General features: G+C 53.4%; 1 protein-coding gene across 2 annotated transcripts; it reads right to left on the bottom strand.

Moving 5' to 3' along the window:
* Window positions 1–21,507: 21,507 nt before the first annotated feature.
* On the bottom strand, window positions 21,508–135,642 carry AJAP1 (adherens junctions associated protein 1). Of its 2 annotated transcripts, none has more exons than XM_033115367.1 (6): window positions 134,788–135,642; window positions 79,298–80,106; window positions 41,991–42,078; window positions 39,613–39,855; window positions 37,671–37,802; window positions 21,508–30,993 (listed from the first exon to the last, which is right to left on the bottom strand). In XM_033115367.1, the coding sequence occupies exons 1-5, from the start codon at window positions 134,814–134,816 to the stop codon at window positions 37,730–37,732; spliced, it is 1,242 nt and encodes a 413-aa protein (XP_032971258.1). In that variant the 5' UTR covers window positions 134,817–135,642; the 3' UTR covers window positions 21,508–30,993; window positions 37,671–37,729. The 2 variants fall into 2 exon arrangements, with proteins under 2 accessions (XP_032971258.1, XP_032971259.1); XM_033115368.1 differs by lacking the exon at window positions 134,788–135,642 and adding an exon at window positions 83,711–83,753.
* Window positions 135,643–143,023: the final 7,381 nt, after the last annotated feature.

Here is a 143,023-nt window from a genome sequence, read left to right as displayed (position 1 = left end):
TCTAATGGTTAAGCGACTGTTCCTTTCCACTCCAACATTCCCCCATCGCATTTCCCTTCCTGTCGGGGGACGTTGGCATATGGTTAAGGGGAGTGGAGTTGGAGAAGCACTGGGGATAGTGGGGTGAATTTTTGTGTGTCAGGCTTTGCTAGCTGTCTGGTGCAGGAATAGCTTCTAGAAATTTCCCTCCCACTCAGTGTGCCCCACTCACCAAGAGCTGACCTGAAGATGCAGGAACTATATTTTAATATGAAAACATCTTTTCGTGACCGCACAGGGATTACGTTGTAGCAGAGGACACACGTGGTTTGGAACACACAGTGCCAAAGCCAAAACACAGGCAGGGTGTGAAGACAGTCAGAGGAGGGTTGGTTCTGCCCACCCCCTTGTGAAAACAGAAGTTCTCAGAGACACACTCAGTAGTGCTGTGTATACGACTACAAACACACTATCCAGTTTTTTCTCTTAGGGTGGAAGTTGCTGGATTCGCGTTTGTAAGGCCACAAACCCGTGGGTGACACCCCCGGTTTTACGCATTCGCAGGGATCGGATCAGGTCCCAATCTATCCAGTGTCTCTTGTCCTAACCAAGTCCAGGATTCTCAGCTGAAACAACAATGCCATCAAGCCAGGGCAACAGCCAATGAAATCAATGTTTCAATGACAAAACTACAAATTCATCAATGCATTAACCCACATCGTATGGGATAATTTGATTATAGTGATGTAACTCAATATAACACAGCCGCAGTCGTAAAACGCATTGATTTCTGATAAATTTTTTAAATTCTTTCAGAATTATGGATCACACCCAAAATTCTAATATGAGAGGAAGCAGGATCTCCATGGAAGCCAGAAGCATAAACCAACAGAAAATGTACGCGTTAACCTGTTAAGATTTCGAATGCACGCGATGTTTCTCTCGTTTGAAATAAATATTCACCCCAGAATCTCAGTCTGCACACACAGCTGCATGTTAAATCCAAGAGGCCCCTAACGTGGTGCAAGTGTCTTGCCCCACGATCGTGGACTAGCCTCGCGGGGGAAGGACTCTGCAGGCCCCCCGCCCGGAAGTGACAGGACTGTTGTTCGACTCAGTTCTGCTCTTCCGGGAAGCGTGTTGTCTGTGTCCATGGCCCCGGCTGTCCCCTGGGGTTCCCCCTGTGCCTTTGAGGGAGGCGTGGCACATGCCCTCTTCAAGGGGAGGGGGATTCCTTTTAGGTTCAAACGGTCAGCATTTGCAGGCAAAGGTGATATTGTGTTTGGCAAACCAGTTCTCTCCGTCTTTTAGGCTGCAGCCTCCTCTTTCATCTCCGGGCCCCTGTGGGGGCTCATCACACTCCCTTCTCCTGAATGACGGCTTCTCTGAGACCACTGGAGAGGGTAGCGTGCGTGGGGCGGGAACGCCTTCAGTCTGCCGGTTGCCGGCGGGCGAGGAGTAGTAACTGGGACTCTTGTGAAAGGCGAAGGCCTACGCTCATATCCTACTGTTTGTGGTTCAGAAGGATGGACTTCCTCGAGCCACCAAGGTCAGGGTGTCTGAACACTCCGTCCACTTGCTGCGTGGGCCTCCGCGGAGCGCCTTCCCTGAGCACAGTCCCGCACAAGCACACACGCGCACACACCTGCACACCCACGTTTCCACAGTGACAGATGCGCGTGGACTCGCCGACCGCCTGTGCGTGCATGCACCCCCACACTCTCTGCACCCCCACACTCTCTGCACACCCTCTGGGGCTCCCAGGGCACATACCCTCGCAAACCCCCTTTGCCTCCGTCCAGCAGGTCCACCTCAAACAGCAGTTTGCTCATCAGGACCGAGCAGGAAGCGATCCCACCCATGGACTGGCTGCATGGACAGGGATGCCCAGTAGGTGTCAGACGGAGATTATCTGCTCCTGGCAGACTGCAGCCCCTTCCCGGGAGTCCTCAGAGAGAGAAGGAGGTTATACAGAAGAAAAAGAAGCAGAAGAAGGCAGAGGTGTCAGGGCTCTTGCTCCAAGGTTTGTGTGTGTGTGGGGTGGGCGGGGGGGAGTTGCACGGGGGCGGTGTCTGCTACCTGGACGCTTCTGGGCTCATGAGTGATGGAAAGCACGAGACCCCCGTGGGCAGGTGGCGGGGGCCGGTGACCCGTAGGACTGAGTGTGTCTAACCACCTTTAAGGGGGCTGTCCGTGCACAATGTGTGCGAGGAACGGGGTGCTGGGATGTGCCATCCTTGTGAGTCTGCACAAATCCTGTTGAGTGTGTCCGTGTGTGTAAGGCGGGGTAATCAGGTCCACAGGGGGGCATGCAGATTCTGTCCAGGGGTCAGCTCAAGGTGACAGCCAGCCTGCGAGTGGAGCCACGTCCCCTGATCCTCCCGGCTGTCACTTGCAGACCCTTTTCACGGCACCCTGGTCACGAGCAAGGACTTGCCACCGGTCTTGGGTCCAAATAAAAGGAAAGCAGGGCTGAGCAGCAGAGGTCACACGGCTGTTTACAAGGCCACTGCTCTGCTTTGTTGGGGCCCCTGCCTGTGGCTTCAGAATCCACTTTCCATTCTTCAAAATGATAGGTTGGTTGCCGCCTAAAATATCCCAGACATTCCCTCTCTGCCTTAATGATAATCGTTAGGCTTGGATGATGGCTAGTGGTGGGTGAGCTTGGTGGTTTGGGATTTGTGCTCAGCTTTTAGAAGGAGCCAGGTGGCCTCTGGCCCACGCGGAGAAGAATCGCTGTGACCGAGGCCCCTGCCTGACCAAGGGCTCAGCATCTCATGCCACAGGCTGTGCCCTGGGGTCCAACAGCCCTGGACAGCCACAGGGAGCCCTCAGTGTTCCTAAAGGGAACCCCCAATTGTAAGTGAGCTATTCACTGTGATGTGCTTAGAACAGTACCTGGCCCACGGAGAGCACCCAGAAAGCGGGGCTGCTGGTTGGTGTGTTATTAATAAATTACAGGTGATCTCTCTCTCTCTCTCTCTCTCTCTCTCTGTCTCTCTCCCTTCGTCTCCCTTTCTCTTCTCTCTCTCTCCAGATGATGGGGGCACTTTCTCTCTCTCCTGCCGCAGTCACCAAGTCACTAGGACTGTTAAAAGATAGAAGGAGGTGTAGCAAAAAGGTTAAGAGCTTATTTGGGCACAACTCCATTCAGCTCAGCAGTGTCCCATACGGCAGATAGAAAGGTGCTCTAAGGACCTGTGCAGAACGGAAGACTTTTATAAGCAGAGGGAGCAGAAACGGGAAGTTACACTGGCGAAAAGCAGGCTGGGTGTTGCAGTTCTCTCCCTTCGGGGATGGCAGGGGTGTGTCAGGCAGATGGGCTCACTAGAGCTGGCCAGGCCATTCCCAATTGACTGGCTTAGGATTCCATTTCTGGGAGAGCCGAAAGGGTAATTAGTTACGTTTCCATTTGGTGACGTGGGGCTTAGCATAAGTGACTCCATTTTGGGCCTGCTGTTTTGAACAGGACGAAAGCTGCCGGACAATGTGGCTTCCAGCTCAGGAATCAGCCTGAGCCTCCACTGTGTTGGTGGGTGTGCACGGTTCTGAGCTACTTCATTTCCTCTGGGGAAGGAGTTCCCGGGCTCTTCTCACATTCACAGAAAGTCCCCGACCCCCAGGGGCAAAACCCTGCTTTGTTGGCCCTCCTGAGGACTTGAGCTTCTCACATCAAGACACTGAACTCGATTGGCATGAAAATATTTTAACATAATCACAGTGTCACCCACCAGGGATCGCTGACACAAGGGAATCCACCAAATTAGAATAAGAACTGAGAAGGACCAACCTAAGCAGCCATCTTAGCCCTGATGTCGCATCCCTCCTGTGACCCTGAGGAGGTCACATACCACCTCTGGGCCTGTGCCTCCGCTTTCTCCTCCATAAAACCAGATGGTTGACACAGAAGGAGCCTGACAGCCGGTGACCTACGTCCTCTTTCGCAGGAGGGGCTGTGGTTATGGTCTTTTGACTTTTTTATAGCCTCTCTCACTCTCCAAGGTTCTCCACGCAAATCCCTTGCTTTCTCCCTGGGAGGGGCCCGGGGCTCTGACAACTTACAGCTCAGATTCCAGCTGCTTCTGGGGGTAAACTGCCCCGAGTCAGGATTCTGGTGGGGAAACAAGGAGGCAATGTTCTGGAGAGCTGTGGGACCCAACAAGGGGAGAAGGGCAGGTCAGTGGGGGCCCTCTTCCCACCTCTGCACTTTCTTGCTGGCCACCCGCCTTCTGCACCCTCTGTCTTGGTCTCTCCTCCCAGCTTCTTATTCTCCTTCCATGAAGTGCCTGTGTACTGAGGCTCCAGATCGCACGCTCAGTTCTCTCTTGACATGCTTTTGGGATCCCTGGTGTTTCTGTGACTGGCTCCTCACTGGCGTTGTGCAGTGCACAACCTGTGCAACAGTGCACGGTGGCCCTGAGCGTCTGCAGCTTCCAACGATCACCCCATATCCTGCTGACCTTTTTGCATTTGTTAAGTTGTGAAATGTAATATACACCAATAAAGGTGCACCTGTTTGGAATGTAGCATAGACGGAATCATGCTCTGTGTGTCCTGGGTCTGGCTTCTTTCACTCAGCATTACGTTTGTGAGATTCATCCATGCGTGCAGGTGTAGTGAGTTCATCTTTGCTAATGCTTAAGTATTTCATTGTAAGAATAGACCGTTATTCATGTATCTGTCTATCTACTGCGGATGGAAGGCTGGCTGGTTTCCAGCCTGGGGCTGTTGTAATCAGTGTCACCGTGGGCAATCTCGTACACACGCCCAGGTGCATTTCTGATCAGGGTGTACACCTGGAGGAAAATCAACAGGTCATAGGGATGTATGTGTTCAACTCTAGTGTATCATGCTCAGCCATGTCCATCGTGGTTGTCACAACTGATGATGCGTGTTTCTTTTGCTCTGCATCCTCAGACTGGCCACAGGTCATGTCAGACTGCAAACTCAGGCTATCACATCGCTGCAAAGTGGTATATGATGGAGCTCTCATTTGCATTCTTCTGAAGATTCATGATATGGAGCACTTTCCATGTGCTTATCGCCTATTTGTGGACCCTCTTTGGTGAGGTGTCTGTTTAAGATGTTTGTCTTGTTTGATGGGGCAATCCATCTTCTAAAAATTTTTCACTCGTTTTTTTTTTTTTCCAAGCCTCTCCCTCATGCCTGAACAAATCAATTCACAAAACCTCCCAGTGTTACTTCAAAATGATTTTTTCCCAGTTGTTCTCACTTCCATGCTTTCTGTATGTCTGCCTTTGTCCCTAGGTCACCTGAATGGCCTCTTATCCACACGAGTGCCAGGTGTGAGCATGCAGGTCTCCGTATGTTAGTCCCTGGTTAGAACTGTCATCAGTCGTCTGTACAGATACTCTGACCTTTAGCTGTACTTGTGGGCTTGTAGGTCATGACCTCACCCACCCGTTCAGCAGCTTCGGCTGGGCCGCTCTTTCCACATCACAATATGTGAGTGCCAAACAGGCTGCAGGTGCCTGGCTGGCTTCTGTGTTGTTTCACTCGCCTTTGATGCCCAGCTACTTGTCCCTGGAATATCCTTCACATGTGGAACACCATTATGGAGGTATAATTTACAAACAATAAGAAGCACGCATGTGGATAAATGTGTACACACGCGTCACCACCACAACGAAATACAGTATATTTCTGTACTGCACAGAGTTGCCTCATGGCAATGGACAGTGAACTTCCCAGCCTCAGCCCCTGGCTCTAGGCAAACTCTGATCTGCTTTGTGTCTGTTCTAGAATGTCACATGCATGGGATCACGTGGTACCTGCTTTTCACCCCGTTTGCCTTATTTTGCTAACACACAGTTTTGTGTTGTGGGGGAGGAAGAAATTTTCCTCTACCCTTCTAAGTTCTTTCAGCTGGTCTAATAATTAAATTGACATGAGACAGATTTAACAAGAGAAAAATAAGCAAATTTAATTATATACATATGTACGGGAACCCCGCCTACAGGAGAGGTTCAGAGACAGAGTGTGAAAATGGGGCATTTATGTCACCCTGAGCTAAAGGTGAGGTGAGGTGCCCTGGAGTTTCTGAGGGGAGGAGGGTCATTCACAGGACAGTAAGGAGAGCAGATGTCCAGTAATTCAATATTTGCCTCGCCCTCTAGATAGGTCATAAAAATGTTATTTCTGGCGATAGCACTTATTATGGGCAAAACCCCAATGTAAATTCTTGAAGGAAGAGGTCAGAGTTTGTCCTGCGCCCACAGAGTCTGGATTTTCCTCACCGCAAAATAATCTGCCTGCCAATGTGGTACATTTGGGGGAAGCCTGCTCTGAACCCCTTCAGAATCTGTCAGTGCTCAGGTCCTGTGTAGTGCTGACGAATGTTCCTTTCTGTGACAACACCATCATTTCTTCACCCAGTTACCTGCTGATGGACGCCGGGGTCTTTTCCCGTTTGGGCTATTCTGAATAAAGCTGCTATGAATGTCTGTGAATAAGTCCCTGTGTGGATGTGTTTTCATTTCTCGTGCATAAATACCTAGGAGTGGATTGCTGGGTTTTAGGGAATTGTACACATATGTTTACCTTCCTAAGAAACTGCCAAACTATTTACTTAAGTGCTTGATTACAACCAGCCATGTGTGAGAATTCCAGGTGCTCCACATACTTGAAACTCCTGGTATTTTCACTTTCATTGTAGCCATCCCAGGGGAATCAAGTGACCTCTCGTCTTACAAACTTTAATTCGTGTTTTCTGATGACTAAGGATTATGAATGCTTTTTCATGTGTGTGTTGGCCACTCCTTTATCTTCTTTTGTGAGTTGTCTGTTCAAATATTTTGCCCACTTTTTTAAATCAAGTTACTCATCTTCTTTTATTGGGTTCTTAATGTATTATGGATACAAGCCCTAATAGTGGGTTTTTTGTTTTGGGTTTTTTTTTTTTTTTTTTTTTTGAAAAGCAGAATTTTTTCATGTTGAATGATGTCCAATTTATATATATGTTTTTCTGCTTTGTCCTCTCTGTGTCCTACAAAATCTTTGCTTTTCTCAAGATCATGAAGATTTTCCTTATATTTTATTCCAAAAGTTTATACTTTTAGCTTTCATATTTAAGTCGCTGGTCCATTTGAAGTTTATTTTTTAGTATGATGCAAGGTAAGAATCAAAGCTATTTGTTTTGCATGGGGGTGCTCAGTGGCTCCAGCACCATAAAAGGCTATTGTGTCCCCATTAAATCTCCTTGACAACTTATTGAAAGTTAATTGGCCATATAAGTCTGAACAGATTTCTTGAGTCTCCACTGTGTTCCATTGACTTATATGCCTGTCCTATGGCTGTACCACACTGTCTCGATTACTGTGGTTTTATAGTAAATAGTGAACTTAATAAGTGGTAAGTCTCCCACTTTGCTATTTGTTTATACACCCTTCACTGTCAATTCATATGTTGGATTCACATTTGTGTACCCCCAAAATTCATATGCTGACACCCTAACCCTCAATGCAATGATGTTCTTTGGAGTGTTGTTTTTGGGAGGTAGATAGATAGTTTTAGATGAGGTCATGAGGGTGGGGTCCCCAGGATAGATACGGTTAGTGCACTTCACTTCTCGCTCGCTCTCTCTCTCTCTCTCTCTCTCTCTCTCTCTCTCTCTCTCTCTCTCCTTCTCTTCCCATCCCCACTGCCCAACCCCTATATACCCAGCTACCATATGCTCTTGAACTTCCTAGTTTCCAAAACTGTAAGAAATAGATTTTTGTTGTTTAAGCCACCCAGTGTATGGTATTTTGTTATAAAAGCCTGAAAAGATTAAGATGCTATTCTTTCCTCAAAAGCATTTGTCTGTTTTAGGTTTTTGTTTTCTTCAAATATTTTTCTGACCCCTTTCTAGCGTTTTCTTCTGAGACTCCAATTATACATAGATTACCCTGCTTTTTTTTTTGTCCTACAGGTCACTAAAGTTTTTAAAATTTTTTTGTTCAACCTTTTTTCTTTTCCTTTTTATGTTTCAATTGGATAATTTCTACTTCTATATACTTAAGTTCACTTATCCTTTCTTCTTAAGCGTTTAGTCAGATGTTAAGCTGATCCAGAGAATTTTTCATTTTAGACATTTTATTTTTCAGCTTTAGAAATTCTATTAGGTATTTTTCATCTTTTATTGTTCTCATTATTTTCATGTTTCTCTTTCATACCCTTGAGCATGTTTATTATTTCTGTTTTAAAGAATGTGGCTGTTAATGCCATCATCTCTCTGATTTCTGGGTCTGTTTCTATCAAATAAGTTTTCTCTTTGTCATCGTCACATTGTCCTGCTTCTTCACATGTCTAGTAATTTTTTAAATTGATGCTAGACATTTTAAATATTACATTGTTGAGTATCTGTTTTTTTGTTTTGTTTTGTTATCTTTTAGAATGCACTGAGTTTTGTTCTGGCTGCAGTTAAGGTACTTGTGGATCAGTCTGATGTTTTCAACTTCTTATAGGACAAGCCTAGAGTAACCTTTAACCTAGGGCGGTTTAGCCCTACGAATAAGGCATAACTCTCTGGGGTTTCTCTTCAGTGTCACAGATGTTAAGGAAGTCTCTCCATTCTGGCTGATCAGAACTCAGAATTCCAGGAATCCTGTATGAATTTCAGCTCCTTGAAATGTGTCTTACAGCTCCTTGCTAGTTCTTTGCCACGCCTTATGGAGTTTCACCTTATATTGCTTAGCATTTAGCAACAGACTCCTGAGAACATGTATACAGACTTCTGGGGCTCTTGTTTTCCTACATGACTCTTTCCTCTCCAGTACTGGACCCCCAGCAATTGCAATCTCAGTATTCCCAAACTCCAGTTTCTCTCCTCACCTCAATGAGACTGCTGTTGTCTGTGTGGGTTCCCCTCCCTCTGCCCCAGCATGGATAGTACCTCCCGTGAGAAAGCAATCATCTCATCCATTCCTTCTCTCACAGATCACAGTCTTATACTGTCAGTTCTCCAATGTTTCTTATATTTTATCCAATGTTCTAGTTGTTTATGATGGAGGTACAGATTTGGTACTACTTAGTATGGACTGGTGGAAGCAGATATTTATCTTCTCACTGACTTTTGAGTCAGTAAACCCAGCCCAGCCTTTCACTCAGTGTTTGGCCTCTAATCTCTAATTACCTAGTGGACATTTCCTGCCCAGATTTTATCTCTGAATCATCATGTTCCAAAGTGAATTCCTTATCTCCCCCTTCTCATCTGCTGTTCCTTCATTTCCCCAGTGTCTGCCAAGTACACAGTCTTGGTCATCTTTAAACATTAACTTAAATTGTCCATGTCCTTTTCAAAATCTATTCCAGTTTCAAAGCATGCCAATTATTCCTCAGGGATCTTTTAAAATCTACTCCTTTCTCTCTGCTTCTTCTGCAACCTTACTGGCACAGGGTCTCATCAACTGAGTACAATCTTTCCATCTGAGAGACTGTAGAAGGAAAGGGTGACAACATATATTCCAGGGGCACAAGAGTACCTCCGAATGATCAACAGGGCTCTTCAAACATGTCAGGTCTACTCCACACGCCGTGCCCTGGCCACTGGAGAGCTGTATTACTCCGCCTCACCATGCACATACTCTCTCTCCTCTCTGAATCTTCCCATGTGCCATTTCCTCTTCTTGGCTCACTCTTCTTTTCCACCTCTTCCCCCAGCCACATTCTATCTCCACACTTCTACTCATCCTTCAGTTTTCACGTGAAAGATGCCTTCTTTCAGAAAAGCTCCCCTTCCCTCCTCTCCCACAGGTGAGGTTAGGGGTGTCTCCCTGTGTTTCTTTCCCAGGAGAGCATTTCTCCCACGCATGGTTTTGTACCTGTGTGGACCGCCCCTAGATTCTAGGATGATGCTCATGCACCTCGTGTATAGATGGTGCTGCTACAGTCACCGCGCCATCAGTGTCTCACGCAGGACCTATCACTTGCAGGATGGTCAATCAGTATTTGTTGAATAAATGAATGCCTGGATGAAGAAATAAGGGTGATGTTCATAGTATATGCTCTTGGTTCCATAGATGGAAACAAAACAGAATCAGAAACGAATAGAAAGTCAAAGTTAGAAAAGTCCCAGAAGTACCTTGTTCTAATTTTCCATTCAGTACAGATGTCCCCTTGCCACTCCCTAGTAAATGGTCAGCTAGGCTGTGTTGAGCTCACTCAATAGCAGGGACCTTACTCTTTGTCGTGGTAGCCTGTTCCATCTCTGAACTATTTTATGGTTAGAAATGACACCAGAATCTTCTTCCATGTAATTTCCAACCACTGGCCTCAGCTTTTCCTCTGAATCTGTGTAGACAAGTGTTTTCCTCTATTCCAATGATAGCCGTTAAGTATCCAAACCCTTCCCATAGCTTCCAAGTCTTCTTGACAATGATAACAACTGTGACTACCTCCGCTGACATTTGTCAAGTGCTTACTTGCTCATTTGAATTTGACAACAATCTCACTCGATAGTTCATATTACTGGTACCATTTTGAATGAGGACACTGAAGTTGATGGGGAGACCACAGAGAGAGAAAGAGAGACACTCGAAGAGCCCCAGATGTTGACTCTCCACATCTCAGGCTACAGGCATAAGAGTGATGGAGCCTGCAGAGGATTCCAGCTCCTGCCACCATCTGACCGCAGCCAGGTGAGCGACCTCGAGGGAGAACTGCCCAGCTGAGCCCAGTCCACTCACATGAGAGTTAGGGATAAAAACAAAAAAATTGTGTTTGTTTCAATCTGCTCAGTTTGGGGGTGGCTTTTTATGTAGCAATAGACAGCCCATGTACTACAATGCACTGTCTGTCCTCTGTCTGTAAAGGCGAAACCCTAAACACATGGAGAAGTGTGTTGTGTTCCAAACACCTTGCATATGGAAATTTAGCTACTGGTGCCATAATAGTGGCAGCTGAGGTTTAGCTCATATCTTCATAAATCTATGAGAAAATAAAAGAGAGCTGTGAGCTTACCCTGCACGGGCCGTTCAAGCCAAAGTCAGGGACGGCTGTGGTCTAGCTGTGCACCAGGAAAATGCTCAGCAGACGTCACCTGTTGCTCCCACCACTATCCCCAGTACTGCTGTTGCAATGAAGAGCGCTGTGCGAGGGACACGACCCAGTGCTGTGGGGGCATAGGGCACGATCCCAGATGTCAGGGAGTGTGTTAGAATGGCAGGGAACTGGAGACAAGAGCGTTCTCCAGGAGGAGAAGTGCGAGTTGAGTTGTACCTTAGAGAGTTTGGAATTTAGGCTGAGCAGCCAGCTTAAGCGTTGAGCCCAAAGAGTAGGTCATACTGGGGGCCAATGCTTTAATCCCTGAGGTTGAAGCATAGGCAGAGTGGGGAGGGCACAGAAAGGCTGGGGAGGTGGGGAGCAGCCCATCCAAGCCGATGCCTTTGGAGGGAGCAGGGAGCTTCCCATGGGCAGAAAACATCCAGGCTCTGGAGTCTCCTCGCTTGATTCTCCCACGTGGATTATCTTACCCAAGTGTCAGAAATAAGAGGAATGGCCTTACCATCTTATCTCAAGAGTGAACAAGGGATTTATGAAATGCTAACAGAAGGGCTACAGCAGTAAAATATACGACCCTGATCTGGCCATTGTTCCACTGTATTTCGAGAAGTTGACGTTGTGAGGTCTTGTTGAGGCAGGCGCTCCTTCCAGCTCTGTCTGTATTCAGCCCAGCATCCCCACAGCAGTCAGGATGCCACAGAATGAAAGCCTGTGCTTCTAGAAAGCAACCAGGAAAGGGTAGAGCAAAAGCCGCTGCCTCTCCCAGGGACCCAGCAAAGGGCTTCCCGATGCCTCAGTGGTTTGATTTGTGTGCCTTTCTGTGATGTTTGATATTCTTAACATCTATCACTTGCTGGAGCCCAAACCTTAATGTAAGGAGAAGGAAGAAATCCCCTTTCAATGCTGAGTTTCACCTCTTAAACTGGGCACAGATGACACCCAGAATACATCTTTGGGAGTAAACTACTGGTCTGACCCTAATTAAAGTTGACTCAGAAAATCTGGATGCAACTGAGAAGTGAGACTTCACCATCAAGGACCAGATAAGAAGGGAATACCCCTGAAACAATTAGGATTTATCTTTCATTGAATAAATATGCCTTCCTTGGTTGTCCATTTCCAAAGGATTGCTCCCTTTTAGGCAAAAAGTGGGTTGAAAGGTGTCCATTCCCTGGGTGAGCAGATGAAATGAAAAGCCAGCCCTTCCCAAGTCTCCCACAGAGACAGACCATGAATGGGCTTCAAGGTTCTGGGAAGGCATTTGGGACATTGGAGATTTCTGTGCATAAAATACTGAAGGTCATATTTGTGATGGGCAGTGAGAGGTGGTGAGCAGGTGGGCAGACCAAGAAAGTGATGCAAGTGGAGCAGGTGGAGGACATGGGCTTGATGGGAACCCCGTGGGACGGGTGCAGCGAGGGGAGGGTGCAGAGCCATTTTTCTGAATGACCTGTGGGGAGAACTGGCCTCCCCGGTCATGCGGTCCTGATTCCTGGGTGGCCCGCCTTGCCTTCCTCAGCACTGGGCATGCACTGTGCTCAGCTCTGGCCCCCGTTTCCTTCAGCAGTGCACACCCCAAGAGCCGTATGTCATTCATTGGCACATGTCCCTTCCTCCTCTATGGCCGCCCTCCTACCAGGTGGAGACAGGCTCCCAGTGGGCAGTGAGTGACAGGTGGCGCCCGGCGGGCGACCCCGGGGGAGATCCTGGGAGAATGGAGCCCTCCGGTCCTGGCTGCGCTCCTGCTGTCTGGCTTCTCCCAGATCGCACTGTAAGGTCTTCCACCTCCGCCCGGCCCCAGCGCCTCCGGACTTGTGCCTGGAGCAACCTGTGTGTGGACATTTCCCAACACAGACAGCTGGCTTCCCGGTCATGGGCATGGACCCACAGGTCCTCCGGCTGAGCTGCGCCTCGGCCTCGGGAGGTCCCTTCCCCAAACTGACTGCTCTGTCTCTTCGCCGGTCATTGCTTTGGGTCTCGTTTCCATCCAATACACTTTCCACACACTTTTTCTTTCTTTCTCGAACTCTGCTCCATTCATGTTACCGTTCTATTCAAAAACACCAGTGGCTCCTGAGTCAGTGACTCCCCCAGCGGGGTACACCTGCTGCACCCAGGACACAGACCCATTCAGTCTGAAAGCAGACCCCTTGTCCAGGTGACCCAGTGTGTGACAACTGAATGTGTCCCCTCCTGGTCCACAGAATGAGGTCTGACTGTCAGAGGCCATCCAGCACAGCCCTGACTTATCTCTGCAGCCTCACTGAAATGGTACCTGGACACACACTGGGGCAGACTGGTCTCCTTCAGGTTCCCCCTTGTTGCCGCCAGGCTGCCACTTGCCTGGTCACCTTCCCACCTGACAGTGCCCATGGAAGACATGCTTGCCCTCTGAAACCCAGCTGTCTTCATGTGGGTTCCCTAAAAACCAGAGCCTGTGGGGAGACTTCTGTTCCAATGCTTTAGTGGAGGGGGTGAAATTCTAGGAATGCAGCAGCTGGGGGAGGGAAGGAAGGTGAGGACAGAAGGGGGGCCACCCTGGCCATGGCCTCCCCAGACACACAGCAGGTTTGCTTGGCCAGGCAGGACTTCTCCAGAGAGGCCACGTGGACACACTCTGGAATGGTCTGCCGGGGGCAGAAAGAATTTATCGTCTGGCTCTTTCTTTCCCTCCTTCTCCTATAGGTTGTTAATTTCTAATCACGTCCAGGTTTAAATGACCTGGACTAGAAAGGCCACCTGTGAGGAAGCCAGGGGCTGTGTGTGCCCCGGCGTGGTGTGCAGGGCGAGCCGGCGATCGAGCGCAGGCCACAAGCTCCCTGCACGCGGCCTGAGCTGGTGTTGCATCTGTCCAGTCTGGAGAGCCTGGCACGTGTGTAACTGCTGAGAAGGTCTTGTGGCACCTCACACGGCCGTGGGGACAAGGAGGATGGACGGGGCGGGGATGGGAGGTGAGAAACGAAGCCTTGTCCGGCGGTGGGCGGTGGGCACCGCTGCTGACCTGGCTCAATGCTCAGGCAGGCACCTTGTTCAGTGGCCTCCGCCTTTCTCCACCAAGAGCCCGGAGTCTTCCCTGGGCAAGGACGAGTCTGGTGCCCGGTGATCTTCCTGGAGGGGCATCGATTACACTGCCAGCAAACCTCGGGCAAGTGACCTAGAGTAGTGACAGAGTGTGCCATCCTCACTCCCGTGGGTCTCCAGGCCCACATCGGTGACTTTCACGTGAATGCCGTGCACGCTGTCTTGGACTTCCCACCTTCTGACTCAGTTTCCCCTCCCCCACTTGACGGTGAGTCTTCTTCCCAGAGCTGTCCCAAGCCTCCTGGGACATCTTTTCCTGAGGGCTTCGCCAGATCCAGCAGCATGTGGCATTCTGGAGTGGCCTTCCCAGCGGGTGGCTTAGCAGAGTGGCGAGTGTGTGGGTGCTGGAGTACAGCCACCTGGCTCAAGTCAGACTGTGTGGCCTCGGAAAAGTTACTCAATCTCTCTCTGCCCCAGTTTCCTCGTCGGTAAAGCTGGGATGCTAAGGCACCAATTGCCTCCTTTCTAGTGTGGTTGTGGGGATTCAGTGAGGCTGTGGGAGCAGGTCTGTTGTCAGGAGGCCCCACCCTCTGGTGATGACCCTGGAAGGAGGAGCAGGAAGCCAAGGTCTCTCTGGAGGGCAGCCCAGCCTCTGGCTCCAAGGTTGTGAGGCTCTCTCTGTGTCTCCTCACCTCCCGCTAGTTGCCCCAGGAGGTTCCTTGTGCTTTTTTGGTAAAGCTCAGAGGCAGGGGAGGAGGGAGGCTGAACCCAAGGAGGGACAAAGACGCTTCCTCCTTGAATTCAGGAAGGTGACTGTCTGGGAAGGGAGGAGGGACAGGGGACAGTGTGAGTGGGCCGTGGGATCCTGCGGTGGAGGCACAGGGCCCGATCGCAGCCGCCCTCTGTCCTTGCGGGGACGCCCCTCGCGCCCCCATCTGCCATTTCTGCAGACCTGGTGCCGAACCATGAGTCTCCCTCGTGTGCGGTTCATTCAGTCACATTGCTGATCAACATTTATGTCCAGGAAAGTTAAAAATAATCACGGGAACTAGATTAGAGCGACTTCTGTCAGCCACCCCTCCAGCGTCCTGTACTGAAGCCACCAGGACAGGCCTAGAGAGCCCGCCAGGCCGGTGAGCCACGGATGGGCTACGGTGGGCGTGGCCGTCCCTCAGGCCTCACGCTTGTGTGTGGTAACAGCACGTGGCAGACAAGTGCCAGCCGTGGAAAGACACGGCTCACTTTGGGAGCCACACCCTTGCAGGGAAAGATGGTTGGCAGAAGCCTGGCTGGACAGTCAAAAAGCACCCCAAATAAGACTGAAACAGCTCCTTCCTTGATCACCTTTGCGGGAGAACAAGTGGAAGGTTCTGATTTGTCAGTGAAGCCCCAGGCACGGGGGACAGAGCAGGGAGGAAGAAGAGGGGGGCCTGTGGGTACCACTGAGAAGAGCTGGGGCCAGTGGGACCCGCTGGGAAGGCTGGGGTCTCCTGTACGTTTCCCTGTCTGGTTCTCCTTCGCCTCCAGCCCCTGGCCATGGGCACCCCCCCCCACACACACACACACACAGTGATCCTAGGAGACGAACCTAATGCCTGTCGACGTCCAGAGGGCACGCTCCCCATGCCCCCTCCATACGCCCCTGCAGCCTGCCTGGAGCGGGGTTTACACACATAAGACGGCAAAACTCCCCCAGCACACATCCTCCAAGGCCCGTTTCCCGTGTCATTGATTCCAGAATGAGGTGTTCATTTGCTCTCTGAAAATAACATTCGGAGCCATTCAAACAAGCCTCTCCTGCTCAGATAAATCACAGAGGCTGGAATGGGAGCTCGGGCTGGTATTCCATTTAGAGGCGCCCCGCTCTCCTGGAAAGCCCCCAGGGCGTCCCAATTGAAATACAGCTTCGTCCCTAATTTCATTCCACAAACCCCTGCCCACTGTCAGTTTGATTTAAGCGGTAATTCAATCCCAAATGAGCAGCCACTTTCAATGGTTCTCATTATTTTCCTGCATAATGTTATCACATATAAGGAGCTGGGCTGAGGGATGCTCATAGCCCGGCCATTAGTCACCCACAGGGCCTGGTCTCAAAGCCCAGCAGGGCCTGGTCTGGGCACCAAGTGTCGGCCTCCTTCTTGGAGCCATTGTGGCGTGATTTCTTTTCTCACGAGAAGAACACAGCTCCGCCAGATGCCACTTGAATGCTTCATTATTATTTTTCCCTCATGACCCAAAGCGAGCTGGCATAATTGGGGCGGGGGTCCCTTGCGGATGTGGAGAATACACGAGAGAACCCAGGTCACAGCCTGAAGTACCTCAACACAGGACTTTAACGGAATAAAGGGAACATGGCCTCAAAACCCTTGGGGGCTCTCCTGACTCCCTGCTTTGACGACGTCAGCCCCACCACGCCTGTTGGTATTAATGAGAACAGCCAGTGGTGGCTTGTGGTTCTTGGAAGGTCTAGCCTGTGTCTAACTCATTCAGGGTCATTATTTAAAAAAACTCATTTCCTTGTAGTTTTCCAGAAGCTCTTGTTTGTGTAGAAGTGTGCTCAGTGACCACACGCTGGGTGATTGTCTCTAAAACTACCAGCAGGATGTCTAGATGCTGGTTCTTCTCAAGATGTGTTACCAAGTCAAAGGGAACAAGAGAATGGACCCCCGGCATGTCTAGCACCAAGGAGAGCTCCGGGGACCTTCCGGGCGGGCGGGACTCTTCAAGCCAAGCTGCCAGCCTTGGAGCAGGAGGACAGCCGAGCCCTCTCCATGGTTGGCTGCCTTCCCCCACCCCTGCTTCCTGCATCAGCACCTTCAACCTCCCTCCCAGAAGCCCCACAAGACTGCAGAGCCCCAACCTCAAAGGCCAGAGATTTTTCTGCATCATTTCTGCCAAGTTCAAATCTGAATAGTTAAGAAACACAGAGGGAGCATGAAGAAGAGAGAGCATGTCACAGTAGGTCTGGACAGAGCTCAGGGCGCCTTTTCAAGTCCAGACCCTCCCACCAAAGGTGAAGGGGGGTGGGGCCCGGGGGAGAATCGCTGGGAAGAGGCCACTGGACCACCAGGCAAACTTGCTAAAAGCATCTGTCTAGGCAGAGGCCTCGTCCCTTGATGGACGCGGCAGATGCTCGTGGGGCCCCAAGGGCGCTGCAGGAGGGCTGCGCCCAGAACTTCAAGGAAGACGTGAAACACAAGTAAGGAATCACCGAGGCCCAAAAGTGGAAATAAGAAAGGGGGCGCGGTTCTGCATTTGAGCTGCTCTCCAGTGCAGGATGGTGTGCTCCGCGAGCCCCTTTGTTTCAGTTTTATTGCGGCGTGTACCCCAGCAGCCCTTCATCTTTATCTGGCAACCTAAAGCCAAAACAAAAGCAAGCACTCTCTGGGAGCTCTCACTGCAAAAGGAAGCTGCCCCTCTTTTCAAAGCCCAGCTGGGCCTCCAACTAGAAACCCAGCTGCCTCAGAACAAAAGGTGACGCCACCACCGTTCCTGTCACCTCCCAACCAGCCCCCTTGCTTCAGTGCTTGGAGGAGAAGGAATTTGAACCTCCTTTCTGGGTTCAGCCCTGGCCCGCAGCCCCCTTTTCCTTAGGGTACATACAGAACAAGAAAATGGGGGCAGATACGAAAGTCTGTTTGGGGAATATAACCAAGAATGTTGTAAAGATTTTGTAGGGTGTCCGATGGACACTTGTCCCATTAGGGAGACCACCTCAGGGATGATGTAGATGCCTGATCACTGCACTGTACACCTGACGCTGAACAATAATGGATGCCAACTACAATTATATATATATATGTATAGTTACAAGAAGTGGCGTACAGCATTAGGAATAGAGACAGTGGAAATGTAATGGCTGTGTGCGATGTCAGAGGGGTAGTGGATGGGGGAGGAGGGTTGTCACTGTGTGAGGGGCATAAATGATAAATGTCTGACTATTACAGTGTTTTGTATACATGAAACTAATAAAAAAAGATGTCCATGTGGTCAAAAAAAAAAACAGAAAATGGGGGCACGTTTCAATACTAGTGATGGCATCTCTGATTCCCCCGTGTTTGGGGTGAACATGTCCCCCTAAATCCACACATTGAAGCTCTAACCTCTAGGACCGCAGAATGGGGCCTTATTTGGAAATAGGGTCGTTGCAGCTATAAGTTAAGATGAGGTCACCCTGGAGCAGGGTGGGCCCTGATCCAATAGGACTGGTGTCCTTATAAAAAAAGGCAAATTTGGGCACAGACAGGCACAGGGAGGAGAAGGCCACGTGACGACTGGGGTGACGCTGTCAGAAGCCAAGGAGCCACTAGAAGCCAGGAGCGAAGCCTGGGACATGATTCCCCAAAGCCCCCAAGGAACCACGGCTCTGCTGACACCTTGAATTTGGACTTCTGGTCTCCAGAACTGTGAAACGATAAATTTCTGTTGTTCCAGGCCACCCGGTTTGTGGTGTTTTGTTCCAGTAGACACAGCAAACCAGCAACTCAAGTTAAAGAGCAAAAACAAAAACATAACAGAGGAAAGAGACCCTCCCTCTTCCCTTCCTGGAGCCGCTGCTGTCCTAGATGCAATCACCAAGTTAGGAGAGATTCTGTGGTCAGTCCTGGGGGCCAACCTGAGGCAGATCGGGTGTCCTGGATGACTGACATGCAGTCCAGGTGCAAATACCCCCTGCAGACAGGGGGTCCCCTTGAACTCCCCTAAAACAGAGTTTCTCAGGGCCGGCACAATTACACATGGGGTTGGGTCACTCTTTGCTGTGGGGACTGTCCCGTGTGGGGGGAGGTGTCACAGTATCCCTGCCCTCTACTCACCAGATGCTAGTAGCACTCCCTTCCCCAGCTGTGACAACAAAAATGTCTCTAGACAGTTGTCACCTTAGGAGGTGTGGGGTCGGAAAATCCCCCCCGGTGAGAACCAGTGCCCTAAAGGTAGCGATCACCCTTTCTTACACCCCACGTGTTTGCTTCTGCCGTTAAAACCCAGCCGAGAAGCATGGGCGACACAGCGACTTAAGAGGCCCTTATATGAGGCGAAGCGAACAGCTGTACGATGACGCGCCCTGTGGACGGGCAGCGGCGAGAATTCTGCGGTCTTTCCCGGCCTGGGTAATGTTTTAGTCGGTTTTGTTGCAGATCCAAGGTGCACTTTTGACTGCCAGACTTCGGAACGGCTTTTCTCTGGAAGGCAGAGATGTGGGCCCCCCCACCCCGCTCCCTGAAAACATCTCCCTGCCTCCGCCTTCCAGGCAGGTGGTGGGGCCACGTGGTCAGCAGACCCTGGTAGCGCTCCGTGTCCCTGTGACCCTCAGCCCACCTTCCCACATGCCTGGAGGGAAGGCTTTCCAGCCAGTGTCCAGCGGCCAAAGCTTTCTGCTGAGCTTGCACATTCGGAAATGCGTCATCGTGCACTCTGCCAAATGTATCCGGCCATCTCGGGCCCCCATATTCATTTGCTTGGCTTCAGTTCAGAGGCAGGAGCTCAAAGCACTAGCAAATGGACACTAGAATCCCAATTTCCCCCCTCACTGGTGAGCAAATTGAGTTTATTTCAATGGTATCCAGGCTGTTGATTCATTTAAATTAGTTAAACGACCAAAGTGGCATTGTTTTTTCTTCTCGTTCAAGATAGTTATGTATCCCATTCATCACTGTGTCTCAGGGCATTAAGCTCCTCACTGATTCAGGAGGGGCTGTCCCCGGGGAGCCAGTGGTCACTTCACTTCAGCCATCTGCCAGCTCTCAGCCTCAGAAGCACATGGAAGCTCCTGGGTGAACGAGAAGCCAAGACAAAGCCCCCACTCCAAGCTGAGACAGATGCGAAGCTTGCACGTCACGGCAGGTCCTGCGTGCCGGATGAGGCAACAGGTCAATTGTCTCTGGATTCTGCAGGGGAACGGGGCACGGTGGGGACAGAATGCTACCTACTCTCCTGAGTGCTCAGGGGACATACTGCTCATTGAAACTGGTAAGCGATGCGCTAGCCCCTGCTTTCAATCTTGGCCATGTGTGCGTCCTTGAACCCGATTTCCTTCTTAGAAAAGATGGCTGAGGCCCCAGTTTTCCAACTCTGCAGACTCAGGCCACCAGCAGGGTCCTTCTGGGCAGGTCAGCCCTCTCCCGGTGGCCGGTCCCTGGGGCCATGGCTGACCCCTTCTCTCTGTCTTCCTCATGCTGGTCCTTGGACTCAGCAGAGACCACACTTAAGAAAGAGGGGCTGGAAAACAGCAGCACGTTCATCGTGCCACGAAGACGTTTCTGGAGGGGAGTGAGGGTGTGGTGGTGTCAGGGGCATTGGGCAGGGCTCTGGGTCCCGTTCAGCCCCGCCCATCCCAACCCAGGGGCCCTCGTGGTGTGTCCCCTCCATTACGTGGGACAATGGGTGGCACCTATGATTTCGGTGGCGTGTCCAAGTAACTGCAAACATGTGAGACAGCACACCGGACGTGTCGAGAGGGGCTGAGCAGCGAGGCTTTCCTGGGCACGAAGGCTGCCGATTGTCCTTGCTTTCTGAGACTGAGCCTCAGGGCCCAAGGCTCTAGGCCAGGGACACTCAGCAGCTGAGCAAGGGCTTCACCTTCAAATCTACAGCAGGAGCAGCAAACCCCCACCTCCCGCTGGAAACAGAATCCAGTCTGGCATCCCTGTGAAGGCAGAGAGCAGGCTTTCTCAGCCTCGGTACTCCTGACATTTGTGGCCAGGTAATTCCTGTTTTCAGGTGGGGTCCTGCGCATTATAAAATGTTTAGCAGCATCCCCAGCTTCTCCCTAAGAGACGCCAGCAGCACCCTGTCCCCAGTTGTGACAACCAAAACCGTCTCCAGACCCTGCCAGGTGTTCCTTGAGGGGCAAAGCCTGGTTAAGCCTGCGGGGCTGGCGGCTGGCAGGGCCCCTGCCCACACATGGTTCACCTGAGCTGAGCCTGTCTTTACCCTCCGTAAACGCTGTACCCTCCACCTGTGCCCTGGCTCCGGTGTGGGGGCCCTGTGGAACCTCTTCCTGGGCTTAGCCACACACTTACAAGCTTTGGGTGTACCTTTTCCTCTGGGAGTTAGTTTTCTCAGCAGGAATCTCTGCAGACCTGAGCTGGAATCGGGCTGCCTGTCACATGCATCCACAGCTCCCCAAGCCTGCTGTTGTGGGGCTCGTGGTCTCAAGTTCAACACTGTGGGACCATCCCGGCTAACCCGGCACCCACACAGGGAGACCCAGAAATGCTTTCTTCGTTGTTCAAATGGGGAGGCGTGGCTGGGAGAGAGTGTAGACCCCGGGGAGACGTCTGAGACTCTAAGCACAGCATGGAAACGCGAGCACCCTTTTTCTTAGGAGGACGTCTCGGAGACCATCGCTGAGAAAACGAGTCAACAAAGAACATCCAAAAGAAAGTGCTTTTGAGGTCATGGCCTGAACTCATCGTGATTCTTTTCTCCTTGTTTTCATGGTATGTTTTTTTTAATAGCAACATCAGAGTACTAAATATACACAGGAAAGTTGATATAGGTGTTGCATTTACAACGTTTTCCAAATACATAGCTTTAAAATACAGAAACAACTTAAAAAAAAAATCTGGAATAAAAGTTCACCTGTATGGAAATCACACCCAGGCCCCCACCCCCCGCCCAAATATATCGTGTCATTTCTCTTTATTAACATGGTTATGGTATGCATTTAAAGAAAAACACAAGAATAAACCACAATAGTTCACTCTTTCGGGAAGGTGATCTATAGATATATGTATAAGGACAGCTGTGGTATAGATATATGTATAACACAGAGGTTTGCATGCCTCTGTTGAAAAATAACAAGTGCTCCACGTAAAAGTATAAATAAACACTTAACAGTTTATTGTATCAGAAAATAATTTAGGAAAATCAAAATAAACCCGGTTTGATTATACATGAATGAGGGGGGAAAATAAAGTTCGAAAACATTCAACTTAAAACCTGGGAGAACAGGGCCCTGGGGCCCTCAGCATTTGATTTCTTGTCCTGTGTGTAAGTTTTCACGGTGGGAAAGTTTTCCAGTTCCACGGATGAGCTGGGGGGGGCGGGGGGGACAAACGGGCTCCATGTTTAAACTCATGTAATGAGAGCTGGTGAATTTGGTGTTATTCTAACACACTAGGAGTATGGAAAGGGAAATGACTCCTTCTGAAATCCTTGACGCCCTGATAAATGCCCCGTGTGAAAAATCCAGCCAATAATTTGGACGCTTCTCTGAGTGTTCTGGTTATGCCACGCCCACCCCCAGATGTGCCCAGTGGCCCACACTTGATGATGGAAAAGTAGAACATCCAAAAGGTAAACTGCCTTTTCCACTTAATCCAAGAGACATGCTAATGATAGTGATGGATTCCGTCAACGAGAAGCGAATCTGGCAAAGACGCATGCAAACGCTAGTTGGACTTCCTTTCTACAAAACATACGCTGGAGCCAGAGTTGGCCATTGTGCTACCCGTGAGGCGATCTCTACAACTTGTCCTCACTAGTTCCACACTTAATGACCAGTTTCCCCTGAATCAAACAACAGTGGGAAGGTTTCAGATGCCTCCCTTCTGTTTGGTTATTGGTATTTTCTAAAGAGCATGACTCAACATTTATACCTTTTGGAAAACTTGTAAGACTTTAAAAATGTAACCAACGCATGGCCTTACACTTCCTCCCGTGTCCAGTTTAACGTCTCCTGGGTCTCACTCACGTTCAAGGAGACTCCTGCTCAACAGAACACGTAGGGACTGGTGTTCAGTCCCATTCATCTGTGGTCCATCCATACGTCAATCGGAAGTTAAGGAAACCTAATCAGCTAGGTCACTAAACTTCATGTCAGGCTTTGTTGTGATCGTTCTGCTTTTTATTTAAATAATTTTAACTGGACGGTCACCGTGTTTTGTCTGGGCTCTGGCACCTGCCATGGTGTTTCTCCAGGGAAGGTAAAAGGAAGAAATGATCCAAACGGAGTTGCCAAAAGAAGTAACAAAACAAAACTCTCGCGTTTTTAACAAAACAATTAGCTGCAGCCCCAAACTGGTCACACATTTCCCCAAAGTGTCAGTGTTTCGTTCCAAAACTTCACAGGTTCCCACATCGCCCTCTCACCACGACTGGTGAATGTTTCAGGGGTCAGAGAGTGCCGTGGATATTGTTCCGTCTTCCCACTGAGCAGCACGACACGTGAAGCTCTCTGAAACATTAGCTGAACCTCGGGACATTCCATGTTGTCTTAAGTGGGAAATTCATCTTTAAGGATGAAATTTACGGTCAGTTGATTGCTAAGGTCCTTTCACCCTTCTGGCTTCCGAGGAAACAATTCAAATACAAATGGAAGACAAACAGAAACATAAAAGGAAGTCTGTGTGTAGGTCACGGCAGTTCTGTGCAAGGAACGCATGGCCAAACGTGGGCTCTGTTATGCCTCCTGACGTTTCAAAGCCAGCTGCCCGTCCCTGTCGTGAAGACCCTTTACTGGGAGAACAGTTGTGCTTTTATAGAAGTGGCACAATACTTAAGAGCACCTTAGAGATCCCCCCGCTCTAGAATTTTCATGTGATTTCATGTTTACTTGTAAACTCATCGAGAAGAAACACTCCTGTCGCTTTCTTGACCTCAAGTTGTTGGCAGTCACGTTACTTGATGTTAGAAATGCATATGCATCAGAAAGAGATAATACAGAGTGGAGTTCCCAGAACAAAATGGGCAGAGAGGGAGGGTTCCTCCTGGTGGCAGAGGCTGTTGCACAAAACCCTGTCAACAGCAATGCCATTAGTTTGCTGCTACCCCCATAGGGATCTCAGCAACCTCAGACTTCAGCAAAACCCCTCTTTCCTATTGAAGGTTGGAAATTAGGTTGGGAGTGTCACGTTGGCTTTGAAATCGTCTCTTCTGGCTTGGGATGATTGAATAGGGGAAACGGGTGGGATGGTTCTCTCAGGAAATGGAACAGTGGCCCAGGAGGTGGGTACAATGGTATCTGCCCTCGCAGTTTTCTGGGTAATGACTTGAAACAATTCCATTGGAGGTCCACAAAGGGTCCCCATCCTAGACTCTTAGTGGCGACACATCTTAACGGTACAAGATGGTGCCGATAAGTTGAACTCAGGACTGACTGCACAGCATTCTTGCTTGTCCCATGGGCGACATTCTCCTCCATGTCTGCGAGCAATCATTTGCCAGATTCACTAAGACCAGCATTAACGGACAGTCTGCCAAACCAAAAGCTATGAACATCAACACCAAAGAATTTTGTTGCAGAATTTCAGAAATCCAACAAAAGCTAACCAGTATGGTCAGCTGTTTGTGTCCACAGAAGAATGAAGCTCCTAGGGAGTTATTTGGCGTGGCGAATATTGAGGTGGGATTTACACATGAAAATCCAAGTCTCTGGAGGAGTCTAGTTTAAGGGAGAGACCACCTGGGACAAAACGGATTAATTTGCAAAAAGGAGGGTTTCCTATAATTGGATCCTCTCTGCATCCATTCCTGCCAAACATTACTCAGCAGAAGCTTTACTGGGAGATTCAAGGTATTGGGGAGAGTTAAGTCAGCCCCCAGAGGTTGTATTAGCAACACTCTTGGCTTATTAACCTATTTAATTGATACTCTCCATGGTACGTGTGTGTTCTGACTCCAACCCACACGGAAGAGACAACAGGGCCATTTGCACTTTCCCTGACCCTCCCCCCACTACTCACTGGCTGTTTAAACTACCCCCACCCTATGTGCTTATCAACCTGAGTGCCAGGTGGGCAAGGCTGGCACCGTTTGTACCACGCCTCTTACGCTGAGGCTGGTCCACATCTGACTGAGATTTATGGATTCATTCAAAGCGATTCTCTTTGATTCTAAGCACAGTCACTCTTGGAGCATTTAGCAGGGAACCCATCAAGTGGAAAATGCAATGGACCTACTGGAAGGATGTGTTTTAGTATTTCGGCTCCAACACTGACAACTTATAACCCAGTTGACCATTCTCTTCACTTGCCTCTACGATTGGGTGTGGGCGGTGTATTTCCAAGTGTGGAGTGTGGACCTATGGCTGGTGGTATCTGGGAATCCATGGAGAGAAGCCCCTCACCCCACCCCCAGCTATCCATGCACTGCCTTAAACAGCTTCCTGCTCTTGTGTCATTCTACGTTCTCGGTGTCACCGTGTACACGGCTTTCTCATCAGCCACACCCTATGTGTTTAACCTCCTTCAAACCAAAGTGAAGTAGAACGGAGGAGGTTCTGTGCAAGCAACTCACAGTGGCTGTCCCAGTTCTGGTGGCACTGCTCCCCTGCTAAGGTACAAAGGCTACTACTGGCCCTTTGGCATAAAGGACAACTGTGCACATGGTTAAATTCCCCACTTAGGGACTGTCTGCCTACATGGTGACCAATTTGAACTCTGGAGACTGGCGAGGGCCTGCTTGCTGGCTGATTCTTTCTAGAATCCTTTGAGGTCAAGAGAAGCTCAATCTTTCTGTTTGATGCTTGGGGTGATTCTCTGCCTGTACCTCTTTTTACCCAGTCGTCACATCCAAATGCAAACTCTAAACCTTGGAATCCAAACTGCACAACCATGCTCCACACTACACGGAAGGGCTGGCAGCATCCCTCACCCTGCCAATCACTTAAGCCTTTGCTGGAAGCTCCACAAATAACCCTGAGTGTCACTAACACTCACACATCTTGCCTCTGAGTGAGGGAAGAAGAACAAGCTTGCCTTCATAGCAGAAATCACATACATGGAAAAATAAGCCGGGAAGGATAATCAAAAATTCTCAGATGGTGAGTTTGGCTCATTTATGTGGGCTGTGCTATTTACATTGGAAAACAAACAAAAGATCAAAAAACAATATGGCATAGCAAAGTTGACAAACTGCACCAAAGTAACCACTCCAAAATTACATGAATCACAGCATGTTTTGGAATAACTGCGTACTTAAAGGCAGATGTTGTTTAAGAAGTATGTTGCTAAGTGTGATCCGTGTTGAGAGTCACTTCTGAGAAGGCAGCTGCTTTTCTTACAGGGAAGGATGACGCTCCCTGTGGACTGCATCTGTCCTTGAATGCCTTTGTCCTCGAGAACTGGTTGACCTAATGGCGACGTGACAACGTAGTCATGTGCGTGGGGAGGGGCCCGGGGGAGAGAGTGCTCAGAGAAGAGGGCACGTCCATCATCAGGGTCGTGTCCCTCATCATGGTCCCACCTCTCCATGTCCCATGAAGTCCCATCCTTTCTAGTATGATTGACGGATCCTGGTGGAAAACCAGGGGGGACGGTTTGCAATCATTGGGACATCTTATCTTTGGCATTGCACTGCATTCTTACCCAGGAGGTAGGAGTAAGGTTTTCTTGCTCCCTTCAACCCCAGACCAACCCTTGGTAAGCGAGTGATGACTTCCCGCTAAGAGATGATGGCAAGATGAAGAGACGCAGACAACTGCCACTTCTCTCTCTTCTATCACCTTGTCTGTTGCTCCCTTATCACTTGTCCCTCCTTCTGGGAATTATTTTGTTTGCTTCTATGTTAAGTATCTGCCTCCTCCCAGAGTAGGAAGTAAAACTCAGAAGGGCTGTGCCTGTGTCTTGTCCCTCATTGGGTTACCAACATGGTTCAGGTCTTTGTTGAATATGTGAATGGATCAATGACCAACTAACTGTATGTCTGAGTAGTGTCCTCTTAAAGAACTCACACGGTGAAACAAGAATGGCCCCCGAACCTCCACAGAACTCAGGGGTCTCAGTATCTTTTCCCATCGTGACTTGTGGGATGAATGACTGTAGAAAGGAAAGATAGCTCAGTGGAGTGTCAATATTCACTTATGCTGAGATCTCTCTGATGAAAGAGGGCAACGGTGTCAAAATATGGACAGAGAGAAGGTACGTACTGATGCCATTTTGGAATAAAAGTCATAGAAGGTCCAGTCTGACCATGACAAAGCTGCGAGTCCCAACCCTGAAACTTGGTCCTGGTTCCTTGTCTTATCTTCAAAGAAACTGGGGACAGCCCAGCTTCTTGAGCTACAGGTGATACTGGACAACATGGGAGAAGAAACAAAAGGGATGGAATATCTCTTTGGGCAATAGAATCCAATAGAGACAAACAAAGCAAGAAGGTCAAATCTTTGATGTGTTCCCTTCATAATACAACCAGAAGGAGGTGGACTTCCATGCACAAAATTCCTAAAGACCAAAGCACGAGGAAGGTTCTGCCCGATGCTGAAATGTGGCCGAGAAAGGGCAATATACTTGTGAGAAGGAAGAGTGACTGGACTGCAAGATCGCCGGAGCAATTACTGAATTCCTTGTGGTCAAATTTGGAGAGTTGGTGGGGTTTGCTAACGAGTCCAGGTTTCTAAGTAAAAAATGCTCCACGAAGGACTGAGATGAATATTGGGAAGCTGAATGCAACCTGAGAAGTCCACCCAAACTCAGGATTAGAAAGGACCAGAAACACTAGGGAGAAAATACGGCTTCCTAAGTGGCCTCTCCTTTCCTCGCAAGGACACTAATTCTGAACAGCAACAACCCTCGATGGCTCCCAGAGGTCCCTATGCTTCCACACTGGGCATGAGCAGGCTAGAGCTGGAAGAAAGACTCAGTGGGCACACAGCCTGGCTTTGTGTTGGACACTGCTGGACTCCGAGTCCAGTGGGAGATGGTCAGAAAGCTTTTCTGGCCATGCCTGAAGCATCTACCCCTCAGCACTCAGAACTTGTAAAGTAACCACACCCATGATTGCAACCATATAAAAAAGACACCCAGGGCATGAAGATTAGAAGTGATTCAGGCTAGAAACAGACTGGACCTTACAGCAGAGTTTCCCAAAGCCACGCTCAGCTGTTTTGAAAGCTTTAGGAGTCTGTGAGAAAGTCGGCAATGGACAGTGGTCGGTATGCTGCCCAGGGGCCCGTGATTGTAGGAGTCCAGACAGTAACTGAACGGACAAGATGGAGTTGGACAGAAATTTGGGGACTTGACCAAACCATATCGCCCTCCATTTCTTGACAGAAAATAAAAGCGAAAGCAAATTTAAGGACTGGGTCCGGGGGGGCCGCGATTTGACTCTGCGAGGGAACACCGGGGGATTTGCTAATGGACTCTCAAATCCAGAAGAGAGAACACTGACCGACCCAGAATTAGCCCACAGCCCAGGAAGGCTGGCCTGGCCAAAGTCATCAGACACCGACAGCATGTGTGGGCCTGTGTCCCTAGGGCTGATTTCAAAAAGTGTTGCCCTGTCATTTGATAGACTTCACTGTGGGTGGAGCTGCACTTTGGGAGCCTGCTCGTTTTCATTTATTCTCTCCTTGTACAGAGACGATATTTCAGGACTTTCCCAGGTAACCATTTAAAAAATAAGATAAACCGTCTCTACACAGCCTCCCTCAGTCTCCACCAAACAGTGCGTTCCCGTAAGTGGATTCGTTTGGACAGATGTGATAGCAGCATGAGACTTCCTGGACCATCTCACGGCCCTGCCCTGAGCCTGAGGTGAAGGGGCTGGGCAGGGAGAGGCATTATTTTAAGCTCCCTTTGAAGGCTCGGTGTCCTATGCACCCCAGAAACAGTTCAGGCACCCAGAGAGCAGTCTGGGGAAGGGGCTGAACTGCAGTTGGAGGTAAACTGTGGCCCCACCAGGAATCCTGGGTTCCCGCTGTCAGTCAACAAATGGCCCCCTGCCACCACCTCCTTCCAGGTTGGGCTCAGTGTCACTCAGTGTCAAAGAGCAGAGCAGAAGCTTCCAGGGCCCTGAGGGATGCTGGCAGCCCTGGCCTTGCACTCACACCACGCTGGGCTCACCTGAAACAGGAAGCCCAGCGCCGACCTCCAACAGGAGAGTGATTTCAGGACAATGAGGTGATGAGTTGGATGACAGACTGACAGAGCTGGATGAGGGCCAGACAGGTGGGTCCCAGAAACCTGGAGACCATCACGTGGCCGTAGAGGATGTTTGCGATGCCTTGTATGTGCTGAAACTTTGGGGGGAAATGACAAAACCAAAACCCAAACCAAAACCACGACTTTCCAGATTCTGGAGCAATACCACCAATACAGAGCTTAACGCTATGGTGTTACAAAAACATTTTTTTCCCTCCGCTGGCATCACTTTACTTTCCCATGTTTCAAGAGGTGCAAAAGCGAACTTGGCAAGCACGTTTTAAGATGTTTCAGAGGGAGAGTGATCCCACAGGAAAAATCAGGTCAGCAGCCCAGCCAGAAAGTAGGCAAGAGGTTAGCTGCTGCCTGACCTTTAACCTTTTAACCTGGTCTGGGGGCATTTCACTCAATTGGTTCCGGCGCCCTACTGGTGAAATCCAACTTCCATGTGGGCCGTTTATAGAAGACAGGCCACGAGCACCAGATCTGGGGTCCCCATAAGGAGGAAATGCTGTCTGATGGGGATGAGGGAGGCCCTCAGAGGGCCCCGCCCAACCCTTACAGCTCCCCCTACTGGCAGTAAGACGGACACCAGGGCACCTTCACAAGGTGGGGGTTCTGAGGGAGTCGCCCCGCCTGGGACTCAGCAGTGCTTTGAATGGATTCTGTGCGGTTGGGGTTCTCTGCAACGAGCCTTCAGTGTGGGGTCCTATTTCCACTGGAAAGCTCCGTAGCAGGGTTGTTGATGGCAAAACACAAACGTTGGCCGACAGGAACCCACAAGAGACAGTGTCTTTGCTACAGTCTCCCCTAAGATTCTAAGTCACCCTTGGGCTCAAGAGCAGGCAACTTCCATCCATCAACATGTGGGAAAGAAAAGCAGGACATGCTAGGGCACAGCTCGCGTGGGAGCAGCCTTTTCACACAAACGGGGGCTCCCGTCCATTTCTGAGCTCTGCTCTGACACACACACACACATCATAAGGATCGATTCCTTTAATTTCTGGAACTGGGAAATTTCTTTAATTCGGACTAGGCTTGTATAACACCAAGATGGTCAAGGACCCACCCCCCCCCCCAATCTGACAGTCAGGCCCATTTGTAAGCCGCCAGCTACATAAATGTGACCATGGCATGGCTCTCAGGTAGCGTCTTCAAACAATGACATCAAAAAGATAGTATTTACGTGTGTGCACGTGTGTGTGTGTGTGTGCGCATGTACATAAAACCATGGCATTCTGAATTACGGCCCAAGGTAAGAAATTGCACAGCTGGTGCCACTCACCAAATGTCTAGCAAACGCAGGACGTGTCATTTGGGTCTTTGGGCGTGGGTCGAGGCTGTCCCCGGCATGGACGGCGTTGGAGTACCAGGTCACCAGAAAGAATACGCTCACTCGTGGAACTGCATTTCGAACATATGCATATATATGCGCGCATGTGTTTGTGGGTGCATGTATGAGCATGTGTGTGGTATGTGTGTGTCTGCAAAGTAGAAAACACTGGTTTGTTCTGCTCGTACTAAGCCTGTGAAATAAATCAGATTTTGTAACGGATAACACTTTTTTTTTTTTTTAAAAAAAGGAACATCGAAGGTCTTCAAAAATTGCTACAGTACAAAAAAGTGTGTGTGTGTCTGTGTGTATTTATATATTTATATATACATATATATTAACCAGAAATAGCGACTCTATCGGAAGAGATCCCCACCCCTGTGTTCTGTGAGATTTCTATGCATGGCTCGCTTGGCTTTGGCTTTGTCACCAAGTCTGTCGGGTCCGTACATGGCACATAATGGTATAATTGGCACAGGCTCAGAATCATGGGACAAATCCCAGGCTTCAGCTGCTTCCTGTCCTTCTCGCTTGGTGTCCTCTCCTCTCTGTGTCCAGGTCCTTCCTTGCATTTCTTCTTTCCGTTCTCCAAAGAAAACTGGGAGAAGGCAGTCCCCCATAGGCGTGAGCATTTTTATAAAAATATATTTGGCCTATAGCGTCCTGCTCTGAGATCCCCACCGGCAGACAGAAGTGGTAGGTGCGGGGACCCTCCCCCTTAGATAGTTTAGTTTTAGGTTTTGTGGGGTTTTTATTTTATTCTATTTTTTTTTTTTTTACAGGTTCACCAACGGAATCCTGTGTGGAAAGAAAACAAGAAGAGGTTAAATGGCAGCAGGTCACCGGTGGGGTGAGTCTATGCAGCCTCTGTGAGCCTCGGCAACCAAACCCCGATGGCCCTGCTCCCCGGCTGACAGACACCAAATGTCCTCAGAACACGACAGTGCTCTCACTGCGTTGTGCCTTGTCACCAGGAACTGGCACACAGCTGGCAATTCCGGGCATGAAGTGGGCCCGGGACTCGTGGTAATTAGAGTCGTCGATGGAGAGCAGTTTCTGCTTCCACAGCAGGAGCGGGTCTGGCCTTCCTAAGAGGGAGCATCGCACCCCAAGCCTGCAGGTGACTAAAGGCTCCTGCCCTTTTCCAGCTCCCATCAGCCAAGGGCCCAAGGGCTGCCAGCTCCAGTCCTCGGCTGCGGGAAGCAAAGGAGTCCGTTTCAATCCACTGGAGACTCAGGAGGCTGAGACACAGGAGGCATTAATGGACCACATCGGGAAAAAACACCTCCTGGGTCTTCCCAAGAGGTAATCTTGCCGAAGACAGTCAGTGTGTGACTCACGTGCAGGCCAGGTCAACGGACTGCAAAGAAACAGCAGCTCTTACACAGCCAGCTGTATGCCTCGGAAAACAGAAACCCCGACGTTTTCCTGCCTCATGACAAAACCCCCGAGGTTCACATCCCTCAGAGAGCCAGAGAGCTACAGCTGTCCAAGGCATGGCCAGGTGAGTTAGCACCTTTCCTAGCTCAGCCTGGAGGTGCTTCTGCTCAAAGCTGCAGCTCCCCTACAAGGATGGGGCCCAGTTTCTCTCTACTGTCACTCAGAGCGCCCACCAGCACCCCACAGCTACAGGAAACTAAGATTTTCAAGTAGGATATAGGGGAATGACATTGAACCCTTGTCTCTGCTGGGGATACAAATTAGAAAGTGGGTGGGCGACCCGATGATTCCAGATGAAGTTGGGAAAAACACTCAGCTGGAACTCGAGCATTTTCCTAGCGCTTCCCAGACAGCAGCCAGACTGGCCCTGTCCTAGTCGTTTATGGAGGGGTTCAGAAATACAAATGCCTGGACCCACCTCTGGAGACCCCAAATCAGGTCCCCCGGGCAGGGCCTGGGAATATGGGTTTCTACAAGCTCAGGCCATTACTCAGCTCTTCTTAACAGACTGGGGTGTAGGGCTCTTTTTCTTGAATGGAATAAGCCTCCCAGTGACCCTCGCCAGGACTAAGGGCTGGAAGGCACCCAGATGGGGGACACACCTGCAGGCATAGGACAGCACCCTGCTCAGCCGTCTTCCTTAGCGCCCCCAGGGCCCCCAGCATGTCAGTCTGTTCTGCCTGGGGTCAGGGTGAGGGTGCTCGTTCCCTCCCAGGACCCCTCCCGGTCTGGACCACAGAGGCAGGGCCCCTGGTCATCACCTCACCTGGCCTTCTACCTCAAATGTCACCTGTTCGGGCAACTCCAGGTCTAAATGGAGCAACCAATCACCTCCTGTGGTATCACCCACTCTGCTGTGACAGGGGTGTCCCCTCATGTACAGAAACGGGACATCCCATCAGATGGGGGCAGGATCACCTTGGTACCTTTACTCCAACTCTGCCCCAGCCCCTGCCCACCTCCTCCGATTTCTAGGATTTGGGGGGAGGGGTGGTTTTAAAGGTGAAGTAATTAAAACAGAAAAATGTCCCTCTTGCAGGTTTATCTATCTTCGTTCTAATTTTCTGCGAGTTAAAAAATGTGGAGACAAATACTGTATGAGCCCACTTCCGTGAGGTCCCAAGGGGAGTCAAGTTCACAAAGACTGAGAGTTGAATGGAGGGGACCAGGGGCTGCGGGGCGGGGACAGAGTTTCAGTTTGGGAAGATGGAAAGTTCTGGAGAAGGTGGTGGTGACAGCTGCACAACAATGTGAATGTACCTAAGGCCACTGAACTGTGCGCTTAAAATGGTTAAGATGGTAAACTTTGTGTTATGAGTATTTTACCACCATTAAATTTTTTTTGATATATTTAAAAATATGGGGACACTAAAAGCTGGGCCTGGCGACCACCCGCGCAGTTCTGGTGGCCTGCAACAGTCCCTGGGTTAAGCTGCTGTCCACTGCCCCCGCACGATGACCACCAGCGCCCTCTCCTCGCTCTCAAACAGCTTCGGGTGGGACCAGGAGTCACGGCCGCCTGCCCTAAAAAGGAAGGTTTCCTGCGAGAACCACTGCCAGCTGCTTCTCCATCCTTTATTCTGACCTCTACCAGGTGGGTCAAGGTGAGAGGCACGGCTTCCACTCCTTCGTCGGCCGGCCAGCTCGGGGTTTTCCACAGGATGTCACTGTGCACTTTTCTGCTTAATATTTCTTCAATGCTTCAAGTGCCGACTCCTGGGGTCCTTCCAGAGGCAATCCCGCCTCCACGCCCTCTCACCTCTCCCTCTTGTTTTCCATATTCCAGGCGGCACCCAAATCTCACATTGCAAATCCTTCAAGTGTTTGCTGACGGTCACCTCCCAGCGGAGGCCTTCTGTGGACATCCTCTCCTTTCCTAAACGTGTTCTCTATTTCATTCCTGTATATGAGTATCCGAGCGTCTGGTTCTACCACTTATCAGATACAGGACAAGTTGCGCTGGGTTTTGTTTTGTGTGTCACGGATCCTGCAGGCCCAACTTTGGTTCTCTTGGTTCCAGCTCCATGCCAGACCGGAGAGGGAAAGCAATACTGGATGAAGCTAAGAGAAGAAGCATCTGTGGGAAAGTAGCTTTGTTCTCACCCTTTCACCCTGAAACGACCTGCACGTGCTGCCTGCAGGTGGCTGCTTAAGGGGACAGCCAGCATCAGAGGATTGAGGGAAGGAAAGTCACTCAGAAGACTGACAGAGGGCCACTGGGGGACAGAAGCCTCTTTCCAACCCACAGACATCTGTCTACCCAGCCAGGGAGAGGGAGGGGACACAGGGGGAGGGGGAGAGGACGAGAGAGGGAAGGAGAGAGAGATTGCGTGCTCCAACCCCAAGCTTTGACTTGCCATTTTAAGAGCAGGGCTGCTTCCTGCACAGGTGGATGGGTTCCTGGCAAGGGGCTCCTGCAAGGGTGGCATCACCCCAACAGGCCAAGAGGGGAGGTCGGGGGCTACCCCAGCCACCTTTTAGGCCTGCCGTACATTCTCGCCAAAACCCTGCTGCTGGCACTCAGCTCAAAGAGAGGGCTCAGGTTTACCTGCTCTGAAGGCTCAGCTCATGAGCCTCGCAGCTGGGCACGAACCCTGAGAGGGGACAGAAAGGGAGGTTCAGTCCAGGCTCGTTGGAATGACAGAGGCAGTGAGCCCTGGACCACCTGGCTGAAAAAGGACACCTGCATGGGTGTCCACCCAACGTTTCCAGCCAGAAAGGGAAGCTGTATGATGCCAAGTGATCTGAGAGATAGGGATCTGGGATAAATTCTGGCTTTGGAGGAACCAGTGCCCTCTGCTGCCTGGAAGTGGATTCTGGGCTCACCTGGCACCGCCAGCTACAAGCCACACGGTAGGGGAAGGGCTTAATGATCAGTGACTGCTTTTGCCAAACCAGGGAATGGAGTCCCCTGGAGCGCCACAGCTGTGAGCTAATTTCTCCACATGGGGAAAGGGCTGTTTTCCCACAAAGTTTTCCTTGGTGCTGGTTAGTTTTCCTTGGTGCTCAGCTTGCTGGGGATGGTTTCCAGAAGGGCCTGGATGTTGCTTTAACAAAAGTGTTCCCTTTGAATGACAAAAGCTGGATATTCTGTTAATGGATTTCTTTCTTTTTTTTTTTTTTTTAGAATAAAATGGTGAGGCTCAGGTGCTTTTCTTGTTTTTTATTAGTTATATCTTCAGTGTGTTTTTGAAACTAATAATACCACATGATTTATTTCTCTCTTGCTTTGGATACAAGAGCCTTTATTACTTTGCAGGCTCTATTCGGGATGAAGTGGCCTCGGCAAGGCAAGCATGTGAGCACTAATGACGTTTTCTGAAGTTTGCCTGTTGTATGAAAAATGACAGGAAATTAGCCCACAAACCAGTGGCAGATGAGTGTCTGAGGTCCCTTTCCTTGGAGTAGCAAAGGCTGGCTTCATTTTATCTTGTCCAGGGCATTCAATCAGGCTTCACCGTGGAAGTGGTCTGAGGCTAGAATGTTCTAGAATCTATCTTAGAGAATGAATCTAGGAAAACAGAGTGAACGCCTGCCTGGGCTAGGGCACCTGTGTCCAGCAGCCCGGGCACTGCCGACAACCTGCCTGCGGGGACCTGACCTTGGCCACGTCTGGGTCCCAAGTGTGCGTGTGGCTTAGCGTGAGCAGACGAGACGGTGTGGAAACACACTGCTACATCATCATTAAATATGCATTTGGAGAGGTTTAACATCTATGCCCGAGATAAATATCTCCACTGGCTCTTAAACCTTAATTAAATGTTGTAGTATTAATTGCTATTTATTTAAGGGGCAATCGGTACCTTAGTAAATCTGAGAGATTCGCCTGGTTATTGTCCGCTAGATGGTCGTGTCCAGGCATTAATTGCGAGAACCGGGGACACTCAGACTCCGCATGTGTTCCAGCGAGTGACAAATGTGTCTTTCCGACACATCACATCGGAACCTTCAAGCATTTATCAAGGACTAACAGGGCTGCTTGCGTAACCCGCCTGGTCCGCGTCTGCGGGAATCAGAGATGCTGGAGCAAGCCCACGCCATGTGTCCACGGTTGGGCGCGGACCAAGTCCTGCAAGCTCTCACTTCCCCAAACCACCCACACAAGATCCACAGCGAGGGAGTCACGCTCTTTGGACACTGAGGCGTTCCCTCCTGCACATGGGGTGGTCCCCAAATCTTCTCAGACACAGCTGGAAAGTGCGGACCAGACACTGCGATGCTTCGCTGCCCCACCACTTACATGCTGAGCGACTGTGGGTAAGTGACTTCACCTGTCCATGCCTCACTTTCCCCATCTGTAAATGGGGCTGATGGGAGGACTGAGTGAGGTCCCAGATACCGAGAGTGCTCCGATGAGCTGCCATTTGATCGTCTTCATTAGGGAACTGTCCCCATGGCCGAGGCTACCTGAAGCCAAAGAGGTATCGGCATCCCGGCTTGTGGGCCTGCAGCTCTTGGGGGAAGGGAGCGGAGGTCTTGGAGGTACAGGGACAGCATGCTTTTACACATTTTAAAATTTCTGACAGAGAGGCTGGCAACCACAGGTATGTTACATGATGGAGGCTTCACTGGGCAGGCGGGAACTCCAGAGTTAATGAGCAAGGTCCCAATGGCTCATGTGGCCGGAACAAAGGGAGCTCCAAGGAGGTGAATCACCTCGAGGCGGCAAAGGCCCCAGCTTCTGACGGCTGGGCTGTGCCCGGCGCCTCTGGCCCTCGAATGTGTGGACAGGCGGCATCTTACCTGCCTGCCACACAGTCTCAGCAACGGCCGCTGGGGGAAGGGCTCGCTTTTCACTCTAATCTAATTAGATTTCTTTGCCCATTGGCAGAACACGGCACCGAGCAAGTCACTCTGGCTTTGGGACAGGAAGTGAGGTCTGGAGACTTGATTTGGAGTTAACACGCAATTTATTAGGAACTGACTAATCCATTCCTGCTTCTGGAAGCAGCTGGCTCCTGCGGCCCAAGCTAAAGGCTGTGAGCTGAGTCCCTGCAGGGTCCCGTGTGTACCCCAAAAACACCTACCTGCCTCGGGCCCTTCCCCCCACTTAACAGTCACATTGTCAATCATTCAGTCCTCACATCAGAAGGGGAGCAAAAGTAAGAGAAATTATCTTCAAACATCGATAATCCTCCTAGTATTGGGTGCCCGACAAATGGAAGGGACCTGATGTCACATTTAGAAGGGATAGCTGGAGTGGGGGGATGGCCCAAAGGGGGGGTTCTTGGAAAACCTAGCATCCAAGAGAAAAACAAATTGAAAACACCCAAACCCTGGGTTGCATTGATGACTGTACATAAGGAATGAGCAGTCATGGGGGCGAAATCCTCTCCCCCAGCAGCCCGAGTGTTCAGGAGACCCTCTCCCCCAGCAGCCCGAGTGTTCAGGAGATCAGCAGAGAAGAAAGCAATTTAACGTTAGTGTTAAAGTTAATATCATTGAAAGCAAACCAAATGTTCCCATCCAGCAGAGCGTGGAAAACGCGTCCTGCGTTGGAGCCAGTTCCTAGTTTCAAATTAGTGGATGTCGCTGCTCTCCATTTTCTTTATCATTTTCTTTCTTATCCCTTAGTTTTATATTTCAAATGTGTATTTGAATTCTGCTCTGCACTGCCCTCCCCACCCATGGAAAGACATGTGATGAAGGCGTGAAGCCCGGCCCCTTAGCCGCAGCCCTGATCACTCCCTGTTGAGGGAAGTGGGAGCTGTAATTGTACCTCGTTTCCAGGGCGAGTCTCCCTGCCCTACAGTGGCCTTCCTTGGGGACGGACAGGCCCAGACAAACAGCCGGGGTGCTGAGTCGGGGTCCTTGAGTATCTGTCATGCCCCCCACTGGGACATGGGGGCACTTCGAACAAGTGCGGCAGAGACCACAAGCCCAACTCTGGTTAGCTCAGAAAGCTAATGCCCCTGGACTCGCTCCCGCCACGCCGCCATGTGGGAAGGGCACCCAGTTACCCCAGAGCGAGGACGGCATGGGGGAGGCGAGGCACAAGCAAGAAGGAACCAACGTCCAAAACAAGAGGTACGTACCATGAAACAGACACGTGGCATCTGTCCCGCCCCCAGGAGGTAAAAAAGACTTCGGCCAGTCAGCAGGAGATCTCAAACCATTTCTCAGACACAAAGGCCACAGGAATAAGATGCCGATCAGAAGAGGAGGGTCTGCAGCAAACAGAAAAACAGGCTTCTGGGTGCTGGTCCAGGACCGGCAGGCAGGCGGGGCCGGCGGGCGGGGCCGGCGGGCGGGCGGGGCCGGTGGGCGGGGCCGGCGGGCGGGCGGGGCCGGTGGGCGGGGCCGGCCTGCCGCAGGAACCTGGCTTCTCGAGTGGAAAGGAGTCCCCGGGACAGTGATGCTCAGCTTCACCCCCTGGCCTTCGCGGGAAGGGACCCTCCCCCTCCCTGTGACCAGCTAAGGCCCCGCCCCCTCCACCCTGCCTGCCTGGAAAGACACAGAGCCAGAGGGAGGGATGGGAGCAAAGGGGGCTCTGGTGTGGGACCCTGAGGCTGGTGGTCTAGCATGGTTGTGCCTTCTCCAGATTGTAGTATTTCAGCTGTGGGACCGCACAAAGCCTGGGGACTCCACATATGTTATCACACACCATGGAGACGGCAGGGCCAGGCTCCTAATGTGGCTTTCCAGTATTCTGCTGCCTCTGAGTCTAAGCTCCCACTTCCCAAGGCCAGTGAGAGACAACAGAGCATTCCTTTAAGTCAAAAAGCAAGAACCTTTTCTACCCCACGCTTCCTCGCCAGGGCGTAAGGGTGCCAGCTGTGCCCTCCCTGCCCACAGACAGGGTTCTCACATGACACAGGGGCAGAGAGTGGGACAAAGTGAAACAACAATGACTGGTCCACAACCCGTCCCCTCCCTTCCCCCACAGGCTGAAGCACTGACCGGTGCTTCAGGTTGGCCTGGATTCATATCCAAACCAAAGCCCACACCCAGCAAAATGGTCTGAACAGCCTTCTGCCAATTCTTTGTGAACTCAGCCCTCTGGAAGGCTGGGGTGTGAAAAACGAGCTCCGCAGTGTCGTTCAGTGAGAGCAAAGTCGTGTTGAGAAGGACGGCTCTGAGGTTTCCTCTCTCCGTTCTCTGCGTCTGGGAAAGGGGCATCTCAGACAGCACACGGCAGGTCAGAGGGGCGGCAAAACGGTGTTTAAGGAGCAGCTGCCGTCTTCCGGGCAGGACAAGCTTCGTGAACTACGGGCACTACAGACAAATGTCCCCGGCTGGGTTCTGGGAGGAACCATCAGGGCACCTGGGGGAGTGTCCTCAGCTGCCAGTCCTGCTGCCAACAGTGGGCCTGTTGAGTCAGCCTGATATCCTACTCATTTCCTCCAGATTAAGTCTTTGGGGAATTTTTTTTTTTTTAATTTATAAAATGATGCATGAGTGCATGCTCACTTAAAAAAAAAAAATGCTCATCGATGTTTTCATCTAATTCCAGATAAACCTTCCGATGCTGACTCAGGGTTTCTGAAGCACTCCCAGGCACGGTTTCAGGGGCATGTCTTCTTTGAAGGATTACACGTGATTAATAAAAAAGAGCATTGAATGACCAGCAATCTGGCTGGTGTTGGCTATTTTTTGCTAGATTACCTGCTGACGTTTTATTGATGGGGTTTGATGGGGTTTGGAGACACTGAGCAGGGAGGGGCCCATCAGGACCGGCTGGCATGTAAGAGGCCCGGTTGCAAAGCAGACTTTGGACTCTGGCACTGATGCCCGCTGAGCCAGCCCCATGCGGCATGGGGGGTGGGAAGGCCTTCTGGCCCTACCCCAGGGTGCGGTCCCGGAGGAAATTCTGGCTGCTGCGTCCTCTCTCTGGCGGTGAAACGCCAGTCTAGCCCATCCGTCCTATTTTACCACATTAGCTGCTTGCATTCGACTGGACCCTGAGACATGTGAAGGGTGCTCCCCCGCCACCAGTCAACAGCCCTGTAACAATGCTGTGCCCAAGCCTGAGCTTACCGGTTCCCGTTAAACGTGGATTTGAACTCCCCCGTCGAGTGCAGCGTCTCTTCGGTGTACACGGGCACAGACGCCCGGACACACTCGTGCGAACACTGGAGGGTCTCGTTGTAAGCCGTGAATATGTCCAGGCTGCTGGGCACCCGGCCGGGGGTGAAGTCCGTCAGGTTCTGACAGCTCTCTTCCTGCTGGGTGATCTTCCGTTGGTGGCTGTTCCTCCGAGTGTTCCCGCTTTGGGCACAGCTGGAAGAGAGAGAAGTTGAGGTACGCATGGGGGAGCAGGCAGAGGTCGGAACCCGCAAACGCAACGCTGGCACGGAGCCCATACGACCTTCGTCTCTAGGTATTAATTATACACCATTAAATATTAAATGGTAATTCCCAGCCTCTCCAGAAAGATCAACCACAATCAAGCAATCAGCACTTTTTTATTTTAAACCTAGAATTTGAATTTTAAATGTGGCCGTTACTGCAGGGAGAGTTATGAAGCATGTGGCCGGGCTGTCTCATCTCAGAGCTGAGGCCTTGTTTGGCCAAAGAATGTCAGCTGAAGAGGGGTGCTGACTTGGTTTCCCCAGGAATGCCTCCACGGGATGAAAACTGATGGGTACTTGTGGGGAAGCGTTTGGGTCCAGGTCGGGGTGGCCTGATCATTCATTTTGGATCGGACTACACAATTATCTCTGGGGACAGTTGGGGAGTTAGGCACCCCGTGTCCTTAGCCCCTCCCTGCCAGGCCCACGATGGTGAACATGAGCCTGGACCGTCTTCCTTCGTCCTCACTGGGCCTATTGAGAGAACTGTCCTGTATACCTGCAGGACACTGGCCCCGTTCCTCTGGACCACAGATGTCCTAGGTGCCACCTAGGACAGATATGGGACTTTCCGCCTAGTCGGCCAAGCGATCTGAAGAGGCAATGATCAGTGACCCCCCTGTCCCCAACGTCACTCTGGCAAGTTCACGAGCAGGATGGGTGGATGTGTCATCCCCTCGGAGGAGGACAGCTAGGACATTTGGGAAGCTCCCACTTGGGGGCTTCTCTTCTCCCTCCTCTGTATGCTCAGAGCTTATGCAGACAAGAGAATCGCAACGTGGGGTTTGTGAGCCCCCCTCCCTATAAGTCCTGCTGTTTCCCTGCCTTGGTCTCCCAATAAGAGGAACCCCAATTGCTGATGTGGAAACCCCAGCCCATAAATGAAGGTGAGAAGGTGACTGCAAGTCAGGGTACTCCCAAGGTCATGGAACCCACTCATCCCCTGGGCTGTCTTCTCCGAAGGGCATTTTGAGGGCTTGTTGCAAACCCAGTATGTGGGGACTCCAAAGGGAAGCTGGCCCGCCTGTCACACAGCAGGTCACAAGTCCGCTGTCTCCCTGGGGGAGGAGCTTTTCCTTTAAGACGACCAGTAAGATGTGCCTGCCATGCATGCATGTGGTCCACCCTGCCCAGGAAACCCCACTGGGAGCCGAGCGCTGTCCTTGTCGTCTGTCCCGGAAAACGCCGAGTCCCGGGCTGGCCAGCCCTGCAGAGCTGGCTTCAGGGTGTCGCTGGGACAGCGTGAGGTCGGCTGTGGCTCCGTGCCCCTGCTCCGTAATCCCAGCGACTGGCTGTCGATCGCCGCATCGCACCGTCTGGACGCTCAGGCAGCTCCCACTCACCAGCCCCATCGGATTTTCTACCACTGTCTGCCAGCAGTGGGGAGTCATTTGGGTGTATTCCTCTGGGAGGGAGTTTAAGCTTTGATGCTACAAGGAGCCACCTTTGCTGGAGGAGTGGCTGTAGGCAGACGGGGGTCACCCAGCAGCTCCCTGATTTTCCCAGGGGTGTAGTAGGTATGTACACCCAACAAGGCCAACCTCAAAATAGGCCAATTCCAAGGAAAATAGGCAAAGACGGGCTGCCTGGAGCAAAACGATAACCTACTTCAGCAGACACGGAGTGGCTGTTTGAGCAAAGAAGGATGCAGAAGAGGCGGGTCCAGCGTCAGTGCCCAGGACAGCGAGGGGCAGGCTCAGCCCTCACCCAGGCTGCTGGTAGCAAATAAAGAAAAAGGGTTGTGCCCAGGTGGGCATCTGAGAGAAAGGATTCAGACACAGGGGACACCTGCTGCCTGGCAAAGTGAGTCCTGAAAGCCGGCTCGCTTGCAGGCTTCAGAGCGTGCCTCAGTGAGGGGACAACCCCAAAGGGCAGTGTCAAAGGGGATGGCGCCCGTGGCCGGCCACACTGCCCCAGGGCTGAAGGTGAGCGGGTTGCTGGAGGGCAGGAAATCAATCCCCTGGGCTGGGGCCTAGGGCCGGGTTTGCAAAGCGGGGTCTTTCTGTGCACACCTCCCGGGGACTGCCGTAGCCCCCGTTTCCCACAAGGGCCGAGGATCCTTACCAGTTTTTTAAGACAAGAGTTGTAATCAGAGCAGCTATGACCATGATGAGGGAGACGGTGATTGTGATAATCTGATGGACAGCCAAACCTGGAAACAGAGAATGGGAGACAGGGGAGATGTAAAACCAGGGTCATGGGGTGGAGGGGTCCAGGAAGGGGACCCGTCCTGTTAACCTGGCTACAAGTGTGGCTACAGGTCCCGTGTGTCCGTACAATCTGCACGTGCCCGGCAAGGGGCCACAGTGGGCGGCTGCGTGCGAACAAGACAGGCACTGAGCCCACTCCTTACCCACCAGGAGCTGGCAGGTGCTGTGGGCACCAGGGCTGCTCTTACCTAGAGCCCGGGAATAAGGCCCCAGCCCCAGCTCGCTCCTTCCAATGGCTCTTCAGTCCCTGAGCCGTGACCTGGCCTAGGGGCAGGTGCAGAGCCCCTCACCTGGGGCACGTAAGCTCCAGCTGAGGCGTCCCCCAGGACCTGTCACCACTCTTTGCTCTTCCCACCTCGGGAAAGTTCTGCTGCCTGATTCAGAGCACTGGGGCAGCTGGCCTGCTAGTGGGGTCAGGGGTGGGCCTGGGCCTGGAGGAGCAGGGATGGCCCAGGATTACAGGAAGGTGGGGAAGACAGCTTTCGGACTGTGGGGCACTTGGACTTTGGAAACGTCGTCCTCTTCCCAGAGTTCTCTCCAGAAGCTCACTGCCTGATGAGGTTTCAGGTAATAAAGGATCCAGGCCCAGCAGAGGGTGTGTGGTCTGGCCCTGCTGTGTGTGTGTGGACAGAAGGACGGGCCACTCCAGAAAGAAGGCAGCCAGAGCCCCGACCAAGAGCTGCCTGCTAACCCCACATGTAGACGGCCCAGGATGGCCGTTCTCGTCCATACTCTCCCTCTGTCCCCGACCCCTGAGCCATGTCCCACTAACCAGACGCAGGGGGAGGGAGGAAAGGCAGGCTGGTGACAGCTCCCACCTCAGCCCCCCACCCCAGCTTTGTTCTTGCTGACAACACATCTGGAACATCCTTCCTGGGATGTGGACACAAGGGACACACCCTGTCTGACTCCACTGGTCAGTTAGGGACACCTGGAAGGTCCAGGGCTCTGGCTACGTCCTCCTGCTACAGCACGAACCTTACCTGAGGGGCCGGGTGCTAAAGGTCATGAGAGGCTCTGCAGAGACCCTGCAGGTGGCAGCACTTCCGGTGCTGTGCTGACTTCTGGTGTTCTGAGACATTTGAGCATCTGTCTCTCTCCACCCGTGGAACTCCATCCTGATGTCCATTTGCAGAGTCCCACCCATCACACCCGAGGACGCTGGCATGTCCTGGGGTGAGAATGACGCGTGCACGGGTTCCCGTGTGCAGGGTTTCTGAGAGTAAGATTTTTCTGGCAGCATCCCATACCCCAGTGCTCAATTCGTGGCACCTGCAGCAAACCTCTAGGACAGCTTTTCTTCTCCTCTAGGATTTGCCAGTGGGGCTAAGCTAATTATATCACATGGACCACTCACCACCCTCAGTATTACTGGTCTATTCACCAGCTTCATTGAGACTCAACTCAGACAATGTTGGCAGAGAGGGTTCAAAAGGATGCCCCATTTAAGAGACAACAAGGGAGGATGGCTGCTCCGTGTCCCTTCACCCTCCATCCACATACTCGCTCTGGCACAGTCAAGAGACCGCTATAATGTTTTAAAGACTAAGTGCTCATCCTGTGTCTGTGCTTCCTGTGATCAGAAGGAAGCTGGTGATGAGAATGATGATGGTGATGATGGTGGTGATGGTGGTGATGGTGATGGTGATGGTGGTGATGGTGATGGTGATGGTGGTGATGATCGTGGTGGTGATGGTGGTGATGGTGATGATGATGCTGGTGATGGTGATGATGGTGGTGATGGTGATGGTGGTGATGGTGATGGTGGTGGTGGTGATGGTGGTGGTGATGGTGGTGGTGATGGTGGTGATGGTGGTGGTGATGGTGGTGATGGTGGTGATGGTGGTGGTGGTGATGGTGGTGGTGATGGTGGTGGTGATGGTGGTGATGGTGGTGGTGATGGTGGTGATGGTGATGATGTTGGTGATGGTGATGATGGTGGTGATGGTGATGATGATGCTGGTGATGGTGGTGATGGTGGTGATGGTGGTGGTGATGGTGGTGGTGATGGTGGTGGTGATGGTGGTGATGGTGGTGATGGTGATGACCCCAGGCATGTTCACCAAGCAATTGTTAGGTGTGTATTACCCCGTTAATCCTGGTGATAACTCTCAAAGGTAGATACTCTCATCATAAATTATGGAAATGAAAACTACCTGGGCAAGTTTGTGTAAATTCTTTGGATCACAGAAGATCCACTGGCTGCAAAGTCTATGCTAAGAGCAGCAGTATTATATGATTCTGAACTCAGACTTTGTTAATCTCCGTTTTGGCTTTGACCCGGCAGCCTCACTTATTCCCACAGAGAGATTGGCACCTCTACCCTCTACATTCCTGGGGAAGAACAAGCTTCTAAATCATAAAGACAGGTGCCTCAGCCTCACCACCTCCTCCATTGGTAGACTCCTTGGGAGTGCTCCAGGCCCAGGCCAAACGCCTCTTAGCCACTTCTTGGCAGGTCACACCCCACTCCTCACATCAGGAAATGAGTCTTTGTTCCTTGGGCTAAACCTGCCACCTCTAGGTCAGCAGAAGTCAGTGCCGATGGAGGGGGTGAGGTTAAAGCACACCGAGTGGCAGTGAGCCCTCAGGAGCAGTGGGGACTGGCTCGACTGAGAGGCCAGGCCCAGCTGGAGGCACTGAGAGTCCCTTTGCTACAGCAGGACACTGTTGTCCATTCCCCAAAGTCTGCAGGGCCAGAGGAGGCCCTGTCACTGCCAGATTTTGAGCCGTCATCTTGTTACCCTGGAAATTCTTCTGCTACATTGAGTATCTGCAGTGGCCAAAGCCTTTAGAGGGGAGGAGCTCCGTGATCAGCTGTGTCTTAGGAGTTTAATGCCCTCCCGTTCCCCTGTGGGTGAGGACGAGAAAGCACTGACTCTTCTCTTCCAGTGGATGGGAGAAGCTGAGGTCCAGAGGGAAATATGGTTGGCTCAAGGGACCCCCCGACTTATGACTCTAAGAACAAAGTTCGGCCCACTGTCTGAGGTCTTCACAAGTCTCTGAGCCCCTTGAGAAAGGGACCAAATCTTCATCACTGTGATACCAGCCTGCCCCACCCAGCACTGCCTGACACAGTGGCTGTGTGACATAGTGTGGAATCCCTAACTGAAAAGTAGAAAATAAAACACCAGGGAACAGGAAGAAAGGTAATGCCATCATTGCAATGTTTGCCTTGCTCTGGAGGCCTTTCTCCTGCCGTCAGTGCGACATAGGACATGCCAAATTAAAATTTGGAGGAAACGTTATGTGGGTTAATAACCAGCTAAGATCATCTGGGTGGAAACATAACAATAAGATAATGGCTATGATTTCTGGGAAGGCTGCTCTACACCCGTCTTCACACATGTGACCAACGTAATCCATCACCCATCCTGCATTTTTGCAGCCCACCTGACTGATGAGGAGCCTGACGAGAAAAGAAGTAAAATGTCCTTCAGCAGAGCCAGCATGGCAGCCATTCTGTGCTGTGGAGCCCCAGTAAAAATCCAACATCTAACTCCAAATCTAACATATACATTCCGGTAATAGCATTGGTTTGGGACAAACTTCTCTCTACTTCTCACATAGTTTACAGTGTTCCCCCTCTCTGCTGGGGATACGTTCCAAGACCCCCAGTGGATGCCGGAAGCCACGGAAAGTAGGAATTCTAAAGATACTATGTTTTCTCCTGTACATATATACCTAGCATAAAGTTTAATTAGGCACGGTAAGAGATTAATGACAGTAACTAATAATAAAACAGAACAATTATAACAATATACTGTAATAAAAGTTATGTGAATGGCTTTGGGACCATTATTATTAAGTAAAATAAGGGTTATGTGAACACAAGCATTGGGATAGCATGACTTTCGATCTGATCCCCGAGACGGCTACCAAGTGACTAACGGGAAGGGAGTGTGAACAGTGGAGATGCTGGACAAAGGGACGAGTCACGTCCCGGGTGGGGCGGAGCGGGAGGGCAAGAGATTTCATCGCGCCACTCAGAACAGCACACAATTTCAAACATATGGATTGTTTAGTTCTGAAATTTTCCAGTTAATATTCTTGAACCACAGTTGACCCCGGGTAACTGCAACCTCAGAAAGCGAAACCACAGATAAAGGGGGACTCCTGGACTTGCAAAGCAAATAGTGTTGTGCTTCAACGCCTGGAACTTAGGTCCCGATGGGCCACTGGGCTCGTGCAGAAGGAATAAAAGGCCACAAGACCCCATGGTCATGATGTTTGAACAGGACGAGCCTTTTGACATGTGCTAAATGTAGGAAGCAGGTTGGAAGACGGAAAATCCGTAAGGATGCCTCACCATTTCTTGTCTTTGCGAGGTCGGCTGCTAAGAATAGAACAATATGTGCGTACTTAGTAGTGTTGAACGACACGGAAACATCTGTCCCATCAATAGGCCTCCCCAAATGCCAGGAGTCGTGTCCTCCTCTGTGGATGTCCTGTAAGTCTCTGCGTGGATCCTGGCTAGGTAGACCTTGCCGAAAAGAGCCAGGTAGTAAATATTGGCAGGCTTAGGGGGCAGTCTGGTCTCTGTCGCAAGTTGGCAGCCCTGTCATTACAGGGAAGAGCAGCCATGGGCACTGTTCACACAAAGGGGTGTGACTGACCCAGTGAACCTTATTTGCAAAAACAGCAGCCGGATTTGGCTCATGGGCTATACGTCTGCTGACCCTTGATTTAGGGGAAGGTGGCATGGTTTCTAAATTAAGGGGAAGGATATATCTCTTTTGAATGATCGGTTAAAAGTGGGACTCAAAGTGCCATCCTTTGGTTCTAAAGACTAGAACCTTCACTCTCCATCATCAAAGGTTCACTGTCTTCTGAGGTTTCCACGGGCCACTGTCAAGGGGATTTCAAAGACAGCCATAGCCTCTATCTCATCAAGCTGGGCCATAACAACCAGCAGTGGGCAGCTAAGCCCCTGGGCTTGTCCACGTGAAGCCAGCGTAAGGTTAGGTCATTTTGTGTGACAGTCCCCGTGAGAACTCAATTAGACAGAATGTTCGATTTTTGGAGACCAACACGCAGGGGAATTTTGCCAATCCAGTCCCTCCAATCGCCTTAGAAGTATTCCAGTATTACAGGCCTCTCACTTTTCTCCATTAAGGTTGAAAAAAAAGCTGCATCTTGGGAAGGACAAGGTTCAGATCAGTGTGTCCAGAGAGACCCAGCACCACCGGTCTGTGGACAGAGCTTTCCTGCTCCCAGTACACAGCAGTGTTCTCAGGAGGACACCTTCTCTCCTCCTTCTCCCCCAACTTCTCTCCTTCGTCACTAATTCTCTCAACACTCACCTTGAATAATGTTCCCTCAGGTCAGGTCTCCAGTGGTCATTAAATAATGCAAGCAGGGACATGTGTCCCCAAACCCTCCTGACCCCGGGCAGGGCAATCCTTGCACAGTGTCTATGCCAGCTGCCCGAGGGCTGTGATTGGGGCGACAATGATGGCACCTTAAGGGAACGTGTACTCTATACCCCCAAGGAAGGAAAAGCAACACACAGCAATGCTGTCCTCTCCACTCCCCAGGTCAATATTGAATCCATCTTCAAACTCTTTGCCATGCAGACCTGGATCCTTAGCCGTGTGGGGCTCCTTGCTTCCCTCTCCTGACAGGTGTTACTGTTCCTGCTAATTTAGGGGCTCTTTCGGCTCCTGGTAATTGCCACCGTATACTAACGTGCTAGAAATCAGCTGCCATCCAGATAATGAAAAATTATACCCGGAATAATGGATGGGGACAGATGGATTACCCAGGTCGCATCAATCAGCGAGCCTTTATGGTTACATCTGTGTAATAAGAGCAGGCCCTAGAGATTGGTGGGGAAGTTGGCAATCCATTTCTGAGTCTGGACGAGCGTCTTATTAAATGAAGCGGAATCAAACGGGGGCCACCAGCCACTGCAGAACCCCGTGAGCGCCTTCTTTTCTAGCATGTGGGGGGGCGGTGGCACACATGGCTGGTGCACTTAGTAGAGGCAGGGACGATGGCCCTGGAGTTGTCCCAGGCAATGGGGTGCCACTTCTGCATCTCTGTAGCTCATGCTGCAATGTGGGGACCCCTTGCGCCAGCATTATGGGAGCAAGAGCTCAGTGACCAATGGGTCAAGGGGATCATCATGGATTTTATAGTTGAGAGGTGACAAGGGGCGTCCACTGCAAAACCATTCCTTTTCCACAAAAACTGAGAAATGTCAACTCCACACTATGTCCTTGCAGAACAGTCTCTGGGGACACGACGACACTTATAGCATTCACTGTGGGACAGGTAAGAGGCCAGCTGGGCTTCCTGGAGGAGGAGGTATCCAAGGCCGGGGCTCATTATGGGGCAGTTGGCCACCTCCCAGGGTGCGGGATGCACCTTGTAAAACCCGGGTGTGCACAGAAAAACAAAGGCTGCCAGCTTTTGTGGTGGGGACATAAAGGAACGTGCCATTTTCTGGGTGACCCCGCACAGCTGTCCGGGGGTGAATGATGGAAGAGCTTCAAGCCGAGACTTCATGGTGATGAAGTCTCGGCTCATCAGAGGTCCGTCCACCTCAGGGCGGGGTCATCAATAGAGATGACAGAGCCTCACGAGGGACAGGACCATGCTGGCGTGGCCAGCACCGGCCTTATCCTGACAACCCAGTAAAAGCGAGTCCTCAAGGAATCTCCCCAAAGGAACCTCAGAGTCACGATGTAGCAGTGGTCCCCAGTGGGGAGATCTGGCCACATCTGGAGACATTTTTGGTTGTCACACAGGAGGGTGGGGGTGCTTTCACTGGCATCTGGTGGGCAGAGGGCAACGACACCAGCAGACGTCGTACAGCGCACAGGACGGCCACATAAGAAACATAGCTTGGGCCCCAGACATCAGTACTGCTAAGGCTGTTTGCTAACAGAATACATGTATGAAGGATGTGCACATTTCCAAGCCACGTCACACCACGGAAATTGATCACTGGGATGGCACCAGTGGGCAGCATATGGATCGCAGGCCCTGGTCACACCCTGTGTAGCTACAAAGGATGAAACGTGGTCCTTTCCCCAACACGTCCCCTTTTCTCCCTCCAGCCCCTTCTGATTAACAGCACAGGCAGGACGGGGGACAGGTGTGGGCTGACTTCTGACAACTGCTGTAGAGACACCACGTTATGAAGTACCACTCCTTTCATTGGTAGTGGGTGCCGTGCACCGTTCCACATACATTAGTTGATGCCCAGCTCACTGCAACCCCATAAGGTGGCACAGAGATGCTCCCCATTTCCTCAGGGAGGTTCAGGGGTTTTCTCAAGGTCGCACGGTGCAATTGTGACACCCCCAGACCACCCTCAGGCTCACTAACTCACTTCAAGGACCCAGAGAATTGAACAAAGCTGTTATACTCGTTATGGTTCATCACCGTGACAGTGCACGGATTAAAATCAGCAACGGGAGGAGGCACGTAGGGCAGACAGAGTCCAGGAGAGACCAGCCACGGGGTTGCAGCCACCCTCTCCCGGGGCGGGGCGGCTGTCCTGTCACAGCACTAACTTCTCCCCCACGCACAGGGTACCGCCCCCCAGCCTGGTGTCCAGTCTGGTGGCTCCGGTCATGTAGGCACAGCTGACCTCCACGTGGCGGGTCTGAGTCTCCTGCCCAACCAGCAGGCAGGCTGACACCGTGCAGCCCAGGGCTCCAGCCTAACAAAGCCGCTCTCATCGGGCAGGGCCACCCAGGACGTTGAGTGACCTCCCAGGAGCTGGGGTCAAGGACATTTCTCTGAGCAAGGTTTACCCTTTACTGCACACACAGCTGACACCCAGCACACACGGGACCCAAACCCAGGAAGGTGTGCTCTGGGGCCCCGCCGTTAGCCGCTCTTCTGCCCAGCCCACTGGAAAGCATTCTCCATGGCCGGTGGCCAGTGGCCGTGGTCCCAGTCCAGAGAGCACCTGGGGTCCCCATACGTACTCTGCTGGCTGGGGGTCCAAAAGGGACTTGAAGTTGGACTTATGTCCCCTGACATTAGGCTCACTGAAGCTGTCCCATCCGTGGATTAGCCACACTGAGGAGCAAGTTCCATGGATGAGGGATACCACAGGCTGGGGACAGAGGGAGCCTGGGCCGAAGGATCATGCAGCAGCCAGATCCAGACCCAACCAAAGGCACCGATCTGCCACCAACACCCCTGAGCACTGCCTTCCCTGCCACATCTCAGCTTGTCTCACTGCTCAGCCCCAGGGCAAGCTCTGCCCTCTCAGGCCAGAGGTCTGCGGGGAGGGTGGGATGCCACGGGTGGAGTTTGGAGAACCCCACTCACAGGTAGCATCTTTTTCGCAGCAGAAAGGCCAGGCCTGAGGGAAACGCAAAACTCCTCAGAGAGGAGATGAAATTCCAAACTTTCGGGGCAGCTTTCAAAGCATGACCATCAGGGCTTCTTAGGCGTGTCACTGTGCCCACCTGTCCCCATGCTGTTTGCTGAGTCCTCCCAGGACTCTTGGGCACACGCAGGCATGCATGCACACCGACATGTGTGCACACACACAGCCATGAGCGTGGGGACAGGCACACACACGCACACACACACGCAGGCTGGATGTATTGCTCATCTAAGAGCAGAAGCAGCTGACATCAAGCTTTGAGCTCAGTGACCAGTATGGGAATGGCCCATTTCTTCCGTTTAACTCCCGATAGCATCTGAGAATTTCAACAAAGGATGACGGGCTGGGAAGCAGTGTGCCCGGTGCTGACAAGAGGTCAGGGGCCCCGAGGAGGACGCCCACGTGGCGTCCACCAGCCAGCACTTCGGGGAGCAGAGGGGCTTCTGCTGTGAAAGCAGCGCAGGCCTGGGCCCCAGCCCTGGTCCCACGTGTCAGCTGCGGACTCTGACAGGATTAATCACCAGCAGCGCTAGCTCCTACCATCAGGATGGAGTCTCTAGTTAGCCCAGAAAACGGTGAATGGATCAAACCTCTAAGCAAAGGCGGCTCTCCCCGACCAGACCTGGCTGCCCTCCCTCGTGGAGCCACCCTGCTGTGTGGCCCGAATACTCCAGTTCTGCAGACCATGCGCTGGCACTGCCGAAGTGCCCCCGATCGAGCAGGAGCTGGCACACAGGTGTTCAGAGGGAAATGGTTCTTACGCTGGTTATTTTTACGGGGGAGCCTGGGCATAGGCTCAGGCCCCTTCCTGGGACAGGGCGGCCAGGGCTGGCCGTGACAGCAGACTCTGTAAACGTGCACTAAATAGACAGAGGGACCAGCCACGTCCCTCTTAGGAAGTCACAGCATGCTCAGAGCACACCACGGCCCCATTCGCACCCTGTATCTGGTCCCAGAGGCCTAATTACCACTATTTTTTTTTTGGGGGGGGCTCTCTAATAACATACCTGTGGCCCAGGCACCTGTCCAAATTAGACAGGAGCGCAGACCCCGAGGTATTTACCTCCCGGCTGCCTGCGCCCTGGTCCCCTACTTGTTTCCAGTGATGTGTCAGTGTGTTGGCCGTGGGCCAGGGCAGATACACCGCTCTGGACATTCCATCTGGGGAGCACGATCTGCAGTCAGCAGAGACGCTGGCCAAGTCCCACAGGGGGACTGGACACAACAACTCCCGGGAGCAGACAGAATCGACACACTGTACGTGTGCCACAGATCGAGACAGAATCCCAGGGCAGACAAAAACACAACACAATAATAATGACCACGTGTGAGGCTGCACCAAATTGCCTTCTGGCCTCTGTCCGGCCGCTGCGAGCCACCAGCCTATGGAATTGCTCTGGAGGGTGACAACTCCCCATGCCCAGAGCAGAGTGGGCAGCTGCTGTTCCTGTCCTGGGATCTGGGCTTCTGGAGGGAGCAGCACGTGGGAACCTGGTTTCAGATGGGAGCTGCCCCGACGCCATACCCTCTGCATGCAGGCCGTCCTGCAGGGCCTGTCACCCAGCAGGGACACATGCCATGTGTCCTTTGCTGAGTGAAGTGGGATGGGGACTCGTCTGTGTGCCGTGCCTGCAGGACCTCACACGGCCACCTCATCATTTCTCTCCCTCGTCCCTCTGACAATCCCCCAAGACTGACCCACCTCATCGACAGAAGGTCCTGTTACACAGAAAAGCGCTGTGTCCACGTGTGGCACTCCAGGTAGGCTATGTCACCATGGTGGCCCCAAGTCTTCAGCCTTCCCTCCAGCTATGCTCTTTGCTGTGTCACATTGCTGTGCCCTCCCGCCGATCCTGCCACCACCACCCTGGATGAGGTGACTCCCCCCCCCCCAGCTCTCACCTCTGGGCTGGGACAATGATGGGAGCAGAGGCTGGACACCGGAGTGTGCGTGGGACTGGCTCTGGTGCACTCTGTTATCCCCACTAGGCCAGCCGCTGGGGGAGGAGGGACACATGGGGTAAAGCTGACACCTCAGTCACCAGAACTGAAGCCCACGTCAGCCGACGGACACCCACCCCGGCCATGTGAGTGATCCCGAGGAATCAACTCTTACAGTGGTATGCCTCGAGAATTGGTGCTGTTTGTTACATGGCATTTCCAGGGCCACAGCTAACTGATACACTAGGTGAAGAGAGGAGGGGATGGTCTTCCAGGCAAAGAGGAGGAAGCACATGGGGGAAAGTCAGAATGGGACTGTGTGGGAGGCCCCACGGCAGGAAGGCTCCACGGACACAGCAATACAGGGGGTTACTGCTCCCTAAGGGGCATGGTGGTGTCCAGTCCAGAGATCTGTGGTCCAGGAGGGACGCTCCTTGTTGGCTCATCACAGCTGGGACGAGCACCTGCTTTGGAGGGTGATGGATCCTTGACGCACGTCCATCACAAACGTCACCCAGCGTATTCTGGAGCGCTGGTCTGGGGCTAAGAGCAGGTGACCCGTCTGCATACAGACAATCATTCCTCATCCATCACAGGGCTTCTTTCTGCAGCTCCGCGTCCCTCACCTCAGCTGGCTTCTGGTCGGGGACCCCACGGAGGCAAACCCTCTATTGTCACAATGAGAGACGCTTCCTCATTGAACTCCAACATACCTTCCAGCACGTTCTGAGTCAAACCCTTAGGGTTAAACTGAGCCCAGGAGTCAGGGTGGGAGGGTCCGGCTTAGCCTCTTGGGAGCACTGTACAAAGTTTGCAAACAGAGCCCTTGAGGACCAGCTGGCTGCCAGTTCTGCCTTCAGAATCCACTGGCAGTGTCAACGGAGCCAGCAGGAGGGAGATGGCTATCCCTGAGATCCATTAAAATCTCTAGACAGTAGAAAGCTGGAGGAAATGGCAATGCGATGACGACCGCAGGTGAGGGATGTAGAGAGAAGGGGAGTGCAGAGCTCCCAGCACCAGCTTCCCAGAGGGGCTCTCTGAGCACTTGTTAAGGCTTTCTGGTGCAGAGCAGCATTCAGACTAGTAGCAGCTGCTGTCTTGATGTTGCGAACTACCATTTTATTAAAAGCAACAAACAACTAGATGCATTTAAAAGGCCCCAGTGCCCGCCGCTCCCCCGGACCCCCAGCCAGCGGCTCTCCTGTTGCCCCCTTCTCCCACCAGGATGGGCACTGAGGAGAACCACTGCTGCCCCCACCCGCCCCAGCCCTGAGGCACAGCCACCTGTGGGGCCAGCTGCCAAGATAGGACCCGGCCTGTGGGGACAGAGCCAGGAGTGCAGTTTCCAGGCTCTCGGCCTCACGTGGAAAGGTGTGGCTCAGGTAGTAAAGGGCCATCGACTGTGACTGGATGGTCATCAGCTGTGGCTAGTTGGCCATCAGCTGTAACCAGTGAGCCATTGGCCACTAATATAACTGTCGTGGCTACGCTAGCAGCAAATGGGGGCTAGCAAGGAGATGGTGGCTGAGCCTGCAAGCGCGGATTGCAGGTAGCAAGTGGGGTTGGTTGGCAGAGAAGCGGGCGGTGGGTTGAGGATCGTGCGGCTCCTGCCTCCTGTGTCTCCAACCCAGCTGCCAGCGAGAATATAGTGGTATGACTCCCCTATCTATGGCTCCATGGGTGTTCCTTTTTGGCCTCACCATATCCTGCGTTCTTATGTGGGAAGCGGAACTAGAGACCCTGCATGGCACCCTGCATGACACAGCTTCTCTGTATCTTGGCCCTGGGGTTGCTGCAAGGTCAGACACGGAAGGCTGGAGCAGTGGTGGCCTTGGGCATTGTCCCGTGATACCAGGAGAGCAGGGAGGTGGGCTGAGGGCTGGGAGGCCCAGGGGAGTGTGGCTCTCGTGAGAGGAGGGAGCCGGCAGGAAAACAGCTGTCCTTTGCTTTCATGAGGTTCCTGCAATGTTCAAACCCATGTTTGCAAGACGGCCTTTCATAGCACAAGACAGACTCCTTCAGAGACACAAGCAGAAACAAACAGAAAAATGTCCCGTTCCATCTGGGAAATGAGAAGCCGGGGATTCTCTGAGACTTTGGAGAACAGAAAAGGCGTTGTTCTCTCACCCCCAAAATGACAGCTCTTAGGAAGTGTCTGGGGGAGGGAGGCAGGGAGCAGAGAGAGAAAGGAAGGCTGATTCCTTTGGAGGAGGATGGGCCTTCCAGAAAGAAGGAAACCGAGCGTCCCATCTGCATGATCCCAACCTGACTGCCTGCAGAAGAGCCTCTGCAGTGGGAGTCCTCAGGGGTCCCCTGCAAAGGGCCGGGCAGTTAAAATTTAGGCTTTATGGCCCACTCTCTCCATTCCAACCACTGGCATCCACCGTTGCAGTTCAGAGGCTCCCTCGACAGATGCCAATAGGTGGGTATGGAGGTGCTCCAACAAAAGTGCCTGTGGACACTGACTTCAAATAACTTTCAGTGTTATGAAATGTTATCCTTTTGTTTTTTTTCAAACATTTAAAAGTATGAAAAAAACAAAAAACCCAAAACATTTTTAGCTCCCAGAATGTGCAAAAACAAGAAACAGACAGGATTTGGCCCAGGGGCCATAAGTTGCCAAGCTCTGATCTAGTGCCTGAAATTATCCCTATAGCTTTTTGTACACGATGTCCAGCAATGAACACAAGATTACCAGATACACCAGGGGATAGGACCAAACGTACAAATACCGGGAGAAAAGAAAAGAAAAACAGACCAAAGAAATACTCTTGTAGAATATCTAAGTAACGGAGTTATCAGGCACCAACTTTAAAATAATGGTGCAAAGTGGTAAGGACCTCCGTTATCCTGGACTTAGAGGTGGCCCTAGGTCTAATGACAGGTGTCCTTATAAGAGAAAAGAGAGGGACACACAGTGACACAGGACAGAAATCAATGTGACAATGGAGGCAGTGATGGGGTGATGTGGCCACAAGACAAGACCTCCTGGAGGACCCAGAAACTGGAAGGGGCAAGAAGGAGTCTGCCCTGGAGACGGCAGTGGGAGCACCGCCCTGTGACACCTGGATTTGGGACTTCTGGCCTCTGGAACGTGAGACAGTGACTTTCTGTTGTTTTGAGGCTCCTGGTGTGTGGTCACTTGTTCCTGCAGCCCTGGGAAACTCATACACTTGACTTTGCTGTTTTACGAGAAGAAAAGGGGGCTTGTGCAGCTTACCTGTATACTCTGAGAAGTGGCAGAGCCCACGTCCCCACTCAGCTCAGCCTGACTTCCAAACCCATACTCTCTCTTCGTGTCCACAAATCCCAACCAAATACCAAAGCAGCGCACTAGCCCCAGCAACGGCGGGACATGGGACAAAGACACTATCCAAGGGAATGTGTCCCCGGGACCCACCACCTTCGCTGACCAGACACCACGTCACATCCCCAAATGACCCACCTACTCTGGACTCAAAGCCAAAGGAGAATGAATGCCTCAGACCTTTGGAGGTGCTTTCCACCACCACCCTCTGCACTCCACCCAGCCATGCAGAATTCATTCCTGAGCAGAACTTCATCGGAGAAGAGCAAGCTGGCAGGAGGGTGGGGCCGTCGGCAGAAGGGGGCGGGGATCCCCAGGAGCACCCCCCCACACCCTTTCTCAAGGCAGTGCTGAGTTTTCCTGTTTTCCATTGAAGCACCCAGATCTGTCGCTGCTGTCACGGTGGGAAGGTGGAGGCGGCGTGACTCCCAGAGGCCTGGAGAGAAGCCAAAGGCTCCTGATGGGAAACGCAAACAGAGAAGCTGGAACACCTGTTCCCTTCTTGGAGCAGGGAGGCTGCCACGGCCGTGGGCCGTGAGCCGTCAGTCGTCAGCACACGCGGCTGCACCACAGCTTCTCGCCAGGGCTGCGCGGGAGGCCCGAACAATTCATTGAGGGACCTGTCATCCCAGACTCTCCGACCAACTGCAGGCCTTCGAGGGGGTCTCCAACAACTGTTTGTTATCCTTACGCATTGTTATTTAGCATGATGGCATATGATTATTTTGATTATTTCAACTTGAGCTCTGGAGGAGAAACGCCGCTGTCAGTTCCGCTGAGACGGCCCATCCTTCCCTTCCCAGGAGGCTTCACCTCTGCGGCTCTTTCCTTAGTGGGGTGATGTTGGCCTGAGAAGAGGAAGGTGCGGGGGGGGGGTCTGGACCCCTGGGCCCCACAAGAGTAACTGAGCCCAGCATTCAGGCCCCACTCTAGGAGTCCCCATAACCCATGTGGTTCTTCCTCTGCCGTCCCCTCATCCTTCAGGGTGGTGCCTCTGCCCTTGGGCTGAAACTGGAATCTGTCTTTGTGTGAGCGTGGTGTGTGTGCCTGAGCGTATGTGCCTGTGTGTGCTGCATGCATGTGGCTGGGCGTGCAGGCGTGTGTGCATGAGTGTGCACACACCTGCCCATGTCTGCATGCACACCTGCCCTCTCTTGCTGGCCCAGCTCAGCCAGGCCTTCTCTCCACGGGCCCCCCCGGTGGCATGGGCCACCATGCTCTCCACGAGTTCACTAACTGCCGTTGATTGATTCATTGACCTTGGATAAATCACTGCAATTCTCTGCCTACTCATCTGCCAGAGGGAAAAACACGTGAGAGTCCTTTAAAAATCCCGGAGCTTTGTACAGTGGGAGCGTGATGTTTAAGGCTGCAGACGGGTGGGAGGCACGCCGTGTCCGGCGCTCGAGAGCCAAGTCTGTCTGGCTCTGAACCCACACGCAAGAAGCCGCCTGCTGGGAGGCTCTGGCCTGGCTCTGCTGCCCTTGATAAGATGACTCAGGTGCTCCAAGGCCCAATTTGGTCTCCACACTTAGATGTCCCCGGAGGTCACAGTGACATTGAGCAGAAACCCACGTGCCTCTGGGTGTCCTCTCTCTCACTGTCCTCTTATAAACCCCTTTAACTACTACCCCCGGCCCCCGTCTGTCCATATGGATCCAAGTCGTCTCCCAAACTGAAATGCTGTCCCTTGGGGTCTGGAGACCTGCCGCTGTGCTCCGTGCCTCGATGGCCCAGGGCACACCTCCTCCGGCAGCTCTATCGCCAAGGCAGAATTGGCACACGGCATTTCTGGAGTCAGAGGCCAATGACTCCTCAGCCGATTCTGGGTAGGTAAGTCAGGGATTGTTCTTGGCGAGACCTCCTATAGAGGGGGTTGAGCAGAGCTGACCTGCACTTTGCACATCCACGCCAGCGGCACAGAGCCCTAAGGGTTCAGGTCAAAATGTCAAAGACAACAGGGAGGCGGGGAGGGGGGGAAATTAGAAATCCACTCAGGCGCACCTGATTGTAAGCTCCTGCCTCTACCTCTGCGCGTATCTAACGGCCTACTATTGAATGAATGAACGAATGAATGAATGAATCAATGCATACATAGATAAGTGGCTGAGTGCACAGAGGGAAGAGCAGGCACAGATAGTACCTGCGGTTCCCATCAACTTTGTTCTCGGTGTTTGCTGCCCGTGCTGAGCCCTGTCCCCTTTACCTCCCTACAGCCTCACGCAGTCTCCTGGCCCCTTGTCACTCACCGTCCCCAGCCTTGCCTCTGCACACCCCCACCCCCGCCACACATGAGTTTCCATCTAAGCAGTGCCCAGTGCTCAGGTCATTGGTTGTACAGCCTGTGTTCTGTGTCTGGTTCCCCCAGAGGCTCTGAGGAAGTTCTGACAGCCTGACAACAAGGAGCCAAAAAGTGGGGTTCCCCACCCCCCTACAGAGAACACTTTTCCATTTCCACAAGAGGCTTTCACACCTCCCCCAAAGGTCTCCATCGGTGGGGACGACACGGTCACCATCATGGAGCAATTGTGTGGACACAGGCCAAGCTTCAGCATCCCACGTCACGTTGTGGAGACAGCTATGGAACCAGCACAGGGTCTGCGGGCGCAGGGGACCGGAGGGCATCTCTCAAAGCAAGCTGGCACCTTGGGCTACCTTTTCAGGCAACTGGAAGTCAGAATGTGGCATCATGACCACACGTTTGTTTTCTCTACAAGGACCCAGCTGCCAAAATGAAGGACATAAAGCCCATTCATGGTGGCAACGACCTCTGAATACCAGCGGTTCTGGAACAGTGAAAGTATTGTCCCTGAGCTACTGTCTCACTGGGAGCAGGGCAATGACTTCTGTGAGCACCTACCTCAATGATTCCCCAAGGCAGCAACGCTCCTTCAGAGTGTGTGTGTGTGTGTGTGTGTGTGTGTGTGTGCGCGTGCGTAGGGAGGGGCTTAGGGAGGAACCGAAAAAGGTGACAGGCTTTTAGATTTAGTTATTTATTTTACTTTGTATTTTGAAACAACTCCAAACTTACAGAAAAGGGGCAAGGGCAGGATGCACACACCCAGGTACCCTAGACGGGGCCCCGCCCGGGTTTCACCTGTGATCCCAGCACCATCCGGTTTCTGACCACATGTCCAGTTTAGTTTGGGCCTGTCCCTCATCTCCTTGCATCTGGATCCATTTCACCGTCTCTCCTAGGTTGGCATTTTTGAAGGCTACAGAATAACCAGCCACTTGGTAGGATGACCCTCAGTTCTGACTGGCCCCATGTCTCCTCCTGAGTTAGGTTTGGGGAGGACACTCATGAGCCAGGCTGTGTTCTCGGTGATTCCTATGGGCGGGGCAGGTTGACTGTCCCCTCCCTGCTGGGGACAGCAGAGACCCTTGGGCCCAGACGGTGTCTGCCACGTGTCTTCCCTGCAAAGTTACTCCCCTGCCTTTGTGGTGATAAGTGTTTCCTGGGAGATCATTTGAACTCTAAAGTCCTATTCCTCACCCAACTTTTACCCCCCTTTTTATTGTCCATTGATGTCTCCTGCCTGAGTTATTACGATGACGGTGGGAACTGTGCTCATGTCATCATTCCTTCTGCATTTACCAGCTGGCATCCTATTGTCACAAAGACCTTTCTCTTTTCGTTTCTTTATTCCCTCAGGGGCGCTACTTTATTACAGCATCGTTTCTTACTTCGTACCTGGAATTGTCTCCGGTTTGGCTGGCGGGAGCTGCCTTCTCAGACTTTCTGACACGTCGCCAGAGTTCTCTGGGCACTTCCTTTCTTTCCGGTACTAAATGTTCCAGGACTAACTTGTTCTTTCCTTGGCCCAGCCCTGGAAGCAGCCATTTCTTCAAGGAGCCCGGGGCCTTTCATGGAGAACGCTGGAAACTGAGGCCTGAGGGCCAGGAATGCTCTCCGCTCCTGGGGCCTCTTAGCTGGAGCCCCACTTAGTCAGGAAGTGTCTGTGAACGCTCGCCTGGGAAACCGTCCGTGTACACCAATCCCTCTGTTGGATCATGTCTCCCCCCAAACTCACACCCACCTGAACCTCAGAATGTAACCTTATTTGGAAATAGGGTCATTGAAGATGTGATTAAGTTAAGATGAGACCATACTGGATTGGGGAGGCCCTACTCCAGTGACTGCTGTCCTTATTCGAAGAGGAAAGGACATACACACACCACACATGGGGAGAGGTGAAGACAGAGGCAGAGGCTGGAGGGATGCGGCCACAAGCCAAGGAGCGCCTGCAGCCTCCATAAGCTGGAAAAGGCAGGAAGGAGCCTCCCCTGGAGCCTCCAGAGGGAGCCTGGTCCTGTGACACCACGATTTTGGACTTCTGGTCTCCGGAACTGGGAGAGACTACATTTCTGTGGTTTTAAGCCCCCCAGTTTACAAAGTTTTATTATAGAAGCCCCTCCCGGAAACCAATAAAACCTCCAAACCCAACCCAACGCGATGGGATCATTCTAGGTTGCCCCTTTCCATATCTGTGCCTCCACTCCTGGGAGACACCCTGCTTTCGTGTGTGTTTGCTGATGTGCTCGGCTCAGTCCCCTGTGTGTGGCTGGTCTCAAGCCCCTCAGCTGCTGCCCTACTCAGTGTGCTCCCCAAGCGGCCACAGGGCACCAGGCTTCTTGCCAACAGACGACCCTTTGCAGCTGCAGGGGCTGCTGGTCTTCTGCTGTCAGACAGGCAGGAAGTGTCTGCTTCCAGTGCCCCGAGGGTGAAGGCCGAGGCCAGAAGCCAGACTCCGTGGTCCTCACACCACGGAACTATCAGACTCTCTGTTTTTTAATTTTAAAAAATTGCAGTAAAAAGTACACATAACATAAAATGTAAGCATTTTAAGTGGGAGTTCAGTGACGTTAAGTACATTCACACTGTTCTGAAATCGTCTCCAGACCTCTTCATCACGCAAAACTGGAACTCTGTTCCCAATGACCCCTCCCCCAGGTCCTGACACCCACCATCCACTTTCTGTCTCTATGAGTTTGATAACTCTAGGAACTTCCTCTCCGTGGAATCAGACAGTGTTTGGCTTTTTGTGACTGGATGATTTCATTGAGCATAATGTCCTCAAGGTCTTTTGTGTTATAGTAGGTGTCTGAATTTCCTTCTTTTTCTTAAGGCCAACTAATATTCCACTGTGGGGATGGACCACATTTCATCCATCCATCATCCACCCACCATCCATCCATCATCCATCCATCCATCCATCCATCCATCCATCCATCCATCCATCCATCATCCATCATTGATCCATCCATCATCCATCCATCCATCCATCATCCATCCATCCATCCATCCATCCATCATCCATCATCCATCCATCCATCATCCATCCATCCATCCATCATCCATCCATCCATCCATCCATCCATCCATCATCCATCCATCCATCCATCATCCATCCATCCATCCATCCATCCATCCATTCATCCATCATTGATCCATCCATCATCCATCCATCCATCCATCCATCCATCCATCCATCATCCATCCATCCATCCATCATCCATCCATCCATCCATCCATCCTCCATCCCTCCATCCATCCATCATCCATCCATCATCCATCCATCCATCCATCATCCATCATCCATCAATCATCCATCATCTATCCATCAATCATCCATCATCTATCCATCTATCCATCCATCCATCCATCCATCATCCATCCATCCATCCATCTATCCATCCACGAACACCTGGGTCCCTTCCACCTTTGGGCCACTGTAAACAGTGCTGCTGTGAACATATGTCTTTGAGTCCCCACTTCAATTCTTCCAGTTGTACTCCTGTCAGACCCTCTCATCTCCCAAGACAAATGATCCTTGAGCTACACGGGGACACCCAGAAAGGGACAGTGCTGTCCTGGACACCATTTCAGACACAGTAGGAGCGGGCCTGGGGAACAGGCTAGTGGGGGGGGGGCCCTAACTCCCAGCAGACACTCAGATGCCAAGGACACAGGAAGAGATCCTAGACTCTGGTAGGAAGGCAGAAAGAAATGTGCACTTGACCTCACACACCACAAATTCAAGGTCGGTGGTGAGGGCACCAAGGCCACACTGTGCCCCAAGGAATGACAACCCAAGTAGAAAGGAAAACGGATAAAAAACAACACACCAACCCCAAACCTACTGCCTGCCTCCTCTTCTTCTCCTCCTCTTTCTTTTTTAAAAAACTACGCTCTGAGGGTCATTTCTGTGCAGTGAGAGAACATGAAAAATACCAGCAACTCATGTGAAATACCAGCCAGGATGACTAAGTAAGGAAAGATGAGATGCAAATTGATCTCTGCCTCTTGGGAACTGATTTAAGAATCTGTTCAAAATCAAATTAACTTTTTGACTTATTTCCCCAGAAAGCTCGGAAGGCAGCCAGGAGACCATGGGTTAACCCTCTCACCAGAGAAACACAGGAGTGCTGGGGGATCGTGTCACACATGCGTCTCCAGCACGGTTTCCAGGGCCTGTCACCTGGGTATCGCTGTTGACAAGAGGGGCTGTGTCTGTGCTGGGATGGGCCAGCTCTCCAAAGCTGGCAGACTCCAAGGCCCATGGTCAAGCCAGATGGCACCTGGACCAGTTCCTCAGTCATTTAGCTTCCCGACGGTGCCAGGGATAGCGGTGGGGGTCTCGCACTGGAGATGACGAAAAATCCGGTCTCCTGGGAGAGGGGAAAGACAGCTGTGCCCTCCCCACGTCCCACTCCTCCACCTGAATGTGCCCAAAGGCCGAGGTGCCCTCACCTGCTTCCACCCTGCCCTGTCTACCCCCTTCTCCTTCTTGTCCAGAGAGAACAGGGCCCCGCTGTGTTCACAGCACTTCCAGAGCCTGTCGCTGCGGCTTACGCACAGTAGGTTAATGAAGATCTGAGACGTGAGTGAAGGAACTCCATGTTCTGTTGGCCTCCGCTTCCTCTGCTCTGTGGCAGGATCCGCGCTGCAGCTCATCCTAGTCATGACACTGCACGTCCCTCAAGGACTGGGCTTTGGGGCTCACTGCTCTCCTGATAGAGCGCAGTATTTAAGTCGGGAGAGTAAAAGGTGTCCTTAGGACCAGGTCACATCAAGGCTGGGAAGCCCTGTGTCCCCAGGCGGGCAGCTTGCACTTAGTAGGAGTCTAACCAGCCCCTGTGACACTGGCTTCTGGGTGGCCTCCAAAACCCCTATGGTGCCCCCAGCCTTGAGCTCATCGCTCTGTCAGGGGAGTGACAGTGTGTGTGGCCCCTTTGGGCCTCTGGACGTAATCACACAGCTGCCATATCTGTAGCTGTGCCCCTGCCGGGACCCCAGCACCCAGTCCTGACTGCACGTGGCCCCAAGGAAACGATGACCCTCTGGCTTCAGGGTCCTTCCAGCTGTTTGTGTGTACCTTGCATCCTGTTGTTACAACACGGAAATACCCAGACCGACAGCCGTCTTGCCGTCTGTCTCACGACAACCAGACTAAAGAGAAAACAACACATCCACACCCCACCCGCACCCCTGCCCGGTATCAATATGTGTGATTTCCATGCAGACGTGAGGAGCTGGTGGGTGGGGACAGGGCTTGGCCGGGGGCTGGGCGGAGGTGAGCACTGGGCAGAGCTTCCCCAGCCCACAGGTGCTCATCCACCACCAGGCGTGACACAGGTAGGGCGGGGACACGCGCCTCTCAAGGAGCAGCTCAGGTGCCGCCAGCACCGGTAGTCACCCCCGCTTTGCTGAAAGCACGCATGCCCACTGGGGCCTGTCCCAGCGCTCTGCCTTCCTCTGTCCTTCCCAGACCTCGCTGCACACCCAGGGGCTGGCCCTAGGACCCCTGCCCAGCTACAGACCCTGGCGGAGCCCACCTGAGCTGTGTACCCCAAGTTTAGAGGGGCTCCCTACCTGCTCCCCCAGTTCACAGGCCAGCTGGGGACCTGAGCTACAGTGGTATCATCCTCTTCGTTGTAAAAGTTTTCTCTTCATTTACTTATTCACTAGTGACTTATTGAGCACCAGTGTGTGCACATTACTCTCTAATCTGCTGCCCAGCAGATCAAAATGCTCTGCCCCAGGAGCTGTGTGCTCATGGCAGGGGTGCGGGGGAGAGGAGGGGTCATCAATCCCTTCTGGGCATGGGGGAGAGGGGCTAGAGCAGGGCAGCACCGCAGGGCAGGCGACAGCAAGGCCGTGGAGGGGGCGGGCTGACCACAAACCAGTGTGGGCCCTGGAGGCCAAGTGTGAAGGTTGTCACTGCCCTGACCCAGGGAGGGGCCTTGGGACCCAGGCCTGGGAAACTGCAGACAGAGGCGAGAAAGTTCTCTGCTCTGCACCACGGGCTCCTCCTCGGGGCTGCTTCTCCTGCTAAGAGCACTCACAAAGCAGCTGGGACACGGTGCCCGCCCATGGGAATATGGTCTGAGATCACGGGGGGGATGAGGCCGTCATTCGCGCCTTCGGTGACGACAGTTGGGTCCCCAGGTTGCTGGGGAAAGGGACGGTGTTTCTGAAAGCTGATACGGGGCGCTATGATGTCGGGGTGTGGGTGGTTCACCTGCCCCGCTTGTCTCAGATGCTCTGCGTCTTTACTGGGAGCCCTCAGGGCTGGCACCTCCTTGGGAAGTAGCAGAAGCTGTGTGCAGGCTTCAGGCTGCAGCGTGAGCGTGAGAACAGAGGTTGCCAAGAACAGTCTGCAGGGTAGTCGGCAGGCCGGGCCGCCACCAAGGTAGGGAGAGCACCGGAGCTGTAGCCCAGGGACGGCCAGCTGGACACACATGTCTTCTCAGGGTCCCAGGGTGCTGGGGCCAGGCTTTTGGGGCCAGCAGCACTGGGGTCAACACGTGGTGACAATAAGGTATGCAGTCACACACCCTTTTAGTCTCCGTTTCCTAGTCTGCAAAGTCGTTTGTTTAAAACACCCTAAACCCCAAAGAGTTGTTGAAAAGGTCAAACGAGATGAGGCCCAGGGCAGTGCAGCACATAACATCCCAGAAGCCGGGTTAGAATCCCAGCTCTACCCCTTACACGCTGTGTGACCTTGGGCAAGTCCCTTAACCTCTCTCTGTGGCTCTGCTGAATAAGGCTCAGAAGAGTGCCCATCTCCGGGAACTGCCGAGCTCCTTATAAGATTCAGCTCAAGTTAAACACTTACAATCTGGCTCACGGGGAGCACAAAATCCACCGAATTGTTGGCAGTACGGGCAGGGCTTACGAATCAGACGCCCCTCCCACCTGCATTTTCTGGGGCTCAGCTCGTGTTGTTGCGTTCTTCTAAGACAAGCGCGGCCTGGGTCCTGGAGCCTTTCTTCCTCCACCCTGAATGAGTGCTTGGGGTTCAGAAGATTTGCGGGTCTGTATTTACATTTTAATTGTCACGATTGAGGGGGCCTTTGGCAAATCATTCCCATTGTTTTGTTTTGTTTTTTTTCCTGGGCTGAGCCCTGTGAATACTGGGGACTGATGGCTTATAAAGGCAGCTAATTGGAGCGTCACTGGCTCCGTGCAGCCAGCTCTCTCTCTCCCCTTGTCTCCTTTGATCCACATTTCGTAAGGGCATCTTGCCCTAGAATTACGAGCACAGAAATCAGAGCAAGAATCTTCCGTGCTCTATTTCTGGCTCTGACACAGACGACGGCGTGTGGGCAGATCCTAAGTCCAGAATTTTCTCTGGTCTCTCAGAGATAACACAAGTCCCAGTGGCCATCTCCTGCCCCTGCCCCCAGGGGGATGGGGGCTCATCCTGGCCCACCCACGGTGGGTCAGGACACAGAGGACCGAGTCACATCCTCTGGGATTTCCTGTGATTGGGAGCAAGGTCCGTTCTCCATGCCCTGTTTTTCCAGAACGATAAAAGAGGGCATCTCGGAATAGGGCATCTGGTTCCCAGTGAATTGCAGGCTTTGTGGGGACCCGGCCCAAGACTACTCTGCCGACTGCTGAGGCCCCAGTTCCTGGCACAGAACCTGATCATTTGGTTTGGTTGGGTGAATGAATGAATGAATGAATGAATGGATAAATGAATAAATGAATGAACGAGCAAATGGGCAGCTTCTCCCTACTGTATAACCTGTCTCTAAACCCAGGATTTGGCAATGACGATCCTCAGGGCAGCTGGGGCCTTGGGCGAGTACCAACCCACATTTCCCTCGTGAGATGGGGGTTTCAGGAGGGACAGGCATCTGAAAGGAGCATTACATTTCTATAAAAATAAATCCAGTGGCAACCCTGAGCCAAGCCCAGTGGGGCCCTGCTGCCTTCCCCGACTCACCCCTGCAAGAGCCAAAAAGGAAAAGACTGGGGGCAGCCCACAGCCCAGGGGGGCAGGAAATCCCATGGAGGTTCCGAGGTGAAAATAAGTGTTTCAACAGCTTTTTAATTGTCCTCCATGCTAGCATGCTCTGAGAGACCCCGCTGGGCAGAGAAGCGTCCAGAACCTTATTTTAGCTCATCTGTGGGGAATCGGGGCCAGAAGAGGCCACAGGTAGCCGTCCAGGCTGAGATGTCTATTTGGGGAAGGAAGTTCTCCGGGGATGGCCTGACAACAGCGGGAAAGAGGGGACAGCAGGCTGAAACCTGCTCCCGTGACCCACGTGCCACGGGAGGCTTGCACGGAGGGTCAGCCCACTCCACACACGTGCACACTGAGGCCCAGGTGTGGCGGGGGCCGGCCTCACTGCCCCCCTGCTGTGCTCCCGCCGGCTGCTCCCTCCTCCCCCCACCCCCCCCAGGGCTCTCGTCAGAGGGTTAGTGGCAGACACCACAGACCTCCCAGGAATGGATCTGCACCAGCGACACATCCAGCAGGAGAAGCAGCGGTTGTGTTTTTGCCTTTCATGAACATTTGAGACACAAGACGAGATCGAAGGAAGGTGAGCGAGTTCCCCTCACCCAGGCACCCTCAGGCCTGGCCCAGGCGGGATGAGCTGCAGGTGACTGCGCTTCTGGCGCCCAGTCTTGTCTGCCAGTGTCTTGTGAGCTATTCCCCCCAAAGCCGAAGCTAACAGCAACTCTACAAGAATCTCCTTTCACAAATGCAGCAATGGGCTTGTTTCTCTTCCTCCCTCCTCCTCCTCTAATAGGACCGTGGTCGAGGGAAACTTCCATCCTCAGGAGTGAAGAGCCCTCCCTCCTCAGGCTTTGCTCCTGTGGGGCCACACAGGCCATCTGTGACACCATTTCTTCACCCAGAGACCAGAGAGTACAGCTGCATTTGGTTGGTGATGGCCTGAGGGAGGAAGGGGGGTGCTTTCAAGGGGGAGGTCCTAGCCCCCCACATCTGTGAACGTCACCTTTTTAGAGACAGGGTCTTTACAGAGGGTCTTGACAACGAGGTCTTTCGGGTGGGCCGTAAGGCACTATGACGACCAGAGTCCTTAGAAAAAGGGGAACTTTGCACTCAGACACAGCACAGAGGGAAGGTGACGTGGGGCACAGGGAGCAAGAAGACAGGCACCCTGAAGCCGAGGACAGAGGCCTGGGACTGGCTCTCCCTTGCAGCCCTCAGAAGTACCCACTCTGCCCACACCTTGACCTTGGACCTTCAGGCTCCAGAACGGAGACAATAAATATCAGTTGTTTAAGCTGCCTGGTCTGCGGCGACTTGGGCAAAACAGTGGAGGTACCCAGGCGAAAAGACCCCTCCAGCCCCCTCTTGTGTGGAGCTTTTACTTGGCTCCACCTGAGCTGCTGTGGTGATTCCCGGGCGCCTGGACAAACAGGGCGTGTGGACAGGGCAAGAGGTCATCCTGACAGTGGACTCCAAGCCCAGGAGCCAAAACACGCAGCTCTCCAGGGGGCGCTGAGCACGGAGCGTGCGCCCAGCAGCTTTCCTGCCCCGAGCGCCCAGGCCGGCGCCCAGCAGCTTTGAGGCAGAGCCTGGGTTAGCGCAGATACCACAGGGGGGGCGGGGGCGTGCTGAGGGTTCTTCCCATGTGACCTGCTCCCCTGCCCCAGGTAAAGGGCAAGCTTGTCGATATCTTGGCCCCGGAAGCCCGGCCGCTTATTCATTCACTGTGGGTGCCATTTACCTGCGGGAAGTCGAGATGGCTGAGTTTATTAATTAATGATCCATCTCTTGGTGTTGATGTATAATTCATTGCAGTGATTTTTTCCCCCGGGTCACAGGAGAACAATGAGCTGGTGTTAGCCAGGACTGGAAGGAAAAGTGGGGGTAGCACCTCCAGGGTCCACAGGCTCCTTGAGCAACAAGAGCTAACGGGGAGACCCACGGGGGCCAGTCTGCAGCCAGGGCCGAGGACTAGAGGAGACCTCTGAGATCCCATGTGTCTTGGGCCACAGGCCCGGTCCGGTGCACCTGGCTCCAACTGGGAGCTGGTGACAGACCCTATGTGGAGGGTAGGCCAGAGGAAGGCTGGGTCTCAGGCCCAAGGTGAAGAGGAAAACTCAACAGGGAGCTGAGGCCCAGCCATCTTCTGCCCAGAATGGAAGTTTCCAGGGGCTTGATGGTGCTTTCCAAACTGGCTGAGGCAGGGACCACACTGTGGCCAGCAAAGAATGGCCACAGGGCCTGACAGCCCCCCGGACCCATCAGCCGTGGCCTCCATTTAGTCACTTGTTCTCTTGGTCAGTCCCCACCACTCCCCTCACTTCTTGTCATCCTGTTCTCCCAGCCAATTCCCTGACCCATGCAGCCCACGCCCACCCCACTGTGGGCTCCCAGAACCAGGTACATCTCCATCACGGACCCGTCAAGGTTCTGTGGCACGCTGGCTCAGGCACGCTTTGGATGGATGACCTGTCTCTGCCCCAGGCCGGACGTGTCGTGGAGGTACGCGGGCTCTTCATTATACTCCAGGCTATCCTCACGGCCACCTCAGGACAAGCTTTGGGGGACGAAGGGAGGGAGGGAGCAGGGAAGCCTCGCCGGGCTGGGTTAGTGACAGGCGACTGACAAGTTACAGCGCTGCTCGATGCCCACCACACTTCCCACTGTGGGGATAATCGTTTCCATCTCGTGGACGAAGACCTCCTGGCTTCTTCCATCTGTTGTTTCCGGACTCTCAGGGAGCCCGGTCAGCAGTGCATGCGTGATCAGCACGTGTGACTGTCCCTCTCTGCCCAACACGCCGCCCAGGTCCTTCTACCATTTTTCACTCCTTCTCTTCTTTTCCCTCCTGTCATTGCCTCCTTCTCATCATTTGAGTTTCAACTCAAATACAGTGTTTCCCCGAAAATAAGACCGGGTCTTATATTAATTTTTGCTCTAAAAGATGCATTAGGGCTTATGTTCAGGGGATGTCATCCTGAAAAATCATGCTAGGGCTTATTTTCCGGTTAGGTCTTATTTTCGGGGAAACACGGTATCAGCCCCCTGGGTGAGGGCGTCTGGCCACCCCCGCCACATCCCACCCTGTGTGTGTGTGTGTGTGTGTGTGTGTGTGTGTGTGTACCTGTAGGTTCCTTTTTCTCTCCCCTTCCTCCATCCTTCTTTTCCTCCCTCCCTCTCTTTTCTTTTTAATGGACATATAATTGACATAAAATATCCTATTAGTTTCAGTGTGTATCATAGTAATTCAGTATTTTTGTACGTTACAAAGTGACCCTCTTGATAAGTCTAGTTACCATCTGTCACCAGAGAGAGTCTATGTTCCCTGTGCTACACATTATATACCCATGGCTTATATTTGCCTTGTGACGGGAAGTTTGTACCTCTTCGCCCCCTTCATCTATTTCACCCAGCCCACCAACCCCCGCCCCCTGTAACCACCAGTTTGTTCTCTGTATCTATGACTTTGTTTCTGTTGGGTTTGTTCGTTTATTTATTTTGTGTTTTAGATTCCACATATAAGTGAAATGATACAGTATTTGTCTCTCTCTGTCTGACTGACTTTGCGTAGCATTAATACCCTCTAGGTCTATCCCTGCTGTTGCAATGGGAAGATTGCATTCTTTTTTATGGCTAATATTCCTGTGTATGTATATACCACCTCCTCTTTATCTATTCACCCTTCGATGGACATTTTTAGGTTGTTTCCATATCTTGGCTATTGTACATAATGCCGCAGTGAAGATGGGGCGGGGGGGGGGGGTGCAGATATCTCTTCAAATTAGTATTTTTGTTTTCTTCAGATAAATACCCAGAAGTGGAATTGCTGGGTCATAAGGTAGTTCTATTTTGAATTTTTTGAGGAACCTCCATACTGTTTTCCACAGTGGCTGCACCAATCTGCAAGCCCACCAGCAGTGTAGGAGGGTTCCCTTTCTCCACATTCTCGCCAACACTTGTTGTTTGTTGATGTATTGATGACGGCCATTCTGGCAGGAGTGAGGTGATGTCTCATTGTGGTTTTCTTTTGCATTTCTCTGATGATTAGTGACAGTGAGCATCTTTTCTGAGGTCTATTGGCCATCTGCATGTCCTCTTCGGAAAAATGTCTAGTCAGGTCCTCTGCCCATGTTTTCATCAGGCTGTTTATTTTTTTGATATCAACTTGTGTAAGTTCTTTTTATATTTCAGATATTAACCCCCTATTGGATGTATGATTTGCAAATATCTTCTCCCATTCAGTAGGTTTCCTTTTCATCTTGTTGATGGAAAGGTTTCCTTCACTGTGCACAAGTATTTTACTTTGATGTGGCCCATTTATTTATTTATTTACTCACTTACTTACTTATTTCTTTACTTATTTATTGCTTTTGTTTCTTTTGCCTGAGGAGACTGGTCCAAAAAATATTGCTAAGATTGATGTCAAAGAGCTTACTGCCTATGCTTTCTTCTAGAAGTTTTATGGTTTCAGGTCTTACCTCCAAGTCTTGAATCCATTTTGAGTTTATTCTTGTATATGGTATGAGATAGGAGTCCAGTTTTATTCTTTTGCATCGGTCCATCCAGTTTTCCCAACACCATTTATTGAAGGAAATGTCTTATCCCTGTCATATATTCTTGCCCCTTCTGTCGTAGATTCATCAACCATGTAGGCGTGGGTTTATTTCTGAGTTCCCCATTCTGTTCCATCGTTTGGAGTTTCCTTGTTTATGTTTGTATGTCTGTCTGCTTGCTGTCCCTGGAGAGGCAGGTGCTTGGGACAAGGAAAAGAGGAAAGCTGGCACAGGGTGCAGGTGAGGGCGAGGAAGGGATTTATCCGGGCTGGAAGGCTGCCTCTGGAATGTCTAGGACTAGAGCAGGAGTTCTCGGGGACCAGAGGGGGACGTATTTGGTTGTCACGATGACTGACACCCACTGAGCGGGGCTGGAATGCCACCTGCCCTCAGTGCACAGGAGACGTGCTCACCACCAGCCCTCTGTCTTGTGTGACTTCCGAATGTCCCACCGCACGTCACTGCTATAAGCGCTCTGAGCCCCTGGAGGCTCCTTCTGTCCACATACAGGCCCAGAGTTGGTTTTGTTTTATTTTATTTTCTGCACGGTTTTCATGAGCACCAAAATCTCCAAGAACACAACCACCATGTACATCAAAAGAAGGCTGTACAGAAATTTGCATGGTCACAGACGACTACTATTACCCGACGACTTTGTGGGGTGATCACACTGGAAGGTATGTAAATGTCGGATGTTATATACCTGAAACTAATATAATATTGTATACCGACTATACTTAAATTAAAAAGAAAGCGTATTATTTTTGTCCCAAACATCGCCGAGAGTTGTTCAGCATTTTGGAAAGTCACCTGCCCTCAAGGTCCACATGGCACACCTGCCTCAGCTTGCTTTGCTGTCGCATTCCTGTGACACCATGGGGGCGGAGGGGGGGAGGGGGCGTGCAAGGAGGGGGGAAGTAAACCCATACCACCTTCTTACGCCTTCTAGTATAGATGTGCACGGATCAGCGTTTATCACAAACTACTTCCCTCGATATTTCCTCTAAGTTACAGTAGGGCATTAGGTGAGTTTGTTGAACCTTTGGTTGCATTAGTTTCTATTTTCAATGAAAAGGTGCCCTGACCGACCGTGAGCAGAGGGGGCATTACAGGTACATATTGTAAACTCAGGCCTGGGACTGGAGGCAGCAGGACGCTGTTCTAGACACCGACCTTTCCTTCTCCTGCCCCCTGGCCTCTTCTCCCCACCCAGCGTCTCCAGCTGCCTCTGTGCCCCTGGGCTCTGTTCCTGCGCCCCTGCCCCCCACCATGGGTGACCGCGGATTCTCTCCTCGCTGCTGCCCCTACTGGACAGCATGTGAAATCACATGGTGGCGGCAGGGACCCTCCCACCCCCTGGCATGGGGTCTGTTGATGGACAGGCAGGTCCCCACAAAGCTTCTAGAAGACGAGAGGACAGGGAAGCCTCTTCTCTCACTGGATCTCACATGGACCAGTGAGTAAGGGGTCAACTTCCTCTTGGATTGAGGCCGCCCACTCAGGACGTGCTGCCGCTTCAGGCAGCAGGAGTGTGTGGTGGGGAGGGTCCCCCAGAGTCACGGAAAGTGAGGACAGCTGGGTTCAGACACCCTTTCCCCGTCAGCGTCAGCACCTTCCCCCCATTTCCTAGGTTAGTTTTAACAACATGAAGAGCAAGGCACGAGCTTGGCAACCTGGAAAGGCTGCTCGGGCTACTTAAAGGGAAGGGAGGGGGTGCAGAGAAGCCAGCTGTCCCCTTACAAAGGACACAGCGACTGGCCGCTCCGGCACACACGCCTCCTCCCCCAGGTCTGGTTCCTCGAGACGGTGCTCCCACCAACCACACGTGGGGGCTGCTGACCTGACACACTGCGGGGGCTCCACAGGGTTTCCTGGGGTGGGTCTGACGGCCTGAAGCCTTCCAGGGCAGGGGAAGGTCACAGAGAAGCAGTGTCTGCACATCCCAGTGCCAATACCTTCAGGGGACGGTGTTGAAGGACAAGATACAGGAAGTGCGTCCCCTGCGCTAATGCCATCTCGTCCCCCCAGTGCTGCCACGCGTGAGGCATGTTTCCCAGGCCTCCGGACTCCATCAGCGTGGCCCCAGCGCACAGCGAGTTTGGCTTTGCATCTGGGTTAACACAGTCCCGTCTCAGAATGACCTGACAAGATACAAGACCTGACCCAGTTCTGCAGGCGGCACAGCCAGGATCCGCACCCCCCCCCAAGGTCACGTGACACCACTAAGGCCACACCACCGGCCAGCGTGCTGGGCAGCCAGGGCCTGGGTCAAGGCAGCTGCTCTCTCGGTTGGCACCAGGTTCGTGCCCCCCGTGGCCCGTCCCTGGGTTATCTCAGTGGGGAGACTCTGAGCCCTGCTGCTGAAAGAAACTTCTGGAAAGAGAAACTTACTCCTCTATTATTGCTGATCATTACCTCCTAGTAACAGACTTCAAGGCGGAGATTCACTGAAGCAAAGCCCCGAGCCCCATCTGACCATATGGCACACGCGTCACGTGTCTGCCGTGAGCTTGGCTGAGTCTCTGGAACTGGGTGGGGCCGCAGGGGGGAACTGAAGCTTCACTCGGAACCCACCTGCTACCAAGGGGAGGCCGATGCTTCTTCTACCAGACGTATTCACCTGGGATCCTTTCAAGTTAGGTTCCTGGGCAGGTGTCCACCCAGCTCAGGGAAGGGTCGCTTTTCCCCGTCCCCCACCCTGGGCAGCTCTGGGATCCAGGGCAGTGTCTGCCCTGCCGGCCCCAGGACAACAAACTGTTAACACTAAGAAGGAGGGAAGAAGGGACATCCGTCCCCAGCATTCACCGTTCACTGATGACAAAGCGGGGAGAAGTCGGACAAGGCCATTTTTCTAGCAGAAGGAACAAAGGGCCTCACAAGTTCTTAGGTCACATCAGAGCTGGAGGAGGGGCTTCGAGGGTTTTCTCACCCAGAGGGTTTTCCAGTGAGAAACTGGAGACGCTTTAGAACACCTCTGTTCTAAAGGTGAGGCGCCTGAGTCCTGGGGGGAGGGGGGCGCGCCTGCCCAGCTCCCTCCACCCTCCAGGGCTCTGGGCTCACAGGAGCTCTGGCCTCCCCACCCACCCACGACCACCCCCACCTCCCTTGCTTCCTGCCCTCTCTACCTGAGCACACCCCCCCCCCCCATCAGTCAGGACTTGGCCTCATTCATCCTCCAAGAAAGCTGGCCTGGCCCTTCCTGCCTGGAACGGCCCCTTCTCCTTGGGTCCATGTTTCCAGAAGAGCAATTACGCAATTGCTGGGCTTTGGTTTGCTGACATTTCCTCTCCAGACCGTAACTGTCATTTCTCTGTTGTCCGAGCTTGTGTCCTCACCTGTCTCACCTCCCCAAACAGGTTTTTAAATGCCTTGAAACGAGGGCAGGGGGCCAGGTTTTCCAGCCTCCCTCCCCACGCGAGGCACAGCATGTTTTAACAACTAAGGACAGACTTGTGGGTTCACAGTACAATTGATAAAGGGGCCAGAAATTCGAAAACCGGTCTTCTAAACATACCCAAATACAAATTCGAAAAATGATGTTCTGTCTAATATTTAATCTCAACGCCTAGAATCATTCCCCTGTGAGTGGATGAAAACCATAAATTCAATCCACCATTTGTCAAACGAACCTGTTATCAATCCAGTATTTAGTGAAGGGCCGGATGTAAGGAAGACACACTCTGGGGGAGTGTGCCTCTGCAAGTCCCAGATGCCTGGATAGCCGGTAACCCCCGGTCACCCTGAAAGGAAACTGAGTCTGGAGGGCCTGGCGGAGGAAAGGGGCCAGGAGAGGAGCCTGGCAGCTCCCGGGTACAAAGCGCCTTAGGATAGGCACTGCAGATCTGCAGGAATTAAAGGACCTTCAGCTCCCTAACTGCTCTCAGAAGGAGAACGAGGCTCTGGGGGAAGCCAGGAAGCTTAAGGAGCACTAAATGCAATAAGTTGGAGCAAGGAGCATGTGAAAGGGAAATAAAAGGAAGCGGTGATAGAGTCATCTGCACAAGAATTGCAGGCTGGCTTTAATGAGTCGGAGCTCATTTATCCATTTGGTGTGAACACAGCTTTGCTCAGCAAAAGCAGAGGCGCGCTCCGGGAGACTGGACGGGATCAGAGACACGTGGGCAGACACGCGCCATCCCGCCCCTGACCACGACGAATCACCATCTGCAACCACGGCCGGCAGGACGTGCCACACGGCATCCATTCCGAAAGCCTCAGTTAAGACCCTAAGGACCAACCCCGCCATTGACAAAGTTTAGGATGTTCTGTAGAGCTCTGAACGCTCATTTGTTCATTGATGCTTTATCCCAATTAAGCCACTCCAAACTTTTCAAGTTCATGAGTCAGATATCTTTAAATCAAGGACGGATTCACTTTGCTGGTAGCAAACACCCAGCAAGTTAATTGAAGAGGGCTCAGCATTCAAACCACCTTTGCAGCTTTAAACACAGGGGGAGGGGCACTGCTCTCCCTCCCAGTCCAATCCTGGTGCTTAAAAAATGTTTCGTCATCATGAGACCAGCTCCCGAGGTTGTTCCACTGTTTAGGTCAGGTGACCACTGGAGCGAAAGAAGGTGACACCAGCCTGTCCCTGGTGCTTACAGAGGGAGGCGACTGAAGGACACCAAAGGCCCCCTAGTGACAAGGACAAAGCAACTTAGAAATCATCCTTGGACACGCATGAGTGAATTCCAATGTAAAAATTACCAGGCAGGACTGGGATGGCATCTGAGCCATCGTATCCTTGAGCTGTCGGGTATCACAAAGGCGTGATTGATCCAAATGGGAACAAAAGCTGAATGAAAATGGAGACCTACCTAAAGGGTTTCTTGGTCCCTCCTGGGTGGTGCACGTTCAGACAGTTACCATGGATATCTGAGAACACACCAGAGGTGTCCGAACAGGTAGGAGAGTCTCAGGGCGCAGGTGCCGGCAGGCAGGGTCTAAGCACGTCACGTGCAGGAAACTTTCAGAGAGCACTTGCTGTGTGCCATGTGCCTATGGCCCAGGAGACCCCACAGCAGGCAGATGCAGCCATGGAAATCAGCGGGCTTCAATTCCCCACAACTCCCTTTACGAGGTTTAGATCAAAGCCCAGGAAGCGACTTTCTATTTTTCTCCCGAGAGACTTTGTGTTTCCAGATTCAGAACACGACCAGCAAGAGAGCTGTCACAGGAGGACGGTGCTTCACTCTGGGGAACAGTCTTCTCTTGACCTCCAGTGAACTTCTGACAAACCCTCTGACACCCAGGTGAGGCTGGAGCTCAATGTCTTAGAGAGCCTGAGCCAGGTGATTTTTTCATCCCAAGAGGTTCCTGGTCAATGCCATGTATGCCTCTGCATGGAGCACTAAGGTCAGGGATGAGGACATGGGACCTCATGAAATGACCTCATCAAATGACTTTACAATGGAGTGGCAAATGGTGGCAGCAAATCATCTCAAGAATAACAATCATTGTGTCGTCGTTATCACCATCGTCACCATCGCCATCATCACCACCATCGTCACCACCATCACCATCACCACCACCACCACCACCACCATCACCATCACCACCATCGTCACCACCATCACCATCACCACCACCACCACCCTCACCATCATCACCACCGTCGCTACCGTCTCCATCATAATTACCACCATCTTCATCATCACCATCATTATCTTCATCATCATTGCCATCATCATTCTCATGTTGACAGCAGCAAGCTTGTCAACAGCACTGAGTACCCGGCATGCACTATCTCACTTAATCTTTACAACATTACAAGATGGTTAATTCTGCAATTCCCACTGAGTCACAGAGAGGACAAGCAAGTTGCCCAAGTTCACACAGCTAAGACAAGATGAAGCCAGACGTCTGAAGGCAGGCAGTGGCACTTTTAACCACTACACTAAAACTAGAAGAAATTTCCCAATCACTTCGCTTGCAGGGGGACTCTGCAAGAGGGGCCTTTTGACAATTCCAGTGGCTATTCCATGTAATGTTAGCTCCTGAGGGATTTCAGAGTGCCCCAAGTCACCATCCCCCTGCCCTTCCTTTGCCCACCAATGCCTGTGCTATAGACACACAGGAAAATGTAACATGCCCCTTGTAAACAATTCTCTACAGAAGCAAAACTAAAGTTCACAACTCCCAGATCGGTTCCAAACATCCACTCTTGGACAGTGGGACTGACCATGGATTCTTCATATCACTTCCTAAAACCTGACCTCCAGTCCCCGGGCAGCGAGTGAGCAGAGCTAGGTGTTCTGGAATGACAGGACCTGTGGCCCTGGCAGCCTGTTTGCCCTTAACACCTGCAACGTCCTCTTGGAGTCACTCTCGCTGGGTATAAAAACAACTAGCATGTATGGAGCTTCTGTGGCGCCAGGCACAATATTTTACATTTGGTGTCGATTCACTGAGTCCTCACAGCAACCATTCGGGAGAGACATTAATTTTGTTGATGAAGAAAATGAAGCCAAGGGAGACGAGGACCTTCCCAGGGTCATACGGCTCCACGCAGCAGAGCCCAGACCCACACATGAATGTGCAGTCTGAAAGCATGTGCTAACCACGGCACGCACAGCCCTGGGGTCCCCAAGACCACCCTTGCTACCTTAAATTCTGCCTGAAAAACGTGTGTGGCAGTCCCACTCCACAGTCTACATCTGATGACTGCCGAGGCCACAGGGGTTTGCGGGACGCCCGCGTGGGCTCTCAGTGTCACTCACGGAGGACAGCTGGGCTTTGATGAGCTCCCGTTGGAGGAAACATCTCAGCATTTCCCGTCTTTCCTCACCTTGGTCGGGACTCTGAGGACCGCCTGCCGTCCACCCGCAGCACCCGCATCGCTTCCCGGAATTAACATTTGTCTGCATTAGAACCACATACCCCCCCCTTTAAATCTGTTTCGCTAAACAAATTAACCTAGCACCAGATTATATTATGAAGAACCATAACTCTTTTCCAAGACGAGCATCTGTCGAGTTGGATTAGCAACAGCCAACATCCCATGAATTAATTTGATAAGCCTTACAATGCCACCCAGCATTTAACTTCAGGGATAACAAATGTAATTTGGAATAAATGGGAACTGGTTTGCTCACCCATGTCTACATAGTAAGTGACGTATGCAGATGACAGTAAGTGAATGGAGCACTGAATGCCGTTATGAGGATGACGGGTGAGTCTGTGGTTGAAACGAATGCTTCGTGAACTGCTCTCGGGCGCCTGGCCCAGAGATGCTGATTCGCAGGCCCGTGTGTCTGTAGATCCCAGAAGGAGGCTGCTACACGGGGCAAGGCCTATGCACAGCCCTGCAGACCGGCTCCCGTGGTACTCCCAGGCTCCTGGCCCCCGCTCCGGGCATTGAGAGGGAGCTGGGTTTTGCTTTCACAGTTATGTTGCTCTCTAGGGAAGAGGAGCTCAGAATGAAAACCCCAGCTCTCTTGTCCTGGTGCAGGAAGAAAGTAGGCCAAGGAACAAAAGCCACCCACTCCACAAAAACCCATCCAACTACTGGCCACAGCCTGCCTGCCTGCTGGGATGCAGAGGCCAGTGCAGAGGCCAAGTGCAAAGGAAACTGTGGCAAGCGTGCTGCCAACACACCCTGAGCAACGATTCTCGCCTTCCCCTGGGTTTTGAAGAGGCCCTGCCTGGGACCAGCGGAGCCCAGACTCTGCAGTGGAGAAATGAGGGGTGGGGTGGGTGGGGTTGGGGGGGACAGAGGCTGCAGGTTCTCATGCCTGGACTTGCATCATTGCCTTTTACTAACTCAGCAAACACGGCTGCTTGTCTAGGACGTGCATGCAGAGGTCCGACCTGTGTGTGAACTTTGGAGTCACGGTGTGGCGTGGGCTGCCGCCTGTCCACAGAGACAAAGGGAGCTGGAGGTGGGTTGGGACACTGGGGTCCCTGACTCTGAGCTTTCCCTCAGCTGGTCATGAAGCCTGGTTCATGCTGGTGGCTACCAGTGAAGGGACAAGCTTTGGCCTGGGAGATTTCTAAGCGCTACTCCTTTGGACACAATTGAAGTACAGGAGGAGAAAGAAAAACAAAACTACACTGCAGTAGATATTTCAAAGCCAAGAAACAGTAATGGTCCACACGTGCCTGGAGTAACAGAGGCAGAAGAACCAAAGACATTTGTTCCGATCGCCACCCTCTAAACACCTCCAAGGAAATGACATTCCCCAACAGGGGTCACTTGGGAAGTTTTTCCCTATATCTGGCCTCGGTCTCTCCTACTGTCTAAAGTGATTCTTAATTCTGGGCCAATCTGGCAGTTGCCACTCCACAGAGCCACACCCTTGAAGGTTTGTGAAGACGCCACATGGCCCCTAGTTCCATTAGCTGTGCCCACTTACTCCCGAGCTGGCCCCAGGGGACGAAGTTCTGCCATTCTGGAAGACGTGGCTCTGTGTCTGGCGGGGTTCGGCTGCCCCGACACGGGCACAGCAGGCACGGCACCACTCTTTAGTCACCACCAAGGATGGAAGCTCTCACTTTACCTCCCTCCAGACCACAAGCTGTATTAGCCAGTGTAACTATGAACAAGTTCACGGAAATGCAGGAGTCACCTCTCCTGAAGGCCCCACACCCAACTCTGGGCCCTTTGCCCTTTTTTCGGTTCAGCCACTGGGAACCATCGAGTCCCAGGAAGCAGCATCCTCATCTGAGCACAGAGCAGCATCCCTCCCAAGCCACGTCCCCAGATATCCCTCCCCCACCCCATGAACCCCAACTGGAAAAGAGGGAGCGTACCTGAGGTCTCCCCCAGAATCCGCGGGGGCTTGGTGTCTTTGCCACTGTCTTTGCTGGGACTGGTAGAAGGCTCCGTTGTGCTAACCCCAAACGGGATCCTATTCCTGGGGTCCAGGGGTGTGGTGACCCCCTTAGTCTGCAGCGTCATGGAAGTGGCCATGGTGGCCGTGGTGGCCGTCGTGGCGGTGGCCACAGTTGTCTTCCGCGTTTGGAAGATGGAGACCGTGGTGGGACCGTAAATACCAGGAAATGTGTTGGACTCCAGCGCCTCCTCCTCTCCCGTGGGCCCCCACGCAATGAACTCCGTCTCTGTCGTGGACCTGCTGCCTCTGAAGTCAAAACTGTTGAAACCAGCAGGCCGCAGGTGCCGCTTCCCTCTCCGCAGGAGGGCCTGCTGGTCTGAGACGGCCCTGCCCACCAGGGGCGAGGAGGAGGAGGGTGGAGCGCCCAGGGAAGGATTGGGTTTGGCAGCAGCTGGGGGCTTGGCGAGCTCCCCTTTGGGCACCAGGGCGGCCACCTGGTCCCGGGGTCTGTGCGCCCGTTTGGCACGGGAACTTTGCATCTGCCCATGACTGCGCTCCATGCGGGCCGGGCGGGGACTCCACACGGGGGCCGCGATCCTGGCCGGCTGTCCACTCTTAAAACTCCACAAGCGCAGGGGCCGGTGCGGAGGCCGCGGCAGCAGCCGGAACTCAGGGCCCGGGCCCAGGGCCTCACACGTGGGCAGCTCCATGGCGAGCTGAAACATGGCTATAAGTATCCAAGCATGGCTTCCTAGGGAGCAGCCCGGCCAGCGGATGGACATGGAACTGCGTGGAAAAGAGAGAGGAGCGTCAGTGAGGGGGCGCTGGGTGGCTCTCCACCCCCACCCACTGTGACAAGGCACCGCTCTTCTTGGTACTGAGAGCTAATCTTAACTTCAAAAGGGAAACCGAAACCCGTCATTAGTTACTTCAAAGGCCTACTCAAGTGCGATCTAATAATCAGCATCTGAAAAGATAGTCCCAACCTCACATGTTCATCAGAGCTGGTTCCCACCTCCCCCACCCCCCACGCCCCTGCACGTCACATGTCACATCTCTCCAAGAAGCCGGCAGTGCACAGGGCAGGTCGATAACCACTGCACGGGAGGAAACCAAGTCCCAAGCCCCCCAGCGGTCAGCTGACAAGAGGACCTGGAAGACCCCGCTTTGCTTTCACCCAGAATAAAACAGAGGCACCCAGAGGACAGGAGGTGAGGGAGTGGCACAGCCGGGTCCAGAGCAAGCACTTTCCTGGATGTCACAGAGGTTACCCGACCCAAGGTGGGTGACCAAGCACTGCAGTCGCCTGTGCTGAGGTCTAGAGGGACAGGTGTCCACTGTCAATGAGGACCAACATGTCGGACTTCACGGGCACGTCCCGAGCCCCTGCCACCTCCCCGTGCTATGTGCTCTGCAAACCCCACACTTCCCCTGCCCCTTGTATCTCAGTCAAAAATGCGTGTTTTAACGCGGGCTTGTGGCCTCAAATGCCTTACTGAGGAAAGCTTCTTATGTGTGTCCTCCTCTGGATTTTGCTCAGGAAAGTACAACCTGCTGTGAATACGTGGAAAGTTTGTGGAGGCGCCAGCTGTGCCCACGTGCGCCTTCTCGGCATTTCCTCTTCCCCTATTTACCTTCAGTGCAGGTGCCCTCTTAACCACCTCAGGTCCGGGGAGGCTGGAGAAAGGGCCACACCCTGGAGAGCCTGGCGGGTGGCAGGCCACTTCTCAGTGTGGCTAAGCTTCCAGGGGAGATGAGCCAGGTGGGCTCCTGGAGCGTCACGTTGAAAATCCAGGGCTCGGGGACAGCCACGTGGAAGGGCGTGGGGACCCAGCCCACACGCCCTCTCCCACCAGCTTAGATAACTGAGCACTGGTTACAGGCGCCATTCAAAGTCAGTGCTCGTCACCAACGTCACGTCTGCAAATTGACAGGAACCTAGAAATTCAGTGAGTGTTGCAGGTGGGGTGGGCGGCGGCGTTCCGGGCGCCAGCCTGCAAAGCTGCTCAGGACCAGCCCCAGGGCGACAGTTTGGCAGCTTTTCTTTATAAGGTGTGGCACGACTTTGAAAAGGAATAAATCAGTGAGTGTGTGAGTGTGAGTCACTGCGTGCATGGGAGTGTGTCGCAGGATTGTGTGTTGGTGAGTGTGTGTGACGGTGTTCATGTGTGTGTGTGTCAGTATGAGTGTAAGTGTGTCAGAGTGTGAGACTGTAGAAGTCGGTATGAATTCACCTGTGTGAGTGTGCCAGTCAGCGGATAAGTGTGAGTGTGTGGGTGTGTGTTGGTGTGCCTCTTTGTGTTGATACGTGTGTGAGTGCTGGTGTGAGTTTGTATCTGTGCGTGAGGGTGGCTGTGTGTGCGTCGGCACATGTGTGAGGGTGTCGGTGAGTGTGCGATGTGGCCCTGTGCCCCCCCCCCGCATCCAGCACGGAAGCCCATGAGGCTGGCCCGTGTCTCACTGACACTGAGCCAAGTGCTGATCTCCACAGGTCGTCAGGATGTGGAAAGGAAGAAGCTTGTATTGATGAGCACTAATTACCAAACAGGACTAGTCCCCGAATAATAAGGCCCCGGTTTTTCAATCAGAATGAAAGTGCTTTGCTGCAGAAATTAGGAATTGCTCATTATGCTAATGTTCCACACTGAGTTTCTGCCCGCGTGCAATTTGTGCAATTTCTCTGCACAGCCAGCCAAGCTCAGGGCAAGGACCAGAGCCACCACCACTGCACGCAGAATGTAGGTCAGTGTGAAATCTCCCGTGCACATGCTAAGGGCAGCTCCTTTGTGGCCACAGGTGACTCCGTGAGGATGAATGGTTTAGAACCAGTGGTTCTCCCACTACTCTGCACAGTTGGACGGGAGTCAGGCCCTCAGGGAAACCAGACACTGCTTCAGACAGGTGTAGTGCCTCAGCCCAGAGGGCACAACTGGCAACCATCAAGCACCACCAGGCCTCACCAGGCCCCACTAGGTACCGCCATGCTTCACCAGCCACCCCCAGGTCTCACCAGGTCTCACCAAACCTTACCAGGGCTCACTAGGTCCACCAGGCCTCACCAAACCCCACTAGACCTCAACAGGCCCCACCAGGTACTACAAGTCCCCACCAGTTACTATCAGGCACCACCAGGTACTACAAGACTCCACCAGGTATTATCAGGCCCTATCAGGTACTATCAGGCCCCACCAGGTACTATCAGGCCTCACTAGGTACTATCAGGCCCCACCAGGTACTACCAGGCCCCACCAGGTACTATCAGGCCTCACCAGGTACTATCAGGCCCCACCGGGTACTACCAGGCCCCACCAGGTACTATCAGGCCCTATCAGGTACTATCAGGCCCCACCAGGTACTATCAGGCCCTATCAGGCCTCACCAGGTACTATCAGGCCCCACCAGGTACTATCAGGCCCCACCAGGTACTATCAGGCCTCACCAGGTACTATCAGGCCCCACCAGGTACTACCAGGCCTCACCAGGTACTATCAGGCACCACCAGGTACTATCAGGCCTCACCAGGTACTACGAGACCCCACCAGGTATTATCAGGCCCTATCAGGTACTATCAGGCCCCACCAGGTACTATCAGGCCCTACCAGGTACTATCAGGCCCCACCACGTACTATCAGGCCCCACCAGGAACTATCAGGCCCCACCAGGTACTATCAGGCCCCACCAGGTACTATCAGGCCTCACCAGGTACTATCAGGCCCCACCACGTACTATCAGGCCCCACCAGGTACAATCAGGCCCCACCAGGTACTATCAGGCCCCATCAGGTACTACCAGGCCCTACCACGTACTATCAGGCCCCACCAGGTACTACCAGGCGCCACCAGGTACTATCAGGCCCCACCAGGAACTATCAGGCCCCACCAGGTACTATCAGGCCCCACCAGGTACTATCAGGCCCCACCAGGTACTATCAGGCCCCACCACGTACTATCAGGCCCCACCAGGAACTATCAGGCCCCACCAGGTACTATCAGGCCCCACCAGGTACTATCAGGCCTCACCAGGTACTATCAGGCCCCACCACGTACTATCAGGCCCCACCAGGTACAATCAGGCCCCACCAGGTACTATCAGGCCCCACCAGGTACTACCAGGCCCCACCAGGTACTACCAGGCCCCACCAGGTACTATCATGTCCCATCAGGCTGAATGAAGAGCAGCCCCATGCAAACTTCCTGTCATCAGTACTTTGAGAAACATCGCCCCAGGAAATTAAAAAAGCAGCACCTAAGCCTGTGCCTCCCTGCCTGCCCCTGGCATAACTTCACACACAGGATATTTCCGTCATTTTTCACCAATCGTGAGCTGTAATTGGTTACCATAGAAACTCCCTCATTTCCACTCCACCCAGCTGTTATGCAAAAAAACCAACCAGTTGCAAAGGCTGGAGAGCTTGGTTTGTTTTCCCTCTTCAAGTCCAGTTGCTTCCTTTTTAAAGCGGTGAATTTGTTCAGACAGGGGAAGTAAGGAGACAAGTCAAGACAGGCTCCAGCCCAGCCCCTGCAGCCAGGAAACACAGGGCCAGGCAAGGGCCAGCACAGTCCCTCCCACAGAGACGGTTTCTTTACAGAGGTCACAGGTCCCAAACCCTCTGCTCTGGGGCTGGTCCCTAGGCCTGGATGTGCAGTCTGTACCTTCCCGGTCCTCAGGCTCAGGTGGGGATTTCCTGGGCGAGGCTGCATCTTGGCGTAAGGGGATTTGGCAACATCTGCCAGCACCATGTCTGAGGTGGTGACAAATGATCTCTGTCCTCCTCCCTCCAGCTGGCCCTGAAACCAGGCAGGATCCCAGGAATGCTCTCCCTCCAGACCCCACTCAGCACAGGACTGGGAGCCCCCCAACTCATTTCATGATTAAGATCCCTGGACCACTCACAGCCCTCACAACCAGGAAGGCACCCCTGGTACTGTCAGCCATTTCTCAAGATGGCAGGGGACCTCACACATCCTCAGGAGGGGGCCTCGCATCTGCTGCTGACACCACTAACTGTCAGAGCTGGTGTGTGACACACCACGGAGGCCAGGTACACCACAGCGCAGGCGGATGGTGCCAGCTCCCCCAAACCCTGGGGCATCCACACACCCCCTTTGGAACATGCCCCCCAACCCACAAGGATGGCTACAAGTGGAAAGATGGACAATTCCAAGTACTGGGGGAGACGTGGGGAGCCGGGAACCCTTAACGTGTTCTTGGTGAAGCAGAAAATGGTCCAGCTGCTACGGAAACCAGTGTGGGCGTTCCTCAGAGCCAGCTGACCCAGCAACTCCGCTCTGGGCTATAAGCATATGTCCACGTCCACCCAAAAAGCGTGTGCGTGGGAGCTCACAGCAGCTCCACTTCGTAACACTGAGAAGTAGAAACCACCCCAGGGCCCCTCAACAGATGAATGAAGAGACAGTGGGGTCCATCCCTACCATGGAATGTTATTTGGCCATAAAAGCAAGTCCTCGTAATTTCTCCAACAGGGATGGAAACAGTATGTGAAATCAGAGGCCGCTCACAGAAGGCGACATGTCCTGCGACTCCCTGTACAGGACACGCCCAGAATCGATCAATCCATAGAGATAGAAAGTAGATTAGTGGCTATAGGGAGTGACAGAAAGGTTATCGGGTTTCTTTTAGGGGGGACAAAAATGTTCCAGAATTAATAGTGGTGATGGTTGCACAACCTCGTGAATATACTAAAACCACTGAAGACTATACTTTGAAAAGGTGAATCTTAGGATACGGTAAGTCGTATCTCAAGAAGTGGACATGTGCAAGGGTGGTGGAGAGACCTACTTGGGGTGCACTGCATTGTGTCATCCTGGGCCTGAGCCCCGGGCAGGTGGGAGGAAGGAAAGGCCGCTGAGGCCAGAGCCGGGCTCTCTGAGCTGTAGGCGAGACTTTTCAGATCCATCCATGCGATCCTCGCTGGGACTCGCTGCTTCCTTGGGTGCCAGGCTGCCCGTATCCACATTCTGTGAAGGACAGGCCTGGATGGCTCCTGTTCAGGGTCCTGGGCAGGGTCCACGCCCAGACTTTCAGATGAAGACCACACTCCCCCAGCCGCCACCTCATCACCTGACGGCTTCCAAATGGGGAGCTATTGCTCTATCTCATCTTATTTTCTAGTTTGCAGCTTTCTTGCTTCTCCCCTTTTACATTTTTATTGAAATCTTTTTTTCTCCAAGAACAGTTTAATATGATTCAGCTAACTGAGATTCATTCAATTTGATGCCTTCTGAGTATTTTCTCCACAAAATATACAGGGGACACAAGGCCACCTCTTCCATATAAGGTGACACATATCCCCCCGGGGATAGCTGTATCCCCTTGCCAGAGCACCGGGTAGTGAAAACCTGAGCTGGGAGCTCACGCAGGAGACCTGGGGCCACATGGCCCAGAGGCCGCCCCAGAATCTCCAAGATGGGAAGGGACTGAAGAGTGTCCGGCAGGTGGCCAGCGTGTCCCCGCGCTGCCACGCACAACTCAGCACCAGATGCCTGTGGACCACCCTTGTGCCCAGAGCATCTGCTCTTGGGCTCATCATCAGCTGGCTTGGAGGAGAATCCACAGTGGGAACAACTGTCCAAAGGAGAAATAGGCCTGGGAGTGGACTGTCGCTCCCACCTGCAAGCCCCCATTTTCTGTCCTTCACACGAGACGGTAGAGCAGGTGGGTCCTGAGGTCGTCTCACCTGCTGAGAAGATGCATGCGTCTGTGATCAACAACTGACAGGCACAGCTAGACATAATTCCAGGGGCGCAGAGGGCATAGACACAGAGATGCTTCTTCCAGCACACGGCTAGCTCTTGTGCCCCATGCTCTTTTGTGGGTACCCTCCCCCCTGCAGACATGGATGTCCCTTTACCTGGGGCCCTGCTGAGTCTCCCTGCACCCCTCAGCATGACCCCTGAGAACGGATGCTTCCTGCCTGGCCCCCCTTCTGTTGGTTTGTTTGCTCAAATGGATTTGTCATTTTAGGATAGGTGTAGATTTATGGAAGTGAAAAAGGGGAGTTCCTGCGTACTGTTCTCCCAGGGGCCCCCACGGTAAGATCCCACGTCACCGCGGGGTCCCTGTCTAACCACGAGAAACACTGGAACTCTGACATGAACGAAATGCCACCCTTCACGTGAATGTCACTGGGTCTTCCCTAACATCCATCTTTTGTCCCGGGACCCCACCCGGGACCCCACCCAGGACACCATGTGACATTTAGTCGTCACTCTCCTTAGGCTCGTCTTGGTCACAGTTGCTCAGACTGCCCTTGTGGTTGATGGACTGACAGTTTTGGGGACAGCTGGTCAGGTAGTTTGTAGCATGTCCCTCCTCTGGGGTTGTCGGATGTTTTCTCATGGTGAGACTGGGGAGAGGGGTACTTGGGGGGCACCAGGGGTGCAGTGCCCTTCTCATCACATCGTGTCAGGGGTGCTTGCTGTCAACGCGACTTATCGCTGTGCTGTGACCTTGGTCACCTGGCTGAGGTCCTATCTGCCAGGTGTCTGCACTGAACGACTTCCTTCCCCTTTCCACACGCTCATGTTTGGAAGCAGGCCACTAAGTACGCACATTCCTGGGGGGCACGCACATTTTTTTTAACTCTTCAAAGCTCACCTGTTTGACGGCCAGAACAGGCCAGAGGAAACGGAATGGGACATATCTAAGGGAGCAGCCATCCCAGAGTGGATGGTGGATGATGGACATTGTTTCCTCTTTTTAAAAAACCTATGTGCCAGTGCTTCCCGAATATTGGCTGGCAGTCGGGAGCCTGAGTGTTCCAGCCCCCAGGGACCTGGAGGGTGGCAGGATGCCATGGAGTGCGCTGAGAGCTACCTTCTAGAACACGATGGCCCTATTCTGCTCTTTGCAGAGACAGGAGAGCAAAGGGCAGGGTCCTGGATGGACGGAGCCAGCGGCAGGCCTTCCGAGGACACACCTCAGACCCTAAGGCTGAGGGCACAGCAACGGCCGTGCTCAACCTCAGAGTAAAACTCCAGCTGGGCCGGCCTTTCTCTTGTTATCCTGTCCTGCTCCTGATGAAACGTGCTTTCCATCAGGAGGACACATTTGCTCTTAGGTGAGAAGGGGGACCCTGGTGCCTGGTGCACAAAGGGCTCCAACACCTCTATATTCTTCCAGATTCCATGCTGCTCCAAGTTCTCTGGCACTGCTGCCCCAGAGACAGAGGGGTGCGGTCCCCGAGGCCACCAGACTTCTTCACAGGAGAACCTCCGGCTCCAGGCACGCTCAGAGGCCACTTTCACCCCAAGTCCCCGGGTCAACAGGTGGCCTCGCACTGGATTTCAGGAGCAGAGACCTAGCCTCCCTGACGCAGGGACACAAGGTCTGTCAGTCTCCACCCGCCAGCATCGGCTCAGAAAGGGAACACACCTCCTTCTTTTGGATCGCAGTCACTGGCCCAGTTCTCCTAATGAAGAGAAAGGAGCGGTGAGTCACTTGTACGGCATTCCCAGCCTGATGTCACTGTGGTGTCCTGTCAGAGCCGCCTCGCTCCACCTGGCGCGTGACAACAGTTCTCAGCCCTTTCAGGAAAGGTGCTCGGGTGCCTAGGTTTTCTTCCTCCGCGGCCCCATTGGATGGATGCCAGGCACACACGTCGTATTTGACTCCCAGAGAAGGAGCGGCGTAAGAATGATTCATTTGTGTTGGATAGAAACCTCCAGAATGACAAGGAGTCTCTGGCTACTGTCCTTCCCCAGAGCACGGGGTCCTCTTAGCACCCACAAGAGCCGATCTCACTCCTGGGTCAAAGGTCCGGGTCTGAGCCTGGGAGCCTCGCTCAAGCCTGAGTGGACCAGGGAGTCGCTCCTGCCCACTCAGGGGCAGCCCTGCCAGCACCTGCAGAGAAGGTGCACTCGCTATCACGTCGCTTCCTCCCAAGGCCACAGTCCTCACAGGGGCTGTGTGAGAAGAACCTGAGCACACCCCAAATGTGTGTCCACCTGACCGCCCCACCGGGGTGCACCGGCACCACCAGGAATCACAGGGTTTCCTGGTTGGAAGGAGCAGTTGACAGTCATCTGGTCCTACCCACCCCAAAGTGGGCTCCTCAGCCAGTGAGCTTGGGCCCGAGCCGGGTTACCAGCCTGAGCCTGACGGGAGCTGTGGTCAAGCTCGGGTGAGATGCAGTGGGTGAAGCAAAGTGAAAACGGTCTCTTGCTGACTCTTTCTCCTGGAGCATCTGTGGATGGATGGTCTCAGCCCAGACCTTCATCACTCGGATGATGCCAACATGAGACCCACAGATGAAGGGGCCTGGCTGGGGGCACAGCAAGCTGGCATCAGACGTGGCCCGAGTTCAGGACTCAGCCCCTTAAGCTCTCTGTGCTCAGTAACTGGGCCCCACAATCGTAAACCCGAGGGACCAGGGACGTACTAGAAGCAGCGGAGCAAACAGACAACCTGCCTAACCCGTAACAGTGGTGACTCCACTCCCTGGACAGTCCATGGAGTGACTCTGCCCCGGGGGAGGGTGCGGGGGTGGGCACTGGGCCTTGGCAGGTGCCCCTCCATGCCCTTCTCCTTATACAGCGGCCAGAGCTTCACGCTCTCGCAGAGGACACTGTCCCGGGCATGTCCGTGATGCCGGAGTGTCCACAGTGCTTTTATGTATCAGTGCTTCTCACCTGGGGTGATTATGCCCCAAGGGATGTGTAGCAATGTCTAGACACATTTTTGGTTATGGGGAGCTGGGGGAGGGGGCTTTGCCACTGACATCAGGTGGGCGGAGGCCAGAGACGCTGTGAACCCCCTTCCATGCATAGGACGGCCCCCCACCATGACCTCCCCTGAACGTCCACAGGGCTGAGGCTGAGAAACCCTCTCACACATGCACGGTCTATTCTTCCCAGGTCCTGGTGAGGTGGGAACGACCATCTTTATCCCCAGGAGGGAAGAGACCAGGAGATGACTGACCAACACATGCCCCAGAAACAGCACGATTTGGTGGTGACACCAGGGCTCAGGGCCGGCTGCCTGACTTCCAGTCCTGGTGCTGCGTGAGCGCGGGCAAGCCGTGTAACCCCTCTGTGCCTCAGTTTCCCCACTTGTAAAATGGGGTGAACACGGGTACCCACACCAGGGGTGTCACGGGGACTCCATGGTGAACACGCTAGGTGTGGCTCCTTGTAAGCACTCGCAAGCATCCCCCGTGATCTCTCCACGCCCCTCGTGGCCCTTGATGGCTCTGAGGGGCCCATCTCCTCTCCCAGGAGCTCGGAACAGGGCGTCTGCAGAACTGGGAGGCAGAGGATGCTGATCCACAGGCTGCGCAGGTGCTGCTGGAAGGAGGCTGAAGGATAGCAACACGCTGGCATCTGGTTGCCGGGCAACGTGCCTGTGAGCATTCCGGAGGAGTGAGGTGGTGACAGGCAGTGGGTGGGGAGCCCTGGGGGCGGGAACATTCTGTCCCTGGGATGGGGAGTCAGGCTTCTGTGTGTCTGACGTTGGAGTGCCTAATGCCAGACGGGTCCCCGGCGCCTTCCTGCAGCCACAGCGGGCAGGCCACCCAGGACCATCAGCCCCATGAAGCCCTGGCCTAGCCGGTCCCCTCGGTTCAGCTACTGTCCCTCTTATTGCATCTGTGCCCTCTCCAGGCAGTGCGCAGGACGTGACCAGCAGCTGCCCCATGGCTGGGCACCTTCCTAGGTCAGCCAGCTGCCTTGCCAGGTGCCCTAGGCCATATACCACCCATACTTCTTCTGCAGGTGGGAACAAAAGTGGGAGATGGGCCCCCGGCACAAGCTAGCCCATACCAGGGCCAAGCACTGTCTCTTCTCCACACCCCTCTGCACAAAAGCACAGAGCTGGCAAAGCCTGGCATTAATACAGCTGGACTATAATCCTGCCGTCGGGTAACCTCCCTCGACAAAGTCAGCTCAGAGCAAGGACACTGAGAACGGCCTGGGAAGGCGACGTCGACTCTACAAAGCCCCACAGAGGTGCTCAGGCCTGGCCTCCCGTGACAACCACCTGGGCAGGGGAGAGGCCTGTTACAAAGGCCAAGGGCCAGGCCTCACCCCAGACCCGCTAGCCAGCATCTTTGGGAACCGGGCCCAGCACCAGTAAAGCTTTCGGAAGCTCTGCCAGGTCACCCAGGGTTGCGAGCCGAGAAACAGCGTCTGTTTCTCCCTCAGACCTGGGTTAATCCTACTTCATGTCCATCTGCAATAAGAGCTATAGGATGGGTGGCTGGTAGGGAGAAGGCATGCTGGGGCAGGCCGCTGCCAGGTGACCCTTCAGGACAGGGGTCCGAGGCAGAGAAGAAGCACACAGCGGACGGCAGCAGGTGTGGCAGCTCCTCCCGGAGCTCACTGCCCTCCACCAGGAGTGTCAAGCCAGGAAGTGTCAGGCTCCTGGGAAACTTCTTACGCAATCATGTGAAAAGACAAGAGCCACGCTGCAGAAATGCATATTTGTGGAAAATAAGGCCAAAGAGAAGCAAGCGTGGAGACAAAGCTTGGAGTGGGCGCTGACAGAGAAAGGCACACGGATGGAGCAGTAGCTCCCGCCAGGCACGCGGCTAAGCATTTCACACGCGCTGTCTCCCGCCGTTCACACAGTAACCCTCCAAGAAAAACTGCTATTACTCTCATCTTACAGAAGAAAGAAAAGCACCAAAATAGTAGCCGTGTTTTCCTCTGGAAAGAAGTCTCTGAACAATACAGCTGGAAGCAGGTGATGCTGACAGAGGTAAATATTCAGCCGCAGGGAGAAGCGGGTTCCAGAAAGGACACATCTCTCCAAGGTTTCGGGATGTGAAAACTGTCCTGTCACCTACCTCACGGTGGGAAGTACTCACTTCTCCTAGAGAATGTTCTGAGCCCTCAGATGCTGCCCCTGGTGAATATAGCTCATTATGGAGTCTCGTCCCTGAAAAGTGGACTCAGAAGAATAGATGTCGCCAGCTTCCAAAACACCCATTGAAGTCCCTCTATCTTCACGGGAAACATCTATTTTGGTTTTGCTGCTATTGTCGTGTTGGTATTTACGAAACTCAGTACGTGAGCCAGGCACTTTTTGAAGCCAACCAAGAAGGATGGAGGAGAATTACTGAAGGAGTCACTGCCTCTTGGATTGACAAGGGCGGTCGTGGGCCCCGTGGGTTTCCAGATTGGCACTGACAGGCAGGGAGCAAGGTGGGTGCAGGTGGGGGGGCAAGGCACAGGGAAGGGACAGCAAGATGCCCAAGGGAAGCTTTGGGGTCAGGTCACTAGCTCGCCAACACGATGGCCCGGCAGGTCCCTTCACCTCCCTGGGCACCGTCTCCTGGGGTGGTCACATGCCCACCTTGTGCAAGGGGATGTGACAATGACAAGATGCTGGCAGAGCTCTTAGCAAAGGGCCCAACTACGTTTGTTAGGCATGAAAAGGAGGTCTGGACACCAGCCACGGGAGCTGAAGGCAGAGCGGCTACGTGTCCAGCGACGGAGAGGAGTGGTTAGCCAGAGGAGCCCTGGGGACCCGCTGAGGCTGGGACCCTCGTTCTCTCCACTGGGCTCCAGCCGAGCCTGCCCGAGCGGCTTGTCCCTGACCTCCAGGGCCCCCAGGACCAGCCCACAGGAAAAGCTGAGGTGATGAGTTTCCTTCCCGGGGATGCCTGCTCAGAGGGATCCACTGTGTCTGAAGCACCGTGCCTTCCTTCATCAGAGGGTAAACTGAGGAAGAGGAAATCAGTAGTTTCAGAGCTCAGAGCAGGCGTCATGAAGGAGAGGAAATGACAGAACGACTGGCAGGAGGTACCCGTGCTGGACCAGGAGCTTCACACAAAGGAAGCTGGGGAGGGGTCCCCGCAGACAACTGGGCTCGGGGACAGGGCAGGTGACCTTGAAGCTCCTTCTGAAGGGCAGATTTCGGGTAGCAAGAGGAGGGAGGAGGAGGGCTTGGCCTTACAGGGTCAGAAGCAGACCTGCCCACCTAAGGGGTCTTGGAGGGAGAGCCCACAGGTCCTCAGCCTCTCCACGCCCTGCCACACACAGGTCACCATCCTCAGTCCCTGACACCTGAGTGTAAATGGGGCTGAGATGGAATGGGGCCTTCACAGGGGTCCTGAGCATAAGCACGGGGGGCAGGGGGGTAGGGGACTCACGGGGGCTCCTCCGTGGCCCATCCGATACCCCCACGCCCACGGATGGGGAAACGGGAAACAGTCACTTGGAGACAAGCTGGAATGGCCAGGAGTACGTGAAGCCATCCAAGCAAATCCACAATGTAGGTCAAGTTCAGTCTCATCTCCAGCTACAGAAAGTTCCTGTGTTCCCGACAGGAGACGAGTGGCCAGCAGAGGCCCTGCAGCCTCCCCCAGCTCACCGCCCCCGGCGCCCAACCCCACCCGGCGCGGAAAGAGCACCAGACACACGTGCCGACAGGCGAGAGGCTGCCCTGGGCAGCGGCCCCGGCGGTGACGGGCTCCCGAGTGCGCGTCTCTGGGACAGTCACGCTCCCTTCTAGGTCCTCGTTTGGCCGGCCCATTGACCCGTCCACGCCTCTAACAGAGGTGACCCACCCCCATATTACTAACGAGGGCCTGGACGTTCCAGAGATGTTGGCACGCTCGCCCGAGGTCGCCAGCCGGTGGGCAGTGCAACAAGGACCTGGCACCGGCCTGTGGGGCTTGGGGCCCACCTTGTGGCTGCCCGCCCTACTCCCCAGGGCCGCTGGGCGCAGCGTGAGGCGAGGGCCAGCTGCCAGCCAGCTCTACAGTCAGAGGGAGCCGGGGACGTTCTGCCTGATGCGCACATCCCCGCTCTAACCACGGCCAACGATTTCCAGCCTCTGTTCGGACACACATGACCGGGAACTCACTACCTCAAAAGAACAGAGAACGTGGGGCAGTGGCTCGGTTAGAAAAGCCTCCTGGTGTGAAGCACACACAGCTTCCGGTGGTTTCTCCCTCCCGCTCCCAGCTCCATCCCGGGGGGACTCAGGACTAACCTACCCCGAGTGGCACTGCCCCATGCAGGTGGCAAGTGCTCACACACACACACCCTCTCTCTCTCACACACACACAAACACACACACACACGGCCATAGACGGACACCCATGGGCACACACAGGCACACATAAACTGACACATGTATCCATACACACAACACATACGGACACATGCACATATTTACACACATGCTTCCACACAGGCACACATATGCATGCACACACAGACCAGACGTGCCTGCACAGAGGCACGCACAGACACTCGCACACACAAATTCCCAGCTGCCCCTTTTCTGGTTCTCCCAGGGTCCCTTCTGCTGGCACAGCTGTGAAACCCCACCACCCTGGCCACCTCCGTCAGGCACATACCCTCTCTCTTGAGCCTCCAAGTGGAGTGTCCAGAGCTGGGCTGCAAACGCAGCTTGGCATAAGGCTGACGTGACAGCCACCACTAGCATGGGACCAGACATTGTCAGTTGGGGAAATTCTTCCCCAAAGAACCCATGGAGCCAAGCCAGCCACGCAGCCCAGACACGGGGCTTCCCAGGCGCCAGAACGTGGCGCTCTTCCTAGCGAGGTCAGGGTGTCCTGATGACATCCGGAGAAGCAGGTGTCACAAGGGCCCCTGCCAGGATGTCTGCAGCAAGGAACAGCACTTCCAGGAAGTCCCAAAGCTGCTGGGCAGTGGCTGTGCCTTGAGAGGGAAGAAGTCCCCAAACCCTGCACTCTGTTGGACCAGGAGTCAGGAGGCCCCTACCCCCCGACCCCACAAAGCCTGGCTTCAAGCTCGGGTTGGTTCTGTGCAGAGGTCCGACCAGCTGCTGCTCCTTCTGAGCTGAGTGGGTTGCAGATCCACTACGTTCACCTCTCGAGAGATGGTCCATGTGATTTTCTGGGCTACAGACAAGCTCCCTGGAGTTAGCAGCTCCGTCTGGCAGCGTCTGTGACATGCGGACATGCAGCTCTGACTTGCATCTCATCTCCATCTTATCTGAGCTCCAAGCTCAGGAGCGAATGCCCAACACAGGCAGGGCAGGAATGGTGGGTCCCGCTGTCCAGATGGGGACACTGAGACCCAAAGGGGCCAGGGCTCACCAAGGGGAAGGGGTGTTTGGGGCAGAGCCAGGACCTAGGTCTGGGCCACCTCCACATGTCCTCCACACCACCATCTACCGTGGCAGGCAGTGACCTCACCAAGGGAGTTGAGCCAGCTTCTCTGAGCAGAAAGCAACGACCTTTGCTGTATCACTCAACACTGTAACCAAGAACCGTGAGACAGTGTCACACGGCAAAGGTCCTCAGCTCCAAAGCTGGCCCTTAGGTGGAGAGGGGACAGAGGTCGGTGGTCCCAGGAGCACCGGGCTGATTTCCATGGGAGGAAGAGGAAGGAGAGAAGCGGCCGTCCACAGATACCATGCACCCCTGGGCATGAGGCTGTCGCTGAGCCGGCCCCCAGGGGCATCTTCCTGGTATGAGGACAACAGCCAACACCCAGCCCAGAGAGGCCACATCATGTGCTGTGTGGGACCGGGGACAAGTTCTTCCGCGAAGGGGGCCTTTCCACACCTGCCAGCCCTTGGTACCCTCTCAGCCCGGTCAGACCTGGCTGCACCCTCTCTGTCAGGGCCACCTGCCCCATGTCAGACCTGGCCCACAGGCCTCTGCTGTCACCAGGCACGACCTCTCGGCTGCCCACTCACTGCCTCTCACCAGTGACTCGTCTCTGGGGACCCCTCTCTCACCTCTCTGAGGTCCTGTCATGGGCTGAGTTGTATCCCCTAAAATCCCCTGGGTGAAGTGCTGACCCCCAGTGCCTCCGAGTATTACTGTTTTTGGAGGTGGGGTCTTTATAAGCGTGATTAAGTGAAGTCATGTGAGTGGCCCTAGTTCCTTATGACAAACAGATCAGGACACAGACACACACAGGGAGAAGACGGCCGTCTGCACGCCAAAGAGAGGCCTCAGACGGAAACCTCCCTGCCGATACCTGGGTCTCGGCCTTCCAGCCTCCGGACACGAGAGCTGTTCTGCAGTTAAGGCCCCGGGTCTGTGGACTGTCACGGCGGCAGGCTGACTGACACAGGCTCCTTCTCGTCCCAGCTCCCAGCTGGAGGCGTTCAGGGCTCCACGCCTTCACTCGTCCCCATCTTTACTCTCTCCCTAGGGCATCCAGTCTGGTGGCTCTGACTACTGGACACGCAGGGCTCACTCACAAACGTGACCGCACCTCCCAGGTCTGGACTGGGCTGGCCGGCTGGGCCTCACCACCCTCGTGGCCAGCTCACAGAACGCACCGTGGCCCCTGAAAGCCCTGGCCCACTTCAAACTTGTGCACCCATCGGGGTGCCTGGATGGCACCACCATTTACCAGGCAGTGCAGCCAGAAAGAAAGGCCACCTGAGCCCACCCTTTCCTTCCTGCTCCCCAAAACACACGCTCCGTGGGTCCTGTCAATGCCTCCCTCCCACACAGGGTGTCTCGGCAACACACGTGGACATTTGGGCTGGATCACTCTTTGTTGGGGGCCGTCCTGGGCACTGCAGGGTGTTTAGGCATCTCTGGGGTCCACCCACTAGATGCTAATAGCAACACCCTCCCAAGCTGGGGCAACCGAAAGGCCTCCTGACATTGCCACACGAACCCGCGGTGCCCGACTGCGACAGCTGAGACCCACTGCACTGACCTGCTCCAGCCACTGTCTCCACCTCCACCCCTCCCGGCCGCCATCTCGCCTGGTCCACGCGCGTCACCCACTTCTCTGCTCCCACCATCCGTGCTCCACCCACAGTGACGCTAAGACTGTATGCTCCTTCCGTCTCAGCGTCCCTCCCCGGACATGTCCCCACGTTTCACCTTGTGAGACTCACAAGTCATCTCCTCCTTAGTTTGATTCTTTGGGTCTCTCTGGAGTTGACATGAGAACAGGAACTGTGTCCATCTTCTTCACCAGGGTCTCCCCAGTGATCAGAACAGCTCCCAGGGCACAGCAGGCACCCCATAAATATTTGTGGAGGGAATGAATGAATGGGAAGGAGAGAGCGAATGAGTGGTCAAGCCACTTGACCTCTGGAAGCCTGATCCCTTTGTCTGTCAGAGAGACGAGACGGCACCTGCTGTGCTGGTCTGTGGGAGGCAACAGCCCTGGGACGGTCACGCTGGAGGGGGCCCTGGCCATCCTGGTCTGTGAGGGGTTAGGCTCACCCCCACCACCGCCAACGGAGGACATGGCAGCCCCACGGGGCTAGAGCCCATGCCGCCCAGGCTGGCAGGACCGTGAGGGGGTTGGGGGTGCCAGCACAGGAAACACACCTGGCGGTCCAGGTCTAGGGCCAGAGGTCCACCTGGAGACAGAGAAGCAGCTCCATGGAGAACCCTGCAACCTGAATGGTGGACTGCCTCCCCACGATTGTCGCACGCTTTTCCACCTGCTCCTCTGGCGATGCTCACTCCGGACACGACTGGGCAACTCTCTCTCCTTTTCTCTGAGTCCCTGGGCACACAACACACGTGTGGGCAGCCTCACTCGGGGGAGGAGTGGCCACTGCAGTTAGGAGTTGGGACTCCTGTCCTTCCTTCACCACCTCCAGGAAGCCCCTTGTCCCCTCCGTGGGTGTCCTCCAGCCCCCATCCCCTGCCCACACCACCTCCCAGATGCCCTCCATGACTGTCCCCCCTGCCTTCCTCTCTTACGAGCCCCATGGGGTTTCCTCTGAAGCTCAGAGTCTTCCTCCACCAGTGCCCACCTGTGACATTCTGTGACCACTGGCTGGCACCTCCTCACGCCCCCACCACTAGGTGGGTCTTCGCATCCTGGCAGCATCTCAGGGGTTTCTCAGGTTCATGCAGAAGCTTTCTCCCCACAAAATGGGATAGGAACTCCGGGCCCACCAACCTCCAGGGCTGTGGTGGGGGAAGGACAGTGCAGAAAAAACTAAATGACAGCCTGAGGTGGGCACTGATTAAGCTTGATTGTTATTTAATATTAATTACACTTTTGTACTAATGTTAACTGTGCTCCTTAATTTTTTATTTTTATCCAATTATTCTACAACTGTTAACAACTACAGTGATGGGCACTTGGAATCTAGAAATGGGGAGACAATGTCCCCACCTTCTCCGATCCAGCACACTGCTCCAGACTCGGCTCAAACATGCGCTCAAGGGTCATTTATGGAATGAATGAACGAGCCAGGAGCTCGCGGTCCACTTGGGGAAACAGACATTTCAGCTGACAAATGGCCCAGAGCAGGTCAGTCAACGTGCTGGGAAGGATTCAGCTCTGCCTGGCTGAGCCTGGAGGGCGGCTCGGAGGAAGTGATGGGTGTCGAATGGCCAGAAGTTTATTGGGGGCAGTAGGAGTGCCATTGCTTGATCTGTGGGTCCCTTTGGGAAGACCCACCAGCAGTCAGGAGGGCTGCCAAGGAAGGCGGGCAGTGGGGAACTCCCAGAACCCGGGTCCTCCGGGGCCGTTAGGAAACCCCCCTTAACAGTCAATGAACAATTTGTCTGGGGCCACAGGGCTGGGTCCTTCCACTCAGGAGCTCAGTCAGTCCCCAAGTGGCCTGATGACAGAGGGGCACCCCGACTCCTCGTGCCTTAGTTTCCTCATCTGTAAATCGGGGTGAGGTGATTCAGCACATGCAGGAAGAAGTGAGCTGGGGTTCAGGCCCAGGCTTTCGGCCCCCAAAGCCCCGGTGCACACCACAACACCGTCTTGCCTTACTGGTGTGCAGGGAGAAGAGATGCACCTGGTGGGGAACCCCTGGAGGGAGGTTTGGGGGAGCGATGTGGACACCGTGCACACCTGGGGCCCACACACAGTGGGAATCCGTGGGAGGGCGTGCTGGGCGCTGTCCCTGCGCCACCCCCAGGGTCATGGGTGCTGGAGGGTCTGGTGTCCACCCTGCTCTGGGCAAAACCCCACCAGGGGCGCCTCCACCTTGCGAGCCTGGGCCTCAGTGGTCTGTCCTTCGCCCACTCCTGGGTGGGCTCTGCCGACTGCACTCTCCATGCCACGAGCTTATAAAACAGGTATTTGAGGTGTAATAAATTGCTTGTGCAGTTGTTAATCGGGCAACCCTTTGGCAAAGGAAAACAATTTAATCGTCCTAATCAGGTGAATTCACGCCGGGCACACTGTTCTGATTTATTGGTAATTGTCTCCAAAATCTCTTTTGGGCAGAAGGGTGTCGTGTGTTTTTCTTTTCTCTGCCGGATCAGCCTACCCTCCTGCTGGCTTGCTCCGTGCGGGATCCTTCCAGGCCCTGGGATGAGAACACCTCCCTGGCCTCCAGGGAGGGAGGCAAGCAAGTCGATGACAGAAGTGCCAGGAACGTGCCACTGAGACCCTGGGCACGCTGAGATGTCCCCGAGGCCTCACCAGAAAGTGGAGGACCAGTGCCTACTGCGAGACTGGCAGTGAGCAGGGAAGTGGGGAGCCACACCGCAGCCAGGCGGGCTCTCTCAGACCACACACGCGTGGTCGCTTTGAGTACCGTCCACGCTCACCAGGGATCAGCCAGGACCCCACGCCATGCCCTACTAAGTCTCCCCACACCTGACCGTGTGGGGCTTGCCAGGCCCGGCTCTGGCCACCTCTCCTGCCCCGTCCAGCACATCCCAGCCCCACCCGCCCACTTTCCATCCTCACCGCACATTCCTGTGTCCTCTGGCCTCAGCGAAGCGGCTCTCCCTCTGAACACGCTCCTGCCACCCTGGAAAGGCCACGTCCCAGAGAAATGTTCTCACGGGCACAGCCCCTTATCCACAGCCACTAAGAGCTGAAACCTCTTCCTCAGCTGGCGGCCCCCACGGCTCTGGTGTCTGTGCTGGTCAGTGTCCCCAGCACACATCGGGTGGATGGACAGACGGACGGACAGACAGACGGACGGACGGACGATGGCAGGCACCCGTGTTCTGCCCTCTGCTGGGACACCCCCGCACTGACTGCCTGGGTCCTGGGGGGGTCCCCTTCTCTGAAGAACGGTGATATCCACCACATAATTCAGCACGTACCAGTGGCCGGACTGGGCACATCCCACACGTGAATGTTCTCTTCTGTTAAACAAGCCACGGTTACAGGAGGCAGAAGCTCCCACTACCACCCCACCATTCGCCTTGTCCGTGCTCTGCCTCACTTGGTACCATCTACCCTTTGTCCCCACCGTGATGAATGCAGAAAAGATAAGGAAATGCAGATCCACAGGGAAACTGTGACCTGGGGAAGGTGGTCCAGCCTGGGAGCCCCAGGGTTCTCGGGCTTCAGGCCAGAGGCTCCCCGGCAGGCTGCCCTCACACGGGGCACACTGGACGGTGTCCTGCAGCTGCTTCAACACGCTGATACCGACGGAAAGTGTGCTGGCGTTTCCGTGCTTTTCCGAGCTGGGCTTAAGGAAACCTACCTCTGAGCATCAGCTGAGATAATTATGGGAGATTGCAAAAACGACCCACGGCTCCCCTAAGAAATCCCGCAGGATCCCACTAGATGGTGAGTGCCCAACAGTGGATTTCGTGAGGTTTTCAAGTTCTCAATCCCACAGTCACACTCTGGTCATGGTTTTAAAGTTACATACTGTTCTATGTTTGGTGAATGGGTTCTGTAAAGACAGAGAGAGACAGCCAGACAGACACTCAGCAGTCTTTCAGGAGGAAGACACCAAGCTGAAGGGCCTGGAGGGGGAGCCAAGACTCCTGGTCCCTGTCACCGCCCATTGCTTTGTGGGGGTTTAGCTCACAGCAGACAGGCAGCTGCCCTGGGCAACTCAGGGGTGGGGGGTGGGCAGTAAGGGTGCTGGTCCAACTCGGGTCTGCTAAGTCTGTCCGTCCTGATCCCTCTGCAGAAGCAGAGACTACCCTTTGCGTGGAGGCTGAGTGCTGAAAGCAGGGCTGCTCGGAGTCAGCAGGTCACGCTGAGGGACCAGAGGAACTGGTGGCTTCTGGAAGGCCAAGGGGACAAATAGGCCAAGGGGTTCCTCATGCCCCAGAGCCGAAGTCTGGGGCCAGGCTGGCGTCCTGACCACAGCCAGGAGAGGCAGGGCAGGGAAAACATTTTGGAATGGTGGTCTGTCCACAGGAGCATCTAAAAGCTAATCACCTGTATGACTTGCAGGCGCTGTGACGGGTACCACAGCAGTGAGACAATCGAGTCCTACTGACGCCACGTGGCACAAAAGACTCGGTGGGGCCTGGCACTGGCTCACCTGCTCCCTTGAAGGCGGGGAGGGACCCAGGGGACTGGCGTCATCATTTCATTGACTGACTGAAACCAAATAACTGTGTGGGGTACTCCTTTGGAAGTGGAGGTTTCTGGGGGCACAAAATAATGAAGGGACTTATCCAGACTCTCAGGGGAGAAAGAAAACGTGAACCCAGCCCCCTGAGGGTCCAGTTGGGGGAAGGTGATGGGGCGTCAAGGTGGGAAATCTGGACCCTGAAGCCCAACAGTCCTGGGGCGAGGTCCTGCTCGACCACTCGCTCCCAGGACATACCTGCATCCACACCTGTGAGCCTCGGTTTCTCCATCTGGAGAGTGTGAATGACCAAAGCTGCCTGGGGGGTTTTCAGAAAGAGGAGAGATGGCGGACACAAACTCCCTGGCACATAGTAGGCACTCAGCACGACAGTGTTGTGGTGAGTTGAATGGCAGCCCCCAGAGATATGTCCATGTCCCAACCCCACGAACCCGAGAATGTGGCCTTATTTGGAAAACGGGTCTTTGTACATGTTGATTAAGTTAAAGGTCTCGAGATGAGATCACCCTGGATTATCTGGGTGGGTCCTAAATACAATAAGTGTCCTTATAAGAGAAAGGAGAAGAGAGGTTTGGGACAGAGAGAACAAGGCCACATGACGCCAGAGGCTGCAGCGATGCAGCCACAGCCCAGGGACGCCCAGAGCCCCGAGGAGCTGGAGGAGGCAGGAAGCGTCCACCCTTAGAGCCTTTGGAGGGAGCGCAGCCCTGCCCACACCTGTATTTCAGGCTTACGGGCTCCAGAACTAGGAAGAGAGTCCTGTTGTTCCATGCACCCCACCTCTAACCCGGGTCTGTGGCCCTGTGTTCTGGCCGCCCCAGGAACCTACCAACTGTGACCGTGTGATAAGGGGTCGCTGAGTGGAGGAGACCCCACTGGCTTTAAGGAAGGAGTGAAGATGAAGCTCAGGCATTTCTTCAGTTCTGCAGCTATTGCCACCAGCGGCCCGTGCCAGGCACGTGCTTTTTGGGGAAGCCCGGAGAGAAAGGCTCTGCCATCCTGTTTCAGTTTAGGAGGCAGTCCCTACCGGAAGGGGTCCTGCACATCCGGTGTGTCCACGGTCGCCTGGCTCCGTCCGTCTGACACCCGACACTTCCTGCCACCCCCAACCTGCAGAGGCTGTGATTACCAAGCAAACAGACCTTCCGCCCTGTGGCCTCAGGCTGATCACAGGACTCCAACAGCACCTGCCACCACAGGTGGTGTGCACCTGGCGACAGAAGGGAGGACCCAGTGCACCCCGAGATGGCACCAGAGAGTGGGCGACATCCAGCCTGTCTGACCTGCCAGGGGGAGGGGGCCCCCGCCCAAAGTGGGGTCTTATTCCTGGTCCCGGCAAGGGGCCCCTGCCAGCAGCCACTTGAAGACAGAGCTTCTGCGGTTGGTGACCTGTCAGTGTTATTAGTTAGGGGTGTGGCTGCCACCAGGCTCCTACAAATTGTGAAATACACAGTGTTCGCAGCTTGCAGACCATTTGCAAAGAGACCATGACAGCGCGGCATTCAAACACCCCCTAAGTGAGGTCCTCGTGCAAGGAAGTGACCCGGGAGCTTGTTTCTCTCCTTTCTGCTTGAACACGTGTTCCATCCAGGGAGGCCTCACCCATCTGTGGAGAGGCTACGCAGGCAGCCTTTAACATGCAAAGATCCACTGACTTTTCACACGGAATTACGCATGAGTGAAGGAGGTAACGTATTGATGGCGCAGAAAGAAGCAAAGTCATGTCCTTGTTTGCATGACTGTGGGCCGCGCACATGTCATAGTTCCTGGTTCTGGACACACTGACGCTAACATGCGCGGTCGGTGCCCAGGCAGGCTGGCTGTCACACACACACACACACACACACGCACACACGGCTCCCGGACGGTTTGGCTTCCAGGGAAGCCCTGCTTAGAGGGGAAACTCTTGACAGCAAGGGCCTGGCTTTGCCATGGGTCTTTTTTCCTCCTGCCATAATGACTTACGATGACAAAAGGCGCAAGACAATCGCTTGGGACCTGACTCCATCCCCTGAGGCTGCCAGAGGGCCCTGCAGTCCAAAGGAAGAACTTGGCTGGCTCTCCGGGGAGCCGGAGCTGGAGGCGAGGGAAGGTGAGCTCAGCACATCGCTGGTCCTGTCTCTTCTATCACTGTACCTGCTGGGCATTTACTAGCGGCCCTTGGACCAGGCGGTATCCCCACACGTTCCCATCTGTGAAATGGAGAAAGGCCCGCTGTCTCTGCTGGTTAACACACAGCTCTGTTCCGAAGCAGGTGGTGAGCCGAAGAGGCTTGCAAAAATCTTCTCATCCTAGGATGCTACCCAGGAAAGGCAATGGACTTGGAATGTCTCAGAAGCAAGAGAGAAAGAGCTCCTTGGGGGTCCAGAACAGCTGAGAAGTTGCTGAGGTTCTCCCCTCCCCTCCCTTCTTTACCCCTCCCCTCCACTCCACTCCCCTGCCCAGCTGCTCACCTCCTCCGTTCCCACCACACTGCCAGGCAGGCCCCTCAGCCACCCTGGTCTTGCTCCCTGAACCCTGCCTCCTAAAGCTCATTAAGTGGATGGCTGAGAAAGCAGGCTCCCGTAAGGGTGGCTGCTTGCTTCCTCGCCCCAGGCGTCTCAGGCTACTCCTCTGACCTCTTAAACCTGCAAGATGTGCTGAGCCCAGAGCAAGTGGAAAGGAGAACGGTTTCCAGAGGAAAATTATCCGCTCATTAACAGCTGCCCCCGAACAGCTGGGGACACATTTAGGCCCCACACATGCAGAAAGCAGCGACATTTTCTGAACCTGGGAGCTTATAGGACAGCAGGAAACAAAATCCACTGGGGTGAACCTGGCCACGCCCAGCCCTCGCACACCCCAGGGTTCTCCCGGGAACTTCCACCCTGCCCCTCCCTCCAGCTCCCTCCCTTCTTTTGCCCCGGAACCCCGCGCTATACCCCAGGCCCATTGCGTCCAGCTCTCCTGACCCTTCTCACACTGCCCCCCGGGTCCCATTGCCACTCCGGAGCTGGCAGCGACCTCAAATGGCTGCAGCATGAATGAGAGCAAGGGCCAGGTGAGTCTCAGGGAGATTTCCCAAGCTCTGAGGACAGAATCTGTGCAAGCGTCCCCAGGAGGAGCCAAGGCTCCCAGCAGAGGAAATGACACGCCCTACAAGGCACTGAAAGGGCACATTCCACATCTCTTCACTCTCCAAAGTCTGTGAAGTCACATTTACCTTTGCACACATCTAGGTCACAGAGATCCACTGAAACAACGCACTGGCTCAGAGCTCCTGGGGGTGAGATCCCCGGCCAGAGGCACCAGCATCACCTGGGAACTGGCGAGAAACGCAAGTTCTCAGGCCCCACCCCAGAAGCACTGACTCCAAGACAGCGGGCCTGTGCATCTTCATTTTCACCAGCCCTCCAAAGGCAGTGAGGCTGAGCTCTGCGGGCCGAGTGGGAATGTCGGCTGACCTTCACCGAGCTCTGCGCAGGCAGTGTGCAAGGCGCTTTACTGCATTAATCAGTTTAATCCTCCCGCAGCCACACAGATGCTGCTATTAGCCCTATTCTATAGATAATGAGAATGAGGCACAGAGAGGGTGAATTAGGTACCCAAGGTCACACAGCAGACAAGAGTCTAGATTTGAATCCTAGCTATCTGACCCTTACCATTAATTCAGAGCTGGGACTGGCAGTTGGTACAGTCAGAGCCTGCACACCGCCCGCTGGGCTCTGAAGTGCAGACAGCAAGCTGGGGGGGCGGCTATGCCGACATGGGGGGCCTCCACTGCCATGGGGGGGACAGTGCTCAGTAAGATACAGCCTTACTCCTTATCAGAAATTATCATCATCACCATCATCGTCATCACACCTATGCCCGGAACCCCATGCAGGCTCAGCACGGCTCTAAGTGCCGTGGTGGTGGGAGTAGAGGAAACACACACACCAGTCCTGGCTTTGAGATCACAGAACCAGGCAGACTCTAGGCTGGTGCCATGGAGCCACCCGGGAGAGAGAGCTCGGAAGGGCCCCGGGAAACCCAAGGATGGTGGAGATGTGAGCTGGCCACAAAGGGCTGATAGGCTGTCTAGGGTGGAGAGTGGAGAAAAGGCGGTCCGGGTGGAGGGGGCCCCGCTGGGGTTGGAGGGAGGGAACCATGGGGAGGAAGGTGGAAGGTGGACAGGTGGTCAGATGGGACTGGGGGTGGATGGGCCAACCCTGAACAGGGAGATGCTCCCACAGTACCAATAGTGGGCCACCACCTATGGAGGACTGCTGCCCTGGGACCCCGGCCCCTGTACCCTGCATGGAATCTAGGCCGCTTGCACGTTTAGTGTCTCCAAAGTCGAGAGAGCAGAAGGTGTCGCCAAGCCTCGAATCTCAGCGCCCATGGACGACATGCAGTGTCCTCAGTGGCTCTCAGACATCCTTGACTGATCCCAGACCTGGCATCTCCTGGCTGTGTGGCCTTGTGAACCTACCGTCTCTGCACCTCAGTTTCCTCATCTGTAAAATGGGAACCATCGCAGGGTTGCTGAGGATGAACTATGGCCGTGTCCAACACTCCAAGCAGCGCCCGGAACTCGAAGGTCAAAAGAAGCCATCACCCACCTGTTGTCATCCTCTTTATTTTACAGTTGGGGGGGGCCAAGGCAGAGAACCTGACTAACCTGCCAAGGTCACAGAGCTGACCGACGGTCACTACTAGGGGCTGCCAGAGCCCAAGCACACAGCCTGCCTGTACACGGCCTGCCTCTTCTCTGTGGGAGTCAGAGCAGGAGGTGCAAATTCAGGACCTGCTGGCTTCCTCTGGGGCCACGATGGGGGCAGGGCTGTGTGGGAACGAGAGGAAGAACTCTTCTGTCCCAGGAGCAGCCTCTGTCTAAGCATGTCCCCTGTGCCCCAGCTGGGCATGTCTGGTGAGAAGGGCAGGCATGCCCAGAACGCAGCGCCACATCCACCGGGATAGGCCAGACTCCCAGCCCCGGGACAGAGGCACAGCCCTGAGCCCTGGCCCCTCGTGCGTCTTCTGGAGGCCTGTCCTCGGGGAGGGTGTGGCGGGCGCTGGGCCTCCTTTCCTTGCCCTGTGGCTGGCAGACGGGGACTCTGACAGTGTGGCTCAGTTGACACCCCTCTCCACTGCAGTCTGTGGCAATTTTGCACACTGTCCGTGCTGCTGAAAACATGGGCTTCCAAAGGGCTTTACCAAACAGTGCGGGCATTTAGCGAGCTGTGGGTTAACAGTGGGGCATTTCATCAAACTGTCTGAAATAACACTTGATGTTTGTCCAGTCTAGACAAAGGGATTTTGTATGAGTTTGGCTGTTTAATCTAAAAACTGCACCTGTCTCTTTGATTTATTTAACTCTTCCCCTCAGGACTTAAGCCAATAACGGGTACGAGAAAACATACCATTTCAAACAACTTGCTCAGAAACTTTATCTTTGCAATATTTCCAAATCCACCCAAATTCTAATGTCAAAGACCCATTACCGAGCTCATATATCGCATAGGTTGTAAGACACTAAACTATAATCCTGCAGGGAAATGGCCCATTTCTCCTCCCCTTCAGCCCGAAGCCCGTATAAAAACACCTCTGGAAGGGCGTGCGGGAAGGCAAGCCCCGACGTAGCAATTCCACATTGAGCTCACATCTCTACCGTGACGGAAATCACTTTTACGCGTCTATATATACAAACTCCAGTGCCGCTGAAAATACAGCTCGCCATTCTCTTTCCACAGCAGCTGTCTCCGCCCGGCGTTTGTACGAGGCTCGAGGGTGGCTTTGCAAGGGAGAGAGACAGACAGCAGTGGCCTGGATGGTGGCCAGCGATGGGGGCCAGCAGGACGGTGCTCTGTGCAGCCCTGTGATGGTCATTCATTGCCGAGCATCCACGGAAACGAGCTGCCATGGGACAGGGAAAGGCAAAGCCCTCTACTCATGACCCAGTTCCTTCCCAGACTCTGACTCCCCCCACAGGAGGGTGTAGTGGGGTGACAAATGTCCCCCCCCAAATTCATGTCCACCGGGACCTCAGAATGTGACTTTATTTGGAAATAGGGTATTTGAAGATATAAGATGAGATCGTTATTGGATTGTGATGGATCCTGAATCTAATGACTGGTGTGATGCGTAATTTTGTGTATCGACATGACTGGGCCACGGGGCACCCAGACATCTGGTCAAACGTGACCCTGGGCGTGTCTGTGAGCATGTTTCTGGATAAGATTCATGTGTTAATCGCTACACCAGATTGCCCTCCCCACAGTGGGTGGGTCTCATCCAATCAGTTGGCGATCTGAACAGAACCAAAAGGCTGTAAGAGGGACCTCTGCCTGCCTGGCTGCGTCGAGCCGGGATACGGGTCTTTTCTGGCCTTTGGAACTGAATGGACCTGATATGTCAGCTCTTCTTTGGGGCTCAAACCTGCTGGCTTTTGAACCGGAACATACACCATCGGCTCTCCTGGGTCTCCAGCTTGCTGACTTCAGATCCTGGGCTTGCTGCCTCCATAGTCACGGGATCCCACGCCTTATAATAAATCTCCTTTTACTTATGTACTCATATGTCCACATAACTGCACCGTAGAGGTCTGACAATGAAGTTTGTGAACTTGTTGCAACAATGTTGCTGACCTTTTTGGATGTCAGAGGGATTCTTCATTATGAATTTGTACCAACTGGACAAACAGTCAACCAAGTTTACCATTTGGAAGTGCTGAAAAGGCTGCGTGAAAAAGTTAGGTGAAAACGACCTGAACTTTTCGCCAATAATTCATGGCTCTTGCATCACGACAATGCACCAGCTCACAGGGCACTGTCTGTGGGGGAGTTTTTACCCAGTAAACAAATAACTGTATTGGAGCACCCTCCCTACTCACCTGATCTGGCCCCCAATGGCTTCTTTCTTTACCTGAACGTAAAGGAAATATTGAAAGGGAGACATTTTGATGACATTCAGGACATCAAGGGTAATATGACCACAGCTCTGATGGCCATTCCAGAAAAGGAGTTCCAAAATTGCTCTGAAGGGTGGACTTGGCACTGGGAACGGTGCATAGCTTCCCAAGGGGAGTACTTCGAAGGAGACTGTAGTGATATTCAGCAATGAGGTGTGTGGCATTTTTTCTAGAATCAGTTCGTGAACTTAATTGTCCGACCTCCTGTGTGTGTGTGTGTGTGTGTGTGTGTGTGTGTGTGTGTGTAAAATGTAAGCCACTCACTGCCTGCACTTTTAACATCTCCAAAGTTGGGAAAATAGGATGTGTCGCCAAGTCATGGTATCTCAGCGCTGACAAATATTGTGTCATCAGTGGTTCTCAGCCAGATTCCCTAGATTGATCCCAGCCCTGGCACCTCCTGACTGTATATATATGCGCGCGCGCACACACACACGCTCTGTCTCTTTATATACGATATATTGGTTCTGCTTTTCTGGAGAACCCTGACAAATAAACTGGTGTCTTCACAGGAAGAGGAGAGGGCACACAGACACACACAGACAGAAAGTGGCCTCGCTAAGACAGAAGCCAAGAGTCAAGTGACACTGCCACAAGCCACGGAACGCCGAGGATTGCCAAGAGCAACCAGAAGCTGGCGAAGCCAAGGAAGGTCTCCTCCCTAGAGCCTTCAGAGTGACCCACTGGGCCAGGAGCTGACAGCCAGCAGGAACCGAGCCCTTGGTCAGGCAGCCTCCAAAGAACCATGTGCTCTAACAACCATGAGCTTGGCATGGATCCTTCCCCAGTCCAGCCTCAGATGAGACCGCAGCCCAGCTGACATCCTGACTGCAGCCATCACCATACCCGGCGGAGCCAGGCCTGGGCTCCCGACCCATAACAAACGGGTGTTGTTTTAAGTCACTGAGTGTGTGGTGATTTGTCACACAGCAACAGCTAACTAATACAAACACTGCTCATCTTTCAAAACAGGCCGGCAGCCACTTCAGTGTGCCGTCCTGGGCCAGAGCCACTGACATTCTAAGTGACATAAGTACATGTTGGCCCTCAACTGGGCCCGTGAGAATCCTACAGGTATCAGGCCCCAGGCACTGGAGAGAGGGACACCCTGTTACACCTGCTGGCAGGGCTACCCCTACTGTGAGCCAGACGTGTCTCGATCTGCCCCAGTGGGGGCTGCTGAACCCCCCACCCACCACGCCCCAGGCTGCGCCAGGCTCACCATGCCTGGGAGAAATCACTATTCACGTAAATAACAAATTCTGCACTCCGTGGACATTTACGTTCCGCATTAAAACTGATAAATCAGCTTCCACTCTGAACCAATAGTCAGCTCCCAGACCACTAGGGTGGAGCAAAGAAGTATCCCACTTTCATCATTTATGGGGTATATTCAGCTCCTGGCCCACGACGGCCTGAACACACACGCACACAAATGCATGTTTATCTTCTGGAATATTCAAGCTATTTTTCTTCAGAGCACTCGCTGGTTCCTCCTTAGGAGGCATGTCTCTCCCGCCCTTGTGACTGTCCCCTGACTGATGTTAAGAGTTTCTCCTGAAAACCGTGGTCTCACACCCACTGCAATCAAGCTCTGGTTTCAGATGCTAGTTGTTGTTTTTTCGTTTTTTTTGTTTTTGATTTTAATCCTTCCCCTCCTTCTTTAATCCCGTCTCTGTGCTCTGCTTGGCAAAGCAAAGAGGGCGCAGAGAGGGTGGGACCTCCCCCACCCCGGGAAGAGGCGAGAAAAGCCTCTGGCCTGTCCCCACGGCCCCCTTCTATGTGAGCAGTTCATTTACCACAAATCAAAGCAATTAATCTCAGCGGCGCGCTTGGCGGGCAGCCTCTCTATTAGTGGACGCAGGGTGATGGGAGCCGGAATCCTCCACCTTCGGGAGCCCCACAAGCTAGAACGTCCACGAGGTCACGGCCTACCCTGTCTGCTGTCTGTCTGCTATGGTGTCATCTCTGCGACATTGCTGCCACCTGTCACTCAACTCGGGCTTACACGCCTCTCCTGGCAGGGAACTCGCTCTCCCCATGGGTGGCTCATTTCATCCCTGGACACCTCCTGCAATGACAATGTCACTGTTGACCTTGAGCTAATCCCAGCCACCCCGTGAGTCCTGCCCACGGCTTCCAGTTCTGTCATGGGATCCACACATGCCCCTGTGAGCTCAGGTCCCTTGGCTTTGGTCTCCTCCTGACTCTCCCAAGGCCTTTCCCTTCCTGGATGGACAAAGAGCTCCTACGTGTCTGCACGGTCAGTCCATCCGTCATCCACCCATCTATCTGTGGGGTCAACCCACTCTGTCTACACACCCAGAGGGGAAGGGCCAGGCCTGTGCTGGGCTCTGGGACCCCAGGGGAGCCCTGTTCTCCTGGAACTCCTGTCCCAGCAGCAGCAACCAGAAGGTCAACAAGACCATGTGAGACGGTCCCAAAGGCCTTACAAGCAAAGAGCGGTGTGGTGGAGTCTTGGGGAGGCCCTCTGAAATAGGATGGCCAGGGACGTCCATTGGAACAGAGGCTGTGGGGCTGAAAACCAACGAGCCACAGAAAACACTAGACACCGGGGCACTCCAGGCAGTTGTTCCTGCTTCTGGAATGTTCTCCCCAGAGCTCCTGGAGGGACTGGCTTGGCCTCGTCATCTCTGCGAGGGAACAGGAAGGGATGTCATGGGTGTTTGTCTGGGTCTCTGCAGCCCCCTTTGACCAGCCTCTGGGGTCTTTCCCAAGCTCTCAGCACTTCCTGGGTGTGGGCAAGCCAACCAACATGCTGCTGCATCCGCCCCATGAGGGAGCAGGGGCAGGGTTGGGGGCGGAGGGGTGAAGGGCGCGTCAGGCTCCGTCCAGGAAGCCAGGACAACTTAAGAATACAAATGGCGCGAGCCTGGCCTTCTCTTCTGCGAGCGGAGAGCACCTGGTCGCCTCACTGCCTCCCACCGAGTCTCTGGGAGACCCAACCTTCCACGCCTTTCCAGGTGACGGCAGCACAGCAGTGACGTTTGTGATATTTTAACTCCTGGAGCCAACACCACTGCATTTATTTTTCTCTCTCTTAGCAAATTCAGTTACACGACACATCTTCCGGCATCTAGAGGCTAAAATCCTCAAGGTACCATCTTTTTTTGTCTGCCTCCCTTGGTGCCTTCACTGGTAGAGAAGACCAGCGTGAGGGCCATGTCACCCCAAAGCTTGGATGATAGATGAGCGGGGGGACCCAATGACCCTCGGTCTCCCTCACTCAGCCCCAGCTGCTCCCAGCCCCCAATCAACGTCCAAGTGCTTTGGGGGCTGGAGTTCCCAAGGCACCACCTTTCTCATCTCTTCTGTGTACAGTGTTTGAGAGCTGGCTTCCCAAACCCTCACACAGCGTTGGTTTCCTGTCTCTGAGAAGGGGTGGCGCAGAAGTAGACATCGGGGGCTCACGGGGGCAGGAGCGGAGGTCAGACTCTAATCCGGCCAGCTGGACTGGAACGTCACGGATGGTAACACAACCAGACACCTTTCAGAAGCCAGCGGCCTCTTCTGGAGTGCTTTGCCAAAGTTTGGATTTGTCGTAAATAAACTCAATTTTCACTCCCTTCGCACAAATCATCTTTTTTTGGAACTGGTAAAAAAAAAAAGAAAGAAAGAAAGAAAGAAAACGAGCAAGAGCCTCGGGATGAGGAAATCGGAGGAGCGTGACTAATACATAGGCTCCAAAAATGAAATGAGGAGGCAAGCACACGGTACCCACTGATCTCAGCAGCAATGAGCATGAACTAGAAAAGGATCCTCTCCTGAAATATGCCGAGTGTCCGAAGGCCACAGAGGGGGAGGAGCAGTGAGTGATGGACGGAGCTGGCTGTCCCTGAGCAAGGACATGCACGGAGCCAGGCCCACGGGATGGGTTCCTCTCCAGCACACATGTCTGAGTCCCTACTGCTTGCAGCAACTTCCCCGTATGCCCAGGCTGCCTTGCTGATTAATGGAGAAACCACTCTCCATCTTCCCCTGCTCCAATGCCCACAACATCTTCGGGCCACGTTAAATGGCTTTGGTTACCCCATTACCAACAGTGGGGTTACACCAGAGCCCCTGACCCTGGTGTAAGGCACGTTCTGTACTAAAGGATTTTATCTTTAGCCTTTGCCCTCGGCTACTGGGAGCTGTCTCCAGGACCTGGGAATGAATGTCCTGCCTGACAAGAGTGTCTGTTTTCCTGGGGATCTTGGCCACCAAATAGTGTAACAGTATGACTTAGGGCGGGGGATTCGGGTCATGTGGTATCTGCCTAACTTCCCAAGAGGTCAACCATGAGGGCAGCCAACCAGGTCTGCGTGACTGAGCACCGGTAAAGACCTCGGACACCAAGACTCAGGTGAGCAGCCCTGGTGGGTAACACTCCATATGCACTGTCACCAAGAAAGTAAAGTGTCCTTATTTCAAGGGGAGAGGACAGCTGGAAGACTGTGTTTGGTTCCTTCCTGCACTGTGCCCCCTGCTTCTCTTCCCTGGCCACTTTTAATCTGTCTTCTCCCCATGTAATAAACGGTAACCATGAGTGTAAGGGCTTTTCTGAGTACTGTGAGTCCTTCTAGTGAATTACTCAACCTGAGAGAGGTCCTGGGACCTCCAAACGCTGCAGCTGGTGTCAGAAGTGGGAGTGGCCCCGGGGACATCTCCCTCCAGCTCCACATAAGCCTGCCCTCATCACAGGCCCTTTAGGGAGCTCAAGAGGGCTACGGTGGCCCAGAGAGGAGGGGACAGGCCGGGATCTGCGTCCTGCACCTCCCTCCAGTCCTGATTCTCTGACATCTGGGCCTCATGGTGAAGGGCAGCCTTCTCCTGGCCGCCGCAAGATGCTGGAACCGGCGCCCAAGACGTCGCCATAACCACATGAAAACATGATTCATGCCCTGTGCAGAATCTGTGTTTGAAAACGCTGAGGAGAAAGCAGAAGTAGGCAACGAGACAGAAATAGGCACACGCAGATGAAACGAGCCTTTTGTCTGCACAGAACTTTCTGCCAGAGACCCCAAAATATGGAGATGAGCAGGCAGAGAAGGGTGTGTCCTGCTTACTGTGTCCTCTTCACACTGTGATCAGAGCTGGAGCTCTGAAAGCTTCTCAGGGAACCGGAGCCCTGGGAGGCAGGGCCCTGAGCCCAGCAGCTGATAGCCTCTGCCCACGGCACCCGAAGGCCTGGCCAGCTGCTCCCTGCCCACTCAGGAAGTCCCACAGCTGTCTGAATTCAGACCTTCCTGCCACTCCCAGCGCTCTGTCTCTGACCTTTGAACTTACAGTAGGGGTGGTACACTGTTTCTGGAAAGGCCCAGAGAGTAAGTTTTACATTTTTTGGGGCTGGAGGGGAATCTTTGTCACAACCATTCAACACTGTCCTTGCAGCCACAGACAATTTGCAAACAAGTGGGCGTGACCATTGCCAATAAAACTTTATTTACAAAATCAGGCAGCTAATGGGTTTGACCCTCCAAGTATAGTTTGCTGACTTTTACCTAGAGAATAGCTCCTACGGCCTAAAGTTTCACTGAACGCCCTCTGCAGCGTCCTGTCCCCGCCCACCACGCTGTGCTGTCACCCGGCCCCCGGGCCCCTTTGCAATCTCTGGGACCAGTACAGCCAGATTTAGCAATTAAAACGCAGGATACCTGGTTACATGACCATTTCAGAGAAACATGGATTTTTCTTTCTCCTTTTTTTTTTTTTAAGTATAAGTATACCCCGAAGCAAAATTTGGGACATACTTATACCCAAAAGTATTTGTTGTTTATCAGAAATTAAAACACAGCTGAGCACCGTGTATTTTACCGGGCAGCCCTCTCTGTAATAAGGTCCAATGCATTCCATGGAGAGCCAAGCACTCTGCTCCTGCCTCAGGGGTCGGAGCCTCTCCTGAATTAGTAATTCTGATAAAGCCTTTGAGAGAGGGGAGGAGAGAGAGAAAGAGAGAGAGAGGAAGAAAGAGAGAGAGAGAAAAAATGGGACCATCCAGGGCATCTTGCCACCCAATTCATTTGTATCAGACAGCTACTGCTGTGTCACAAACGACCCCAAACTGAGCAGTCTGAAATAGCACCCACGTATCAGCCCCACAGATCTGTGGGTCAGAGTGCAGGCTGCCATGGCCTGTCCCCTGCTCAGGGTCACACAAGCTCACATCAGAGTACCACTGGGCTATGTGCCCCTCGGGAGACGCCGGGGAAGAATCCGCTCATGAGCTCACTCAGGCGGCTGGCAGGATCCTGTCCCTCATGGTTGCAGGACCGAGGTCCCCACTTCCCTGACACGCGGCCACCTCCCTCTTCAAGCCCTGTTGCATCCTTCCTGTTTCAAGACTCCCCGGCTCACTGCTGCATCTCTCCATCTTTCTGTCTCTGTGTTCAAGGGCACCTGTGGTTACACTGGGTAAGCTCCCTGTTCTGGTGACCTTATTAATTACCTCTGCAGACCGCTCCCTGGGTGTCAGGGGATGAATTCAGGGCATCGTGTCACATCATGGTCACAGCTCGGGAACTAGGGGTAGGACCTGTTTGGGGGCCGTGGTTCTCCCCCGACATCTCCCACAAGAGAGGGACACACACCGCTGGGGACGCAGGAATGCACTGGACAGGCATGGTCCCATCCCTGGAAATGACTTGGGAGACAGTGGTATTTGCAATGGAAACGCCTCTACTGTGGCTTCTGATCCCCAATAAAGGGGGCTGCTTTGGGGCCCCCTGAGGAGTCTACGGCAGACGTTCTGCTCCCAGGACCCTAGGGGTTAGCGGGTCACCCTAATTTGAAAGCAAAATGTAGGGCCCTGAGCCGTAATGAGATCCCAACACCACGTGGGCAAAGCCCGGGCAAAAATACGTCTGCCATTGCTGCAACGCACCCAAGACCAAAACATCCAAATTCGTGTGGCCCTTCGAGGCTCCTAGTGGCTTAGCTGGTTCGTTTTCGTTTCACGTGCCTGGAGCTCCTGTATGTCACAGTGACTTGGGGGCCAGCAACCCCAGTGGCATTGGGCAGCCATAAGGTCCAGCCGTGGAAGGCCTGTGTGACCCCAACCGCTCCTGCCATCCAGTGTGGCCATCACGTGCTCCACGACAGCCCCCCATAATAATCTGCACCCACAAGATGTCCAGCTCCTTAGCCTAAATGTACACGCCGCAGCATAATTCACAAGCAGCTCCATGGGTCTCAAACCAGCTGTGCCCAGACCCAGAGAAGGGGGGCTGAGGGATTCCACAGAAGGACTCCACCACGTGGGGAAGAACTCAGGAAAGCACTGAGTACTGAGTCTCTGCTCTTCCCACGACACCTGAGTGGAGGTGGGAGGACTGCCTGTGGGTCCCTGGTTAGACCATCCCCACGAAAGCAGGCTCTAACAGCTTCCTGTGAAACTCCCTGCTCCCATTAATTACATTTTCTGGTTACCCAGGGATTCAATTTTGTTCAGTCTCCAGATTTACAAAAGCAGGAAAAATAATGGGCCAATATCTTTTAGATTAGAAGCTCGGCTAACGAGGTTTCCATGTCATCATGCCAGTGTCGCTTGATGAATGGGGATGTGATAGGAACACAGGTTGGGAGGGATGTTTGGAAAAAGACGGCAGGACTGGGAGCGGCCCACCTCCTCCACCTCCTGGGGTGCGATCGGGGAAAGTCGGAGCCGTCCTGAGCCCGTGACCCACACCTGTTGGATGGGAAGACCCAGGGTCCGACGGTTCAGGTGGGCACAAAGGTGCAGGAAGAAGATGGATGCGTGCCACGTGACACATCGTAAGTTCCTCATAATAGTCAGCTGCTGTTGCTACTTTATGAAGATTGTCGTCATGCTGGTAGTCTCGTTATTATACGTTGGACCTCAGTTCCTTCTACCACCAAATAAGCAGAATCACCCAAGTCTACTCACGCTTGTGAGAGCAGTGGAAGGAAGGCATGGGATGGAGTGTGAGGCAAACTCTAAGACACCAGCAAGTGTCACTATTCCCGTCATCTCTCAGAGAAGTGACGATGGAGAAGGTCCAGGATATTTTCTCAAATGATCTGCATCCCAGGACATCCCTTTAAAGATGCTTTCCAAAAACTTAAATCCCCAATATTGACTTAGTTTGTCATTTGTGGTGACCCCGTCTCCAAAAGGGAGAGGGAAAAAGAACATTCTGGAAAACTGTTCCAGCTAATACACGTTTGCCCCTCCTTTCACACGTTTTCCTGACCATGTTGCCTAGTGAGTTCTTGGGACAGGAAACCACAGACGGATGAGGCTGGGGGAGACCTCTGCCTTGTCTGTCCCTGGACAGTGACCCATAGGGGATGGCAGTTTCCTGGAGCCAGAAGCCGAGTAGGCATCCTACTTCTGTGCCAGCAAGACCCTGCTCTCACTGAAAAGCGACGGGCTCAGCAAACCAGGCCACAGCTGGGGAGCTCCGAGTTCATGGCACGTAGCTGGGTCAGAGAGGTCCCATGCTACCATGGGGTCCAGGCTGGCATCTTGCTGAAAGGAGAAACGTCAGCTGAGGCGTTTTTCAATAGACCACACAGCTCAGCTCTGAGGTCCAGGAAGAGGGGCAGCAGAAGTCACTGAGAGTAAGATTCATCCCAGGGGCAATGGCTTTAATTCACTCCCCAAATGGCTCATAATCCCTCTTTAGTGTAGAGCTTACAAAAAGCGCTGCTTCTCGCCCGAGCCTCCTCCCTGGGGATGTGTTAGGAGTGAAGCCGGAACAGCTGCCCAGCGCCCAGCGCGCAGCCCACAGGCAGCGGGGGCCTGTCTGCTCTGTGACGGGGTGGGGGGCTGGGCTGGCGCTGTGACTAAAGCCTGGTGCCCGGCGGCGCTGGGCTGTGCTTTTCATGCAGCCACCCTCCAGCCAGCCTATGGGGGGGGTGACATCCCATCCTTCAGATGAGGAAACCAAGCTCTGAGGGACCACGGGAACTGCCCAAGGCCACACAGGACGCACAGCTGTGTCCGAGCCAGGTAGCTATAGATAAAAGCCATGTCCAGGAAGCACTGGCACCTAAGCATGCACCCAAAGAATTGAAAACAGGGACTGAGAGAGACACCCGGACACCCACATTCACAGGTAGGCTACTCACAAGAGCCAAAAGGTAAAACCACCAAATCTGTCCATCAGTGGACGGATGGATAAACAAGAGTGTCCCATCCATACACTGGAATAGTATTCGGCCACGAAACGGGATGGAGCACTGGTTCACACCACAACGTGGATCAACGTCGAAAACACTAAGTGAAAGAACCAGACACAAGAGGTCACACAGTGTAGGATTTCATTTATACCAACTATCCAGAGCAGGCAAATCCACAGACAAAAAGCAGACTGGTGGTTGCCAAGGGGTGGGGAAAAGAGAGAATGGGGAGTGATAGCTAATGGGTATCAGGTTTCTTTTAGGAAGATTAAAATATTTTGGAAGTAACTGGTGGTGATAGTGGCACAATATTACGTGTGTACTAAGTGCAGCCAAAATGTGCACTTTAAAAGGCTTAATTTTATGTTGCACAAATTTTACCTCAATAAAAAAAAATTTTAAAGTGTTGGCTGAGTCTTTGTCCCTCCTATTTTCTGAGGCTGGGTCCTTCCTGTTGGCTGAGCCTGAGTCCTTCATGTTGGCAGAGTCTGAATCCCTACTATTGGCTGAGTCTAAGTCCGTCCTGTGAAATCCAAATACACCCTGTGGCAACTGACATAAATTGCACCTGCTTGTGACTCAGTAGGATTCTGGAATTCCTACACAACAGGGAGTCTTAGAGTAATACGAGGGGCTGAGGGAGGTTATGGCAGGGGAGGTGTGGAGCCCACCCTTCCCGTCATTTCCCAGAGCTGCACTGGACTTCAGTCTCTCACTGAAAATAAATGAGGGATAATAAAAGGAAAGCAGGGCCCAGCACAGCCTGGCCACTGCAGGCTCTGCCCCTGGACGTCAGCCCTGGAACCGTCTCCCAGGCGGGGGCTCCTGGCTCCAGGACTGGCACGCACAACATGCAGAACAAGAAAAAGACGTGCCCGCACTCTCCCTGGGCGTCCCCCTCCCAGAACCGGGACTGGACAGCAGCGCTGCCCGTGAGTCTGGTCAAGCTCCTCTTGGAGTCTGTGGGCACCACTCTGCTGACGTTGCATGACTGTAGACAAATTGCTTAACCCTTCTGCCTCAGTTTACCCATTTGTGAAATAAGGCTAATGACATTTCCTGACCTTGAAGGGCTGTTGAGAAATTTTGTTAATTAAAGTTTCTGAACTGCTTGACACCTGATGGATGAAAAGGGCAAAGATTTCTTAATCGGTGATTTTCAAGTCCACTGGTGCCTTCCACCCACTTCCCCCATTGCACATACTCCACACACACACCTACATGTACACACATACACACACACACACCTACACATATCCCCCCAGAGACACACACACACACACACACACACACACACACATGTTCCCCCCACACACACACACACACGTCTCCCACAGACACACACATACACACGCTCCCCATGCGTGTGCGCACACACGTAACAATTCTCTTCCTAAGCTACTTGAAGGAGGGGGCTTTTTGCTGCATTACCACACAGGTTTGGAGCCACACGTGGACAAAGGAAGCCACCCCCTAATGACATTATTGGGGAAGAAAACAAGTTCCCCAGAGTCTTCCCTTTCCTATTCGCAATCTCCACTTTGACCCGGTGCTGTTGATCCACCACCCTGCATCTCAGGCTCTTCCCAAAATGCAAACGTGCAGCGTGGGCAGGCTGACGAGTGTCACCTGAGGGGTCCTCTGAGGCGGAGAGGATGCAGAAAGGGGGGGTGGAAAGCAAGGTGGGGTGGTTAGAGCAGGCTGGGAGCTGGCCCCACGTGGTCCTGATATAGCGTTTTCCCGAGAGTAACTGGGTGAAAACAGACCAGTCGCAGGGTAGCTGACCACAGCCCTGTTTCCTGGGCGCCTCCTCAGCCAGGGTTTCCTCGGGCCTCCACCCAGAGCTCCTGGCCTCCGGGTTTCTGATCGTCCTTCAGGGGGCCCCCAGCACATGACCGCCGGGCCAGCCAGGACACGAGGCTCTGCCCGCGGTGACACCCCAGGTCTTTTCACTCCCCTGACTCCCAGCAGTCCGTCTCCTCCCATGTCACTCCCCAGGGTGGTCTCCCCCTTTCCAGCTGAACACCCACAGGAGGAGTGGGCAGGGCTTCCCCGGGACCTTCGCTGATGGTCCAGCCTGCAGAACGGAGCTGGAGTCCTGGCTTGGCGTCCAAGGCCCCCACTCTGGCCCTGGTGACCTTCTCAGGCTCCTCCCTCCCATGGCCCCCCACATACCTTCCTCCCCAGCTACACAGAAGCTGGAGACTGATCCAAATGTACCTGCTCTGCCCACTCCTGAGCTCCTCCTGGGGCAGGGGCCTGAGGGTGAGTCTGCAGCAAGTCGTTTAACTGCCAGGGGTCTCCATGTGTTCATCTGTAAAGCACGCACACCTGAAGTGCCCGAGAGACAGCAGCCATCCTGCTCCCTCTGCCTGGATGCACCTTCCTTCTTGGGCATGCCTGCCTGCCTTCTACTGGTTCTCCCAGCTGAGGTCAAGTGTCACTTCCTCCAGGAAGCCTTCCCAACTGCTCCAGTAGAGCCACGTGCTTCTTTCCCCGTGGCTCCTGCAGGGCCCGGGAGGGTTCTCCTGTCTCCGTGCCCCAGCACAGCACTCAGGAGACACTCCATCAGCACTTGCTGAATGAAGCCATCAGCAGGGACTCTTCCGTGGCCTGCAGGTCCGGAGCCCGCCTGGGCTGCAGTCCTGGGCCAGCTGACCCTTGGGACATCACCCGGCTGGCTGGTACCACGAAACCACAGCCCTGGCTTCGCCCATGACCCTGGATGCCACAACCTGAACAACAGATGCCAGCGGAGTGAGCTTGGGGCTCAGGTTTTCTGGAGCATCGGCCTCTGTGAAGAGAATCAAATTAGGCTGAAAATGCTGAGGGAAGGAGGAACCTGGAGCGTGAGAGCAAAGAGACCTCAGGTAGTGACGAGCAGTAAATTAGCCGAGTGAGGGCTCTAATCGAGAGGCTGCAATGCCCCTGCCAGCCTGCGAGGTGTGAAGCCACAGCGTCTGGACCCGGCGCCTAATGGGGCTACTCCATCAACATTTTCTGGGATTGTGAAAGGCGGTGTCACAAAAATAAACATGCTTACTCTTGTCTTACATAATTGGCTCCCTAAAGAATCTGTGCCTTCCGAAAGCCACCATGTGCCTCGGCGGGAAGCATAGCGTTCCCCAGCATCTGGCACTGTCCTGAATGTTCCCTCTACAAAAAGAGGGGGTGGGCACAGCGGGGCACGCGGGTGGGCGCCTAGTGGGTCCTTTCCTCCTCGTTGTAACGGACCTCTTCCCAAGAGCCAGCGCGCGGCCTGAATTCAGCTGGGCCGGAGGCCAGGCCTTTGTCACAGGCTGGCCTGGTGGTTCCGGGAGGTTCATCGCAATCCATAAAACAGAATGCCCGGCCTAGTACCTGATTCCTTTATAGAAAATCACTTTGAACAAATGGTGGTTCCATGCCCATGAAGACCATGCGGCGCGCCCAGGGAATCTCTTCACCCTTGCCCAAGACAACGTTTGGCAACAATTAGGGAGATGGACTCCCCAGTGGAACGTTTACTTTAGTTCGTGGTGGCCATGGGTCCAGGAAGGCGCTCATGGGACTCTCGTCAAAGGTGAGCTACGTTATTTAGAGCTCCAGTGGAAGCACAGCGGAGCCAAGTGGGTGTCACCCAAAAGATCGTCTAAGGAAACAGAAGCAGGCGTGGACTTGACCTGCGCCGTCTCCAAACTTGCCAGCTATCTCCCAGGGCCACCCTGACCTGTCGGAGGACAGCGCTCCTGACCCACCCCAGCAGGACGGCGTTGTCCGAGCATCTGCAGCCAAGGGTGGGTGCACTTATTCCTTTGTGGCTGCCCAGTTGGGCCCCAGGCAGACCCCCAACCACATGGATAGGCTTCTGCTATCACGTGGGCCCGACATCCTTACTACCAGTCTTGGAACACCCGACGGTCAGGAAGTGTCCTTCCCAACCTCTGAATCCCAGGTGTCCATGTGTGTCCCCCACCAAGCCAGGCAGGAAGGAAGTTGACCCCTGGATGCTGGGCTCCAATCCCACGCTTTGCTGCCTGCCTGGGCCTGGCAGAGGTGGAATTCCTTAAACACACCCAGTGCCCATGTGTTGTCTTCCAGATGGAATGGTTCAGAGGACAGACGCTGGAACTAGACTGCCTGGGTTGGAGTCCCAGCTCTGCCATTTACTTGCTGTGTGACCTTGGGCTAGTCACTTAACTTCTCTGTGCCTCCTCTGGAAAAAGGAGATCATGAAATGCTTACATCGTAGCAATGCTGTAAGGATGAGTTAAGATGTGTCAAGTGCTTCGGACAGTGTCTGGTACGTAGTAACCACCATGCAAGTGCTCACTAATGTATCTATATGCCTCCATGAAGGCGTTCAACCCGGGGCTACTGACAAGCATGTCTTCCACCCTCCCAGGGAGGAAGGGACACTCTGTGACACTCGGGCTACCATTTTCCCATCCCACGCCCAGAGCAGACATGATGAGTGGTCTATGGGCACTTTTCCCTCTCAAGCCTCAAGGAGAACTCAAAAATCTTTCTCAACACAGCTCGAGGAACCAAACAATTGACACTGGTCCCCAGAGCTGAGATCTCTTCACCACCCCTAGGTCTGGGGAGCCCCTGCTCGGGCCACCAGCTGAGAAGCTGGCATCTGAGAGCAAGGACTCTGGAGGGCCGGTTGGGCCATGACTCTTGTCCACACACCTGGGACCAGCTCAGGAAGGACGAAATCACGTTCCTCCAAGTTCCCGCTCCCTTTGGAACAGTCCCTATCCTGGACCGTGCGTGGTGTGGCTGGGGAATGGATGTCCCGTGAGCTGCGGCATCTTTAACACAGCGCAACCTCATTTCCGGTGAGCTCTGGCCTGTGCTCACCGACCCAGCACCGTTCTTCTCATCTAAAAGGATCCCCCAAAGCCCTTTGCTATAATCTGCTGCAGGAAGGTGGGCTTCCTGAGCTGGCACCACTGCCCCACTGGAAGGAAACATGATCCAGAACACACACAGCTGCCACCTAGCAGAGGGGGGCTCTTTGCAGGGCCACCCCCCCCCTCTTCTCCACTCCCAGGTCGCAGGCTCCTTCCTCCAGGCATGGGGACCACACCCAGGCCAGCTGGCAGCCCTTCTTCCTCTAATGAGTCCAGGTGTCCCCTCCAGTATCTTTGCACCAAGACACAGCGGAAACCACTGTACTCGGATTTATCGCGTAAGATGCAGTGCCGTGGCGAGACACAGTTGTCACTCAACAAATGTTTATCACATGAAAAATGAACAAACAAACAAGGGCTTATGTGTAGTCAGCTCTTCCCTGTAGCGCCAACGGAAGGAGCACATGGAAAACCAGAGGTGGAATCCCGCGTACCTGGCCCGCTACATTTCCACCAACCTAATTCCATCGACAGGGTTTGTTGTGATCCCCGCAGCATTTCTATCTGTGGTCATCAGGTATCCGGGATGGCGAGAAAAAAAAACCCTGTGCCCACGAAGTCCTGCACACAAATGTTCACAGCACCAACTGCAAAGCAGGAACGGCGACAGGCCCCTCCACAGGGGAACCGCTAAACCGGGTGTGGGATGCCCGAAAAGGGATGCAGCTTGGGAACACCGAGCCTGCTGGAACAAGGCTCAGTGAAGCAAACCAGACGGGATGGCCGCGTGTGTGAGTATAGGAAATGCCCAGGAGAGGCAAGTCTACAGAGACAAAAACCACATCCGCGGTTGCTGGAGGCTTAGGGGGCAGAAATGGGGACTGTTAGTAGCACAAGGGGTCTTACTGGGGGTGATGGGAATGGTCCAGTCTGAACTACTGTCAAGGTTGCACACATGGTAAATTTACTAGAAATCACTGACTTGTACACTTAAAATGTTATGGTAGATAAAGCAGACCTCAATAAACACACACACACACACACACACACACACACACACACACACAGTGGGCAATCCTTTCTACCCAGTTATGCTAAACCCAAGTTTCTCAATGTAACCATTCATTCACTTCCGCAGTTTAATTTCGAGACAACTCTCAAGAGGGCCTCCCTGGAATTGGTGACATATTTATTTTTAATTATTAAATAGACTGAATAACAGTATCTGTGTCACAGAGATGTTTTCCTCCCTTGGTGACATTTCATGAATCCTTTGCTGCAAAACAATCTCTGATTTAGACGACCAGCCTTTTACTTCAAACTGCAGGTGCCCGATGGAACTGCGGTTTTAGAGGCAGCTGGATACAGGACTGGATCCTAAAAGTGTTGACCTGATGTCACAGCAGCTGGGTTCTTCAAGTTTCATTTTATTTCATTTCATTTTTGTTTTGTTTTTCCCAAAAGGGCAACGTGTAACTTACAGGAGTGAAAAGCAAATTTCACATAAAACCCGGGAGCCATAAGGGACAGTAGAAGAAATATGAATGGACCTTAGAGTCCATGAACCCGGGTTCAAATCCCAGCTCTCCCACTAACTTGCTGTGTGACCTTGGACAAATGACTTAACCTCTCTGTGTTTTCCTTTGTAAAATGAGAGCGACAAGACCTGCCTTGCAGGGCTGCCATGAGGATCCTGAGGACTGAGATGATGTAGATTGATTGGGTCACTTAGCACAAAGCCTGGGCTATGGAAAGGTCTGGAACTGGGGTGCTCTAGGGCCTCCTCACAGGACGTCAAGGACAGAATAAGACAAGTCATGAGTCTAGTTCATGGGGTCTCAGAAGCACACAGCGGAATCTAACACAGCGTCCCAGTGCATCACCCAGCTTCACTCAACAGCATTTATAGAGCGTGTGTGCCCGTGGGCGCACACACACACTCACACACACTCCAGTTCTTTCATCATAAAGACCAAAATGAGGCGAAAACAGCAAAGCCACCAACTACCGTTCTGTTTCACAACCTTGAGTCTCATGTGTTACTGATGTAGAAAGAAGCCAGCTGTTCTTGATTTAAAATCCTCTGAGCGTGGTCTTGAAGCCACCCTACGTGCCAGGGTAGGAAAGTGGGGCTGGCCCCAAAAAGGCTGCTCTATTTTCGGAGCTGACCTAATTTATGTGAGGATCTGGACAGCTCTTCTTATCCAATAATTATGCAGCCGGTCGTTTATCACTGTCACCGATGATGGATCTCATAACGTTAGCAACACCGCACGTTCAGATGTTGCTGTATTTGCATTCTCCAAAACGTGGCAGAATCACAACATGGCAAATTTCGTAAAGTAATTGTTTCACCCTTTTCCCCCTTTCCACATCACCAAATCCGACTGCATGTTCCTAAGAAGGGTGTACACACACACACTCACACACAGAAAATACAATCAAGTGCTAATCTTTGACAGAGAAGTAGAGAGCATTTGTATTTTTCCATTGAACCATTTATTTTAACTGTAGACGCACACATGCTGTCAGACTAACAGACAGATCCTGTGCCCGGTACCCAGTCCTCCCAGTGGTCACACCTTACAAAACCTCAGCAGTGCTGCAAGCAGGGGGATCCTCACACCATCGCGATAGAAACCACTCTGTCCCAAGCAGCCCTCAGGGTTTCAGCCACAGCCTCTCCCCTGCGAGCCCCCACCTCATTTTAACCCCTGGCGACTACCACTCCCTTCTCCACTTCTATAATTTGGTCACTTCACGTTGCTGTGGGATCATCACAAGGTATGTGACCTTCTGAGAGTGGCTTTTTTCACTCACAGAATTCTCCAGAGAGTCGCGCTGCCATTCTCATTGGTGGGTGCTATTTCATGGTGTGACGGTGTCACCACGTTTCACGTTCACCATGAAAGGGCATCTGGCTTGTTTCCAATTCGTGACCATCACAAATAAAGCTGCTATAAACATTTGTGTGTGAGAATACATTTCATTTCTCTGGCACAAATGTCCAAGAGTGAAACACTCAACCATATTCAGGGGCATGTTTCCTAAGAAACTGCCAAACTGCTTTCCAGAGCGGCGCTAACATTTTACCTCCCACCAGCAGTATGAGTGAGACAGCTTCTCCACATCCTCACCAGCACTGGGTGTTGTCAATATTTTTTATTTCAGCCATTCTGATAGGTGGACAGTGGTGTCTCATTGTGGTTTTAATTTGTACTTCTCTAATACATGATGATATTGAACACCTTTCCACACACTTTTTTACCATCCAAATAAATATCCTCTTTGGTGAAATGTTCCTTCAAAGCTCTTATGTGTTTCTAAGTGGATTGTTCAATTTTTTTCTTGAGTTTTGAAAGGTGTTTATGTCGTTTAGATACTAGTCCTTTGTCAGGTATGTGTTCTGCAAACATTCTCTTTCACTCTGTAGTTTGTCTTTTCACCCTCTTAAAAGAATCTCTCACAGAGTAAATTTTAAAATTTTGATAAAAATCCAATGTATCAGTTCTTCCTTTTATGGATTGTGCTGCTGATGTCAAGCTGAAGAACTCTTTGCTTAGCTAGACCCACATCTTGAAGATTTTCTCCTTACTTTTTTCTAAAAGTTTTATAGTTTTACATGTAATTCTATGGTGTGTTTTGAGTTCTTTTGTATGAAGTATGAGACTTAGGTTGAGGGTTTTTTTGTGTTGTTTTGTTTTGTTTTTTGTGGGGGTGGCTATGAATGTCTGGTTGTTCCGGCACCATTTGTCAAAGAAGGTATCCTTCACTGAATTTGCACTTTTGCCAAAAATCAGTTCAGATATTTGTGGGGGTCTATTTCTGGATCCTCTGTTCTGTTTCATTGATCTATGTATCTATCCCTAAATTGATACTACACAGTGTTCATTATTGTGGCCATATAATAAGTCCTGTATCCAGAGAGACCGAGTCCTCCCATTTTATTATTCTTGTCCACAACTGTTCTAGCCATCCTAGTTCCTTTTCATGAGTTTCAGAATAATCTTATCTATATTTACAAATATTTTGTTGAGAATTGTGTTCAACCTCCACATCAGTTTGAGAATTCACATCCTTTACTATGTCTACCTTTCCAATCCATGAACATGGTATGTCTATCCATTTATTTAGACCTTCTCTGATTTCTTTCTTCTGCCTGTGAATCCTCAGAATTGTCAGCATAACATGTTTTGTTAAATTTATACCAAAATACTTCATTTTTGAGTGATTGTAAATGGTATGGAATTTTTCTTCTCAGTGTCCATGGGATCACTGCTAGTAGATAGAAATGCAGTTCATTTTTGTACATTTATCTTGTATCCTGCAACCTTGCTGAACTCACTTATAGTTCTAGGAGATTTTATAGATTATGTGAGATTTTTTTCTATGTAGACAATCCTATCATCTGCAAATATAGTTTTATGTCTTCCTTTCTGTATGTCTTTTATTTCCTTTTCTTCCTGTATCACACTAGAGTTTGCAGCATTATGTTGAATTAAGAGTGGTGACAGTGGACATCCTTGATTTGGTCCTGATCTCAGGGGAAAGCTTCTGGTTTCTCAACATTAAATATGAAGTTAGGCGTAGACTTTTGGAGATGTCCTTTATCAACTTGGGGAAGTGCCCCTCTATTCGTATTTGTCTGAGAGTTCTTCTCATAGATAGGTATTGAGTTTATCAAATGCAGTTTTTCTTCTTTAGCCTTTTCATATGATAGGTTGTATTTACTGATTTTCAAGTATCAAACCATCCTTGCATCCATGGAATAAACCTACTTGGCCATAGTATATAGGTCTTTTTACATACTGCTGAATTGTATCTGCTTAAGAGTTTTGTTATTGTATTATTATGCTAAGGATTTTTTTGGGGAGGGGCTATTTGCACAAGCGATATTGTTCTATAGTTTTCTGTTTTTGTATGTCTTTGTTTGACTTTGATATCAGAGTAATCTCAGCTTCATAAAATGAATTGAGAAGGTTAGTTTTTTAATAGCACTTTTCTGATGCCAGACCTTCTTCCCTGAAATCTTCCCTCCCTCCAACCTAAACATTCTTTTTTTCAGAACCAGGGAATACCATGAAAATGCCCACAGGGCCCTGGCACGCTATGACCCATCAATAAATAGTGAATTCTTGAGAACCCACTCCTGGAGCCATGGTGTTTAGCTGCCCTCCTCATCTTTCTTTTGCTAGAATCTTCACAACAGCTAACAGAACCTATATGTCAATTTGAAGAAGTTGCACCATTGGATTTGGCCAAAGGAAGGCACTTGATCTGCTCTTCAGTCGCCACAAAGTTCCATTAGATTGAATATAGGGATCTAGAAAGAATGAATCTGTGCCCTACTTTAAGTCAGTACATTCGAAATGATTTCAATGGCATCAAAATGGGTGTTCCCGGAGCTCAGGGAGCTTACCATTTAATTTAGGGCTCCCAAATTGTGGAATTACCCCACAATGCAAATTCTGTACTTTAATCCTCAGGAAAGGGTGGCCACAAATGACCACCCAGGGTGCCTCAGCAGACCACACTCCCTGCCTGGAAGCCCTGCCTGGTGAGGGACCTTGCACTCAGAAGGGGCACCAGCATTGTTTCATGAAGACACAGGGTGGGCTTGTGGTTGCAAGGGCGACCCCGCCAGTCCCCCCAGAACTCCCCTCATGCCTGTGCAGCACTGAAACGCAGCCCAACCACCCACTCAGAACCAGGTGTCTCTGAGCAGCTGCCAGCAGCCAGGCTCGGATGTGGCACGTTCCACGCTTACTCTCAATCCTGTGAATACGGCCAATTTCCTCTGCAGGAGGTTTTGTTCTAAAAACTGGTCTCTTCACCTGGCGTTGGAGCTCCTGAGAACACGTGCTCTGATACCCACTGGCCCCCAAACGCCACAACACATACTCACATGCACGCCCACCACACGTGCACACACACACCCACACATCACACACAAACACACACACCTCCAACTGCATATACACCCAACTGCACACTCTCCAACACACACACACGCGCGCGCGCACACACACACACACACACATTTCTGGAACAATGTTCCGACAGGTTTTCATTCAAACAAGGCCTTGGTGAGTCATCGTCTCTTGTGCTCCCATGGGCCCTGAGACAGCTGGACTGTCATCATCGGTGACAGGTGCCAGGGTGCAGGGGACAGGAGCAAGGCCCCGCCCTCAATTACCTGTCCAGTCGTTGAATGTGCCTCAGGAGGGAGCGCTGGCTGTCTGCCACCCCACGTGTGTTCATTCAGGAGTTTAAGAGGACGCTGGAAACATTTCTCCCAAGAGGTCAGCTCTCCCTGCCGGCAGGTCACCTGGCCTGTTTGCTCTTGCACTTGCTGGTCTTACCTCACCATCAACCTACCCCAGGCTCTGACGCCTGTGTTACAAGTGATGAGGCTTTGTCACTGCCTCCTTGGCACCCCAAGAGCGCTTTGTCACCATCCGGTGCAGGAAGTGCCCCAGCAGGTCTCAGTGACCTGCCTGCACAGCCTGCCATCTCCCTCTGCAGGCTGCGGGCACCCCCTGAAAAGGCAGTGGCTGCTGCCCACCCAGCTCATTGTTCTGCCTCTGCCTCTGGCGTGACCGGGCACAGAGCTGGCACTCGGCGAACATCCACTGTTGAATTAGAAGGAATGCCAGCCAGGCTGGCCCTCCGCGGAGCTCCTGCTAATGGAGCAACAGTGCCAGAATCAGACACTGGCTGGGGGGGTGGCAGGCTCCTCAACACTGCCTTTGCTCACCTCTAAAGAGTTTCCCCAGGAAAGAGTCCAATACGCAGCCTCGAGCTCCACGTGGCTCCTGAGCACCCCAAATGCAGCTGCCCACAGGGAGATGTGTTATGGGAATAAATGACACCCCTGACTTCAAAGACCAAGAATAAGAAGGAAACGTTGATGCTCGTCGGTCCTATTTTATGTTGCGTACACTCTGAAATGACAGTATTTCGTGTACACTGGGTTAAACCAAATGTATCATTCGAGTTGAGTTCCCTTTTTTGTTTTGTTTCACTGTGGCTACTGGAAATGTTCAAGTACAAATGTGACCCATATGATATTTCTAACGGATTGTGCTGGTCTCTACCCTGATCACAGTATTTGGACCCCCCCCCCACAAAGTGTCCCTCACACTGCACATCCGTGGGGCGTCTACTCATGGTCCAGCATCCCCCAGTCGCTCAAGAACTAAGGAATGAATTAAAGGTGTGAATGAAATGAATGGAAGCAGAGATCAGGGCATTTTCTATTATGTGGACATCTAACGCAGACGTGTTTTATTAGAGTCGCCATGCTGTCCATTACATCCCCAGGACTTATTTTACAACTGGGAACCGGTACCCTCTGACGCCTCTCACCCATGTCCCCCAGCCCCCACGCCCGCCCCCGGCAACCACCAGTCTGTTCTCTGGACTGCAGGTTTGAAAGTTGCTAAGAGACTAGATCTTACACGTTCTTATCACAAGAAAAAAAGATTCTGTAACTGTTGTGTGTGGTGACGGATGTTAACTAGAATTATTATGGTGATCATTTCCTGATATTTACAAATATTGAATCATTATATTTTACACCTGAAACTAATGTTATGTCAATTATACCTCGATTGAAAAGAAAAAAAAAAAAAAGCAGGAGTGTCTTAGCCATGTGCCGTGCAAATTCTGCTGCTCACATTTGGGACAGGAGCAGAGGTGTCTCACGGTGTGTACGGGTCACTAACTTCCCTCAACATTCTCCACCTGCACACCCATGGATTCTTTTACCGACCAGAACCTTCTCTTTCAAATGAACTGGCTCTATCTCTACTTAACCATTTCCTGGTCCCTGGTAGGTGTATAAACTGTCCCCATGACCGAGAAAGCCAAGAAGAAGGGGAGATTTCAGCCCAATAAGTTTGCCTTTCTGCCCAAAGCCCCGCCAAGTCTCCCTGTCCTCCCCTGGTGGTATGTCAGCACCCTCATCCCACTGCCAAACCTGTGCCACCTGCCTTCATGTTCTCTCCCCAGACTTAAAAACTGGATGCTCTCACTCTTACTGAACTGATAACGACGGAAAGAATTTGGTGAGGTAGTTTTTCCTGAAAATGTCTGCATTCCAATTATAACTCAATCCTCAAGCCAAAGGAATGAATCTCTAATGGTGGAATTGTGAACACCAGTAAGCCAGGGTGAAGAAGTGATGTATCTATTTGAGTCAGGACAGGCCCTAAACTTAAGACTGGCCTTGACTGGGCACTCCTTTCCTGGGTCTCAGTGTGAAGTTAGGGACAATTGACGACAAGGGCAAGACTTGATAAAGTAAGGGCACGGTGCCGTGTGGACACAAGTACTTATCTGCAGACATCTCCTGAGCGTTTACCGTGTACCAGGCACTCTTCACAGGAGGTGAAGAATGAGACGCAGTCCGTACCCAGGGAGCAAGGCTCCTCTCCAGTGCAAAACAGAAGCCCATGTGCAGGTTCCCAAGTTTCCCCAGTGGACACACCCCCTTCATCACTGGCCAGCTACGAGGCCCGGGCATGCTTCCGATGCTGTCCCTTCCAGAAGCCCCTGAGGTCACACACAGCCAAGCAGGACTCTTTCAGCAGCCACACTGCCCAGGCAACTGCCGACATGGGGCTGGAAACAGTAGAAGGGCAGAGAGACAGCAGCCCTGCCAGGCCAGCCCTCCTTGGCCAGCCACCGAGAGAAAGCACAACAACTGGCAGAAATCCCAGTGAGTGGACAGAATAAGCACAGTGAATGGCGGGCTGGGGAGGTGGCAGCACAGATGGACCCAGCATGGCTGCCACCAACCTTTCCCCGGGTGGAAAGAAATAAAGGGACGCCCTTTTGCAGAGTGCACTCATTGGACAGAGATGCAAACACGAACCCGAGCCCTTCCCCACAACCACCCGCGGGTCCCATGGCAGACCCCTGTCTTTTGCCAACATATGAATGAGCCCTCCATTCTGGGCTTTCTTTGGGTCACATTGGAGATGTCTGTCATCTATATGAAGACCCCCACAGATGAATGGTGGGTTTCTGGCTTCTCACTGTCCCCAGGGTCCTTTCCAAAGAAAGAAGCTGGAGCCCAGCATCGCTCCCAGAGCCACGTCCCAATTAACTCGGCCGCTGGGAGGCAATTCTACAGCTGCTCCACCCGACCCCCCAGCAGCAGGAGAAGTCTGAGTCCTTCTCACACTTCTGGAAGGGCCTTCGGGGGCTGGTGTTGAAGAAACACCCTGCTGTTTCCGGTTGATTGTTGGGGGACAGAGTGCTGCCCTGACGAGGGCGCTAGAGCAGCTAGGCCTCTGCCAGGTGGCCAAATCTGACCCAGTCCAGAGATGGAGGGACACCCAGGGAGCAGGGCCTCCCACCCGAGGACCCCTGGAGCTCCGATGGGCTCGCTGCAGCCTCTGACTTTCTATTAACTGAGAGTTAATCCGAGTTATGTAACTGCCACGCCCCACTCCCAGCCTCATGACTCATGGAGCCTAGAATTCCTGGAAGGGGGTCTTAGACAAAGAGAGTCGAGCCGGCCGCGTGGTCTGTGGGCTCCAGCTGCACAGAGCCCTGCTCCTACCTCCCCCTCATGTCTGACTGGCATCGGGCAGGAGAAACCCTCTCGAGCCAGACTTCAAACATAGAAACCTAGATCAAGGATATATTTGGCTTTCCAAGCTAATCTTTACATCAGTTTGGTCTCTATTGACTTGTAACCCTTTGAAGAAGATTTGGCAACTCCGCATGGAAGGCAGATGACTCTTACGTAACCCCAGACAGGACCCGTGGGCTCTGGAAAGCTGCGCAGGGCTGGTCGGGCTGGGGGTTTGGTGTTTGCCCACTTCATCGTGACCCAGGGTGCGGCTCTACCCACATGTTGTAGGTGCCCTGTGCGTTTCCCACAAAGAACCCAGGAGATGAAGGACTCAGGACTCACACCCAGCCCACCTCTGCCAAACACCTGGATGGTGTCCAGGTCAGTAGGTGGGGACGACGAGGCTGAGATGGGGAGTGCTGTGCCCACCACCATCTGAGCAACGCAGGCCAGGAGGCTGCAGGAAGCAGGGGGGAAGCAAGCTGTGCCCTCCCCAGGGACCTGGAGACAGCCGTCTCTGAAAGGCGTGGAGCTGTGTCTGCTTCTCAGCTGCCTGCCCTGCTCCCCACTTATCGCCTCCTTCCATGCACAGAAGAAAAGGAAGCAGGTAATTGATCACAATGAAATCAACAGAAGGGGCAGACTAGGGGGAGCCTGCCAGCCCCTCCTCTGCTTGGACAGTGGATCCCGGAGGTGGGCGTGAGGGGCGGGGGTGCGCCCGTGTGGTGGGAGATTTGAGCTGCCTCCTAAAATGGCGATTCATTCCAGCATTATTGTCCCTGACGAGCCTCACAGCCACGGACGCTCCACGGGGTCCAGGGGCAATCAATTCGGTGGCAGCAGCTGGAAACGGGCATGAGCCAGGATTCACCAGGAAGGCCGTGTCTGTGGACAGAGCGTCTGACTTGGTCCTCTAAAGGCACTGCACAGCCCCAGCTGCTGGAGGGCTTCTCAGGCGGGGCTGGTGACAGCCAACCCACGGGGTCCCTGCGGTGAGGCCCAACTGTGGCACAGTGTGGACAGCACCGTGGGGAGAGCTGTGAAGCGCCCCATGAAAAAAGAGTCATATGATGTTGTCACACACCCTATCCCCACCACACATGCGCCCCCAGGGCCATCCAGACAGAAGGGGCCACTGAACCTTAGGGTGGGAGAACAGACAGAGGGACCCATAGGGACACAGCCTGGCATCGGCGAACTATCACACACTCTCCTAAGGACACCTTGCAAATGCCTGGCGGGCCCCAAGCCCGACAGCTGCCACCCCGAGAGCTGCAGCCTCAGAGGCCGCTCACCCCCAGGCCTCCACCCTGGGAACCGCTGCTTGCTGAGTAAGCGCCCCCCCTGCCCCCACCCCACACACAGCTGCCCCTGGTGCCCATTTATGTCAGGCTCCAGCCATCCGTGCTGAAGGAAGTTATCTTCAGAGCTTTGTTATGGCCCCCACCAAAAAGGCATAAAAACAGCTCAGTAAGTCAGTCTGCTTCCCCTCCTAGGAGGAGAAGGCTCCAGGCACAGCTCCGCTCAAAGGCAGAAGCAAAACGCCGAGCCCAGACTCCGTCTCGGAAGCCAGAGCTCATTGCTCAGGCAATGCCCAGAGCTTCCTTCTGTCACCTGGGCTCCAGGTTCAGTGCTTGCCTGACATCCTGAGGCTCCAAGCCTGGCAGCAGGATGCCCCATGCTCACCTGGGAGCCATGGAGTAAGCAAAGGTGACAGCCTGATTTCAAGAAAAAAAGTGCATCCCAGTTCTCCAGCAAGCAATCTTGGCTCTCGGGTACCGTTACCGGGTGCCTGTCGTGACGCAGAAGCACAGAGACCCTCCATACAGCCCTCCTTCTGGCCAGAGTACGGCTCCACAAATGACAGAGCTCTCTCCTGTCAGCCTCCCAAAAAGGTGACAACTCATCCTTGGAGACCCACTTAGAGAAAATCTCTTGTGCTAACACCAAAGGGAAAAAACAAAAGGTCAAACTTCAAAATCACCAACAGAACTATTTCCTAAAGCAAAACCCCAAGCAGATCTCACTTGGCGATGTTTTAGAACGCTGTGTCGGTGAATTCTGAGCCAACAGAGCGCTCACCGTCTGTGCTATTTACTCTCCTCGCCCCTTATCAAAATGTACTAATCTTTCTATCTAGCAACTTACTAATAAAAAAAAAAAAGATGTCGGTTCAAATAACTTGCCGGCAGTCAGCCAGTAACCAAGTGCCAGACAGCGGTTCAGGAGGCAGCTAGGAGCTGAAGGAGCGCACAGGTCGGGTGGGGACCACCTGATCTTTCCCAAGGCCCAGGGGGGGCCCTGGGGTCTGGCTGAGACCCCGAGGCAGAGGGCAGGGCGCCAGGATGGGTCACCGGCAAAGCTGCCCGCTCCATTTTGTCTGTTTCCAGAACCTTATCTAGCCCAAGCACACGACATGGATTCAGGCCGAGCCGACACCCAACACCACCGGTCTCACCATTAACCTTTTGGAGCCCACGCGCGCAAAGAGACCCGGCGAGGAATGCCGCTTCCAGTAAAGGGCCAATAATAACGTGTAACAATTTTCACTACATGTTGTCAATAGTCTACCCCCGGAGTGGGGAGTCGGCTCAGAAAGCAAGGCTGGCTAGAAAACGCTTGGCGAGCTCAGCCCACTTCTGATTTCTCAAAACCAGGACGCGCACTTGATCCTCCCTGGGGCTCACTCCCCCGGCTTTTGACCGCGTAGCGGTGGGGGCGGCTCAAGCAGCCGGCTCCGGCACCAGCGGCCCTTTGGTCCCCAACGCGAGAGCGTAGTGCATCCCAGTGGACGAACTCGGGAAGCGCACGCCGGCTTTCTCCGCCTCCGCCTACGTCCTCCCGGCTCTCGCTAGCAACCTGGGACCCAAACGCACCAGCTCCGCTCCACGGTGTCCCCCGGCAGGAGGGCGACGGCTCGGAGGCAGCCTGCCCTGCAAGTGGACAACTGTGCCCTGCTGGGTCCTAGGCCGCCCGTGGCAGGGGTTGAAGCCCGAGCGCCACCGCAGGCGAGCAAAGTTTGACGAAAAGGGTCTTCCTGGGTACCCCCACCGCGGGCTCCAGCCTCCAAGCCCCTTTCCAGCTGGACCTGAAGCCCGGGACACAGACAAGCCTCGGGGTGCTCCCACGGGTGTTTCTGTTTGGATCGGGGGGAAGGTGCCCGTTCGCGTTCCCCCAAAATCCCACGGTCTCCCGCCCCAGCTGCCCGCCAGCTGTGCGCGCCCGTCGGGCCCGGAGGTCACCGGCAGACAGCTGGATCGGCAGCTGGAAGCCCGGGAGGCCCCTGCTCAGGCCCGGGGCCCCGAGGCAGAGGAAGGGCGGGCGGAGTAGCTGTTTGGTTTTGTTTTCCTTCAACCCCGCTTGCCAAGGTCTCGCCCGGAGCCGGGAGCCCTGGCTTTCCCCGGCAACCCCGGCCCCCGCCCTGGGTCCACGGCCCGCCGCGCCCAGCGGCCCGGGCTCCTCGCTGCGAGCCCCGGGGCGGCCGGCCAGGACACTGCGCTGCTGGCGCCGCGAGCTGCGGGCATCCTTGCCCGGACCCCGGACGCGCGGAGCCCAGGAGTGGGCCGCTCCCTGCGGAGCCGCGGAGCTCCGAGCTCCGGACTGGAGCCCCGATCCGGCTCTCTGTGCACCCCGGTGGCCGCTCGCAGAGAGCGAGGAGGGGTCCCTTTATTTGCAACACTGAGGAAAGCGCCTTTCAGCCCAGCCCAGCACCCACGCACTCACGCACCCACAAGCATCCGGGCGCCGGTCGGGTCGCTCACCTGAGTCCTAAAAGCTGTTGAATCCACATGGTCACGTTTCGGGGAGCGGAGCCTCAGACCTTGCTTGCCCCGGCCATCTGCGCGGCGCCGTATCCCGCTCGCTTCCGTCCCGCGGCGCCGGTCTCTGGCTCTCGGTCCGCCGCCGCCCGCCGCCCGCCGGCCGCGGGGCGCAGAGCGAGTCAGAGCGCGGCCGCGCGGGGCTCCATGCCGGCCGGCGCGCCGCCGCCGTTGGGGCGCATGGCTCAGGCGGGGCGGCCCGCGGGGGCGCACATCCTCCGGCCGGGGTTTGGGGCTCGCGTGCCCGCTCCGGGAGGCGACCCAGCGAAGGCGGCAGCGAGCGCGGCCGGCCCGGAAGGGGCGCACTCCTGCGCTGCGGCCGCGCGGCAAGGGGCAGCAGAGAGGCTGCTTCGCCCTCCGGGGTGGCGAGGAGGGAGGCCCGGCGCCGCCGCCGCGCACCGTGCGTGTCTCTTGCCTCCAGTCGGAGCCTCGCGCCGAGAGGGCGACGTGGTCAGGGGTGGGGGTGGTGGGCAGCGATGCGGGAGAACACCGGTCGCTTCCGCACGCCGCCGGGTCAGGGGGCTCTACCCGGGCTCCGCGGCCGGCCCGCGCCGCTCAAGTTGGCCGGGGGCTCCGTCTGAGCGCTCGCTCTGCAGACGGCCGCGGCGCGGGAGGCGGGCAGGAGGCGGGCACGGGAGGCGCGCTGGGCGAGGGCGCCGTGGAGCGCAGGGCGTGGGGACGCGCGGCGGCGGCGCGGCGCCGAGGAGGCGCGCGGGGATCCCGGGGCCCCGCCGCCCGCGCCCACCGCGCCCGCCGCAGAGCCGCCCGCGCCGCTCGGCCGCCTCCCTCCGCGCGTCTGCCTCTCCGCGCGCTCGCCCCCGCCTCCCCGAGCCGGTCCCAACTCCGCCCGCCCGGCCCGGCTCACGTCACCCGCTTCCCCGCCCCTCGAACTGGAGCCTGAGCCCCCAGCCCGGCCCCGGCTGCTGTTCACCGCCCCTCCTCGCGGGGGCCCGACTGGCCGGGCGGGGCAGTGCCTGGAGCGAGCGACACCGCAGGCGGGGCCCCAGCCGCCCCTTCCCTATCCCCGCCTGGTCCTGGTAGCCGCCTTGGGAAAGGCTCAAGAGAGGCCTCGGGCTCCGATTGGACCGCCGCGCGCCGCCGGATGGTGTTGCCACGGTAACCAGATGGCATGCGAAGCAGTTCGAGGTTCCGACCCGGTTATGGGTGAGCCCAATGGACCCGGAGAGCTGATTTGGGGAGGGGGCGTTCCCGAGAGAGCGGTCCGGGGGCGCATGGATCCCGGCTGCGCGAAAAGTTTCCTCCAGATGGAGCTGCATCAAGGGGCCGCACAGGAGTTTGTGGAAGGCCGGGAGGGTCCGCTACTGGAATTCCTTCTCTTTCCACTGCCTGGGCCCCACCTCGCGCCCTGGTGGAAGAAGTCATTGCGTTCCTGGTCGGAACCCAGCACCTTGTGCCCGAACCCAGCCCGGTCCTGAATGCCAAAGTTCCAACAGCCCCCCACCCGCCCCCGGACTGAGTGTCTCACAGCCCCTGCTCTGGCGACCGTAGCTGCTGCTGGACCAAGCCCTGGCTCCGGAGGAGTCTCTGGAGATTTCCAGAATTGGGCCTCCCGGACCGAGCCAACCACCGCATGCCAGCCCCCTTCCTATCCCTGGACTTCCCAGGGCCTACCTGGTTAGGCGGTGTTCGCAAGACAGTGACGAGAGAAGAAAAGACCTGCTGGGGGACCCCGTTCTCTGAGAGGAGTGACCGACAGTAAAACTCAGCATTGCAGGCCAGACCTGCGGACTCCTGGAGAAGCCTCAGACACAGCCCTGCTTTCCGCTCTCAGTGCCCTGCAGGGCGCTGCCAAGTTAGGGGCCTTAGAATTCTTGCCAGTGCAGTTCCTCGGGGCCAAATGTGGAAGTGGGGCCCGGGAGGGGAAGAGAGGTTAGCTGGCAGGTGCCACCCCCCGCTGGGCTGTGGAATCACCTCCACCCCTGTGACAGCAGCACCCAGGGCCCCCATCACTGGGAGGGGTTAGCTGGTGCCTGAGGGGACCCAGCCCAGCATGGCCCGGACTGTGTGGACTCCCAGGTACCCCTTCATCGCCCAGGGAGGAGGATGGGGTGACTGGCCTCCAGACAAAGATCCCAGAGGAGGGGGCAGGAGGCAGGGAAGTGTGGTGGCAAGAACACAACTCGAGACAAGGGCAAACCAAGCACCTCCGTTTGCTAACTGTGGGGTCCTGGGTGCTTTACCTAACCTCTCTGACCCTCAGTTTCCTAGTCTATAAAATGCCTTCCACAGAGATTCTTGTGGGGATTCGATGAGATGGCCTAATACATAGTGTCACTATTAGGGTCCAAAGACGCACGAGGCTGACTTAGCGCTTTACCTGCCTGGCCACTCCTGGGTGACCTTCCCCTAGAGCCCTCTGCCCAAAGGCTGTGGGGACAGGTCTCGCTACAAGACTGGGAGGTCCTGGAACACGTTGGGCCCGGGATAGCCAGCCAGGAGAGTGGTCAGCCGGCACTGCTGCCACCTAGCGGGACCAAGTGGGAGTCCCGCACCAGGGAGGCCCTTCCACAGCCCCAGTAACCCCGGAGGAGGCTGCAGGGCCGGGGGGCTGGAGAAAGGGTGGGGCTCCCGGCCACTCGGCCCCATGATCCCTTGGGCAGCCTAGCACACACCTGCGGACCTCGTCTCAGAACGTTTTTTAGTGCACACGCAAAAATGCACAGCATTAGTAGGAAGCCAATATATTGAAATGCATTATTAGCATTTTAATAAAACAAATTTTTGATAGAGCGATGTATGCTCTTTTTATTACTGCATTAATTCCTTGGCCAAACAACAAAATAGCACCATTTGGGTGCTGACACGTGCAGCAATAATATTTTAAGATATCCGCAATCACGGTGACGTGATGGGAAGACGTCTGCAGTGTGTACATCTGACAGTCACAGGTACAGTCACACGCTGTGGTGTGTTGCCTACATTGATAATGGAAGGAAATGCCAGATTTCAGTTAGAGTTCTCGAAAATAGAGGTGTAACTTCCCCCCCATGCAGGTGAACGACCCCTTGAATTCTATGTGTGTCCCCTGGGCGGCCCCAGACCCCAGGTATGAACCCTGGGGGCCTAAGCAGATAGTTAAGAGGACAAACCTGGGAGTAAGCTGTCAGAGTCAGGAGGCGGTGTCAGAGAGGAGTACACAGCACAGGCTCAACTGTGTGCAGGCCTCTTAAATCTTTGGTGGGGGAGGGTGCCTGACCCCGCCCAGGCTGGGAAGTATAGTTTAAGACCAGGGCACCCTTCTCTTGTTTTCCCTCAGGCACCTCCCGTCCCATTCCCTCCACAGAGAACACCCACCTATTATTTGCTTTTTATTTTTTTGTCTTGATGAAAACATTGTCATTTGTTTTGCATGCTGAAAAACAGTGAGACCACGACTTATATTTATTTCACTGTTAATGTAACTGGTTTCCTGTACTTTGACAGCGTCTCATATTGGGGACTGTTTCATTTTTCTCCCCTCTTGAGAATTGGGTGGGTGAGCATGTCATCCTGCACAAAACAGTCTCTCTCTCTTTCTCTGTCTCTCCTCACACACAAACACACACCCGCATGTGTGCTGACGTGCCTAACAGCAAGTGCAAAAGGGAAGTTCTCAGATGTTCCTGCTGTGGAAAGATCTCAGGGTCCCCTGCCACTTCCTGCCGGCGCCTTACCCCCTAAGGGCAGCTATCTGCACCTGAGCCTGGAATGCCAGAGGCCTGTCTGAGCCCCTCACCTCTGCCCTATTTTCCCCCACAAAGCAGTTGTCTGCCCCCTGCAGGAGGTCCTCTTGGAAGCTCTCTTCAGCCATTTACCTAAAGGCCTTCACAGACTCAACTCTTCTTAAAACCATCCAAAGCCAAATTGAGCTGCCACTGTTCATTTTTCTCCCAAGGAGGTAAATGTGTCTTAAGCATGACGTTTGATTAAGTCGCTAAGTTTGTGGTTTTAAATGAAAGGGGAAATGCTAATTAAAATTATATACATGTCCTTAAAGCACTCACACTACTGTCTTCTCTGCTCCCTGTCTTAGTAGAACACCCCCCCCAGCAAAAGTTGCATGTGCTGATGGGGGGAGGGGTGCGGAAGAAACTCCAAGTCACTTTCCTTCTACTAGAAGGTTAAACCCAGACTTTGGAGGTCCTCCCAGGCACCTGAGCTGCTCCCCAGGTGAGTATGCTCCTGGCTGCAAACCCCAGCCGAGAGCAGGAGCCAGGCTGCTGAGTCAGAGGCAGGAGAGAGAGGCTGACCCCCCCGCCCCCATGACTCACACAGGACAGTGACCGCAGCCTGGGGCTGGCAGGAAAAAATGCCAGGTCACTACTGCCCAGTCAAACACTGGAGTTTATCGGATGAGGGAAAGATGGTCCCGGGCTTGCTCTGAGCCAGCGAAGGACTCTCGCGGCAGGTAGAAGGAGGGCTTCCCAAGAACCTGACCTGGCCCGGGAACGAGAAAAACCCCCATTTCAGGGCTCTTAAGGATTCTCTGTGTTGATAGGTTTTCCTCTTCCACTTAGATGGGGAAAAAGGATTAATTTGCATTGCAAGATAAAGTGACACCATTTGAACTCAGTCCCTGGGCATTGTGGGGTCAGGAGGTCTGGGTGTGAAACCTGGGCAGGGAAGCCGGTCAGGGGCTGGGGTGCCCCAGAGGGAGGGGTTGCCATGCCCAGTGGAGTCCTTACGTTTTCTCATAACTGTGGCTGGGACTGAAGTCTGGGGTTTTGTCCTGGGTTGTGGTTTTGCTCCAGGGCAGTGGTGCTTGTGTTAAAGGTGTGTTGGAGAGAGCTGGAAAGGTTGTTCTCTGCTGTGGGGCAGGTAGGGGTGAGGGGAGACCACAGAGGTGTGGGGGGATCCATGAGGAAGGACTGGGACTGACGCCAGAGAAGACGTGAGGAGAATTCCCTGCATCCCTCAGATTCCAGAAGACTTGGGGAGGGGATGGTGGCAGGAAGAGCACTGAGTTTTCAGGATGGGGCTCTAGGTGGATTTGTTGGGTATTAAGGAAAAGGAGGGACGATCAGGGACATGGAGGCGTGGGACCCTCTGTGACACTTGTGAATAACGTAAGGGACTGGGGGGGATGAGTGTCGCTGCACCTGACTGTCTGACCCCTGCTAGTGGGAGCGGTGAAACGGAGTGTGCTCGTCTTGTTGACTGAGCTCTGAGGGTGTGCAGAAAGCATCAGTGAAGGAGGGTCCCTGGGAACAAGTATGCCCCCCAGGAGGAGATCCCCGAATGGGGGCAAGTGCACAGGAAAGGAGTGGCCGCTGCCACTGGCTGTTCGGGAGAGCCTGGGCTCCAGGCAGGAAAAGCAAAGCTGGGCAGCAGTGAGTTTAGACTATTGACGTCTCTTCCAAATCAGGTCATAAACCACATTGGTCGGCAAAGACTGGATTATGTTGTGTCAACAGACGACCCCAGAGCTTGATGGCCGTACTCCACAAAGGTTGATTGCTCGCTTGTGCTCATAACCACCCGTAGCTGCCATTAGCCCTGCTGCACGTTGTCTTTATTCCGGGATGCAGCCCGAAGGGGCTGGTCTTACCGGACCTCCCCATTACATAACACAAGGCCAGAAGTCCTGGCAGAATCTCGCCATGGCCCTTTGGCTCCTGTGGGGAAGGGCACAGGTCACCTCCATGCACCTTTCACTGGCCAAAGCAAGTGACATGACCAGGTGACCAGGCTCACGCAGGGAGGGGCAAGTGGCACTGTGGACTCTCATAATCCCCTACACCTTCAGTAGCTGCCAACAATTCAAGAGCATGATTTGCATCTTGTTTTCAGTGAGCCCCTAACCTTGACGATGCCAGGATTTGTTCCTAGGAAGGAAGCATGTTTTCTGCCAAGCATGCTGAGTGTGCATACATATCTCTACCTCTGAACTCTAGATAGAGCCCTGAATCTCAGGGCTGGGAGTATTCTGGACCAGCCTTCATCACCATCCCATTCCAAGAGCCAGTCACCTGACTAATGCTGGAAGCTTAGGGACAACCACGATTGGGTGGTGGGGGTAATTGGCTCTGCCCTAACTGAAAAGATGGTCAGATAATGCCTCTGAGCTGGGCTTCCATCTAGAGGGCAGAGCTGTGATTAGTCAGGAAACATGATCACCATCACCACCACCACCATCGTCATCACCACCATCATCTTCATCCTCATCACCACCATCAACACCACCACCACCATCACCACCACCACCACCACCATCGTCATCACCACCATCATCTTCATCCTCATCACCACCATCAACACCACCACCATCAGCGTCGCCATCATCATCGTCACCACCACCATCACCATCGCCATCATCATCATTTTTAAGGGTTTTGTTGGAGCTCAGGATCTACTGAGAACTCATTCTTAACCAAAAAGCGGCTCATCCTTCTCTGGGCTCCTTTCTCAGCCCAGATCCCACCTTCCCCAAGCAGCAGTGTAGATGTTATCTTGACTGCTCACAGCCCATCTAAAGAGTAGTTGGGCAGAAAGGCCACTTCCTTTAACAATGCCTTCTCTGAGCTGTTATCCTTGGGCTTGAGATGCTTCCGGAATAGTCCAAGGAGAGAGGAAGACATGTCACTTACTGAGTGTCCTGATGCAGGGTAAATACCCAGCTGGTTTGTGCCTAAAACTCTCCCCAGTCTATAACCATCAGCCTGTGATGGATGTTCCATTTGTGATCTCAGTTAACCTCTGCAACAATCTAGAGAGGCTGGGTGTATTATCCTACCCAGGTCTTATGTGTAAAATGTTTAACACTGTAGCTTGGGCACTGGGATGGAGGCTGGCCCCAGCACCAGGCGGGGGCTCTGGGTGAGGACCCAAAGAAAGCTGGGATGGTGCTGGGGAAGTTCTGGGCAGTTTCCACCTTGGGTGAGGGTATTTGAGTACATGGTACCCAGCGTGGCTGCCTCAGGACAGGCTGGCTGAGTATCAGGCCTCTCACATGCATATGAATGCAGAGCTCAAGGCATTGTCCGAGATCACCCAGCAGGGCAGGGACAGCTAGGTGATCCAGCCCAGGCCTGTCTGGCACCAAGGCTTTCTCTAGTGTGACACGTGGAGGACACTTCCGAGAAAGCCACTCCCCACCCATTCCACGCCCTACCTTCTGAATATATGAGAAAGCAGAACCCCTGGGAGGCAGCATGTGCCCAAGGTAGAGTTGTCCCGATGGCCAGTTGCTCCCCCTGCCCCTGCATCATTGTCTTACGTACAGAAGAGCTGGCCCCTGCATAACCAATGCTGGCCCTTAATTTCACCTTTGAAATTGTGCTTTTATGAAATGTTCACTTTTGTTTAGACCTCTAGGGAACGTGGCTGCAGCTACACGCTGCCAGCTGATCACCTAGTATCCATTCTTTTTCTCCTTACTAACAGAACTTCGGTGGTGGTGGAAAACTTGAAGCTGGAAAAATTACGATCCAGACAGGAAAGGGAAGCTGATGGCCACCTCATACTGTGTTACAGCTTGTCCCCAGCTGGGTGAAGACCGAAAACCCAAAAGCAAACGTGGTATCGCTTAAAAGAAATGTGGTCCTATCATGGGGTAGGGCAAGTTTTCTTGAACGGGACACAAGAAGCTCTTAAGGAAAAGAGAAGATTGAAACATGTGCCTTTACTAAAATTAAGAACTTGTGTTTATCCAAAGTACCTTACAGGAAGTGAAGCCAAACTATAAACTGGGAGAAGATTCTTCCAGCATATATAACTGAAAAAAATTAGTATCAGCAATACACATATATACAGAGGGTGCCAAAAAAATGTATACACATTTTAAGCAAAAAAAAAAAAAAATTGTATTAAAATTGTAATACTCAATATATATCGATAACAAAAGATGAATACAAGTCACGTTTGACTTCTGCAATGACAAGAGTTGCTCAAGGTGGTTCCCATCAGCGTCCAGACACTTCTGATGACGGTGAACTACTGCCTGAGCAACGTTGACCAAAGTGTCCACTTGTATATGTTTTATTAACTCCCCTGGTATTTGTAAAACTACTCACTAATAATGCAAGGATAAACAATGCATGAGAAAATGAACAAAAACACAAGAAAAGGCATTTTACAGAAGAGGAAGTACACGTGGCCAATAAATATTTAAGAAATTCTCAACCTCAGTAGAAATTAGGTTGAGTGAAGAAGAGCAGATACCAGAAGACGACAGACAGCG

Source organism: Rhinolophus ferrumequinum, chromosome 9, assembly GCF_004115265.2.
Source record: "Rhinolophus ferrumequinum isolate MPI-CBG mRhiFer1 chromosome 9, mRhiFer1_v1.p, whole genome shotgun sequence".
Lineage (NCBI taxonomy): Eukaryota > Metazoa > Chordata > Mammalia > Chiroptera > Rhinolophidae > Rhinolophus > Rhinolophus ferrumequinum.
Note: the sequence above shows the minus strand (reverse complement) of the source record. Positions and strands in the feature narration are given on the sequence as shown.

What these genes read in the sequence shown, in the direction of transcription:
- AJAP1 (XM_033115367.1), bottom strand. Translation starts at nt 134,816, where the DNA reads ATGTGGATTCAACAGCTTTTAGGACTCAG. An exon ending in CAACAGCTTTTAGGACTCAG is followed by an intron (nt 80,107 to 134,787) that starts GTGAGCGACCCG and finishes TTTTCCACGCAG; the next exon opens with TTCCATGTCCATCCGCTGGC. An exon ending in ACTCTTGTCTTAAAAAACTG is followed by an intron (nt 39,856 to 41,990) that starts GTAAGGATCCTC and finishes TCTCTCTTCCAG; the next exon opens with CTGTGCCCAAAGCGGGAACA.